General features: G+C 43.3%; 2 protein-coding genes across 3 annotated transcripts in view; one reads left to right on the forward strand and one right to left on the reverse strand.

The window, feature by feature from the left end:
• svbp (small vasohibin binding protein) overlaps positions 1-1,271 on the forward strand; it is a 13,211-nt gene extending 11,940 nt beyond the window's left edge. For both annotated transcript variants that reach the window (XM_060851994.1, XM_060851996.1), the window contains exon 3: positions 1-1,271. This exon is cut by the window's left edge and continues 3,035 nt beyond it. The gene's annotated coding sequence lies outside the window, so the exon portion shown is untranslated.
• A 9,435-nt stretch (positions 1,272-10,706) lies between these two features.
• On the reverse strand, positions 10,707-95,241 carry trim62.1 (tripartite motif containing 62, tandem duplicate 1). Its single transcript, XM_060852063.1, has 5 exons — positions 94,600-95,241; positions 35,703-35,798; positions 27,075-27,331; positions 18,876-18,991; positions 10,707-17,264 (listed from the first exon to the last, which is right to left on the reverse strand). Exons 1-5 carry the CDS (start codon positions 95,134-95,136, stop codon positions 16,714-16,716), a joined length of 1,557 nt encoding a protein of 518 aa, XP_060708046.1. The 5' UTR covers positions 95,137-95,241; the 3' UTR covers positions 10,707-16,713.
• Positions 95,242-124,299: the final 29,058 nt, after the last annotated feature.

Here is a 124,299-nt window from a genome sequence, read left to right on the forward strand (position 1 = left end):
ACTTTATCTCAAAATAAATGGTTCATTTGTTTTTTTTTTGATGTTATTTTTAGAGTTTGTTGGCTACATGGATTTGCTGTTGGAGGTGGGGGGAGGTTTGAACTGAGTTACTCGTGCTGATAGCTGGTACAGACATAATGAGCCAAATGGCCTCTTAATGTGTTCTAGCAGCTCCTGTGTGCAAATTTTAAAATCAGCAAATGCAAGAGGTGACACTGATTAAAGCCGTTTTCTTTTGTGATTAAATAATTTCAAATGTGTTGATCAAGCTACACCAAATTACTACTAAAGAGGTTTTTAAAACATATCTTAAATACTGCCTAATGTCACTAGCCCGAAGCAGATTTTGTTGGGAAAGTGAGTGCAGTTGCGTAGAAAATCAAGAAATAAAACCACCTTTTTCAAAACTTAGGTCACAGTCTGCGCCTGCATCACCAACACATTCAAAGCAGAAACTTTATCCTATCATGTTTAAACCAGTTATGATTTATGCTTAATGGAAACCAGCTGTCATTCCAGAGCCATGTTACTGATGATCATGTGCCTTATGCATCCCACTGTAGCTTCATTTATTTTGATAAGAACAAAGGTCTTCTTCTATTTCCCACCTTGGAAAAAACACTCCAAGGTCTTCTTCTATTTCCCACCTTGGAAAAAACACTCCGTTTGATAGATAATACTTTCACGCCTGCTGCATTTCCTTAGTACTGCCCTAGAGTGGCAGTGTAGATTATGTGCTGAATTCTCTCAAATGAGTCTTGAACCTACCAGTACCTGAGTAGAGGCAAGGAGCATTTTCAGCGTTAAGGCTGATCTGTGCCCAGTCCAGAAAGCATGAAATCGAAAAAGACTCATCTAAGCATGTCTTCCCTTGAAAACGGCAGTCTTTTGATTTGTTGTTTCAGTCAGACTTTTATTTTCCCCTGTTCCTCTCCAATGCTTCTCAAACCCATCTCTGCTCTAGCTCCAGCAACATGCTAAGGTTGCTGCGTCTAGCTGACGTGTTGTGCTGGAATCAGGAGTGTGTACTGCAGCACAACAAAAACAACTTGTCGCGATTGGTTCCTCATTTTTGGTTGAAACTGAACTGGTGCTTGCATTGATGAATTTGTTGAAGAAAGAAGTCAGACGGTTTACGGACGATGCTGAGTATTCAGCTGGAGCCTGCTATCATTCAGTGTGGTTATTTATAGAATCTATTAAGTAGTATCATGTAACATGCTGTAAAATGTATTGTCTCACGTCTTTGTGAGCCTCTGCTTATTAAAGATTGCCTGTGAATGTTGACACAAAGTGTGTAATCATTTCTGCCACTAACATACTGTCACCATTGACTTTGATTCCCCACCACAAGTTCTGTTCCCTAGTTACTGACTCCGTTTGCCCTCCCTACTTACTGTTTGAGACTGAACCAGATGGTTTGCAACCCCATGCTCATATTTGATCCTGAGCGGAGTCCATTTTCATCAACAACTGCCTACTTCCACCTGTCTCAGCTGATCTGCTGCTGAAATTCTCATTCATGGCTTAGTTCCTTCTCGACTGGACAATTCCCATATCTCCAGCTGGCTTGTCACTTGGCGTAAATTCAGCATTCCATAACTTTCACTAAGTCCGACCACCTATCACTCTTCTCCTTAATGGTCTACATTAACTGGTTCATCAACTTCTTTTATTCTAAAATGTTCAGCCATTCACTGACATGCCAAACCAGCACAACTGAAATTCACAGCTTGCTGTAAAATAAATTGGAGACATTAAAATCATCACTTTGTGTTGAGATACATGTCTGAGGACCAGGTTGTCAATTATAGGCCGAAAGTGCTAACTGTCTAAACCTTGGAAGACATTAATTTCACAAACTTGATATTTCATTTGTTTACCTTTTAAAAAAAAGTCTTGTGTGCAGCAAGTATGTGATATCAGGATTGTTGTGAATACATACTTATAGTTGAGGACTATCTGAAATTAACTGCAAGGTGGCCTGCGACCTTTTTTTCTCCTCTGGAACATCGGAGGCTGAGGGGTGCCCTTATAGAGGTTTATAAAATTATGAGGGGCATGTGTAGGGTAAATAGACAAGGTCTTTTCCCCAGGGTAAGGGAGTCCAAAACTAGAGAGCATAGGTTTAAGATGAGAAGGGAAAGATTTAAAAGGGGCCTGAGGGGTAATACTTTCACACAGAGGGTGGTGTGTGATTGGATTAAGCTGCTAGAAGTGGTGGAGGCAGATACAACATTGAAAAGGCATCTGGATGGGTATATGAAAAGAAGAGGGTTTAGAGAGATATGGGCCAAATGCTTGCAAATGAGACTAGGCCAGATTGGAATGTCAGGTTGGCATGGATGAGTTGGACCGAAGGGATTGTTTCTGTGTTCTATTTTCAACTATTAGGATATTGGCTGGAAAACGGATTTTTAAAATTCGCTCTTGGGAGTTAATGGCTGGTCAGCATTAGTTGCCCTTGAGTTAATGGGGGTGGTAGATGCCTTCTTGAACTGCTGCAGTCCATGTGCTGTAGGTTGACCCACAATGCCTTTAGGGAGGGAATTCTCAGATTTTTCACCACGTGATGACTTGGAAATTAAACTAATAATTTAATGTAGGCTGTGGTTAATCATTTTACTAGAAGTCCAGTTACTTTGGAGAAACAGCTAAACAAAGCCTTGAAGGTGGTGAGAAATAGGGCTTATTGTCATAATTACGCATGAGGTCTGGTTTTGAGAGGACTAGTGGCCCCCATACTAATGATTGTCTCCCTGAATGTAAAGTTCTGAGCTATAGTTCTAGCAAGGACATTTCTGCAACAACCAAGTCCCTCTCCTGAAATCCTGTACTCAGTTCCAGTCCCTGGGAACTAGTTTCCAATTACTCAAATTACTGGAATCTGAGCTAGAAATTGGTGTGCAGCTGTCAAAATTCAGATTCGACAGGAAAAGCTGGACATGAGAAGCCTTCATATTTGATCCTTTGTTTCTAGACTTGCAGGGTATTTCACCCACCTCCCACCACATCCCCTACCTTTTTGCTTCTTTATAAAAACATCTCGGCAGAGCCTTGTCTTTTTTGTACTGTGCACTTGATCCCAGGTATGGAGAGATGAGAGGTGAGTCGGTTGGGTCTGTACGCATTAGAGTTTAGAAGAATGAGAGACAATCTTTTTGAAGCATATTTGGGGACTCAACAGATTACAGTCAGTTCTGCTATAATGTGTTTCTTCAATGTGAATTGGCTTCAAGGTGATTAAACAATTTAGACTATTATTTGTAGAACACAAACTTTCCTTCCTTACATTGGCTATAATGCCATTCCAGTCCCATTGGTTGAAATGGCGCTGTTATTATGCAATTTTCTTAAAATGCAGGATCACATGGGAATGGAACGATCACTTTTTATTATCAGAAAAGACTGTATTTCCTCTTGCGGACGAGTCCAAAACCAAAGGACATAATCTCAGAGTGAGAGATTACCCAGTACCTGACAGAGGAACAGTGCTCCGAAAGGTTGTGATTTAAAATCTGTCAAGCCTGATGAAGGGCTTATCCCCGAAACACTGATTCTCTTGCTCCTCAGATGTTGCCTGACCTGCTGTGCTTTTCCAGCACCACACCCTTGACTCTATTCTTGACCAGATGGGCCAATGGGCTGAAAAGTGACAGATGGAGTTTAATTCAGATAAATGCGAGGTGCTGCATTTTGGGAAAGCAAATTTTAGCAGGACTTATACACTTAATGGTAAGGTGCTAGGATGTGTTGCTGAAAAAAGACACCTTGGAGTGCAGGTTCATAGCTCCTTGAAAGTGGAGGGTAATGAGAGGTAGATAGGATAGTGAAGGAGGCATTTGGTATGCTTCCTTTATTGTTGAAAAAGCGCAGCAGGTCAGGCAGCATCCAAGGAGCAGGAGAATTGATGTTTCGGGCATGAGCCCTTCTTCAGGAATGATCAGGCAGAAGGGCTTCCTGAAGAAGGGCTGCTGCCCGAAACATCAATTCTCCTGCTCCTTGGATGCTGCCTGACCTGCTGCGCTTTTCCAGCAACACATTTTTCAGCTCTGATCTCTAGTATCTGCAGTCTTCACTTTCTCCTGCTTTCCTTTATTGGTCAGAGTATTGAGTACAGGAGTTGGGAGGTCATGTTGTGGCTGTACAAGACATTGGTTAGGCCACTGTTGGAATATTGCCTGCAATTCTGGTCTCCTTCCTATTGAAAAGATGTTGTAAAACTTGAAAGGGTTCTTAAAAGATTTACAAGGATGTTGCCAGAGTAGGAGGATTTGAGCTGTAGGGAGAGGCTGAACAGGCTGGGGCTGTTTTCCCTGGAGCGTCAGAGGCTGAGGGATGACCTTATAAAGGTTTACAAAATTATGAGGGGCATGGATAGGCTAAATAGGCAAAGTCTTTTCCCTGGGGTCGGGGAGTCCAGAACAAGAGGGCATAGGTTTAGGGTGAGAGGGGAAATATATAAAAGAGACCTACGGGGCAACTTTTTCACACAGAGGGTGGTACATGTATTGAATGAGCTGCCAGTGGAAGTGGTGGAGGCTGGTACAGTTGCAACATTTAAGAGGCATTTGGATGGGTATATGAATAGAAAGGGTTTGGAGGGATATGGGCCAGGTGCTGGCAAGTGGGACTAGATTAGGTTGGGATATCTGGTTGGCATGGACGGGTTGGACTGAAGGGTCTATTTCTATGCTATACATCTCTATGACTCTATCTGCAGAGCTCACTTTCTCCTATAGAGCAAATCAGGGCAGGGCTTATAGACTTAATGGTAAGGTCCTAGGGAGCATTGCTGAATAAAGAGACCTTGGAGTGCAGATTTATAGTTCTTTGAAAATGGAATTGCAGGTAGATAGGATAGTGAAGAAGGCTTGGTTTGCTTGCCTTTATTGGCCAGTGCATTGAATATAGGAGTTGGGAGGTTGTGTTGTGGCTGTACAGGGCATTGGTTAAGTCACTGTGCTCAGTTCAGGTCTCCATGTTACAAAAAGGATATTGTGAAACTTGAAAGGGTTCAGAAAAGATTTACAAGAATGTTGCCAAGGTTAGAGGATTTGAGTTATAGGGAGAGGCTGAATAGGCTGGGGCTGTTTTCCTTGGAGCGTCAGAGGCTGACAGGTGATCTTATACCGGTTTATAAAATCATGAGGGGCCTGGATAGGAAAGAAAGACAAGGTCTTTTCTCCAGGGTGAGGAGAGTCCAGAACCAGAGTGTGTAAGTTTAAGGTGAGAGGGTAAAGATTTAAAAGAGACCTAAGGGCAATGCAAGGGTGGTGCGTGTATGGATTGAGCTGTCAGAGCAAGTGATGGAGGCTGTTATAATTACAACATTTAAAAGGCATCTATATGAATAGGAAGAGTTGAGAGGGATATGGACCAAATGCTGGCAAATGGGACTGGATTGTTTTAGGATATCTGGTTGACATGGATAAGTTGGACCAAATGGTCTGTTTCCATACTGTACAGCTCTATGACTCTATAACCGGTATTGTGTGACTTCTGACTTTGCCTGGTTAAGACAAAAAATGAGAAGGGATTTCTCATGAGAGGGTAATGAATTCAGGTGTTGTTTTAATTGCAGATGGCTGTAGAGGCTGGTCATAAACTATATACATGGCTCATAGATTTTTAATCAGTTAAGGAACTTGAGTTGTGAGAAAAGGTGGGAAAGTGGCGTTGAGGATTATTTGAGCAAGCATGATCTCATTGAATGATGGAGCAGATTCGGTGGGCAGAGTGGCCTACTTTTGCTGCTACATCTTATGATCCTAAGGAGAAATAGTTTTAATTCAGGGTCATCACTTAGATCTTAAGTAGAGTTTCCCACTTGCTTTAAGAATTTATTTTTCATAATGTACAGATAACTTTGTATTCCTTTAAGAGGGGTGGACGATGTTTCTATTATGGACAGTAATAGCAGTAAAGAAAAGCAATTGGCCTTGTTTGGTAATTGAATCAAGAAATTGGAGACACTGGTGGAATAATGGGCCTTGATTTGCATTCTTCTCTTTGCAATCATAATATTAAAAAATGCATTTATTTCAAATGCTTGGTATCATCAAACACTGTGAGAAATGTTGCAGTGCGGTCCGTAAAAGAGTATTGCAAACTTCAGAAAGCTGTTAGTTTACCATTTCCTACAGCCTGCAGCTTCAATAAGTGACAATCGTAGAATCTCTATAGTATGGAAGCAGGCCATTTGGCTCATCAAGTCCACACCAGCCCTCCAAGGAGTACCCCACCTATATCCGCCACCCCTATCCCTGTAATCCTACATTTCCCATGGCTAATCCACCCAATCTGCAAACCCCTGGACATTACAGGCAATTTAGCATGGCCAATCAACCGAACCTGCACATCTTTGGACTGAGGGAGGACACTGCAATACCCGGAGGAAACCCACGCAGACATGGGGACAACATGTAAACCCCACACTGACAGTCACCCAAGGGTGGAATGAAACCTGTGTACCTGTCACGGTAAGGCAGTGCTAACCACTGAGCCACTGTGCCACCTACTGCCAGTCTAATTTGTCACTGTGGACCCATATCTCACTAACATTTGGGTTGCAACTACTCAAACTAATTTCAACTTTACAACCAAGAGATAGTTGGGTCATCCCATCAAACTGGACTAAATTTAATGCCAGCTTCCTGAAGAGAATGTCAAGTGCCAAGCTGACTATAGTAAATTGACCTCCCCTCACTCTACTAAGATCCATCCCACCCTGGCAATGTTTTTCTACAACCTCTACCATCGGGGAGAAGGTACAGACGCCTGAACACTCGCAGCAGCTGGTTTTGAAACAGTTTTTACCCTATTGTTGCTAAAATACTGAATAGACTTACAAACTCTTAGCATTTGCCTGCACCTGTGGTTTTATTTTTGTTTTTGCCGCTGTTTACCTACTATTTACTTATCTGTGCTATTTAACTCTGTGGTCTACCTGTATTGCTTACAAGACAAAGTTTTTCAGTGTGCCTCAGCACACATGACAATAAATTCAATTCAATAAAGTTTATCCTCTTCCCATCTTCCTTACTTGGAATCATTTATACCCAAGTCATTTCAAGTTCTGCGGTTTTTGAAACATACCGTAATCAAAGTACAAATATTAACATTGAAGTGTTAATTATAAAAGAAAGCTAGTTGAATGGTGACTGTATTACCACTTTTGATTATCCTAAAATCCCATCTGGTTCACTAATGTCCTTTAAGGAAGGAAATCTGCCATCTTTATCTGGTCTGGCCCACAAACCCACAGCAATGAAAGTGACTCTTACGACACCCTAGGCAATTAGGGATGGGTAGTAAATGCTGGTCTAACCAACGACGCCCATACACTATGAATCTTAACTATTGGTGAAGATGTTTGTGGGCACTGATAGTGCAATCCATTCCACATCATTTTGTTTTTCCTTTTGAAAGCAAAAGCCAAGATCTATTATTTTACCCCTGCAATTGTTTTTTTTGACCTTCTGGCCAGAATGTGCTGGACGGAGTCATAGAGCTGCAGCATCCATTCCTGCCCAAGTGGCCCTTTTGTGTGTCTTACCAGTTGCAGTTGTATCATTGCTGAGCTTGATTGTGTTCTCACCAGTTTTTCTCTCTCTCTCTCTCTCTCTCTCACACACACACACACACATTTTCTCCAGTAGAGGTCACTAGATAGTAACCAGAAGCACATTTCATTTCTTTTTAACATCTTCGTAAACACACACATCCACACACTCCAATTCCTAGACCAGAGACACTCTAGTCTCAACTAGCTAACTTGGCACAAATCATTCTTCAGTCATATAAATCTGTCAATGAACCCTTATCTTTTTAATCGAAATCCTTACTTGATTAGATTACTTACAGTGTGGAAACAGGCCCTTCGGCCCAACAAGTCCACACCGACCCGCCGAAGCGACAACCCACCCATACCCTACATATACCCCTTACCTGACACTACGGACAATTTAGCATGGCCAATTCACCTGACCCGCACATCTTTGGACTGTGGGAGGAAACCGAAGCACCCAGAGGAAACCCACGCAGACACGGGGAGAACGTGCAAACTCCACACAGTCAGTCACCTGAGGCGGGAATTGAACCCGGGTCCCTGGCGCTGTGAGGCAGCAGTGCTAACCACTGTGCCACCGTGCCGTGCCACTTGCTCTATCAAATCTCGACAAACGCTCCAGTTATCTAGTTACAAATCACAGAACATCAGGTTATAGTCCAACAGGTTTATTTGGAAGCACGAGCCTTTGGAGCACTGCTCCTTCATCAGGTGGTTGTGGAGAAAAACCACCTGATGAAGGAGCAGTGCCCTGAAAGCTAGTGCTTACAAATAAACCTGTTGGACTCTAACCTGGTGTTCTGTGATTTTTAACTTTGTACATCCCAGTCCAACACTGGTGTCTCTAAATCCCGTTATCTATGCATTCCCAAGTGCCTCAATAATAAGGATTTAGGTTTCTCCAAGTCCTTCAGTTGACCGTTTTTAGTTGCTTCAATCCTGCTCTCTGGAATTCCCACCTTAAAATCTCTCTCCACCTTTACAAACCTTCCTAAGTTCCACTTATTGAACAAAATCCGTGGTCAGCCTTCTCAATCTCTCCCTTCCTGGCTCTCCATCAGTTTTCCTCTGAATTTACTTAGATATTTCATGTTAAAGCTCCATATAAGTAAGAGTGAATTCCACTACGGAACCTAAATGCTATTCCTGAAGATTGCCACACTGTTTCAAATCACTAAGATTAAAATGCTGGTTTCAGCTCACCCTGGGTATTCTGTTATTAATCAATGTCAGTAAAGCAATTCACAGCAAGTAAATGTACAATGGTATTTTTAATTGGTGCAATGTATTTTTAAAAATAAAAAACAAGTGCTGATGGTGAACTCCCACAATTAATTGGAAACATATAGCGAAAAAGAATGAAAGAGGATATATAAGCATTCCTCCCCTCCCCACCCTGAATGCACTAAATTATACTGGGTACAATTTCACAAGTGTCATCAAACTCCTTGGACTGCTACAGAGAGAATAATCTCCGGGCTTTTCAGTATTAGGCCACAAACATCACAGAAAATGGTAGCCATTCCTGTAATGGCCAAATACAAATTTAGAATTCCTAGTGTTGAAGCAGACCATTTGGCCCACACTGACCCTCCAAAAAACATCACACCCAGACCCATCCTATCCATGTATCCCTGCATTACCCATGGCTAATCCATATAGGCTGCACACCACTAGACACTACAGGGCAATTTAGCATGGCCAATCTGCCAAATCTTTTGACTATGGGATGAAACTGGAACACATGAAGGAAGCCCACACAGACACAGGGAGAATGTGCAAACTTCAAACAGATAATCGCCCGAGGCTGGTATCGAACCTGATGCCTGGTGCTGTGAGTCAGCCGTGCTAATGACATTTTCCTAAAAGGCCAAGAAAATTTAGCCTTAATTGGCAAAGATTAGTGCCAATAATGTGGCTGGATTTGCTTATTTTCTTTGGATTCATGGATCTGAGTCTAAGCATAGCACTTTTATACAGTAGATCTCCTGTATTTGCAAAATCACAAATACGCCAATCTGTGCTAAAAGAAATGAACAAAGTTACATCCGGGGCAAAAATCACACATCTGTGACCTTTTTAACAAACTCCACACTCACCAATTTCAACCTTTGCAGGAAATCTCAGGAATTGAACTGTCGCAATTCTGGGGAAATGACTTGGAGATATTTTTAATAAAGCTGTCAGATATGTCTGAGAAAGGCAGGACTTGAACCTAAACCTTCTGACCCAGAGGTAAGAATGTTATCACTGTGCCAAAACAGCCCTATAGAACTGGTGAAGTCTTGATGAGAATTTAGCCACCATCATCTTTCAAATTTCATCGAAGGATAATTTAGAAGCTTGGCTGGTACCAAATGATTTATCTAGATTATCACTGGAAATCAGTGATAGAGTTCTCTTTGAAAGTTTTATTATTTATGAGGCCAGTATTTGCACCAAACATTGAACATATGGGGCCAAAAAAGACAAGGAAGACTTCAGCCCAGACCCCATTTTAAGTGGAGTTTCTCTAACCTGAAATGGGCTGATACAATGGGATTAAGGGCTTATGCCCAAAACGTCGATTCTCCTGCTTCTTAGACGCTGCCTGACCTGCTGGGTTTTCCCAATATCACACTCTCAACTCTGATACAATGGGAGTAACATTTTACCCTTGGCTCCCTTTGAGCTGTTTCTTCACTGCCGTGTGACACTCGCTGGGTGGTGTGTGTCTGCCACATTAGGCAAGGTCAACCGCGATACCTCACATGGTTGGATATACAGGTGACCCTCACTGTTTAAACAGCTTTTCTCTCAGGAGTCAAAAGACGGTTAGCCACCAGAAACAGTACCTTAACAACAAGCAACATGTTTTGGGTGGGGAGGACAGAACATTAAAGAGGACGAGCTGTGAGTTTCATTGTCTTGAAGGTCTTCTGTTTTAAATTGTCCATAGAGTTAGGTGCATTAGTCAGAGGGGATTGGTCTGGGTGGGTTACTCTTCGGAGGGTCGGTGTGGACTAATTGGGTCGAAGGGCCTGTTTCCACACCGTAGGGAATCTAGTCTAATCCTGTGCAGGCATTTTAAACCCAAAGAGCTCAAACAAAACAAATTGGTATTGATGCCTCGCATTAAGAAAAAGTACCACAAATGTAAGCAGCATCCCACAATTTTATTAAAGGTATAATCAAGGAAGAAACAAATTACTTATGTTACATTTTGGAGGTTTGAAACCAACATGGCAGGATTCTTATTAAACATCTCCCAACGCCCAACAATCCCACCAGAACCAACCTGAAAACTTTCAACAGTCCTTGAGGCAGCCTGAATATTTCAAGGACTGAATGATTTTTTTTTAATGCAAAGTTTGAGAAAGAAGCACCTTTGAGAGGGTATCTCTTGGCTAGACTGGTTATATAGGTTGTAATGATGTGGGCTAGCATGGTATCCAACTTCACAATAATGTAAACCATTACACCTTTAGGACACAGTAAAACAATGCTTAGATTGCACGCAGGCTGCAGGAGAGTGGGAACCTCAAATTTTAGAAATTCCTTTGGGTGGAATGGGAACATTTTGAAACATTTCATTTGCTTTCATTCCAGCAGTGAGCTCACATCGTCACAAACATCAAAAAGGTGGTGGAATGCTTCAATCAGCTTATCCCTGGGGTGGGAGCTGCCTGTCCCTAAGTGACTGAGTGGGATCATTGCACCCAATTCTACAAAATTCACTCCTGCAAGCACAGCCTTCATAACCACTCAGGGACTGAAGGACAGAACATACTGAGAAGGCTATACAAATTCTGGAGTAGAATCTCAGCATAGAAGCACTTTCTCAGCCAGTCTTGTCCATGCTGGCTCTCTGAGGGACCAATCTCACCCAGTGCCCCATCTCCCCACCATCCTGCACAGTCTTCCTTCTCTGATAATCAGCCAACCCTCTTCTAAAGGCCACGATGGAACCTGCCTCCACCACACTCGCAGGCTGTGCATGCCAGAAACTGGCCAGTGTGGAAGCACATATCCTCATTATGCCTCCTCATATAGTGAAGTTAATAAAATAATATACCAATATAAGAAATCCTTGCGCTCCAATTAGAAATGTTTTTAAGAGCTGCTTTAACCACCCAAATCGCCCATTTTGTGGTGTTACTTAGGATAATCTCTACTCATGGACATGAATTTTCTGTATTCTGTATTTGCTCTTCAGCAAACCTCAATGAACATAAAATGTTTCTCTTTAATTCGATTGAAGAGTTGTTTGGCTCAGATGGGGTCTAGAACAAGAACTGCCATTGGTCCGTCAAGTAGTGGCATCACCCAGTGGAGGACCAAGCCCAGAGGGACTGAAAGGTGCAGGATTCAATATCTGATTTGTGCTGAGTCCATCAATAGGATACTCAATGCAACATGCTGAGGGAGTAGAGGTTGCAGTGGGTTGAGAGAAATCAGTCACTCAGGATTTTGTTTTTATTTATTCATTAGATGTGGGTGACACTGGCTAGACCAGCATTTACTGACCGTCCCTAATTGCCAAGAGGGCAGTTAAGAATCAACCACGTTGCAATGTGTCTGAAGTCAAATGTACTGCAGACCAGTTAAGGATTTCTTTCCCTAAAGAGCATTAGTGGCCCATTTGGGTTTCTCCCCAACAATTGACAATGGCTATTATTTGACTCTTAATTCTGGACATTCATTAAATTCAGATTCCAGCACCTGGGCTTTGAATCCAGGTCCCTAGAACATTACTTGGGTCTCTGGATTAATACTCTCGTGATAATGCCACTAGGTTATCACCTCCCCATTACTGGTCTGATTAGTGGATGATGCATCCTTTTGGGGGTGGGTGTGTGTGTGTGTGTGTGTGTGTGTGTGTGTGTTGTCCAAGGTTCATTTGCAATGCACCCTACTGTCTAAATAGCCTTCCAGCTTTCATTGTCTGGGTTCACAGAACATTGAGTGAGGTACCCATAGAGAAAAACCATTAGGGGGAATGAGTAAACCAACAAGATACGTATCGACAGGTATTATAAACTGAGCCAAGTTTCAAAATTTGATGAACAGGCAGGAAACTGCAGGAAAAGGGTCAGCATCCAGTATGGGAAGGCTCTCAGATTCTCAGGTTTTAATACCATTTTGCCCTTAGCAGCAGTGAAATGAGCAGTTAAACATGCTTTGCCAGCTCTAAAGTGAGAAGATGTCCGTCAGTAGAAAAATAAAATCCACCTTGCATCAGCGAAACAGCCTGACAAGGAACAAATAAAAGACTCCAGATTAATGAACCCTGAGTTGTCCTTAGAGTGTAACGTTTAAAAGGAGTCGACACATCATTAGCTGCATCTCCAGCTGCTTCTCTTCCATCGAGTAAGGTCCTGCTGTCTTTGTGTGGCACATCTGATTGAAGACACTGTCTCTCTACCGACACACAGAACATGAGGCACACTTTGCACGAAGCAGGGATCTCACATCACCCTGGAATTGCAACGTGCCAGGACTAAGCATTGCGGGATTGAGGATGAGTAATCCCCAGTTACACCAGGACAAATCAGAGTTTTAAAATTAAACATAACTCCAAGAAAAAGTCAATTTAATGTCACATAGCAGCTACCATTTTTAAGTTCCAGCTTCCTTTGAGCCAGCATTGTGGAAGTCAAAGCAATAACATGTATAATTGTACCTTTTAAAAATAAATACTCAAGTGAAAAAGGGAAGAAGGTGAATGATGGGCCTAATAAATCATGGTAACCCCAGGTTACAAGAACAAAGCCGACTGTTAAATTGGATAAAACAAAATTTGACAGCAAGCTTTCCCCAATGGTTCAGTCAGTCAGTTTGTTCATTAGATGACTGAACCAAACCAACCAGCAAGGTCTCAGATCTAATCTCGGTTTGTGCTGAATGTGGAACTTTTATTCTTGACGGGTTTCAGTGAGCCTAGGGGTTAGGGGCAGAAAACCAAAAGAAACCGCTCGTGGTGCCTCTATCATATGACCATCCAAGAACCTCTGCTGCAATTGGGCATAGACGGAAAGTGAAGCCTTCCGCAGTTAAATAACCCAATACCCACAGTTGGAGTTCATGCCAGAGGTGTCACAAGGGAACGGACTGGGTTTAGAATCTGTGCAACTCTCCCCAACTAGGACTCCGCTCCTGGAAAGAATTTTTTTAAAAAAAATCATTCATGGGATGAGGGCATCGCCGGCAAGGCCAGCATTTAAGGCCCATCTCCAATCATCCAAAGATCAGCAAAGAGTCAACAGCATTGCTGTGGGCCTGGAGTCACATATAAGCCAGAACAGGTTAGGAGAGCAGTTTCCTTCCGAAAAAGGGGCAAAGTGAACCAGATGGGTTTTTGTAACAACCAATTCATGATCATCATTGGGCGGCGCGGTGGCACAGCGGTTAGCGCTGCTGCCTCACAAGCGCCAGAGACCCAGGTTCAATTCCCGACTCAGGTGAACGACTGTGTGGAGTTTGCACATTCTCCCTGTGTCTGCGTGGGTTTCCTCCGGGTGCTCCGGTTTCCTCCCACAGTCCAAAGATGTGCAGGTCAGGTGAATTGACCATGCTAAATTACCCATAGTGTTAGGTAAAGGGGTAAATGTAGGGGTATGGGTGGGTTGCGCTTCGGTGGGTCGGTGTGGACTTGTTGGGCCGAAGGGCCCGTTTCCACACTGTAAGTAATCTAATCTAATCATTAGACTCTTCATTCCAGATTTATTTTTAAATTGAATTGCAAATTTCACCATCTGCCATGGCAAGATTCAAACCCAGGTCCCCAGAACAGAACTAGAGTTTCTGGATTAATAATAATACCACTAGACCATTTCCTCCCCTATAGAATTGACTAGAAATGGACTGATTTGGGGGGGGGGGGGGGGGGGGTAGATTGGAAGTGGTTAATCTATTCAAAAGAAGTAATGTTTATGATGGGGACAACTTCTCCCAAAGCATAAAAATGCCCGTTCTTGAGCTTCTACTTTGGAAATTTCCGTGCAGAAATACAACACGGTGAAAGACAAAAAGCAGAACAGGAAAACTGAAAGGAATTGGCTTGTTGCAGCTATTTCACGCAGGGAGCTCAGTGGCGAGTCTCACTCTGCCGTAACCCTGCAAACTCCATTCCACAGTCTCCATAACAACTGCAACACATCGCACCATTTTCTTTCTCTACATGGTGGATGATGTCAGTGCTGAAGGGGAGAGGGGACAAAGCACAGTCTGTCTAACACGACCAAGCCCTCCCCAGGGCAGGAACTGCACGTGCTGAAGACACCTTGGCTCTGTCCCAGCTTTAGAACTGAGACCTTGCTGTGCTGATGCACATTTCCATGCCCCCATTCTTGTCAAAACACTTGGCCCAAATTCACACCATTTCGGGACCATTTTGTAATTGCTCACCATCTCCAACAGAAAAAGTGGACCAAGATCAGTCAAAATCACTCAGAGAGAGAAAAGACCTTCACACCCCCCCCCCCCCCACCCGCAACTTCCAAGGCCCATTTGGATTTGAACCAGTCTCGGGGTGCTGCTGGTTTATGTGTCAACATTCTGACACAGGTCAATGATTATAGACTGAAAATCCAAAGTCAAAGCTCAATCTGTGTCCGAAGCAGTTCCAGCACAAGGTAACTGCTTCACATCAGCATTAAAACCGAGTCTAAAATAATTCCTGGCAGATAAGAAAAGTCCGCATTCACCACCTAATCCCGAGGCAAAATAAAACATTCATAAATAATGTGTTTCATTAAATTCGCACTGAACAGGTATTGAAGCAGTATCCCAAAGCCTATTTACAAATGTCCCTCAGAAGCCACGGCCCCTTGCCTTCACTGCTTCATCCATCAAGCAAGATTCATATTCAAAAACAACAATGCAAAACTAGAGAAACAGAGTCCCAAATCATCCTCTAATGTATGTGCTGAGATGCTGTGGTCATTGTGAAAACCCCTCCCCAGGTTTGTTGGTTCACAAACTTCTATTTCTCAGTTCAGCTGAAATTTCCCAAATCAGTTTGGAGCCCATTTCACCTTCAATTGCTTTCCCATCAATTTGTGTCCATTTTAAACTTTCATTGATGCATCCTGGCACAGACGGCTAACCTGGAAGTAAGTACGAAGGTGCAGGGTGTGCGCACGCACACACACACGTGCAAAACAAAATCTGGGTAAAAGCCATCTGCTGCGCTTTCTACATAAACCTCCACCGTTTAACCTCATGCTGGTGACTGAACTGTTCAGTCAAGATGCAACAAGTTTCAGGCACTGTGCCCAATAGGAATGGGGCAGGATAGAAAAAGACAGAGAGACAGGAAATAGGGAGATAGGAGTAGTGGTGGTGGGGGGTGGGGGGGAGATAAAGAGAAAAAAAGGTAGCGAAGAGGGGAGGGTTGGGGAATGCCAGAGACAAAGTGAGGGAAAAGGAGATGGGAAGAGAGCGAGATAGAGGGAGCAGGATAGAAAGCGAGCAAGAAATACAATGTGAGGGGGAGAGAGAGCGCGAGTGAGGGGGAAAGCGCAGGTGAGGGGGAGAGCACAGGTGAGAGACACAGAGATAGAGAGAGAGAAAGATAGTGAGTCAGATGGGTGAACACTCGTGAGAAATAAGACAAAGACATGGGAGAGAAAGGCAGGAGAGATGCGGGGGAGACAAGAGTGAGAGTGAGAGTGAGAGTGAGAGTGAGAGACACAGACAGACAGACAGACAGACACAGAAAGAAAGAAAATACATAACTATTCAAATATAAAATCAAATGAGGTGGTACAATGCAATGGAAAGAAATGGGCACTTCTGCCCATCCCAATAAGTTTTTGATCACCATCTTGTCATTCTAAGGAAGGAGAGAGAGAGAGAGTAGGGACTCTATTTTTCCCAATAAATTTGGAAGAGGAGGGGTAGGGTAGTTAGAAGGGGAGACTCCACAGGACTATAATGATGTCATCCCCGGAGGACCAATGGGAATGCTGCAGTGATAAACACTGACAGCAGGTGGCACTCCTGTGCCGTCTTGACAGTTTCTGTCATGACCTAAGATGACCAGAGGCTGAGAAGACAAATGGTGGGCTCAGTCATAAACTAAAATCAGGGAAGTGGGTTGGATAAGAGAAAAGAATCAATAAAGGAGCTCTGATTTCTTCCCAGAAGATTTTCTCGTGTGTTTAAATCCGGACGGTGTTGATTCGCAATGGCTGAACATTTTTCCCATTTGCGTGACTTTGCCCTGGGCTGAAATATGGGAAAAACTTGCCAGTGAATTTCTCCCGGAAAGTGTAAAGCCAGGACATGTCATCAGCGTTGTAGAAGGTCAGGAGGCTTTTATCGTAGTCAAAATAGACGCCGACCTTCTCCAACTTGGACTTGACGTTCAGCCGGGTCCAGGGCTCGGTGCAGGCGCTGTACTGGTTCCCATCATGCATCACAATGCAATAGAAGCCTCTCGAAGGCTGGATTTGGATGCTTCCTTTCCGGTTGACGGACTCCAGTGCCACGCCAATCATCCACTGCGTTTTCTCGGACACCATCACCTCCCAGTAGTGGACACCACCGTCGAAGCCGTCTGAACCTAGGACGGACACCTCCACATCGAAGCGCTTGGGCGAGTCTTGCAAAGGCTGCGGGTGGAGATTCCCGTAAGCCACGATGGTGCAGTCATCGGACAGGATGAGGCGCTGGTGAGCTGTTATCGGATCCAGAGTCAGGGCCGCTGGCACTGCAAAAGGAGGAGGAATTATCATCAAATCCTTTCAAAATGCCAGAGCACCGACCACAAAATCACTGGACTCTGTCAAGTAACCCTCATCTCATATCCATTGGGTACGTGCTCATCTCCACTGTGTTCTGCCCTTTCTTCAAAAGGAGCAGAAAGAAGCTTGCATTCGCATAGCACCCTTCACAACACCCCCAAAGTTTCTATTCAATGAATTAAGTTATTTTTGAAGTGTGCTCATTGTTGTGATGTAGGAAGCACACCAGACAATTTGAGTATAGCAAGCTCCCACAAACAGCACAGTGCTGACAAACAGATATCTTAAAAAGGATGCTTGCTGGGGAATAAGGTTTGATCAGGGCAACCGGAACACCTCCCCTCTCCTCTTTGAAGTAAGTGACTTCCGATTCTTTATGTTCACGAGGGCTTCAGTTTAGCATCTCAGCTGAAAGCCAGCCCATCAGTGCTGCACTCCCTCAGTACTACAATACAGATTTAGCTTTGATCATGTGCCCAGCATGGAGACTTTGACATAGTGATTAAAAAGAGAGTCCCACCTCTGAATCATGGCTGACAGTTTGGTATTTTGACAGTATTCAATCCTACAGCTACTTCTGACCACTCTCCACTTGTAAGCATGTAAACTGTTACAAGGATGTGATGATACCATCATCAGATAGTTTATAGTACAGGGCTGAGCTCATCGTCTCTGCGTTAGCTCTTCAAAAGGAACACTGCACCAAGTTCCAATCCCTCACTTTCTCCCTGTGAACCTACACCTTCTTCATTTTCAGATTATGATCCAATTCTCTTTGAATGCCTCTTTTGGCTCTGCCTCCACCACACCCTCAGACCCTATTCACTCAGTATAAAAACTTTTGTCCTCATGTTACTAGTTCCTCTTTTGTCAATTGCCTTAAATCGGTGTCCACTTCTTCCCAAACCTTTCACCAATAGAAACAGCTTTCCCCCTTTCTGGTTCTGCCTGTAGACATCTGTCCTGCTGCCTCTCTTGCGACCGTCAAAAGTCTTCACACGACTATGTTGACCATTCCTCGCCGAGCTCCAAGATTTGGTGGCTAACTGCCTCCAGTTTCCCCCGTAAAACAATGCAGGAGGCCTTGTGGCATTACAAGCACCAGGTAACAGTGCACCGGCTCAGTGGTTGACTAAGGAGTACCATTTAAGGTTGATAGCGGCTACCTTATATGGGAGTTTGTAGCTGTGGGTTTTTGAGTTTGCTTAGCATGGAAGTTTAAAAAAAACTAAATGCATTGTGGAATTTAGCTTGTGCAAACATCCATTAAATAAAACAAAAACTCTCAAAGGCCCAATTGTGAAAAGGCACTACACTATCAGCCAGCAAAGTCTTTGGTTCAATCCCGAGATCTCAACCAGTGGCTGGCTAAAGCATTATTCCTCTCTGTCCTGAGTGAAATAGCCCTGTCACATTCGATATCTTGGCTTAGACTTGCAAAGAGTCACGTGGAACAGGTACTGGACTGTCAGTACCTAATGACCTCCATCCTACCAAGGAGTTTGGCATTTTTCAGGATTGAGCACACAAAGAGATATCACCCAGAGTTGGGCAAACCTCATTTATCAGTAACTCACCGGGCTGAATGTCCTGAAACAAGGATTTCCAAATGGTGTACTGCAGGGGACCCATGTACTTGGAGGTTGGGAAGTCCTCATATGTTAAATTGGTCTCATGGATCTTTCCCTTTAACCTGGAAGAGAAAGGTTTTGTTTTAGCAGACAGTAAATGAATACCTCATGTAAAACTGAACCAAAGCAGACATAACCCAACAGATAGCAAAGAACTGCTTCTCTGTCTTGCATTATTCTATATCCAGAAATGTATGAAGAGGTTTTGTAGGCCATATACTGCACAGACATTAACAATTCCTTTATGTATAACTGGATATGTTCATGCAACTGCAGAATTCATTAAATGCTAACTTTGAGTAAAGCATTGTGAAATGGTTATCATAGCTCCTTTGCTGAGATCTCAACATTTTTGGTCTCTGCACTTAGTAAGTGCACTTGTGTGACCTTGTATGAAATAATCTTTGACGAAGAAGGGAAAGAAAGGAAAACCTGCTCAAATGAACTGAAATAGATGATGCCAAATTAGATCACTTTAGATTTCAGTTCAGATGAATCAGGATAAACTCTGACCTTGTGCCGAACAGATATGGCACGGATAATTGAGGACTATGTGAAAACATGCCCCAACACCATCCAAGCAGCGGTCGCTCAAATTGAACTTTAACTTCAGAACATGCAGTCTAGGGAAGTAATGTATAAAACTGAGGCACCTTTGACTCTGTGGAAAGTCTTGTCAACACTCATTGAGTTAGAGCTCCCTAGTTCTTATAAAGCGAGGTCCTGTTGAGTCAGACCTACAAGTGTACACGCAAAGCAGAAAGTCATGAACCAACCAGGTTTTAAACTTCCCACTGAAAGGAAGTGGAATTCGCAGCAGCACTGATCTCCAACTCTAACCAGACACCAGTGTCTGAAGACAATGATCGTGATAGCACGGAAAATGCTGTGTGCTATAGCCGGGGTCTCGTGTCATAGCCCTCACGCTCCCCCTCCCCACCTCAAATCTCACTGGTTATTGTCTGCTGCTCTTAATCCAGTCAGTTTTAGACACCCATATTTTGTTTAGGCTTCTTGCCTCTATTTCTGATTAAGGGCTTTTGCCCGAAACATTGATTTTCCTGCTCCTCGGATGCTGCCTGACCTGCTGTGCCTTTCCAGCACCACTCTGATCTAAACCCATATTTTGTTTGTTGACTAATAATTTGAATCAAGTGATGTGACGCACACAGCAAAGCGGGACAGGTTTTACTAAATTATTGAATGAAACGACTTTGAACTTCAAGGAGTGGGCAACCCTGAAGGTCACTGAGGGCTGGCAGGTCCCAAGAAGCACTGAATGGGAGCTAGTAGGAATTGGAAGGAGGCCCCAGAGAGTCTTCATCAAATACAGTGGCAAATCTCTGGAGGTGTTCCTAGAGTCCGTACAGTGCTGATAGCAGCCATTTGACCCATCAAGTCCACATCGACACTCCGAAGAGCATCCCACCCTATCCTCGCAGCCCTACCATGGCAAATCCGCTTAACGTGCACATCCCTGGAGCAATTTAGCATGGAAAATCCACCTAATCTGAACTGCAGGAGGAAACCAGAACACCACGGCAGAAACCCACAAGGGCAGTGTGCAAGCTCCACCCACACAGTCACCCAAGGCTGAAATCGAACCCAGGTCCCTAACGCTATGAGGCAGCAGTGCTACCTTCTCCATCACCATGCTACCTCTAAAACATTACACCATTAGACGGTCTCTGAACTGGACTGGTGGGGACAGCAACCTCAGGAAGTGAGGAAACAATCCTTTGAAAATAAACATCCATTTATCACTGAGAATTAATTTGAATTAGATGGGCGTAAATGAAGGAGGATGAACAATGTTTTCAGGGCAAAATTCTACCTTTCCAGGTATTGTTTATTTGGACCTTGAGAAATGTACCACCAATTTTCCAACTGGTACATCTGGATTCCCACCTTCCAACTTTCACGGATTTAGATCATTTTTTTAGATTAGAGTCCCTACAGGCCCTTCAGCCCAAACTATCCACACTGACCCTCCGAAGAGAACCCACCCAGACCCATTTCCCTCTGACTAATGCACCTAACACTATAGGCAATTTAGTATGGTCAATTCACCTGACTTGCACATTTTTGGACTGAGAGAGGAAACCCACGCAGGCACGGGAAGAATGTGCAAACTCCACACAGACAGTAGCCCGAGGTTGGAATTGAACCTGGGATCCTGGTGCTGTGAGGCAGCAGTGCTAACCACTGAGCCACCATTTTCTCTCATCTCAGTTACAGGTGAAGAAATAGTGTGAAAACTGACAGTGTTATTATCATTTCTATACTTCACTGTCAAGTTTTGGGCTTTTTGTAAGCAGCTAGTCAATTTTTGCCTGTTTTCTGAGTTGGCATATGTTTTATGTAAAAGAGTGTCACTTTAGGACTCTTTGGGCTGTGTATACAATGTTAAGACTCTGCCTGACAGTTAGTCTGATGTGGGTGTGCAAACTGCACACATAGAAACAGGTTGGTTTGCTGTCATTGCTGTTTCATGATTTGTAATTTTTTTTATTGTGTTAAACAAACTAATCAACCACAAACAAGCCATTGATTATTCAACCATTAACAGTTACATGAGCAGATGAACAGCCATGGAAAACATTGTGCTGATGAGGCCTTTCATGCTTCAACAGTAAACAAGGAAAGTCAATCAACAAGTGAAACATATGGACAGTATTAAATCATGTTAAAAGAGACAGGTGGCCCTCAATATCTTTATTCATTACATCGTTGGACAGCATTGAAAACACAACTTGTTGTCAAGAGGCCCATTTAATTCACTTGAGAAAGGCAAGTGACCAGAGTGTGACTGGACTAATAACAAATGAGGAAAGGTCAAAGGTAACTTGTCAGAATGTCCACAAAATTCCTTATTTTAAATTGGTCACAGCAGACTTCCTATCAGAATGTAAAGCTTTAAATAGCATTCAGAGCAATTGTTTCTAGAATCAGCCGTGTCCAGTGCAGAAAAGCAAGCCATTCAGATTTGCTTAGTAATTGGGAACTAAGGTCTATACAGGTTTAACATGTCAGGGTTAACAATTGAAGAGCTAAAGGTCCCCAAAAGTTATGGATCGCATTAGAATTCAGAGTCACATTAAACCCTTCTGTACACCGACGATAACTTATGTAGTGTACATAACTTTTATAGACTGCAAAGATGACATTGTAAGCAGGTACGGTGAAGAGGCCACATGATGGGATTTTTCAGATGGGATGCGAGAAAACAATGGTTGAGTTAGTGGCTGCATCCACCCCCTTGCAAGCTTTCCAGAAAGACTCCCTACACAAATAGAAGACTTAGTACAAAGAACTACTGAGGGATTGAAGAAGTAATTACAAAGCGATCCTCGCAGATCAACAAAACTTGAAGTCCCAAGTACAAAGTCAACAATTGACACAATCATTGGAACCGAGAGAGTGTGGTGCTGGAAAAATACAAGAGGTCTGGCAGCATCTGAGGAGCAGGAGAATCGATGTTTCAGGCATAAGCTCTTCTGATCTCCAGCATCTGCAGTCCTCACTTTCTTCTACAATCATTGGAATGCCTAAACATAGCAAAACATGTGGAAGGGGAGGCTTTCTGTATGCCCACCTCTCAATCAATTTTTCAAGGAATGTTGCTGTAAAGGCCATCGGCAGAGGCAGTACTCTATAGAATAAAGAAGGATGCAGCTATCAAGAGGCATGCATTGACCCAAACAGACAATGCACAATGATACCTTTAAACTACGATAAAGGCAATTTGTCATCCTAACAGAGGTTTTTATGAAGTGATTCACAAACCAGAACCTGATGATATATGCTATGATCTAAAGAGTGGTGAATATAACTAACACTGGCAGACTGTTCACAATAAATTCCTGATTCACAATTCCTGATAAAGGGCTTCTGCCCAAAACGTCAATTTTCCTGCTCCTCGGACGCTGCCTACCGGATAGGTTAGGTATAGACAACTGGGATCAAGTGAATCTCTTAAAGAGTATTCAAGGTCGAGGGGCATTTTTAAGGGGGAAATCAAGAGGTAAAAAATAAAGGGATAGAAGATAACCTTGGCAGATAAGGTTAAGGATAATCCAAAGAGATTTTAAAAGTACATTAAGGGCAAAAGAGCAACTAGGGAGAGAAAAGAGCCCCTTAAAGATCAACACGATGGTCTATGTGTGTGGAACCTCAGGAGATGAGAGATACTAAATGAATATTTGTGTAAGTATTCACTGTGGAGAAAGACATGGGGCTAGGGAACTCTGGGAAATAAATCTCTGATGTCTTGAAACAGTCCATGTTACAGCGAGGAGGTGCTGGAGGTCTGAAAAACATAAAGGTGAATTAATCTCTTGAATCAGATTAAGTGTATCCCAGGACACTGTGGAAAGTTAGGGAGGAAATTGGAGGCCCCTAGCAGAGATATTTGTATCATCTACAACCATGGGTGAGGTGCTAGAGGAATGGAGGGTGGCTAATATTGTGCCTTTATTTAAGAAAGGCTGTAAGGAAAAGCCTGGGATCTACAGACTGATGAGTCTGACATCAGTAGGGGGGTAAATTGTTGGAGTAAAACTCAGAGATAGTATTTACGCACATTTGGAACAACAAAGACTGATTAGAGATAGTCAGCATGGCTTTGTGCGTGGGAAATCGTATCTCACAAATTTGATTGAGTTTCTTGAGAACGTAGCTAATAGCATTGATGAGGCAAGGGGTTGGCGTTGTCAACATGGACTTTAGTAAAGCGTTTGTCAAGCTTCCACATGGTAGACTAATTAGTAAAGCTAGATGACATGGGATTCACGGAGAGCTTGGCAATTGGATACAACATTGGGTTGACGGTAGGAGTCAGAGGGTAGTGGTGGAGGGCTGTTTGTCAGACTGGAGGCCTCTGACCAGCAGTGTTCTTTAGGGATCGGTGTTAGGTCTACTCTTGTTTGTCATTTATACAATTTGGTGAGAATTTAAGAGGCACGGTTGGTAAGTTTGCGGATTACGCCAAAGTTGGTTGTATACTCGACAATGGAGAAAGTAATCAAAGATTACCAAGGGGTCTTGATCAATTGGACCAATTAGGCTGAGGAGTGGCAGATGAGTTTAATTGGGATAAACACAAGGTATTGTGTTTTGGTAAAATGGATAAGGGCAGGACTTATACAGTTAATGGTAAGGCCCTGGGTAATGTTTTTTTTAGATTACTTACAGTGTGGAAACAGGCCCTTCGGCCCAACAAGTCCACACTGACCCGCCGAAGCGCAACCCACCCATACCCTTACATATACCCCTTACCTAACACTACGGGCAATTTAGTATGGCCAATTCACCTGACCTGCACATCTTTGGACCGTGGGAGGAAACCGGAGCACCCGGAGGAAACCCACGCAGACACAGGGAGAACATGCAAACTCCACACAGTCAGTCGCCTGAGGCAGGAATTGAACCCAGGTCCCTGGCGCTGTGAGGCAGCAGTGCTAACCACTGTGCCACCGTGCTGCCTATGTTGTCGAACAGAAAGACCAAGAGGTTCCGGTATATAGTTCCTTGAAAGTTCAAAACATCCGAGACATAACTGAAATTGCACCACACTACTTAAGAAACACTTGCAGGTCTAAATATAAAGGAAGAAAACACTCTCTTCTGAATTAGTGGAGATAAAGCCATAGCTCTCTGCTGTGGAGAGAAAAGTGAAATTCAAAAGAGAAAGGCTGAAAAATCAGCTCAAGCCAAATTCAAATTTAAGAACAATCATCGAGTTGAACTCTTTAGTGATAACCTCCATTCAGCTGAAAAAGATAAATTAAAAGCAGCAGGAAAGAACAGATGCAGAAAGAACTTCAGGCTCCGTGCAGTCAATTCAATGAAAAGGTTGCCAGTTTATAGGAAAATATGAAAAAATAAATGCTCAACAGGAGGAACTACAAGCACATCAGCTCGAGTTCACAGCAATGCTAGAGAAAATGACTAGACCTTCAAAACAGATGAAGATGCACAGCACACACACACACACACACACACACGTGCAAATATCTCATGAGACAGACCGCTCAGAAATAAACTCCTGCAATAATGCTTTAGGGAAAGAACTTGAACAGCAGACCAGAGAAAACCAAACAACCACTGAAGCAGAAAGTGGAAAAGATCCACACTTCAAAGAAAATAAAAAGAAACAAATACTGGGGAGACTGGACAGTTATTCGAGCAGATTATGAAGACAGGACGAATAGAAGGCTCAAGTTTTGACTGAATTTAGAAAGATCCATGGAATAAAACCAGAAGATTCAAACTGAGTCACTGTGAACGAAACAGTAAATGCCAGGAAGGTTTGATCTATTTGGAATTAGACCCATTTGTGGCTAACCTGGGAGTAAACATGACTGCAATGCAGCAAGATAAACAAATTCTGGGACAGTAACTGCAGCCTATGAAAGAAAAACTTGACAATGTAAATTGAAATGACAAGCAATATCAATGATGACCAGAAGTCAAAGAGACTGCCAAACAAAGTCACCATTATGAGATCTAGACAGATCAGCAAATTAACAATTTACAGGTTCACTTGTAATTGTAAATATTTAAGTTTTCACTGGGAAAGAAGGGCATTGTGTAAGTGTACCTTGCCTTTAAAAGAATTCACCTTTGAGGTCTCCATGTGCTGTATATTTGCAATGTTGCAACTCTGCCTGGCAGTTAATATTACATAGGCCCAAATCAAGTTGTTTGCTGCTACAAGCTTCATAAACTTGTAATTTTGTTTACATGCTTTACGTAAACTACTGCACAGAGTTAACCGACCTCAATGACTGATGGATTATAAGAGCAATATTATTAACATAATGGTATACAAGATTTTCTCAGTGTCTACAGATAGAGTCATAGAATCCATACAATGTTGAAGCAGGCCATTTGGCCCATTGAATCAACACTGTACTGCTGGCACAGTAATAATATCACTAGACCAGTAATCACAAAGCCCAGGTTAATGCCCTAAAAGCATGCCCTTGTGACAATGCTGTTCCTTTAACAAGGTTTCGTTTCAAATGGGGCTATAAAGGCAGAGGTTCCGATATGTCTGGTTCTGATATATATACGAGAAGGCTTTTAAGCCTTTCTTTTAAAACACTTGTACAATGAAAGAGAGGAGTGACCAGTTCTCCCAGTTCAGGGTTTGGTTTGGTTTTAGTAAGCATTCTGTTTGAAGATTCAGCAGAGGTTTTCTGACTGACTCTTTCTCTGCAATCTCCTACAAGAACCTGTGTTTGGTTTTACCTTTTTTGTTTGCCAAGGGGGTGTTTATGGGGATGTTGCAAGTATTTGAAACAGCTCTTGGTGAAGTCATGTTTTCATGTCGGTTGAGTCTTCAAATAATTATGTTATTTAAATTTGGTTTTCTTTTATCCTTGCGTAAATAAATTCTGTTTTGTTTGAAACCAAGTGGTTTAACCAGCTGCATTGCTGCTGGAATATTCACCTTACATCTGCTTCAAACAACTAGAAAACTTAGGGTCTGGACTATCTTCTTAAAATGTTTTGGAGGGTGGGCGTGGGGGCAGGGTGTCTGGCCTGGTCCATAACTGGGATTAAATCCCAGTTTGGCATTTCAAATCTAAATTCAATTAAATCACCCGTACATATTGCTAGCTAGGCTGGGACTTTCTTCACTGGAGCATAGGAGGTTGAGAGGTGATCTTGTAGAGGTTTTTAAAATAGTGAGGGGTATGGATAAAGGTGAATGGCAGGTGTATTTTCCCTAGAATAGGGGATTTCAAAACTAGGGGGCACACTTTTAAGGCAAGAGGAGAAAGATTTTAAAAAGACATGTTGGGCAACTTTTTTTTGAGAAAACAGTGTGCTTCATGTCTGAACTGAACTTCCAGAGGAAGTGGTGAATGCTGGTACTGTTATAAAATCTAAAAGACGTTTAGGCAAGTACATGAATGAGAAATGTTTGGAGGGATATGGGCCAAGCACAGGCAAGTGGGATGAGTTCAGTTTGGGACAATGGTCAGCATGAACTGGTTGAACTGAAGGGTCTGTTTCCGTGCTGCATGACCTCGACAATGCAATGGGAGTGCAAGAAACAAGCAGGACTTGCAAATTCTTTAGTAAACCAAGTAAACACAAATATGCCACACAATAAATGGTTAGTGTATGCTCTACCTCTCCAAAGTGGTGTTGATTCCTTCCAGGAAAATCAGCTTGTCTGCCTCAACAAGCTTCTCTTGCAGGATCTGCATCCCCTCCTGCACCTCACGCAATTGGTGGCTGTATCTCTGGATCTTCTGCTCGATGTCATTCAGAGTGCGGGCTGTGTCGGTCTCCAACTCTTCCAGCATGGACTTCTGTTTCTCCTTCAAGAAACGGTGCAGGCGGTCAAAGGCTTCTGCAATGGTTGCTCGAAGACTCTTCGCAGAAGACTGAGCAAAATAGGAGCAAACAGAAGAGAAATCTGAAGCAAGGAAACATCAACTCTTCACACTCACAAAACAGAATATAATCGGTTCTCTCATTTTGCTATCATTTGAGTGATTCTTTGCGGAAGTCTAACAATTATTTCTGTTGGCTTTTTAAAAAAGTTAATTCCTAGGATATAGGGTGTCACTGGCTAAGTTGGCATTTTATTCACCAACTGTAATTATCCGAGGGATGTGGGTCTGGAGTCACATGATGACCTGACCAGTAAAAGGTCAACAGATTCACTTCCTTAAAAGGATATTAGGGAACCAGATGGGTTTTTGCAATAATGGTCACATTAGGCCCAGTTTTTAAATCTGGGTCTTTTATTACTGAATTCAAATTCACCTTCTGCCATAGTTGGATTCGAACCCTTGCCCCTAGAAAATATCCTGGGGTTTGGATCATTCGTCCACTGACATTACCACTCCACCTCTTCCCTGATATTTCCTGAAAGTGCCTATCCACAATTTCCTTGTGAAATCCTTTTCATCTTCTCCACTTTGACCACTATTGTAGGCATTGAGCTACTAATCATTTACTGCATTTAAAAAAAAAGTTTTCCCTTTTACATCCTATATATTTGTGTCCCCTAACTCTTGTGCCATCACCTGATAGCAATTTTCCTTTCTTTACCTTACCGAAACCTGATAGAATCTTGTACACTTATCAAATCTCCCCTCAACCTCCTGTGCCCCAAGGAGATACAATACCTGTTACTTATGTCATGACACACCCATGAAAACTGCTCAACTACGGCACAATTGTCAATCTGGTGAGAGACAGGAACAGAGTCAGATTCCTTCTTTTGACAAATGGCAATCTGAACAGTAAGGATCTGCCAAGTAAAACCCATTATCTGTTCCAGTGGGATTGTGAGTGAAAGAAAATAACAGGCCAATTTCCTTTAAACACCGAGCAACCAGTTTCAGGAGACATCTGCAACAGTTTAGTGTCGGTCAAACAAAGAAACCAACTTTCTGGGGATAGCTATGGTGACAATATTACATGCGCGCGCGCACACACACACACACACACACGCCTAAAGGTGTTAAACTGTGTAGGAATCCAACCTGCTATTCCAAGTCTCTGCGACCACTTACAAAGACTTGTCCCAACAAGAGGTAGATAGCAGTGACACAAAGAGACGCAGAGCTCTTACTGGCTCGTCTACAAATCAGACATCCTGGTTCAGTCAACTGCGTGTGAGTCACAGACACCTGGAAATCCCAACTTTAATCCTTGGTTTGTACTGAGTCAGCCGATTTCAGCTGGAGCTGGTGGAACACTACAATTAGCCTCCGTTCACCTACACTAGGAAGTAAAGGGCCAGCAGTGGAAACCCACAGGCTTCTGGTTGCTATGCAGCGATTCTCACTGGACAGTAGGTGTTGCAATCTTTGGTTAAAGATATGAGGATTCATTTGTGATTAGTCTGCTCTATCAACTGGCCATTAGGCAAAGGCAACACGAATTACTCATTCAACTACGTTCAGGAAAGTAATAAGTTGAAAGGCCAGGAAGACAAAAAAAAAAGTAGCTCTAGAATTAAACAAAACCTGTTTCCAGAACTCCATTTCTCTTTCGGTGGAATCTGTACATATTGATCCATACTATCCAAATTGCTTAAAATCCAATTCAACCTCTACTGACTGACATTTTGAATTAAACATATGTTGCACTTGGTTTACTATCACAGACAAACTCTGTACAGTCACCATTTCCTCACTGCTACATTTTCTCTAGTCATTTTCATGACAGCACTGAATCTGAATACAACAGTGGTCCATTGTAGTAAATCATGTCTGATTGTACCTCATCTCCAGTAACCACCCTTTGCTCCATATGACTCATTTAATGAGAATCTATCAACTCTTGTAGCGATCCACAAACACTAATCATCTTGCACGACTGCATTCTTCATGTACAAAAGTTGGTTGGTTATTTTAGACAAGAATTTTTGACAGAACAAGCAGGTTGTCTTATGAGGAAAGATTGGGCAGGCCAAGCTCATATCCACTGGTGGTTTAGATGTGTAAGAGGTGAGATGTGGCCCATTGGTCAAGATTACTGCCTCGCAGCACCACAGACCTAGGTTCGATTCTCCTTGGAGGCAACTGTCTGTGTAAAGTTTTCATGTTTTCCCTCGTGTCTACGCGGGATTCCTCCCACAGCCCAAAGACATGCAGGTTAGGTGAAATGGAGTGGTGTTGGAAAAGCACAGCAGGTCAGGCAGCATCCAAGGAGCAGGAAAATCGACATTGCAGGATGAAGGGCTTTTGCCCGAAACATCGATTTTCCTGCTCCTCGGATGCTGCCTGACCTGCTGTGCTTTTCCAGCACCACTCTAATCGTGACCCTGATCTCCAGCAGCTGCAGTACCCACTTCCGCCAGGTTAGGTGGATTGGCATGGGAAATACAGGAACAGGGAGTCTGGTTGGAATGCTCTTCAGGGGGTTGGTATAAACTTGATGAACTGAATAGCCTGCTGCTGGTGTGTAAGGATTCTATGATTCACTCTATGACATGACTGAAACATATGTGCCCTTGGCGGGGGAGGTAGAGGGGTTCCTCTTGGTGGTGAATCTAAAACTACAAGCCACTTTTAAAATAAGGGATCGTCCCATTCAAGACAGAGATGAGAAGAATCCCTTTCTCTCAGAGGGTCATAAAAGTCTTTCAAATTCACTTCCTAAAAAGACAGTGGAATTTGAACATTTTTAAGAGAAGAGGTGAACACACTATCAACAAGCAGGAGGGTGAAAGCTCATCGGGGTAGGCGGGAACCTGGAATAATTAAACCAGCAGTGATTGAGGGACCCAGTGGCCCACTCCTGCTCCATATGTTCAGATGACTACATGGAGACACAGAATGGTCACAGCACAGAAAGAGGTCATAAAAGGATATTGTCTTTCAGCCATACAGGGCTTTAATGAGACCATTTATTGAATAGAGTGTTCAGTTTACTAAAGGCAGCATATAAATATGTCGGACATGGTTCAGGGGACGTTTATCAGATTGATACCTGGAATGAGTTGGTTTCTTATGGTACAAACTGTGCTTGTTTAGAAGAGTGATGGTTGACTTGGTGGATGTTTGTAGGTTCCTGACGATTTTGATAAAAAAGGATGTGCAAATGATCCTTCCTCTTGCGGGTGAGTCTAGAACCAAGGGCTACTTTATTCAAATTACAGCTCACCCTTTCAGGATAGAGATGAGGAGAATTTTTTTCCTCTCAAAACGGCTGTGCAACTTTCGAACTCTTCACCTCAAAAAGGTGATGGAGCCTGCCACATGGTTAGGACAGGTGAATAGATTCTTGTCAGGTCGGCAAATCAAGGGTTGTCAAGTGTATATAGGAATCAGAAATTCAAAACACATCATCTCACTGAACCCAGAAGGCTTGAGGAAACAAATGGCCTATTTCCATTCCGTATGTTCATTCAGCCCGTCATGATCATACTAGCATCAAGAACAACTCGGCCAGTCCCCTGTAGTCCTGCAATTGTTCTCTCTTCAGATGATTGTCCAGTTTATTTTGAAAGCCACGGCCTAATCTGCATCCACCTCCATCTCAAGCCGAGCCTTCTTGTTCCTAAGCTCTCACTACCCGCTGGTGTGGGGGAAGAGCAGTAATAGAGGAGAAGGGCCCGAGTGGGGAGAAGCAATCTAGGCTGTGATGCTGTCCCATTACATTCAGACACCCGGCAGTGGACCACTGCTCTTTACACCCAGGCCCAGACAAACACTTGGGAGCTACCATTTGGAAACCAGAGTCTTTAGACTGCCACTCGTTGTAGAGTCACCCTCTTCAGAAGAGGAGTAAGATAATTTGCATGAAAGTATTGTGCATACGCCATGTTTTACAGAGAGCACACAGGACAATACTCACCTCAAACACCTACTTGGAGCAGTCTGAATTGTAAATAATGAATAGTGAAGAAACTGACCTGGTCCAAAGTCCTAATGTTGACTATTATTGAAGAGATAAAAATTATTAAAACACTGGCTTAAATAATTACTCTTTCAAAAGAAGAACTTTGTCTCTGAGGAACTTTATTCCCAGAAGATTCTTGCTCTTTTGTGTTTTACGGTTATGAAGATGCTGGGAGTCATCCAAACCTAACATGGCATTCTTCATGTGAGAATTTAATAATGAAAAGGAGTTTTGGCAGGCTACTTGATTACATGAAGAAACTAAATTTTCTCCTCAATCAAAGTCCACACACATGCTCTCTTCAGCAAGGGCCACTCGATCATGATCAAGTGAAGAAATTGGCCAAATTCCTCCTCTCTACTCCAAATTGCTAAGGTTAACTGCAGAATGCCAGGCACCATCCCAGGAGATACAATGATCTGACATGGTCAAAGGATTGAACCCAGGAACCTCTCAATCAACTCCACATTCATCAAATGAGTCTCAGATAAACTGAAATCCTTTGGTAGTTAAATATATCTTATTAATGTCACAATGGCATCAAACTTCTGCAACATCCAGAATCACAATCACATTTCTGCTTCGCTTCAGCTCTGAGGAAGAACGGTAGTGGAGCCAAAACGTTAACTCAGTTTCTCTCTCCACTGAGTTTCTCCAGCCCTCTCTGTCTGTATTTCAGATTTCCAGCATTTGCAGTATTTTGCTTTTATTCCACCTGACCCTTCAAAAGACAAAGTTGGTAAAATATTGCTTGAAAGGCTTGCAACGTGAAAAAGATGGACAGAGTACATGTGAATTGGACAATGATGCAAATCAGGGGAGTTCAAGATTTCCAGGCAAATGATGAACAAATTATATGATATTAGAGGGAAAGAATGCTTTGAAATGGATGAGCACAGGAAAAGCTCCAGGCTCGGATGAAGTAACAACAGAACATCTAAAAGGATCTGGAGGAACAATGTTAGAAGTGTTAATAAAATTTGTGATCAAATGTATACCAAAGGATATATTCCAAGTAATTTGAGACATTTATTGTTTTAGTCCCCAAGAACCCTAAAGCAATGGAATGCAATCATTTTACAACAAAAAGCTTAATGAGTCATCTCAATCAAATGATCTTGAAACTCATAACAGCAAAAAGTAATAACATATTGAAGCAGAAATTAGTGAAGTGCACCCTGGATTTAGCCCTGGTGTAGGGAAAGAGAACAATTTAAATAAACAACAATCTGGGGGGCATGGCAGCTCAGTGGTTAGCACTGCTGCCCAATCGTGCCAGGGACCTGGTTTGACTGACTGTGTGCACATTCTCTCCGTGTCTGCATGGGTTTCCTCTGAGTGCTCCCACAGTCCAAACACATGCAGGTTAGGTGGATTGGCCATAGTATGTTGTTCCATAGTATCCAGAAATGTGCAGATTAGGTGGATTACCCATGGGAAATTCAGGTTACAGGGGTAGGGTGGGAGGGTGATGGAGTCTTGGTGGGATGCTATTCACAGGATTAGTGTGGACACAATGGGCTGGAAGGTCTGCTTCCACATTGTAGGGATTCCAAGAATAAACTTGTAGAAGTAAATTAAAGATCTTTCAGAGCTCCTGAAAATTGGGTTAATTGTTGTGATATTGAAATCTGATGTTAACAGAACCAAATGTGAAACTTATGCTGGACCCAAATATTAAGCTGGAGATTGGCTGTGTACCTTTGCCGAAATTGTTCAACAAATATTCAGAAATTAGATGAATATAGAGGTGAAAATTAGAGACAAGAACATACCCTTAGAGTAAGCTAAAGCCACCGCACTATTCACTGACTCAGAAGAGATTCCATAATATTGATCAGTTAAAATCTAGCATAGGTCGAGTAAGAACACCAAAACACAAAAAAAAAGAGTTGAAAGTAATATACTAGAAGAAACTAGAGTGAAGACAAGTAGATAAGTTTGGCTGTTTGGGACAAATGGTAACAGAAGATGTAATGCAGAAATTAGAGAATAGCTAGCAAGATGGTTTCTGAAGGGCAATATGGAGAACAGCAGAAAAAGGAGTTGGCCTGGATTGAACTTGGTGAAGGATATCACAGTGTGGGTTACAGGTGTGTCCCATTGGGCGTGTGAGGGTAGCTCAAGACAGATGAAATGACATACCGTGAAAGCAGCGAGTCCAGAACTAGAGGGCATAGGTTTAGGGTGACAGGGGAAAGATATAAAAGAAACCTAAGGGGTAACTTTTTCATGCAGAGGGTGGTATGTTTATGGAATGAGGCGCCAGAGGAAGTGGTGGAGGCTGGTACAATTGCAACATTTAAAAAAGGTATCTGGATGGATATAGGAGTAGGAAGGGTTTGGAGGGATATGGGCCGGTTGCTGGTAGGTGGGACTAGATTGGGATATCTAGTCAGCGTGGACGAGTTGAACCAAAGGGTCTGTTTCTGTGTTGTACATCTCAATGACTATCTCTCTGGCAGAAGAAGTTACCTGAAGCAGCAAAAGGACTCTATTTATTACACATCGATACAAGTCCTTGTGCCCATCCCTTATCCCAGGCACCATAATCACTTGTTTGTTACATGGGGTTAAAACTATGGTTTCAAAATTGTCACCCCAGGTGTCCTAGGTTTCATTCTAATGGAGGGTGATGAGATGTCACCTCAAAAAAAGATGTCAAGGTCCAATTAGGTGGGTTAACCAAGGGAAATGTGAGATTACAGGGATTGCAAATCCACTGCAGGCCTACCGGACAGCATGGTGGCTCAGTGGGTAGCATTGAACCCTCACAGAGTCAAGAACCAGGGTTCAATTCCAGCCTCAGGTGCAGTTTTCACATTCTCCCAGTGTCTGTAAGGGTTTCCTCCAGATATTCTGGTTTCCTCCCAAAGTCCGAAGATGTGCAGATTAGGTGAATTGGCCATGTTAAAATGTCCAGGGATGTACAAGCTAGATAGATTAGCAATGCTAAATGGAGGGATAGTTTAGGGGGTTAGGATGCTCTTCACAGGGCTGGTATGGACTTGATGGGTTGAAAGGCCTGTTGCCATGCTGTAAGGATTCTAGGGTACAGTACGTAATCTAGATTGACTCCCCCGTGGATTACCTGAGAGATGATAAACTGTCTTTCAAGTGTGAAGTTAAATATTCCTTTCAAATGGATATTAAAACATCATGAAAATATTCGATTTCTCTCAGTGTCTTGACTAATAGGATCTCTCTAGCCGCAGTACAATAAAACATCTCTTTCATCTCCAACCAACTGGGCTGATCAGCATTTTGTATTTTGCCAAGGCAAAGACAATGATTGGGTCCCACCGTGACCTCAGGGAAAGCAATACTTTTGAGGGGGGTTGAAACCACGTAGCAAAGCCCCACAAATGGCAAAAAGATAATGATCAGATCATCTTTTTCAGGGTAAAATGAGCAAACAATAGCCAAGTAAACCAAGGAGGACTTCAGAGAAGCAGCTTCAGGGATAATTATGGCCATCTGATAGGGCTTCAGGTTAACAGTTCATCTGAAAGACAGCATCTCCAGCAGTGCGATAATCAGCATTACACTCCAGTTTCAGATGAGGTTTTGGGCTCTGGTGTGGGACTGTGACCAACAACCTTCTGATTTGCAGTTAAGTGTAAAACCACAGAGGCAGAAATGACACTTAGTTAAGGATCTCAGTCAAATGACATATGGCAAAGACATAGAATTGGGAGGATGGATCCGCCAATGATCTAAACAAGTGTCTGAACTGACCAGAGGGGCTGAATGGCCTCCACCTGTCTTATTTGAATTGTTATCTGCAAATGTTTGTGACCACAGTTTAGCTGTTGAGATTGCCTGCAAACCAGTAATGACTGCCCATCATAAAGAGTAGTGCATATGGAGCTCAGTGCTTTGCAATGGCTTGTGCATGTAATAAGGTGCTGTACAAATACAAGTGCCCTCTTTACACGAAATGAATTTACGAGACACTTATAGAATCTCTGCAGGTCAGGTACAGGTCATTCAGCCCATCAAGTCTGCACCAAGTCACAGAACAGCATCCCACCCAGATCCAGCACCGCCACACAATCCCTGTAATCTCACATTTCCCATGGCTAACCCACCTAGTCTACACATCCCTGGACACTGGGGAAATTCAGCATGGCCAATCCTCCTAACGTGCACATCTTGAGACTGTGGGAGGAAACCCACACAGACATGGGCAGAATGAGCAAACTCCGGAGGCTGGAATTGAACCCAAGTCCCTGATGCTGTGAGGCAGCAGTGCTAAGCACTGAGCCACTCCATCCAAAAACTCTGCAATATATTGCCTCATGTTTAAGAGGGCAGTTGTGATTACAGAGGTCTGGAATCTCGGGAGATGACAGAAGAAAACTGAAAATGAAAATGTGCTTTTTCCATGTTTACCTTTGTCTCAGAGAGCTGCCGTTTGAGTAGTTGTAAAGCCTTCACATGTCCACGCTCACTGTCCTGCAAAACCTCGTATTGATCCTTCAATTCCCTCTGCAATTAAAAAAAGAATGCAAATATGTTTGATTGGCAGACAGACAATATCATCGGCGCAAGTTAGACTAGGAGTTTCTGATCCTGACATAATGCTGCCAAATTGAGATAAAGGCAACCAAAGTGACCATGTTTCCATCGTCCTGTTGGAAACCCTTAACTGGTCAGCTTAAAGACTGGCTCCTCCTCTCTCTCAGTAATTGACTATCCAAAAGTCTTGGAGAAGAACATTTAAGGTTGAATATTCCAGAATTGGATAACTGTGCTGAAACGTATGTACAACAAATCATTACGTGGAGGTGGCAAAGTCTATAATCCAGACAATCAGCTTTGTAAAAAGGGTGAGAAAAATCATCAAAGCGGACAGGGCAGATGCTAAGCAGAAAGTGCTGAGAGCGGCAGACGGCAGAGCAAGTAATGCCAGGTTTCCTGACCTGGTGCTGGGCTCAGAAGAGATCCCACAGGGAGTGGAGGAGCTGGAGAGCGAGGCTGTTCCAACTGTGGAGAAATGCAGAGATGGGAGGAAGTAGCTGAATGTAACATCCAGCATCCAAAAGGAGCAAGAGGGACATTTAAAACAAAAAAGAATTGTTAACCTTGCATAACTAAACTAGTTGCTTTGTTACAGATCAGTCACCAATCTTTATGCAAATGCTAAAAACCAGTTCTACGCTTTAATGGTTTAAGCATTTAAGGGTGAATGCCATTTTTAAAAAAACTAGGTCACCCAGCTACAGTCCTGCAGTGGCACAGCCAAGTTTGTATATACTTTGACTAACTGCGGACATGCAAATATGCTGACAACTACAATGTGGAGATTAGTACAGCAGCAACTAGGCCTCACACAAGGAATACATAATCTTATATAATTCAGTTTGGAAAAAGTAATGGCTTATTGTTATTCATAATCTTGGGGCAATCCAAACTGCTTTCAATTCATGAGATGCTTTGAAGTAACTGTTACAATACAGGAAACACAGTAACTAATTTGTACATTGCAAGTTCCCCCAAACAGAATAGTGTGTCACTGATCAGATATCCTTTGACCAACAATAAAAGGTTAACTATTATCCAGGATATTAGAGAAAGCTTCTCTGCTCTTTCTTGTCTACCTGGAAGGGCAGATAAGATCCTTGATTTAACATCTCAATCACAAGATGACACCTCTAACAGAGCAGCACTATCTCAGTACTGCACTAAAGTGTCAACCTAGAATTTGTGCTGATGTCTCTGGCATTTTACATCTTGCGGTATATGTACCTGAAATTGCATGGCATTGGCATGGATTCCATATAGTTTCAACCCCATCCTATTCTGCAAGACTGAATACCACCACCAACAGTACTATTACCACCACTGACACTACCACCCTCTCCCAGAAAATATTTGCCAGGATGTGACTGAGACTGTAAGGTTTGAGGGATAAAAATAGTATGCGAGGTGAGGGGTGACCTTACTGAAGTTTGTAAAATCACAAGGGGCATGAATAAGGTGAATGACAAGGGTCTTTTCCCTAGGGTGGGGATTTCAAAACTAAGGGGCATATTTTTAAGGTGAGAGGACAAAGATTTAAAAAGGACATTAAGGACAATGTTTTTTTATACAGAGAGTGGTCCGCATGTGCAATGAAATGCTAGGGAAAGTAGTGATGCAGGTACAGTTACAACTTTTAAAAGATATTTGGGTAAGTACGAGTAGGAAAGGTTTGAAGGGATATTGGCCAAGCGCAGGCAGGTGGAACTAGTTTAGTTCAAGCTCATTATCGACATGGAGTGGTTGAACCGAAGGGTCTGTTTCCATGCTATATAACTCCAAAAAACATTTCTCAATTGCGAGTAACAAACATGAAGGTGGAGGCAGTCCACAGCAATTTAAATTACTAGTTTGTCTTAAAATGTCTTGATGACATTTCAACTTTTCATTTTTAAGAAAATGTTGAGACCTTGAAGTTTACATCCCCAGCAACATAATCTCCAGACAGGTCAAGTTCCACCTAATAGAAACAATTCTGAAAGATGATTTGAAATTCATTGTATGGTCCTTTTTTGGCCTTTTGAAGAATGGAAGGACAGATTGTGACTACAGTGCTGATCCTGAGCAAACCAGAAATCAATACCACTTCCTGTGTGATGATCACACTCTGCATTAAGCATCAGAGGTTAATCACCTAGGTTAACAAGGTCTGGGCTCGTCACGTGGGGAGATTGAACACTGAGGGGACAGTGTAATTCAAGTGAAAATGGACTGGTCTACTGGCTGTTAAGCTAATGAGAGAGCTTCAGTCATCTCCTCTGGAGAAGGCCCACTGTATTAAGTGTCTGTCAGGATCAGGGGCTACAGGAGGTAGAGATCCCAACCTTCTCAGAGCTGTTGGACAATCAGAGGTCAGCAGCACTACAATAGGAATGGTGCTATCAGCCTGTAATGCACCCACCAGAGGCCCAGTATCAGCAAAGGGCCCTGGCGAGAGTTGGTGGGGTGATGTCATGGAAATTTGGACAGGAGGAGGGGGAAATTGTTGGCTGGTGATGGCCAGCAGCAAACCCTTCCTGATGCCAGATTCTTTGATCTGCTCCTGATCCAACAAGTGATTTTTTTTTTAAATCCCTTCATTGTGACGTCGCTAGTTGAATATAAGTGGTGGCAGAATGAGATCCTGGAGTGGGCATTAATGAAGGGCGTCAGTTGGCACAGAACATGGAGGCCAGCCACAAACATTCCCATCCTGAACTTAAGCTGGAAGATATGGGAAAGTAGAAGGGCTACCCCAACCATGCCACCCAATGAAATGGTCCCAAGCTCAAAACATTTCTCAGGAGATCGTTTTTAAGTTCCACTAAAGTGCGTTGTGGAGAATGGGCAAAGAGCAAAATAACGGGGTGATGGTTTGTTCCTGTAAAGGAATAGAGATAGTCACAGTGCTGTAAAGGCATTATGTTTCCTTCTTATTCCTGGATAACTTTGGTCGCTGTTTCCATGAACCAATTCCCTGTTATATTAGCAATCTTCTTCTCCCTCCACCCCCGGTCCACATTGACACTCCTCGGCTCCCTTTTATCATGCAGACATTTCTCCCCTTCCCTACTCCCATGACCTTGTGCTACCGTCCGCTATTTGTGGTTTCCACCTGCGTCTGTTCCTTATGGATAGAACTCTGTTGCGTGTTGTTGAGCTGAAATTCCTTATGCTGCAAAACCATTTGCAAAAATTTCAACCCCCACTGCCAGAGCACTTGCCATTCCATGGAGCAGAAACATTACAGTAGGAGCCAATTTTTATCTGAAAAACACAGAATATGCAAATACTTCAAAATACAGACTATAATATGAATTTGTGAGATTTATCAAGCAAGATACAAATGTGACTTTTAACCACAATGTGTGCACAGGGATAGCTACACATGCCTGTGATATAATCATGACATGACATATGTACAGATGCACAGTCAGCCTGACCTACCAACTCCCACACACAGCTGGATACTGCTGTGTTGTCACATGGGGAAGATAAGGTTGGCATTCCTCAAAAGGGTGAGATTAGAAGGAAACATCCTTTCTGGTTCAGAAAGGAATTTGATTAACTCTGGACAGAATGGAAAAACCTATATAAGATCATATCATGTTTTCTTAAAAAAAAAGAGGAAAACACATTAACAATTAAATTTTCTAACACATTCTTCAACCCTCAAGAATACAGTGGAATGGCGACGGTCAAGATATTTGGCTTCTCAGCCTCCATTCTCTGGAGGTAAACATTGTCCTAAATCTACTAGGAGAAAGTGAGGACTGCCGATGCTGGAGATCAGAGCTGAAAAATGTGTTGCTGAAAAAGCGCAGCAGGTCAGGCAGCATCCTCCTTGGAAGCTGCCTGACCTGCTGCGCTTTTCCAGCAACACATTTTTCAGCACTTTCCTAAATCTCCAATATAACAGGAGGGAAGCAAGTCTTCATGGCATGCCAGAAATACTCAGCCTGTCTTGTTGATAACGGCACAAATATAATCATGTTTACACTGGAACCAGAAAGGGAGAGTGATGGCCTAGTGGAAACAATGCTGGAGCAGAACTTGAAATCCAGAGATCCAGGTACACACTGGGGACACTCTCAAATTTAATTCAATGATACTCTGAGAATTAAAAAGTTGGACAATGATCACGAAACCACCGCTGATTTTCATAAAAACCCAAATGGTTCACTAATGACTTTTAGCAAAACTTGCCCTCCTTCTTTGTGACACAGTAGTGTTATTGTCGCTGCAACAGTGGGCTGTTGTGTTACAGTGGTAGTGGTCCTACCTCTAGGCTGGAAGGTCTGGACTCATTGCTCCAGGGTTATGTCATAACACGTTTGAAAAGTCTGATCAAAAACATTTGCACCGACAACAAGCACAGTGGCTCAGTGGTTAGCATCGCTGCCTCACAGCACCAGGGACCCGGTTCAATTCCATCCTCGAGCGACTGCCTGTGTGGAGATTGCACATTCTCCGTCTCTTTATGGCTTTTCTACAGGTGCTTTGGTTTCCTCCTACAGCCCAAAGATGTGCAGGCTCGGTGAATAAACTGAATAAGCCATGCTAAATTGCCCAAACTGTCCAGGAATGTGCAGACTAGGTGGGTTAACCATTGGGAAATGAGAGGTTACAGGAAAGGCTAAAGAATGTGGGTCTCTCTGCGGAGGGCCAGTATGGACCAAATGGTCTGTTCCTGCACTGTTGGAATTCTACGATTCTCAGCTCAGATTTGGATTTGTTCATGATGTCCCCATTGAATGGATGAATGAACTTATTGCTTGGGTTCTCGCAAAAAAAATACTTCAGGTTATGCTAACTAGAAGCTACCTGCATTCCCTCCTGGGGACTCTTTCTCTACAAACGGAAAGGAACACAGTGAGGTCTTTTGCCTTTTTTGAATTCCCCAGGAGCTTAGGAAGCCTGTAGATTCCCAAAGCTTTCTCCATGGCAACACTCAGCGAATTAAAGTCAACCAATCAGCACTCTTTTCTCCTACAGCATGAACTGTTTTGACTATTTACCATTTAGTTTTTAATTCAACTGCTTTCAGCCTTGGGGTGGTTTGATAAAAGACTGGAGGAGTTCAAGATGGCGGCTCATTAGTGCCTTCTCCAGGGCACTGAGAAATGGGATATAAGCATTGGACAAACCAGCGATACCCAATTGCCATGAATGAATAAATAATTATCTTGCATTTGACCTGCTGAATGCAAGATGAAAAGCCTGGACGATATTCTGGGAATTTAAAGTATGGAATTGGAAGGCAACCAGCATTCACAGACCTAGCTAGAGAGAGCACAAAATATCAAAATCAAAACTACATTGAAAATCAGCATGTTCAAGTAACGTGGAGACCCTTTCCTAGTAGTTTAGTTGGGAACTGTACAATCCAACATGGAATTAATCCACACTGATTACAGTTAAACTAGGTTCAATTTTCACTTTAACCCCATCAAAGACTTGGCAGCACAGTTGTCAAGTCAATGTCTCTCTGCTGCAATTTGTCCAGAATCTTGCAAACAGGAACACGATTGTTTTTGTTACAACATGACAGCAGATTTTAAAAAAATAATGTTGCTGATCAATTCTAGGAATTTGGCAGCACTCTATCCCTGTGCATTATTTTTGTAAAGTGGTCACAGCTGAATGCACACACGGCAACTTGCTTATTTAAACAGTACTTCTCCAAAAGAGCACTTCAATAAAAGAATTATTCTGGTCCCACACCTGCTTCTGGTGTGCACACAGCATTTTAAGAGGAGGGAGTTCAGTTTCTTAGTTGTTTTCTCTGGGTTGGGAGGGAGAGATGACTGGAATTTCTTTCATTTTGTTTTATTTTCGTTGGTTATTTCTCCCCACCCCCAACGTGCTTCCTTCTACTTGGTGTGGTTTTCATTAAGGTTTGGGTACAGTTCTGGAGGGCATGGTCTCCCAAGAGCTTATTCTTCACTCGTGAACCTCAATAAATGCAGGTCAGGAGGCTCTTCAATCATACATTGGCCCAGCTGACCCTCAATTGACCTTTATAAATGAGCACTTTCTGACAAGGGACACAAAATAATAATCAGCAGAAGGGACAATACTGGCTATTTCCTCCACCAGTAAGTGTCAGGCCTACATTTAACAGACCAGCTATTGCTCTGCAAAGGTGTGTATGGCGTCCTTTTCTGATCTGGTTCAATTCCTTTTCTTTCTTCCAAGATCCAAAGGAATCCTATTCATTTTTCTTTCTCTAGGATCTCATCCAAGATTGTTTGGGCCTCGTTCTTCTTCAATATCATCAAGTCATGACATACTTTACCTCCCTGCCTTCCATAATCTTCAGGCTTTTTAATCCATGCACATTGAACATAGAGCAAATGTTGCTTTCATTGGCAATGCAACTAATCTGGGACCTTCTGAAATTGAGCAATTCTCTCCCTTTAAACCACCGACAGTAGGACATGACATTATAGTATAAAAGGGATCTGCCTCACCTTCAGTCACTGTCTCTGTATAAAATAGTAGGTATAGGAGAAAGTGAGGACTGCAGATGATGGAGTATGAGAGTCAGGAGTGCTGGAAAAGCACAGGCAGCATTCAAGGAGTAGGGGAGTCGACGTTTTGGGCATAAGCCCTTCATCAGGCATAGTCAGTATTGACTGTCAGGTGTCTCTGACTGTCTGTATGTGTCATGTATACTGACATAACTATGGGTAGAGCCCAGGCTGTTTGCAAGTCTTTCAAAATCATAGGCTTGTATATTATTAGATTAGATTAGATTAGACTAGATTAGACTTACAGTGTGGAAACAGGCCCTTCGGCCCAACAAGTCCACACCGACCCGCCGAAGCGAAACCCACCCATACCCCTACATTTACCCCTTACCTAACACTACGGGCAATTTAGCATGGCCAATTCACCTGACCCGCACATCTTTGGACTGTGGGAGGAAACCGGAGCACCCGGAGGAAACCCACGCAGACACGGGGAGAACGTGCAAACTCCACACAGTCAGTCACCTGAGTCGGGAATTGAACCCGGGTCTCAGGTGCTGTGAGGCAGCAGTGCTAACCACTGTGCCACCGTGTCATCAACAAAGTTATATAACTCAGCAAGAACCCAACTCTGTGGTATATATTATGCAGTCAAGCCACAAACCACATCAACTATCTTGAGGAATCAATGCAAAAGCTTTAGCACAATTTCTAATCTTTTTTTTAAAAAGTGGCTTCTTCTCTTAATGACTTCCTTTTTGTAGTGTCATGCACAAACACACTTGGCATCTCATCTAAACAGACATAATTCGCTTGTGCAACATAATCGTAATAGCATTGTCTGGACCATAAAGAGGGATAACACAGTCAAATCCCATCCAATATTGTCACAATGTTCACACTGTGAATTCCTCACACTGCAAATGTCAATGTAATCATCAGCGACACTGGAAAGTCTTCCATTTCTCTATCCATCTGGGTAAGGCCATCCAAGGCAGCACACCTGAGGGATCTACGTTATGGTGATTTTATACCAGAGGAAGGGGCAAATTATGCTAAGGAGAAAAGTATCCTTTTGAAAGGCTCCTTGCATTAATCATCACCATGGTCCCCATCTCTCTCATTTACTAAAAAGTTCCACGTCTAGTCCTTTATACTCCAAACACAAATAGGAACAGGGAAAAGGAGTTATATCCAAATGCTTTTATTAATATTGGCAGATCTTTTAATGTGTTACAGCAAATTAACTAGTACAATCTTCTAGTAAAATTATAACGTAACCCAAAATGTATATTTCTGCCACTAAGTGAGAGCTGCATTTTTCTTTGAGACAGCAAAATCAAACTCGTGTTAATAGGGAGGAAATTACCTTAAAAAGGTTAATTGATGCTTAGATGGAGGTTCAGAATGTTGGGTTTGATCAGGGAGCTGGGGAGGCTATGGCATCAGTTCAGAGGCTGTCAATTTTCTGGCACTAGTAGCTTCAATGTTTCTCAACATTCAAAGAGGTTGCTAAGCACTTTACCAAAATTAATCACTATGTGGCTAACCAGTACCATTACCACATGGATGCAGGATGTAATAAACTTGACTCTTACATTTCAGGATGTCCACATTCACGTTTTGTGTATGTCTACACCATTTGATTCTCCCATCCTGGTACATTAATTCAGTGTTAAATTACAGTGCTCAACAATAAATCATACTTAGTAGAAAATAGGAGTGAAAGTGGGTCTTTAGCATCCTTCCTCATTCAGTTAAGAAACGTCAGCCACCAGTGACATATTCCATATCCTCCATGTTGTTTTATTCACTCCTGGGATGTGGGCTTCTCCATCATACATAGCCCATTGCTAATTGCCCAGAGGGCAGTTAAGACTCAACCACATTGCTGTGGGTCTGGAGTCACATGTAGGCCTGACCTGGTAAGGATGGTAAATGAGCCAGATGGAGTTTGTTTCCCAACAATTGACCATGATTCCAAAGTCATCGGTAGACGGATTCTATATTTAATTTAATTCCACCACCTGCCGTGGTAGGATACAAACCTGGATCCTCAGAACATCAGTGGAGTTTCTGGATTAACAGTCTAGTGGTACTACCATAACCTGGAGTGTGAACTCTGTAAAAATATATCATTTCCAAAACTAAACTGTTTCCAAATTGGCCTTCACACAAGAGCCAATTTGACCCATGGCCAGGGTTATGGAGAGACTCCTCAGAAATTCTTACCTTTCCTGTCCTGCAAAGTTTTGAAAGTTCTCTGATGTATAATTGGTAGGTAACAAAGAGCCTTTCTGATTGGCCCCGCCAGTGGTTGACAGCTTGCATACTGATGATGCTCTTCCAGTGACTTACAAATTCACAATGTGGAATTTCACAATGATGGTTACGAGGAGCTGCTGTTTGTTTACTTGGGTTTGTAAACAGTGTCATTCATTTCTAAACTTAAAACATTCCCAGAAACTCCTGCCCATCCCTAAATCTGATCCTTGTTTGTGTTACCTATTATAAATCCTAGAGGAGTCAGAATATGAGTCGGTGTGTGTCACTGAGTCATTGACAGGAGAGAAAGAGCCCGTCAAATCTACACCATATCTCTACTAAGTAATCCAGTAATTTCCTCCCCCTGCTCCTTTCCCATAGTCCTGCAAGTTTATTCCCCTCAAGTGGTTCCCCCCCCCCCCATTCTTCCCCTCCACTATCTTCATAGTTTGAGAGTTCCAGTTTGTTAATATTTACTGTGTAAGAAATTTCTTCCTCACATTCACACGCTTGTCCAAAATCCTGAATCTGTGCTAATAGCTAATAGAAACAGTGTTTTTCCCTTAGCAGCCATACCCAAAAATAAGGCCGGTTCTCGAGTTCTGCATCCTCAGGGTGGAACTTAGTGCAGACTCATCCTTCAATGGTAGGCCTGCATCAGCTCTTTTCAAAATTCTCCAGCATTAGGTGCCAATCATTTACCCCAGGGGAGAAACGTTGCATTACTGCCAGGAAGCGATTGTGAGTAATGTATCTACCCAAGGTCTAGAACTACTAAGTGATGGCAATATGGGGCTTACTGGAGTGGCACAGAGAGAGCATCCTCAGCTAGGGTGGGTGCTGCCTCTCAGTGGGCAGCCCTCCATATTGGCGTCAGGCCACTCAATCAGACATTGGGGTCTTTCAGTGAAGAGACCCTTTTTGCTTCCTGTCCCAGAAACCCACAGACAAACACAGTAGAGTTGGCTTTTTTGGGTTTTCATCACAGCAGTCCCTCACCCTGTCCCTTGGGTGGGCGGGGGAGGGGTTACCAACAGCAGTGGCAATGAGAAGCCCTTAAGCGGGAAATAATTTGAGGACCTCTGTTAGCAGTTGGGGCAAGATGATCATCTTGACACCATGAATCCAGTTGCGGCAGAGGTGGGAAAGTGACAGGCTCTGTACCCACAACCCCTTCCCCCCCCCCCCCCCACCCCAAACACTCCACAAGGGAGGATATTAAATTCCACCCACCATTTCACGTTTTTTTGGGGTCTGCATAACGTCAATTTTCCTGGCATCTCTGTTTGCTAGTGTTACAGTGGGGATCAATTAAACTGTCCGTTCTGTGCTGCACTCGCTGTACACCTGTCGTTTGCATGGTCATTCAGTTGCTTAATTGTTATTTTGGTGATTTGTCTCTGTTTGTCGTTGACCACTTGAGCCTGTTACTTCGGTTTTGTCTAAACGTGGAAAGCAAGAAAACAATATTTCTGCACCACACGCTGAAATTTGCTGCCATTTAAACCCTCTGCATTCTCAGTAACAGGCATAAAGCAAGCAAAGTTAGACAGCAAAAAACCTGCAGCAAGAGTTAGCCTTACCAGTGCATCATCTCATCCCAAATCCAACTTGAAATGAGCTCTTGATCAAAAAAGATATTGAAGTTCTTTGCAGACAAATGCCCTCAAGCACTTGCTGTGCACGAGAACTGTGCGAGTTTTAAATTAATTACAGGCCCTTTGAGCTTTCACCCTCCAAGCTCCCCCTATTTTTCAACTGAAGAGTAGGAGCAGAGTTTAGAAAGCAGCGATCAGTCTCCAACAAGAGGGAAAGAGCAAGGTTAAACAGGCCACATGAGAGAAGTGTACAACAATATGACAAACTTCTCTGACATGTATATGATCATGGGGAGGACAAGCAACATTTCCCCACATCCAGAGGTAGAGCAGGAAGCCAGGAAACAAAAGGAGGATTGCAAAGATGAGAGAAGTGAGGGATTGCAACAAAATGTGACTGGGTTAAATAGTGGCTTTTTTTATCCTGTAGTTAGAGTCACGACTAGAACAGCGTTCTGATCATTCAATGAGTAATTGAACCACGTTGATCTGGGGAAGTTCTCTGGTTCAGTCAGAAGTCTGATGAATGAGTTGGCTCAAGATCATGGCTCTCCCTCCCTCACAGCATTGTGCATGTGGGGGTACTCTGTGGCCTACTGCAGTGTTCAAGAAGGCTGTTCAACACCACCTTCTCAGGGTAATTAGGAATGGGCAATAACTGCTGGTCTAGCCAGCAAAGCAAATCTGATCTTGTCTGGGTTGATAACAGGACTATACAAATCACCTCTTGTGCCCTCAGGAAAAGAAGGAAGCCAAGATTTTATTCCAAGTCACAATTCAACAACCTCCCTCCACAATGTCCAATTGGGAAGTCTGGGGAACATATATAATTAGGTGAAAGCAAGGACTGCAGACGCTGGAGATCAGGGTCAAGATTTCTAATGAAGGGCTCCTGCCCGAAATGTCGAATTTCCTGCTGCTCGGATGCTGCCTGACCTGTTTTGCTTTTCCAGCACCACTCTAATCTGAACATATAATTAGGTTTGGCTATGATTCTGTCCATTTCAGGAATAGTGTTAGAAACTTACCATCCATGGAAAAAATGCTAACAGACCAGCTTTATCTGTGCAACATTACCCTAGCAAGATTCAGTGCCATTGGAAAGTGCAGGAAGAGGACAAACACCAATTTGCCTGTAGTCACTGTAACAAGGACAATCATTGGGTTGGCATTAACAGAGTCCTGAAAGTCACTATATAAATGTATCTCTATCTTTTACATCTGCAATGTCCAGTTGAGGGCCACTGTTCTCTTCATTAGCAGGAGAAGTGACCCTGCACCTGTCTTCGTCAACCACTCGCGCATTCCAGGAGCGAAGGCTGAGTGCGGCAAATGCTGGCTCATTGCTTTTTAATGTCAAACCTCTTTCTTGCCCAAAAGATGCTGTCGACTGCAGAGTTCTGCCCAGGCTGAGACCTGGCTAGGCGTGTATACAGTTCACACACATTACCAACACTAGGGACAGAGTGGTGCACATAATCCACGCCATACAAAGCATGGTCAGTGGATGGGAATGTTATAAAGACATCTATACATTCTGACCAAGTAAAACAGGCCCAGCAGCACAATTTATGTGACCAGCGTCTGAGCAATTTGTCAGTTAGGTGAGGTTATTGATGGTGGCTCATTTCCTTTCAAAAGACATAGAATCAATTGTATTGAATCAGCAATGTTTGGTTTGAGCTGATGATGCTCTCAGATCAATAACAATATAGCCAACAGCAAAATCACATCCAAAACCTGGAGTTTGGATTGAGCAGGGAAGGGAGGAGAGCAGGGTATTTAGTTACTTGGATTTTGTCTTTTAAAAAAGTTTCATAAGTCAATTACTTGCCCCTCATCTTGGCTCCAGTGCGCAGTTATTTCCAGTTTTTGCAGCTGCTTTGTTTGGATTTCAAGCAGAGACTTATGCCCCGTCAATAATTCAAGGCTTGACAGATATTCTATGCTGCAGCAAGTCTCAGAGGCTCTTAGATGATTAACTCGCCCTGGTTTCCAGAACAGAAGGCAATCTGTGTGCAGCTTGATTGCTGCTGATACTTGCCACAGAGAATGCAGATGAGAGGTCAATTCCTTCACAGTAATAACACAGCCGTCCTTTAATATATGCTAGTGCTGCCAATGCTGGACAAGTCCCAGGGATGAGATCTGTTGCAAGCTTTATTCCTCACATCACACATGTACGTATTGTTAAAGGCAGCAGACTGGGGCTGATGGGAAGGCAAAGTGACTTTCTTTCCCCACCAGGAGTCATTGTGTAAAATCAAGTGGCATCAGAGGTGGTCATTCAGCCCATCATGACAGTCACTGTTCTTTGACTGGGGCTTTTCAATTAATCCCATACCCCTGATGTTTCCCCACACTCTGAAATCCTCTTCTTTCTGGCATACAATCCCTGTTCTATACACCTATTAGTGTATTCTTTACCCATTTGTGGAATGTGATTTTATTGCCCATCCCTAGTTGACCTTGAGGTGGTGATGGTGAGCTGCCTTCTTGAACCACTGCAGTCCACCTGCTGTGTGTTGACCCACAATGCCCTCACGGAGGGAATTCCAGGATCTTGACCCAGGAACAGTGAAGGAACTGCAATTTATTTCCAAGGCAGGAAGGTGAGTGGATGGAGGGGAACTTGAAGGTGGTGGTATTCCCATAATTTGCTACCCTTGCCCTTATAGATGGAAGTGACCATGGATTTGGAAGGTGCTAAATGTGGATCTTTGGTGAATTTCTGCAGTGCGTCTTGTAAATAGTATATACTACTGCTACTGAGCAGTAGTGGAGTGAGTGAATGTTTGTGGATGAAGTGCCAATCAAGAGGGCTGCTTTGTCCTGGATGGTGTCAAGCTTCTCAAGTGATGTCATTTTGGGGTGGTGGGGGGTGGGAAATAAAATGGAGGGGTAGCGCACTTTCTCAATGAAACAGAGCAGCAATACACTGCATATAGGAACTAACACTAAAAAAAACGAAATTAACGTGATGCAAAGTGTACAAAGTTAAAAATCACACAATACCCGGTTATAGTCCAACAGGTTTATTTCGAAGCACTAACACTTGGAGCACTGCTCCTTCATCAGGTGGTTGTGGAGACAGATTGCTAACACCTTCATCAGGTTTCCACAACCACCTGATGAAGGAGCAGCGCTCAAAGCGTTAGTGCTTTGAAATAAACCTATCGGACTATAACCAGGTGTTGTGTGATTTTTAACTTTGTACACCCAGCCCAACATTGGCACCTCCAAATCATAAACATGACGCAGTTTTACTTACCAAAAGAGGAATATAAATAACAAAAAGAATGCTTGCAATGAGCTGCATCTCTCTCTCAAGGCTTCATGCTGTGAAAGTCCTGCTGGGTAATCAGGACACCCTGCAGTGCCTGATATAGATTATTCATTATCATACAGCACTTGGCAAAGTGATTGAGAGCATGGCTTCTGTAGGCTGATATTTTACTCCTAAACGCCTGCTACAGTTTAACTAGAATATTCTGGTTAATTATTGTCCTAGATTCTAGGAAAAAGCTTTGTCATTATTTACGTTGACTGAGTATCACTATCAACTCTCAGTTCTCAATGAGCCAAGGATCATGGGCCCTACCTGAATATTGCCCTCGTCCTACTTCAAGTCTGCTAACAGAGCAGAGGGAGCACTTGAAGTCAGGGTATCTATTGATCGGAATTGGTGCTTTGGGACAGCTTTGATCTCTGCTTTTATTGGCTTGGATTGGAGAAGGGGGTCATTTTAAGATCTATCCTCCAGAGAAGGTGGTGGTGGAGCAGCGGGGAGGTTGCAATTGGTTACTGGTCAATGATCCGGGTTGATATTCTTGCTGAACTTACTTAACCCAGTTGGCCTGATGTCAATTAGCCTATCACAATCATAAAATATCATTGTCCTTTTTGACTATTGTGAAGAAAACAATTTAGAAGAATTTTTTTGAACCATTAGCTCCTTGTTGCAAGCACACCTGGTACACAGTTTTCTATAATTCAATCTCTCCTGTCTTCCACCAGAGCAGAGACCTTAATTTTGTCCTTATTCCAACCACCTCTTGTTCAAAGCCTTCAACACTGATTCCATCAAACTCATCTCCAATCTTCGAGACCTAGGACTCTGCTCCACACCCCTGCAACTGGATCAACCAGTTAGAATGAGGGCAACACCTCCTCCACAATAATCCTCAACACTAGTGCCCCGCAAGCCTGTGTATTCAACTCCTTACTATAAGCTTTATACACATATGACTGTGCAGCCAAATTCATCTCTAACTCCATTTACAAATTTGCTGATGATACCACCTGTAGTGGGTTGGACCTTAAACAACAATGAGGAAAGAGATAGCAAGTTTAGTGCCATGGTGTAAAAATCTCTTCCTCAATATCAGTAAAATGAAGAAGTTAGTCATTGCCTTCAGGAAGCAGAGTGGAAGACATGCTCCTGTCTGTATCAATAGTGCTGAGGTGGTGATGGTCAAGGGCTTCGAGCTCCTACGGGTAAATATCACCAAACTGTCCTGGTCCATCCACATCAATGCCTGATGAAGGGCTTATGTCCGAAACGTCGAATTTCCTGCTCCTTGGATGCTGCCTGACCTGCTGCGCTTTTCCAGCAACACATTTTCAGCTCTGATCTCCAGCATCTGCAGACCTCACTTTCTCCTCTCCCATGGTCAAGAAAGCACAACAATGTCTCTACTTCCTCAGAGGCTTAAGGAAATTTGACACATCCACAATGACCCTTACCAACCTTTATCGACACATCATAGAAAACACCTTATCCAGATGCATCACCGCTTGGTATGGCAAATGCTCTACCTCAGACCGCAATAAATTAGAGAGTTGTGAACATAGTCCAATTCATCACAAAACCCAGCCATGAACTCAGTCTACACTTCCTGCTGCCTTGGGAAAGCAGCCAACGTAAATCAAAGATCCCTCCCCCACCCTGGGTATACTCTCTTCCATCGGGCAGGAGAACAAATGTTTGAAAACATGTAACAGATTCAAGAATAGCTTCTTCCCCATGTAATCAGACTTTTGAACAGACTTCTCATGTATTAAGGTTGCGGTTTCCCTGTATTTTCTCTGAAGCTGTAACACTACGTTACCCTGATGTATTATGTAAGGTATGATTTGCCTGGTTAGCACATAAAAACAATACTTTTCACTGTATCCCAAGACATGTGACAATAATAAAATCAAATCACAATTCCAACTTTCCTCATTTCTGATGCAAGGTCATCAACTTCAAACATTAGCTCTGTTTCAGCCTTCACAGAAACCATCTGAATATTTCTGGTACTTTTTACTTTAACAGAGCTTTGTACCCCTTACGTAAACCTGTCAATGGAAGGACTGTAATATAGGCTCATCAGACAGACACCTGGAAGAGCTGTACTCGGTGGAGAGATCAAGTGAATGCAGAAATAATTTGAGAGATGAGGGTAGATGCTGGAAGGACGTTACCCTGTCTCAAAGGCTAGAACTGAGTGTGTACAGGCCAGTCTTTGAATAAATGTGGCAGCCATTTAACACCACAAGAAAGGAAAATTTCTTCACTTAAAGGACCGTTGATGTCAGAAATTCTCCAACAGTGGCTTTTCAAGGTTAAGAGAATTAAGGAATACAGGGATAGAGTGGCAAGGTGGAATTGTGATAGGAAATCAGCAAAGATTGTATTGATGTATCAAGTAGTTTATTCCTACTTCAATTTCTCATTATATTCTTTAGGAGTTATTGAGGGGGAGAGTCTAATGTCTGTTAAAAATGGATAAATATTTCAAAATTATAAAAGCAACATGAGAAAGCAAATCCACACAACAGAAGGTATTAACATTAAGGAAATTGCAGTAGATCAAGATACATCACATCTCTGCTCAGTTTAGACTTCTGACATGGACTTTCATTTTTACGCTGCACCCTAGGGCTCAATGAATAAACTAGGCCAACATTGCAGTTCACTGCTGACAACTCCTGCACAAATTGACATAAAAGAATTAATAAGACAGTTTAAATGGGAGCTTTCTTAGCAACCTGACCAATATCCTCCTTCTCCTCCAAAAAGACCCGAACAAATTTGCTGTCTGCAGACCTTGCTTTGTGCAATTGTTTATCTTTAACAGTAGCTTCTCTTCCAAATGCATTCATTGGCTGTGAAGTGCTTTGGGCATTTCAAATGTGACAGGATGGTATATAAATGCAAATTATTTCTTTGCTAACTAGCACAACTTCCTCTTCTCCTGTTCCAATTTCAATGCACTGTTATCCTTGTTTAGATGAACTAACAGCGCAGCCATCCTGTTTGGAGCATAGCCAATGGCACATGACACCTTTCAATATTCAAATTGTAGCAGGCTGATTAGAATTGATAATCTTTTCTCTTTTGTAATGGAAGTTTTTTTTTCTTCAGAGGTTTGACTGATAAGACAGAAAAAGGTCCTCCTGCTGGTCGACCACAAATTACCTGTTATTAGGGGACAGCAAAATTGCCCCAGGTCGATTCTTCATTTAACAGAGCTGAAATATTCTGTTTGTCAGAGACGCGCACAGTTCCAACACAAACGCCTGACGCAAGCAAGAGAAAGTTAATTAATAGAAGTAATCCTTTATTCATTAATCCAGGGACATTATACATTTTCTTTAAAAGAGGTCATTCCAGTTCAATTATTGTCAATCCGGTCTGCACATGAGCCAAAAAGAAAGCCCCATCCCTGGCTTAGTCTCAGCCTGGGAGTTGTAAGAGAGAACTCCATCTGGCTTCAGCACATTTGAACCAGGGATCATAAAAGTCAAAATTAGCTGGCTTCCCTTTTCCCTCTGATTCCTGCTGGCAAGCCAAAATTGGGCAGTGAGTGAGGGCAGATTGCCCAGCAACTGGAGGGTTTCCTGACTTGAGTTGTATGTCCATGATCCCTGATTAGACATTAATGTGAAGAATACCCGTCCTCATTCAACTGCCTCTTGATGTAAGAGCACATGAGGCCACGATCCCAAACATGGTGTCCAGAGTGAAGCAGTTGGAATAAAAGAGACGGAGGCAAAAGTATTACAAACTCCAGGCTAATTACTCCATTCTCTCTCTTCAAAAGGGTCATAGTTCCTTGAAGGTGAAGTCGCAGGTAGACAGAGTAGAGAAGATGGTGTTGGTACGCTTTCCTTTATTGTTCAGAGTTAAAAATCACAACACCAGGCTATAGTCCAATAGGGTTATTTGGAAGCACGAGCTTTCAGAGCACTGTTCCTCCTAATCATTTATTGGTCAGGCCATTGAGTATAGGAGTTTGGATGTCATGGAATACTGCATCCAGTTCTGGTCTCCTTCCTTTCAGAGAAATGTTGTGAAATTTGCAAGTGTTCAGAAAAGATTTGCAAGAATATTGCCACAGTTGGAGAGTTTGAGCTATAAAGGAGAGGCTGAACAGGCTGGGGCTGTTTTCGCTGGAGCGTCATAGGCTGAGAGCTGACCTTATAGAAGTTTATAAAATTGAGAGGCGTAGATAGGGTGAAATAGCGAAGGTCTTTTTCCCAAACTAGTTGAGCCCAAACCTAGAGGGCATAGGTTTAAGGTGAGAGCAGGAAGATTTAAAAGGGACCCAAGGAATGAATTTTTCATGCACACAGCTCGTGTGTGTATAGAACGAGCTGCCAGAGGAAGTGGTAGAAGCAGATACAACAATATTTAAAAAGGTATTTGACTGGATATACGAATAGGAAGGGTTTAGAAGGATATGGGCCAAATGCTCGCAAATGGGACTAGGTTAATTTAAAATATGAGTTGGACCAAAGGGTCTGTTCCCACGCTGTACAGTTCTATGATTCTAAAACAAATGTTTTTGGCATGTACTAAAAGGTTGTCTTTGATATAAGGCAACTATACTTCAGCAAGCACATAAGACGTAAGAATGTCTTGTATTAGTAGGCCTACTTTGGAGTTGGTCGTAATAAGTCAAATGATACGATATGAATGAGAACATTACACCACTTAATATATACTGTTGTATTCTCCTGTTAAGATGAAAGCATCTCCCCTAAAATCATAAAAGTCGAGCAGTTAATTAAACAGACTGTAAGGTCAATTAGGATGGAATTTTTAAAAATTGGTTCATGTAATCCTTTTGTTTTGTGGTTTTATGTTCACATCCATCACCTCAGATTCAAAGACAAGAGTGGGCCAGGAATAGGCAAGATCATGAATTATTTTTCAGGCTTCAGCTTCTTTACCAGACACATTGAACATAATAAAATATCGCAATACACTGTATTCGGAGATATACCAGGCTCTAATCCAACATGATTGATAAACTGTTACACAATCTCAGCCACCGAGTGCCTGTCAGTCTACTTCACGTGCTTTTCTGTAACCGTTTCTAATATTTACCTTGCTGGACTTCGGGGTTCTGTCCAGCTCTCCATGTGTTTCCCTCTTCGTCTTAGTTCCACCCACACGATGCTATTTATACCCAGGAAGGAGCACTCCGACCCAAGGTAGTTCTAGGGCTTTTACACAACATTAAACATGGTCAGGGCTCAGCAGGTATTCATGCAAAGCTGGAACAACAATCCTAGCCAATTTTGCTCTCCCTATTCCAGGGGAACCAAGGTGTGATGCTTTCCAAACTGAGACCAGCTAATTTAGTACAGACTAGTGGTTAAGCCTAGGGGTTTCCTAGTCTACATGGCCCAGCATTCACCAAACCTGCAGAGCCACCGGATGAGCTTTGATATCAGAACACTTATTATCCAGTCTCTTCTCTTAAATATTTGGGTGTTGTTAGCTCTCCAATGACACTGAGCACAGTTCTACATACAGGAGGGAATCTTTTGCCCTCCCTAAGTGTTGCATTTGGAAGCAGCAAGCATGTTTAGTTGGCAGTAGGTAGTAAATATCCTGTCATTTTCCTGACCCACTATGGGCAAAGTTCAGGGCAGGGAGATTCCTAGCAAACCCTGTCACCAATTGAGGCTTTAAGCAGACAATTAATGATCACTTAAGGACTTAATAGGACAGGGAGTCTGGTCAACATGCAGAGAGCACACATGAACCTCTTCATCCCAACCCAATGGGGATTATGGAGTCACAAGACCATAGAACATAGCATTGAGGATGGTAGTGGGGCAGTTGGCACAGAGAGCAACACCCAAGCACCTGCAGTTGACCCCCTCTGCATCTCCTTGTCCCCTACAAAAACCCCTCCTGCCATATTGGCCAATCCTGAGCCACTACTGGTTACCATTCTGGTGGCACTGCCCCCTGGTGAAATTGTTGGGCTAAAGAACACCTGCTTCCAATTCGTCAGCAGCACTTGGTGGGGGGCACCGCTGTCCTCAGGGTTATGAGAACAGCTGGTATCTTCTAAACTGTCTGAAAGGCTGATGATTGCCTTCTTTTGAGAAATACCCACTCAATCTTGGTCTTTCACTGTCTCTTCAGCTAGAAGGCCACACCCATCACCCTCCACAAGCTTCTCTTGGTACAAAGGTCCACATCCCTGGGCAGAAAGGGAAACGCAGCAGGCAGAATTTCAATCGCACTGTGCCTACCTCCTATGTTTAGTATAACTAGCAACAAAAAAAATGTAAAATGTGTGTTTTCATCAGGAATATTGGCAAAGAAATTAATAGCCTTTCAAATTGGAATGTGCTTATCTGATTTGCAAATAGTTAGAGTTGGAAAGCTGTAACACTGTGGGCAATATCTAGCTCTGTCCCTCAGTTCATCCGCAGTATGTCTGTATTTCAGGTCATCTTAAATGGAGGATACCTAGCCCCCTTATCGCATAGGGCACTCATGAATATGAAAGATACCTCAGCATACCATCTCCAAGCCTCAAGCATAAGAGCGACCTCCTCCTGATCTTCAACCCAACACCACCTCAGGCTCCCCTTTCGATGAGGCAAAGCCACCAAATCATCAAAACATAGGCTTGAAGGGCCAAGTCAAGTCTGCTTCACCATGCAATATGGTCATGGTTGACCATCCAACTTTGTACCCTGTTCCCGCTTTCTCCCGTACCCTCCAATCTCCTTTAGCCCGAAGAACTTACTTCTTCTTAAAAGTATTCAATTTCTTTTATTAGATTCCCCTACACTGTGGAAACAGGCCTTTCAGCCCAAAAAGTCCATGCTGACCCTCCAAAGAGTAACCCATCCAGACTCATTTCCCTCTGACTAATGCACCTAACACTATGGGCAATTTAGCATGGCCAATTCACCTGACCTGCATATCTTTGGACTGGGAGAGGAAACCAGAGCACCCGACGGAATCCCACGCAGACATGGAGAGAATGTGCAAACTCCACATAGACAGTCACCTGAGGCTAGAATTGAACCTGGGTCCCTGGCACGGTGAGGCAGCAGTGCTAACCACTGGGCCACTGTGCCACCCCCTGTTTTGGCCTCAACTACTTCCTGTGGCAGAGAATTCCACAGGCTTACCTCTCTCTGGATGAAGAAATTTCTCCTCATGTCAGTCCTAAATGGCCCTCCCCGTATCTTAGTCTGCAACTCCTGGTTCTATAGTCCCTGTTCATCAGGAACATCTTCCTGCATTTAGCCTGTCTACTCTGGTTAGAATTTAATAAGATTTTATAAGGTGCCTAAATTGACACTGCTCCTGTGGGTCTTGTGGTATTATAATTACAGCTCACTGCGAAAGAGGCAGAGGATTTGTCAGGATTTATCCGGGAGGTCTCATCACTCAATCTTCTGCCTCCAGCCATCATTGGCCACATCTCTTCAAGTACCATAGAATCATACAACCTCCATAGTGTGGAAGCAGGCCATTCGGCCCATCAATTCCACATTGGCCTTCTAAAGAGTATCCCACCTATATCCATCCCCACCTTATCCCTGTAACCTTGCATTCCCCATGGCTAATTCCCCCCAACCTGCACATCTTTGTACTGTGGGAGGAAACCCACGCAGACATAAGAACATGCAAACTTCAGAGACAGAGACAGTCACCAAGGGCGAAATAGAGCTGAAAATGTGTTGCTGGTTAAAGCACAGCAGGTCAGGCAGCATCCAAGGAACAGGAAATTCAACGTTTTGGGCCGGAGCCCTTCATCAGGAATGAGGAGAGGGTGCCAGGCAGGCTAAGATAAAAGGTAGGGAAGAGGGACTTGGGGGAGGGGCGATGGAGATGTTATAGGTGGAAGTAGGTCAAGGTGAGGGTGATAGGCCGGAGTGGGGTGGGGGCGGAGAGGTCAGGAAGAGGATTGCAGGTTAGGAGGGCGGTGCTGAGTTCAAGGGAATCGACTGAGACGAGGTGGAGGGGGGGGGGGGGGAAGGAGAAATAGAGTCCTGTTTCCTGGTGCTGAGGCAGCAGTGCTAACCACTGGGCCACCAATCCAAATCAATTCTAGTTTCCAGACTACACTTGACCATCAAGTCAAGCAACTCAGCTTTCTTCTCTCTGAACTTGAATAAGGTCAACCAACTGTTGTCCCTATACATGGTTCTGATTGGTCAAGTGGATTGATTGAGTGGGACATGGGTGCCAGCCCCAGGCAGAGGGACATGGGTAAAAATTAGACAGACATCTGCCAAGGTTTGTGCAGAAAGAGCAGTTGCCCGAAGTTGACCTGGCACTCAGGGAATGGAGGGGTGGAGGAGCATACATGCGGTGGCATGATGGCAATGGTACTGAAAGTTGATTTGGGATGGGGATGTTATGACGGTTGGAGGAAGAACGCCTCATCTTCCGCCTGGGAACCCTCCAACCACAAGGGATGAACTCGGATTTCTCCAGTTTCCTCATTTCCCCTCCCCCCACCTTGTCTCAGTCGGTTCCCTCAACTCAGCACCGCCCTCCTAACCTGCAATCTTCTTCCTAACCTCTCCGCCCCCACCCCACTCCGGCCTATCACCCTCACCTTGACCTCCTTCCACCTATCACATCTCCACCGCCCCTCCCCCAAGTCCCTCCTCCCTACCTTTTATCTTAACCTGCCTGCCACCCTCTACTCATTCCTGATGAAGGGCTTATGCCCGAAACGTCGAATTTCCTATTCCTTGGATGCTGCCTGACCTGCTGTGCTTTAACCAGCAACGCATTTTCAACTGGAGGATAAAAGATCCCAAGGCACCATTTTGGAAAACAGCAGGGATGGTAGTTACTCCCGAAAACATCATCATGTAACTCCACTTCAAAGTAATTTCGTTAGCTGTAAAGTGCTATGTCATATCTTACAATCTGAGAGGTGCTACATAAATGCAAGTCCTTCTTTTCATTTACTCAGATTTAAGTTAATGGCTTTATGAAGCTTCTTTAAAATGGCACAATTGATTGAAGGAGAAGATGACTATAACTTTTCATATCAAGGGCAGTGGTAATCTGGAATCCTCACCCTTGCCCCACAAAAGGGGGTGAATGTTCTCAAGAAGGGGAAAAACAAAGACACTTTCAAATGGAGAGAGACTCCTTTTAAGATTAGGAATTTGCAAAATTGTGTTAAATGGAGTTGCGATGCAGATCAGCGGTGATCTAATTAACTGTAGAGCAGAGGAAGTGACTAAATTGAATGGTCCTAATGTTAATGCAATTCATTATTGCTGTATGCGTGTGGGGGCGTGTGTGTCTCAAATATATCTGCCCACCAAACACATTAATAAACCATCCCATTCCCCAGTGCTGTTCTTTTGTGGTGTCAGCACCTTATTTCAATTTCCCACACATGCTACATTCACTTCTGCGTCTTCTTTACCCTCTGTGCCTTCAAAATTCTCCCCCTTAACGAGCCTGTTTCTTGTCATCTCCCCTAACCTCTCGCTTACCCTGTGTTCAAGCTTCAAGCTTTTCCTTTTATACCCTAGGACGTTTTATTGGATTCAAAACATGATACAAATAGACCTCAAAATAAAATATTTAGAGTCTCTCTTTGTGAAAATCCCATTAATTGATTTTGTTTCAACTTGTACAAGAGCCAAGCAGCGTTTTTGTTATGATATTTGCATGTGTTACCATTTTAGGATTGTTAGCTCTCTATACTTGTCTATTTTGAAGTAAACCAGGCAGCACGTCTCCTCCTTTTCGCCAAGATTTTTTTCCGCAAATCTGGTATTATGGAATTTTACAATAAAAAAATCAACACCAGTCTAAACTGAGTTGTCCACGTGGCTACAAATACATTAGGGTATCAAAACTATTCGACACCAGCAGAGTGACAAACGACCAGTTAATAGCACTGCCTCGATAGATCTAGGGTGAGCCTTTGGCTTTGAGCTTACATTCCTTTCTCAAAGTCAAAGAGTTCAAATCTCACTCCAGGCTATTCCAGTGAGTGAGGATTAGAAATTCAGTTTCATGTCCTAGTTTGACACGCAGAAGTAGGTGCAGAAGCTTCAACCTTTTCACTCTCTGGGCTGAGAGCCCTCAGGAAACCACCAACCCTATCAGACTGGTACAACTGCAATATTTAAAAGGCATTTGGATGGATATATGAATAGGAAGGGTTTGGAGGAATATGGGCCGGGTGCTGGCAGGTGGGACTAGATTGGGTTGGGATATCTGGTCGGCATGGATAGGTTGGACCGAAGAGTCTGTTTCTACGCTGTACATCTCTATGACTCTAAGACTCTATGTATCAACTCAATCATCCCCTATAAAAACAGCCACTATTCTGAAAGGAGTGTTCACACTGCAGTCTGCAAATCCTTCCACTGCATCCAACTAATCCTCCAAGGACAACTGCAAAAAATGGGGAAAAAAAAGCAGAGCTGGGAAATTGGCACAAAATCCTTCAGCGGCAGACTGAGATAAGATATACATAGCAGATATACAAAGAGGGGTGGAGAGAAGGACACAGGCAAGGTAAAATGAGCAATACACACACACACACACACAGGGGACCCAATAGTAACAGAAATGTAAAAAAAGAGGTAGGTGGTCAAAAGACAGACACAGGCATGCATACAGGGGAAGAGAGATGAATGGAAAGCAGAGTGTGCACTGTGCTTCAGTACCAACTGAAGGTGTCCCTCCAGTCTGCTCTGCCATTGTAAAAGATCATGGCTGATTGGATTGTGGCCTCCATACTCTTTGACCCCTTCATTAGAGATTCAGTCCTTGAACTGATTTTTAAAAGAAAGCTTGGAATAAATGTTTTCTTGAGCTGTGCCCCTGCCCTTCCTTCTGTCAGATTTCATGTTCGGCTGAAGGTGGTGACTTTATGCTACACGTAGTTCCAGTATTTTGTAACAAAAAAGAGAGACTTGGCTGTTGCTTTATTCTGAAATAGTGTTCCTCGAGTAACTGCAAGATGGCAACGATAATACCCACTTCTCAGCCACAGCCAAGGGCAGAGGTGCGGCTGAACAAAAAAAAAATCGCTGGTGTCCAACAATGGTTAATGATGCTGAAGGGACGGAGAAAAAGGCTAGAGTTTAGAATTAGAATTTGATAGCTCAAAAGAAAAGGATGGATTGAAAATGACAGATGTCATCAAACTGAATTACCAGACTGCAACACTTTATAATATTTGCACAGAGCAACAGATTGGTTTGAGGTGGATCAGAGGGGAAAAAAAATTGAGAAACTGGAGCAAGTCAAGGCATGAGAATAAAAAAAAAGGGATTGTTAGAGATGACAAGGAAAGCAATGATCATCAACACTTACATCATAAGATTACAAGATATAAACACTGCACAGAAAAGGTCAATTCACTCGCCTTTGCTCATCTTCTGTTACATAGCATTCCTCATGTGAAAGAAAAGAAGTCACAGAACACAAGGACAGAGGAGAAATGGTGAGAAGGATGATTTTCAGCAGAATTTAGAAGGAGGCATAAATACAAAATTGTTCGAGAAAGTGCTTCAAAGACAGGAGTGTATAATATTCCCTGCTCTATTTATGGTGAAATGATGAGAGTGATCTAAACAAACTGTGCAGCACACCTCAAGAAACTAGTAAAACCTGATAACCCCACTTAGCTTAAAAAAAACACTGACAACCAAACAGACCTGAATGTGATCTTATTGACACACAAAAACAGAATGTTAGTATGCAAATACAGTGGAACACAGGCTGCTATTCCACAGAATCCCCACAGTTTGGAAACAGACCCTTCAGCCCAACAGGTCCACACCGATCCTCCAAAGAGTAACCCACCCAGACCCATTCCCCCTCCCTAATGCACCTAACGTACGCATCCCTGAACACCATGGGCAATTTAGCGTGGCCAATGCACCTAACCTGCACATCTTTGGACTGTAGGAGGACTGGTGGGCGGCACGGTGGCACAGTGGTTAGCACTGCTGCCTCACAGTGCCTGAGACCCGGGTTCAAATCCCGATTCAGGCAACTGACTGTGTGGAGTTTGCAAGTTCTCCCTGTGTCTGCGTGGGTTTCCTCTGGGTGCTCCGGTTTCCTCCCACAGTCCAAAGATGTGCGGGTCAGGTGAATTGGCCATGCTAAATTGCCCGTAGTGTTAGATAAGGGGTAAATGTAGGAGTATAGGTGGGTTGCGCTTCGGCGGGTCGGTGTGGACTTGTTGGGCCGAAGGGCCTGTTTCCACACTGTAAGTAATCTAAGAAAAAAAAACTGCAGCACCTGAAGGAAACCCACACAGGCAGTCACCTGAGTCTGGAATTGAACCTGGGTCCCTGGTGCTGTGAGCCACCATGCCACCCTAAATTAGTAGTGCTGATTTAAGTAGTACTCAATATTCCATTACTTGTTGCGGCTGGTGGTGAGGGGTATGGGGAAGAGAGCATGCAAAGTCATGGCCTAACAGCAGTGGTGTTGTCAAAATAGTATTTTTTCCTTAAAAGGAGTTTTAAATACTTGACATTTTGAACTCTGGGAGCATGCTCTGGTACTCCAAACTATTTGATTCTTTGTCACATTATTTTATACTGTAGGTTATAAAATGCTAGAAAACTTAATTCAATCTTTCCAGTCAAAAACACTTCACCCTGAAATGACGTCTACCAGGTTTGCTATCATATTCCCACCTAACACAGAATTGCATTAAAACTGGCCTCCGGTGATTGGCTGGCACTGCCATCTATGAGGAGGAGTTGGCAGCTCTACAAATGTAGGGAAACAAAAACCAGACTCCAAAGCAGTGACTCTATAAAAATATAAGACCGCCACATTGTGGGAAGTGGTCTAAAGTACCGATCATATACAAAGAAGCATTGGCCCAGTTTGTTTCCCAGCTCAAAAACAGAAGTCAAACTGTGGGACAAAAAGATTGGAAAAACTGCAGATGCTGGAAATCTGAAATAATAAAAAAAAAACAGAAATTGATAGAAAATCTGTATTCCTAATGAAGGGCCTTTGCCCGAAACATCGATTTTACTGCTCCTCGGATGCTGCCTGAACTGCTGTGCTTTTCCAGCACCTCTCTAATCTAGCATCTGTGGAGAGAAGTTAACATTTCGCGTCCAGTGACCCTTCCTCAGACCCTTTTTAGTCTAAAGGAGGAAGGGTAACTGGATCCGAAACGTTAACTTTGATTTCTTTCCACAGATTCTGCAGTCCTGAAGAAGGGTTACATCAGAAATGTCAACTTCTCCACCTCCTGATGCTGCCTGGCTTGCTGTATTCTTCCAGCCTCCTGCTTTGTCTACCTTGGATTCTGGCATCTGCAGTTTTCTTTGTCTGTAGCCAGACCCTGCTAAGTTTCTCCAGCAATTTGTTTTCGATATGTAAGATGGAGGAATTGAATCTGTTTTTCAAATGATAGTGTAAAACAGGTACTAGTGGCTTTGCATTTGCCCCAATTCTTATTTCCATTGGAATCTCATCTGATCCTTTGACATCAATGGGTGATCATCAGTTTTGCACCATTGTTCAGATGAAAGCTTTATCTGTCAGCAAAACAGGGCCAACATTCGTTCGAATGATTACCCTTGGATGTGATGTTTACAGCAAAAGATTACTGACTGACAGCTCTTTGCTTGCAGGAGAAAGTGGAGCTGTTACAAGAATGAGGAGTAGCGGAGATGTTTGCTCCAAATAGAGGTCTCTAAGACTTTGGAGATCCTGGTATCAGAGAGTTACCGGCTGTCAGTGTCTGTGCAGTCTGCATAAGCACAGGCGACTGGGAGACAGACAGCCACGAATTGCAAAGATGTGACTCATGCTGACTCATGGGACAATTGCCGAGGAGTGGAGGAAGGTGTTGCTTTGATAATGAATTCAAGCAGTTCACGTTCAAAAGTCAGCCAGCAAGCCCAGTGCAGGGGGAGGCAGCCTGTAACTCCAGATGATTTACAGTAAAAACCATCTGTTCCTGGATCAGCATTTTACCATTAGTCAACCTGGAATTCTTTAGCTGTTGCGCCATTTCAGATTGTGGCAGGATTGTGATGTGATGTGATGTAACTCTGGTATCCATGTGAAGCTAAAGCTGGCTTTCAATGGGTTAAACACATAGGGTAACAGGGCAGACAAGAGCAGATTGTGTTTCACACAGGGTATTTGAACTCAGCGTGCTGCAGCCACTGAAAGACAGCCTGACCTTCCTGTGATCTTTCACACTCATCATCACTGCAGCATCTCAATTCACTTGAACCCAGCAGGGGTCATTGTCAAGTTATGCCAGCAGCTTCCATTCTGGGAAGGAGGGCAGTAGGTTTCACTAAAAAGAGACAATGCATCTGGCCTTTGTGTGGAAAAAAATGCACACCAAGTGCAATAGGAGACACAGTCAAACAGCAAAGGACTGCTAGAGAGATGCAGCAGGGAGGAACTAAGTTAGAAAGTTAATTCTAGATCCAGTAAAAGGTGACCTACTGTAATGGGATGGTGTGGCATTCACTATTTTTATATTACACAGGCAAATTGCATTGATAGAAGTAAGAATATTCGATTGTGACTACAGCAAATTAAGTAACACCCCGCCTTACCTTCCTCCAACACCTTCAAAAGGGTACGAAGTGTACACATGAAAGACACAAATGGTGGATGAACATCACAGAGAGATGCTATTGTTATATCTATATTGTCAAAGTTGCTAGAACTCAGATTAATTAACCCCCATTACGATGGTCAGACCAGAAACGTCAGTGAAGCTTTCATTTTCCAGCCTCAAATTAACAATGCCAGAAATACAGTGACCAACACTGTGGCCAAATGGGTTGCTCAAAATGATAAGGTTTATGATGGATTTGACGAACAAGGAATGAAGCATGCTGGGAAATGGAAACCTGCCTTGACAAAGTGACTGTGCTAATAAACATGCTGCAGAATCCACAATCTACAGCTACCAATAGATAGTTTGCAACAAACCTGGAAACTGCAGACCCTACAATGGACACTCAAATTTGGGTTTGAATGGAGTGAACAGAATGCCATCCTCAGGGTGATCGGAAACAGACACAGGGAAGCCTCACACCTTTATTTGGAGGAGGCTACATGCACCCAGCACCTACAGGAATGGAGGCCTAAGGATAACTCTGCCATCAACATGCCAACACCTGGTTGGGTCCAATCGATCAAGGTGAACATTGAAGGCCCTCCCAAAAAGGCACAAAGACCAGAGTATAAGGATCGCTGCAACGCCATGCTCAGTGCATTAACTCAAGACCAACCACAGAGAAGAAAGGGCACCCCCGAGATCATCAGGAGAAGATGACCAGACAATATCACTGCGTGGAGCACTGCCAATTTCTAGTGTGGTGGTATTGGATGATCCAGATTGAAGTAAACGCACAAGATAGCGTTTGTCATGTAAATTGTTCATTTATAGTGTATTTTGTTGCGATAGTATTAATTGTGTCAAATAAGTGAACACTATTGTTTAATATTATTTTAAAGAGTCGACTCACAGTTCTTTTGCTAGATATTAAGAAGAGTTAAAGCATTCTGTGGGTGGTTCAACAACATGATCAGAAAAACACTGAAAATTCAATTAATGTTGAGAAAGTTATAACATTCCTGGATTAAAGGTTGTTGCTACTGCATTGCCTTGACTGGAAGTAATCTATTTATCCAAATCTTGACATTTGGAGGAGTTTGGTTCTCTCAAGTGGGTAAAGCTACTGTCTAACACGCTGTGTGTTATTAAACAAGACACTTGTGAGATTGCACCAGGGTTGTGAGTCATGCTAGCTCATATTGTAAGCCCATAACCGCGTGGGGAGTTTACGTACAGCATGAAATGATACACTTCCACGGAAAATATGGTTTCAGCATAATTGCAACTGTCAAAGCATCGACATTACTCTGCAAAACCAACCTGATGTTGACACGTGTCCCGTTCAATGTGGAAATATAGAAATTGCTGTCAGTAATTCTCTGCCAAGGTAACACACCATTCAACCTTTGCAGACAATGTGACCAACCGTCTGGAGTTTCATGCATCGTTTTTGAGATGAGGCCTGATGTTTCGCATATGTCCTCGATTTCCCTCCTCTCAACACTGTCTGATCATGATTAGCGTCTGCAGACACCGACCAAAAAAAAAGAGCAGCCAAAAGCATAGGATTGTGCCAAACACTATCTGCTGGTTTTAATGCCTCAGCTACTGTCTTAATCTTAAAATGTTTTTGTTCTCTGAAATTATTAAAAAGTACTTATTATCCTCCACCTTTTAACTTCGTGGTTTGCGGTCTGTGAAAATACTTAGCTGCGATTGGCTACTTGATGTCAGCCCTAATGTTAGGTGGCACAGATCCCTAATCATCATAGAATCCCTACAGTGTGGAAATAGGCCATTTGGACCAACAGGTCCACACCAATCTTCTGAAGAGTATCCCAACCAGACTCATTCCCCTACTCCTATTACTGAACATTTCCCCAAGCATACCTATCCCTGAACAGTATGGGCAATTAAGCTTGGCCAATTCACCTAACCAGCACATCTTTGGATTGTGGGCACCAAATTGGTATGTCAGAGATCACTATTGTTTCCATGGGTGTTGTTCCTCAAGGCCAGCACCAAAAGCCATCACGTTGCCGTTGACAACACAAAGTCAGGACGATAAAGGACAGCACTGCTCAGAAAGAAGATAGCCTTCGTGAAGAGGTTGAAATTATCATCTGGGAACAGTGTAGGGATTTTTAAAATGGAAATTTGATTCAGAGAAGGAAGAAAGCACAGAATTAATCAGCTGAGGAACAGAAATTTGATTTGCAGCTTGCTGCGTACCACATATGAAATTAAAATAAAACTATTAGGCTTTCAAAAGAATCTAGGGCATAAATCCAACCAGCAGCTTTAAGTAATAAAATTAAATAAATGAAAACTGACATCAGCAGGAGATGTCACAGGCAAAATAAATTAAGCAATGAGATTAAAGAAATCAAATTAGCAATTAAATTATGATCACAGATGGGTTTAAAGGTGGATCAAGTTAACTCTCAAAATAGATAAATAATTGTTGCATAATAAATATAGAATGGATAATTATAGCACCACCTTGGTTGTATTTGGGTTGAGTTCTGAAGGGTCACTAGACCTGAAAATGTTAACTCTGCTTTATCTCCACAGATGCTACTAGACCTGCTGAGTTTCATCTGTAATTCCAGTCATTGTTTCAGATTTCCAGCATCCATAGTTTTTTTTTACATATTTGCGCTGAATCACTTTATATGTTACTTATCTGATTCATCTCAGAACAAAGCAGAGATGCTTCAAATTCTAAATCTAGACAATTTTCAGAACTTTTAACACCTTGAAACTTAATTTTCAATCATGTGTCTTTGAAGGATCCCCAATAAATCTAAACTGGTCCCAATGGCTTAAGTAATCTATTGATATGCAAGAATCAGTGATCAGACTACCATGTAGATTAAAAAAATTATTAAATACTACAATTAGGACTGCAGAAGGTGAGAATGGACAGGAATTGAGATGGTCTCAGGTGATCAAACCTTGATAGAATCATAGAATCCCTACAGCATGAAAGCAGGCCATTCTGTCCATTGAGTCTACACTGATCCACCCAGACCCACCCCACTACTTTATCCCTTTAACCTTGCATTTTCCATGAGTAATCCACCTAACCAACACATCCCTGGACACTATGGGCAATTTAGCATGGCTAGTCCACCGAATCTGCTCATCTTTAGACTGTGGGAGAAAACCGGAGCACATGGAGGAATCCCACGCAGACACGGGGAGAATGTGCCAACTCCAGACAGACAGACAGACAGACAGACAGACAGACAGACAGACATTCTCCAGAGAGTGGAATCAAAGCTAGTTCCGTGGCACTGTGAGGCAGCAGTGCTAACCATTGAGTTACTTTGCACCCCCCCCCCCCAGAATGTCTGTCACATCTAACCCAAAAAGTAGTCAGATTCAAGCATCAGTTAAAAGGCACTGCTACATGTAACAGATAAAGTAGAATATCTGGATGTATTGGCTGCAGAGTACTGTTGTACCACACAGGGACAGGTTCAGTACAGGAACAGCTGTCTGTCAGCAAGTTACAGACAAGCTGGTGGAGATAGGACATATTTTCTACCCAATCCTCACAGGTAAGTAAGTGGGGTGGGCAGGGCTTGAGGATGCGAGGGTCTGTGTGTCAGCAAGGGAATAGCCTGACATTTTAATCAAGATCTGTGGAGCAGAAGGCAGTCCAAGGATGGGAGCAGCACAGAGGAGCCAAACAGAAGGATTTCATAATTAAGAAATAGACGAGAGTTTAGGTTTGATTTATTATTGTTGCATGTACCGAGGTACAGTGAAAAAAAAGTGTTGTTTTGTGTGCTATACAGGCAAATCATACCATGCAAAGTATATCATGGTAACAGAACAGAATGCAGAATACAGTGTTACAGACACAGAGAAGGTGCAGAAAGTTGAGTCAAGTATTGTGTGTCAGGTAATTGTTGCTAATGATATCTCCAATCTACAGGAAGAGGGCAAACAAGTCATCAGAATTACTGCTGGAACTCATCAGCAAAGCAGAATACAGAAGGAAGATTTGTTAAGGGAATAGCAGCAGCAAGGCAGTATATTAGAAAGTAGGACCTTGAGGGTGTTAATCTGTAGAAGGACACAAAGCCACATGCTAATTGGCATAGGGGATAAACAGATTGTGAACGTAATGTGTGTAAGCAAGTACAAAGCAAGGAAAAGAGTATTTATTTCACAGAACAAGGCATCGATGCTGGTGCAGGAAACAGCCATAACATGGGGAGGGACTGCATTTGAACCTATGACTTGGGAGGGCATGGAATGGAAGTGACTATGATCTATAGACAAGAAAAGGCAGGGTAAGAGAGAAGCATAAATTAACAGAAGTGATCGAGACAATGTTAATCCATGGGCTGCATATAAGAGTTATTTTCTTGCTTTCTATAAGTTGAGAACAGTTTAAAATTACTTATATCAGAATACACAAAGTATCAGCAAATGTGAGAACAAAACATAAGAGAAAATCATCAGTCGAAATGGTCAAGGTGGCTACAGTTTGCTAAAGTGCAAGAGTCATAAAGATGTACAGCACAGAAACAGACCCTTCGGTCCAACCCGTCCATGCCAACCAGATATCCCAACCCAATCTAGTCCTACCTGTCAGCACCCGGCCCATATCCCTCCAAACCCTTCCTAGTCATATACCCATCCGGATGTCTTTTAAATGTTGCAATTGTACCAGCTTCAACCACTTCCTCTGGCAGCTCATTCCATACACATACCACTCTCTGCATGAAAAGGTTGCCCCTTAGGTCTCTTTTATATCTTTCCCCTCTCACCCTAAATCTATGTCCTCTAGTTCTAGACTCCCGCACCCCAAGGAAAAGACTTTGTCTATTTATCCTATCCATGCCCCTCATAATTTTGTAAACCTCTATTAAGGCCACCCCTCAGTCTCAGACACTCCAGGGAAAACAGCCCCAGCCTGTTCAGCCTCTCCCTATAGCTCAAATTCTCCAACCCCAGCAGCATCCTTGTAAATCTTTTCTGAACCCTTTCAAGTTTCACAACATCCATCCCATAGGAAGGAGACCAGAGAAAAGCAACTTCAGTTTAAATGAAAATGCAGTACAAGAGGAATACAAGTCAGGCATTATTGCAGGCCTAATACTCCAAGCTATAAGAACTTTGTAACAAGGTGCAGCATGATGGTCAGTGGTTAGCACTGCTGCCTCACAGAACCAGGGACCCGGGTTCTATTCCACCCGTGGGCAACTGTCTGTGTGGAGTTTGCACATTCTCCCAGCGTCTGTGTGGGTTTCCTCTGGGTGCTCCCGTTTCTTCCCACAGCCTAAAGATGTGCAGGTTAAGTAGTTTGGCCATGCTAAATTGCACAGTGTCCAGGGATGAGGATGAGCCATGGGAAATGCAAGGTTACAGGAATGGGATAGGAGTGGAACTGGGTGGGATGGAGGATTGGTGTGGACTCGATGGGCTGAATGGCCTGTTTCCATACTTATGGATTCCATGTAAATATATGGAATGGAGAAATAGCAATATTGATTAAAAGCTGAAATTAGAGACAACCCTGTGACATGGCTTGAAGGGGAGCAGACAGAGTGCAGGATAAAAGAACTGTACTTTGATTGATTGGATTTGTCAAATGGTGTTCCTTAGGGATCTGCAGTGCCTTTTCACCATATACAGCATTTTAATGAAGGGGAGCTATATTTCTAAGTTGTCAGGTGGCAGTATGCTCAGAGGTGCAATATTGCATAGATGAAATGTTAAGATACAAAGCGACATAAAGAAATTGTCTCAGTAAAACTGTAGCATCCTGGAAAAAGAAAATAAAAAATGGGCAAGAGACTAGCATTTGGAGATGAGTAAAGTGATGGAATGTCCGTATGTACCACTTGAGGAAAATTCTAACAGGTTCCTGACCTTTATCAAGATAGTTGTAATACAAAAGAGGAGGAAGCCATGGTTAGTTGTTCGGAGCCTTGGCCACACTGACATGACATACCAAATTCAATTTGCCCCCACATCACAGCATGTATATAATTGGCCTTGTAGAGGAAGTGGATCTGCCAGACTGATATCAGGGTTGAGTGTGTGGTTGATGCTGGAAAAGCACAGCATTCAAGGAGCAGGAAAAATTGACATTTCAAGTGTAACCTCTTTGACATTCCTGATGGCGTATGGCCAAAATGTCAACTTTCCTGCTCCTCTGATGCTGCCTGACCTGCTGTGCTTTTCTAGCACCACCCTCTCAACCCTGATCTCCAGCATCAGCAGTCCTCATTTTCTCCCAATATCAGGGTTGCCAGGGTTATGTCACAAAGCCATATAAGCTTGCTTTGTATCCTCCAGTGCAAAGAAAAGTGACAGGTCATCTTATGGATATAAAGGCTGAGATACAGAGAAATTTATTCCTATGGTGGCAGAATCCAAAACAAGGACAGCTCAGTCTTAATACAAATAAGCCATACAAAAAGAGAAAATAAAAAAGGAAACAATTTGAACCTGACACCACCTTTATACACACATGAACAGTAACAGAAATCTGGAACTGCAAATAGCTATTGGTGCTGAGTCTATTGAAGTTTTAGATTTTTGTAAGATATGGGTATCAAAAGGGAAACAGAAAAAATGGTTTAAAAATCACCATGGGAACATAAAAGGGGCTGAATGGCCTTGCTCCAGGTCTCATACACTGACTTGTGATTATAAAGGCTGCATTGTACATTCCATTTTAACTACGATAACCACCTTATCCCTAAGATAGTTGTAAGAAATGATATCAGTGAGCTGGTAATGAAGGCATGGGAGATGGAAATGGTGGAACAAGAAAAAAAAAATTAGTGATCCCGAGCCTGATCCCACCAGCCCCTCTATCACTTCCCAAACGTATGGCTGGGATTTTGACCCACCACCAGGCCTAGAAATCATCAGGGATTCAGGCCAAGGTTCAATGGTAGTTGGCTGAACCCAATTACATGGCGGAGGAGAAAGTGAGGTCTGCAGATGCTGGAGATCAGAGCTGAAAATGTGTTGCTGAAAAAACGCAGCAGGTCAGGCAGCAACGTTGAATCTCCTGTTCCCTGGATGCTGCCTGACCTGCTGCGCTTTTTCAGCAACACATTTTCAGCCCCAATTACATGGTTGCAAGCTCATGAATGGGGATGCCACCAGATGATGATGTGGCTGGGGAGGGGGCATTTCTGGCTTTAATTCCAAGATGCCCATATGCCATAGACAAGCCACTGGCATCTTCCAAGGGCAGCCAGCACAGAGAGTAGGAAATCATCTTGCAGGCTTTACGAGAAAGTCCTGCAGTTCAAATTTTTAGCATCTGAGTTTCTGTTACATCAGCAACATGTCCAGGGAGAAGATTCCTCTGCCTTTGCACAATGTTATTCAGTGCCCTCGATGGGTTCAATTGAGCCTAGGCTATCACAGTCCAGCTACTGCATCCTCGCCAGGGATGGGCGGACAGGGTGGATGATTCCCCTACTGCTTGTTGTTCTCCCTTTCAGACAGCCTCCAATGTGCCCTCCTCTTTCTCTAATTGATTATAATAAAAGGAGTCTTTTTAAAAAGAATTCCACCCCACATCATAAAAGTGCGTAAAAATATAGAAAGCACTGGGAAAGACTGGTTCAATTTCCACATTTTATTGATGGAATATGGGCATCATTGTCTATGCCAGCATATATTGCCCATCCCTAATTGTCCTGCCTTCTTAAACCGCTGAAGTCCTTGGTGTGCTCATGTTAAGGAGTTCCAAGATTTCAAGCCAGCGACAGTGAAATGGACAGTGAAGGCAGGATGGTGAGTGGTTTGATGGGGAATGGCGGGGGGATGGATTCAGACCTGTGCTGTCCGTGTGTGGGACAGTCCATCTGCACTTCAGCTAGTCGCTGCTCTTTTAAAATGTTTAAAGGGGCGTTTGCAAGTTTCACTAAAATTAACCCCCCCCCCCCCCACCCTATTATTATGTCCAATTGCATTTAAATTATATGCAGGTAGGGTTATTAAGCATATCAACAAGCTGTCTTGTGGTAGTATCTCTACTATAAGCCAGAAGGCCCATCTGCTCCAGAATGTTTACTAACAGCTCTGTAACAGTTGGATTAGGAAAATATCCTAGCAATGAGCTCCCTACCTCTAATCTCCCATGTTGGATATCCTCCCTGTTTCTGGGAATCTGATCCCTTGTAACTTTCTATGCCACTGTCACTACTTAGCCTGCTGGAACAGACTCCTCAAAATCCAATCCTGTGTGTGCATGTGTTGTGATTGCTTGCATAAGGCAGAAATGAGGTGCGACTGATTCCTCGCACCGAGAGATTAGGAAGAAGAATAAAAAAAGGTGACTTTTCAGAAGGAACTCCACCCCAATATTGCAGGCTTCTGTGCCCCAGAATAGAAAGAGCTGGGAAGGACGGTTTTCATTTCCTCATTTGATTCAGTCATGCATTGCATTCCTGCTGTCTATTCTAAAATAATGGTGGTTTATTTATTTACTGACTGTGGCAAACAACTGCCCTTCAGTTCAGGAATGTCAGCAGTACATAAAGTTGCTGCACAAAATACCAACATAGCTGGCATTTTCTCCAAAATAGAGACATATTTTTTGAAACCACAAAGATGACCCACCTGCACAACACACCCTTTAACCGTGCTTTAAAATACAGAGATGACAAATCCTGGATCAGATCCAAATTGAAATAAGATTAATCTAATTTCATTGACATATCGCCAGCATTCTTCATTTTATGCTTTTGAAAGCTGCGCATAAATAATTCTGCTTCGTTTTGGTTTTCCATTTCATTCCGTGGGGTCAGCCAACTAACCAGATATAAGCATTTAGTGAGAATGTTACTTAAACACAGCACGATAGCTCAGTGGTTGGCACTGCTACCTCACAGCATCAGGGACCCAGGTTCTATTCTAGCCTTGGGCAACTGTTTTGTGTAGAGTTTGCATATTGTCCCAGTGTCTGCCTGGGCTTCCTCCAGGTGATCTGATTTCTTCACACAGTCCAAAGCGGTGTGTGTTAGGTGAATTGGCCATTCTAAATTGCCCATAGTGTTCAGCGGTGTAGGTTAGGTGCATTAGTCAGGGGTAAATGCAGAATAATTGGGGACTGGGTCTGGGTGAGATATTCTGAGGGCTGGTGTGGACTTGTTGGGCTGAATGGCCTGTTTCCACACTGTAGCGATTCTATGATTAATCAATTTCTAGATATTTTGTAATCAATAAATTCAGAGATACATATTTTTGGAACGGGTGGGACTTGAACCCAAGTTTTCTGACCCAGAGGTATAGACACTAGTCAATTTCTACCCTTTATCCTAACAGGGTTGTCTCTTGCTTGGTTGTGGCACTAATACAGAATGCAATCCTAGAATATCTCCTTCCCATTATTGATGGGTCAGTGTAAGCAACTGAATTCAATCAGTGGGAGTGGATACCTTCAGGAACCACTCATATCTGTGGCTGATGAGCACAGGAGGTTGAGAACGGGGGCAGGGTGGGGGCAAAATGGAATAAGAAATCTCAAAATTGCAAAATGTCCAGATTACAGAGGAGGAAGTGCTGGATGTCTTGAAATGGTTAAAAGTGGATAAATCCCCAGGACCTGATAGGTGTACCCGAGAACTCTGTGGGAAGCTAGAGAAGTGATTGCTGGGCCTCTTGCTGAGATATTTGTATCATTGATAGTGACAGGTGAGGTGCCGGAAGACTGGAGGTTGGCAAACATGGTGCCACTGTTTAAGAAGGGTTGTAAAGACAAAACAGGGAACTATAGACTGGTGAGCCTGACCTTGGTGTTGGGCAAGTTGTTGGAGGGAATCCTATTTGGAAAGGCAAGGACTGATTTGGGATAGTCAACATGGCTTTGTGCGTGGGAAATCATGTCAAAAAAACTCAATCGAGTTTGTGAGAAGTAACAATGATGATTGAGGAGGGCAGAGCAGTAGATATGGTCTATGTGGGACTTCAGAAAGGCGTTCGGCAAGGTTCCCCATGGGAAACTGATGGAATACAGGGAGAACTAGCCATTTGGATACAGAACTGGTTCAAAAGGTAGAAGACAGAGGGTGGTGATGGAGGATTGTTTTTCAGACTGGAGCCTGTGACCAGTGGAGTGCCACACAAAGACCAGTGCTGGCCCCTCTACTTTTTGTCATTTACATAAACGATTTGGATGGGAGCATAAGGAGGTACAGTTAGTAAGTTTGCAGATGACACCAAAATTAGAGGTGGAGTGGAGAGCGAAGAGGGTTACCTCAGATTACAACAGGATCTGGACCAGATGGGCCAATGGGCTAAGAATTGGCAGATGGAGTTTAATTCAGATAAATATGAGGTGCTGCATTTTGGGAAAGCAAATCTTAGCAGGACTTATACACTTATTGGTAAGGAGTGTTGCTGAACAAAGAGACCTTGGAATGCAGGTTCATAGCTCCTTGAAAGTGGAGTCGCAGGTAGATAGGATAGTGATGAAGGCATTGGTATGCTTTCCTTTATTGGTCAGAGTATTGAGTACAGGAGTTGGGAGGTCATGTTGCGGCTGTACAGGACATTGGTTAGGCCACTGTTGGAATATAGCGTGCAATTCTGGTCTCCTTCCTATCGGAAAAATGTTGTGAAACTTGAAAGGGTTCAGAAAAGACTTCCAAGGATGCTGCCAGGTTGGGAGGATCTGAGCTACAGGGAGAGGCTGAACAGGCAGGGGCTGTTTTCCCTGGAGCATCGGAGACTGAGGGGTGACCTTATAGCGGTTTACAAAATCATGAGGGTAATGGATAGGATAAATAGACAAAGTCTTTTCCCTGGGATCGGGAAGTCCAGAATTAGAGGGCATAGGTTTAGGGTGAGAGGTGAAGGATATAAAAGAAGTCAGAGGCAACATTTTCACACAGAGGGTAGTACGTGTATGAAATGAGCTGCCAGAGGATGTGGTGAGGTTGGCACAATTGCAACATTTAAGAGGCATTTGGACGGGTATATGAATAGGAAGGGTTTGGAGGAATATGGGCCAAGTGCTGACAGGTGGGACTAGATTGGGTTGGGATATTTGGTCGGCATGGATGGGTTGGACCAAAGGGTCTGTGTCCATGCTGTACACAGAATGATTCTATGATTCTATGAATATATTGTAAAAACTGAAACATTGGCAGAATGCAGCCTCGTTGCAGACTTAGCAATTACAGGATTCAGCTGCAGAGACCAGAATGTGAACGCTGGTTGGAATCTAAAACCTTCCCCCTCCCCCCCCCCAAACCCAAAGGCACAATTCATGTTATTGAGCTTGGCCTTGAGACAGAGCTTCATCCATAGAAATGCTCCACAGATGCAAGGACTGCAGCAGTCTTATTTCTCACAAGCTGGAACCTTCGCAGCAATAACGGCTGAAGTTGTTTACTACACCAGACAGTAGTTTGACCGACTGATCACAGCCTATGTGAAACAGAAAACATTCAGACAAAGACCATTTATTTTCCACCTTTCTCCATGACCAAAGGCTCTCAGCTGATACAAAAACATGGCTGTTACGAAAAAAAAAGAGAATGAAGCAGTGTTGCAGTCCAATGTGATTTATAATGTTACACTGTTTATTGGCAAATATTTAAGAAACAAATTTTCATTAAGAAAATAGCCTACTCAAATGGATCAAAGTTGATTATGCTATTGACAAAACACATAATGACTTGAAAGAAAATGAAAATTAAAACGGACAGATCATAAAATCCCTACAGTGTGGAAGCAAGCCATTTGGCCCATCCAGTTCACACCAGCTCTCTGAAGACCATTCCACCTAGAGCCCCCCCCCCCCCCACCCCTACCCTATCCCTGTAACGCCACATTTCTCATGGGTAACCCATCTCACCTATACATCCCTGGACACAATGAGCAATTTAGCATGGTCAATCCACTTATCCTGGACGTGGGAGGAAACCAGAGCACCTGGAGGAAACCCACGCAGATAGCAAAGGCAGAAAGCAATAAGCTATAACGTCTCCGAGTAAAGAATGAGGTCTGCAGATGCTGGAGATCACAGCTGCAAATGTGTTGCTGGTCAAAGCACAGCAGGCCAGGCAGCATCTCAGGAATAGAGAATTCGACGTTTCGAGCATAAGCCCTTCATCAGGAATAACAGAGAGAGAGCCAAGCAGGCTAAGATAAAAGGTAGGGAGGAGGGACTAGGGGGAGGGGCGATGGAGGTGGGATAGGTGGAAGGAGGTCAAGGTGAGGGTGATAGGCCGGAGTGGGGTGGGGGCGGAGAGGTCAGGAAGAGGATTGCAGGTTAGGAGGGCGGTGCTGAGTTGAGGGAACCGACTGAGACAAGGTGGGGGGAGGGGAAAGTGAGGAAACTGGAGAAATCTGAATTCATACCTTGTGGTTGGAGGGTTCCCAGGCGGAAGATGAGGCGCTCCTCCTCCAGCCGTCGTGTAGTTGTGTTCTGCCGGTGGAGGAGTCCAAGGACCTGCATGTCCTCGGTGGAGTGGGAGGGAGAGTTAAAGTGTTGAGCCACGGGGTGATTGGGTTGGTTGGTTCGGGCGGCCCGGAGGTGTTCTCTGAAGCGTTCCGCAAGTAAGCGGCCTGTCTCACCAATATAGAGGAGGCCACATCGGGTGCAGCGGATGCAATAGATAATGTGTGTGGAGGTACAGGTGAACTTGTGGCGGATATGGTAGGATCCCTTGGGGCCTTGGAGGCAAGTGAGTGTGGAGGTGTGGGCGCAAGTTTTACATTTCCTGCGGTTGCAGGGGAAGGTGCCGGGGGTGGAGGTTGGGTTGGTGGGGGGTGTGGATCTGACGAGGGAGTCACGAAGGGAGTGGTCCTTGCGGAACGCTGATAGGGGAGGGGAGGGAAATATATCCTTGGTGGTGGGGTCCGTTTGGAGGTGGCGGAAATGGCGGCGGATGATACGTTGTATGCGGAGGTTGGTGGGGTGGTAGGTGAGAACCAGTGGGGTTCTGTCTTGGTGGCGGTTGGAGGGGCGGGGCTCAAGGGCGGAGGAGCGGGAAGTGGAGGAGATGCGGTGGAGGGCATCGTAGATCACGTCTGGGGGGAATCTGCGGTCCTTGAAGAAGGAGGCCATCTGGGCTGTGCGGTGTTGGAATTGGTCCTCCTGGGAGCAGATGCGGCGGAGACGAAGGAATTGGGAATATGGGATGGCGTTTTTACAGGGGGCAGGGTGGGAGGAGGTGTAGTCCAGGTAGCTGTGGGAGTCAGTCAGTCGGTTTATAATAGATGTCTGTACGTTCGGGACACCACCCACGCCCTCCACCTCCTCCAGGATTTTCGCTTCCCCGGTCCCCAACGCCTTATTTTCACTATGGACATCCAGTCCCTGTACACCTCCATCCCCCATCACGAAGGACTCAAAGCCCTCCGCTTCTTCCTTTCCCGCCACACCAACCAGTACCCTTCCACTGACACCCTCCTTCGACTGACTGAACTGGTCCTCACCCTGAATAACTTCTCTTTTCAATCCTCCCATTTCCTCCAAACTAAAGGAGTTGCTATGGGCACCCGCATGGGCCCCAGCTATGCCTGCCTCTTCGTAGGATATGTGGAACAGTCCATCTTCCGCAACTACACTGGCACCACCCCCCACCTTTTCCACCGCTACATCGATGACTGTATCGGCGCTGCCTCGTGCTCCCACGAGGAGGTTGAACAGTTCATCAACTTTACTAACACCTTCCATCCCGACCTGAAATTCACCTGGACTGTCTCAGACTCCTCCCTCCCCTTCCTAGACCTTTCCATTTCTATCTCGGGCGACCGACTCAACACAGACATCTATTATAAACCGACTGACTCCCACAGCTACCTGGACTACACCTCCTCCCACCCTGCCCCCTGTAAAAACGCCATCCCATATTCCCAATTCCTTCGTCTCCGCCGCATCTGCTCCCAGGAGGACCAATTCCAACACCGCACAGCCCAGATGGCCTCCTTCTTCAAGGACCGCAGATTCCCCCCAGACGTGATCGACGATGCCCTCCACCGCATCTCCTCCACTTCCCGCTCCTCCGCCCTTGAGCCCCGCTCCTCCAACCGCCACCAAGACAGAACCCCACTGGTTCTCACCTACCACCCCACCAACCTCCGCATACAACGTATCATCCGCCGCCATTTCCGCCACCTCCAAACGGACCCCACCACCAAGGATATATTTCCCTCCCCTCCCCTATCAGCGTTCCGCAAGGACCACTCCCTTCGTGACTCTCTCGTCAGATCCACACCTCCCACCAACCCAACCTCCACCCCCGGCACATTCCCCTGCAACCGCAGGAAATGTAAAACTTGCGCCCACACCTCCACACTCACTTCCCTCCAAGGCCCCAAGGGATCCTTCCATATCCGCCACAAGTTCACCTGTACCTCCACACACATCATCTATTGCATCCGCTGCACCCGATGTGGCCTCCTCTATATTGGTGAGACAGGCCGCTTACTTGCGGAACGCTTCAGAGAACACCTCCGGGCCGCCCGAACCAACCAACCCAATCACCCCGTGGCTCAACACTTTAACTCTCCCTCCCACTCCACCGAGGACATGCAGGTCCTTGGACTCCTCCACCGGCAAAACACAACTACACGACGGCTGGAGGAGGAGCGCCTCATCTTCCGCCTGGGAACCCTCCAACCACAAGGTATGAATTCAGATTTCTCCAGTTTCCTCATTTCCCCTCCCCCCACCTTGTCTCAGTCGGTTCCCTCAACTCAGCACCGCCCTCCTAACCTGCAATCCTCTTCCTGACCTCTCCGCCCCCACCCCACTCCGGCCTATCACCCTCACCTTGACCTCCTTCCACCTATCCCACCTCCATCGCCCCTCCCCCTAGTCCCTCCTCCCTACCTTTTATCTTAGCCTGCTTGGCTCTCTCTCTCTTATTCCTGATGAAGGGCTTATGCTCGAAACGTCGAATTCTCTATTCCTGAGGTGCTGCCTGGCCTGCTGTGCTTTGACCAGCAACACATTTGCAGCTATAACATCTCACCTAATACTATAGGTAACCAACACCTATCTCTGATTAAAGATGTTTTTGCCTGTTCTCATATTGCAAAAAATTGCTAATTCAGACAGGGGTATACAGCTCACCAGTAACCAGTCCAACTGACCATGCCACATAAGACTAAATGAATGCCAGAGAGCTATTCAACCGTGGGGAATAACATAGCTCAACCTTAACCTTTTCCTGATTATTATTCCCTGATTCCTTACTGGCATGTAAGTAATCAAGAAGCCTAACAATTTCCCTTATTGCACTCTCTCGTTACTTTTACCCAGAGACAAAACCCTGTGGTAGCAAATCTATTTTTCCCCACAAGCCAAAAGAGCAGGTCACATAGCATGAACTGTGGACTGAAGCTTGAACCTTCGTGCGCAGGAAGGCTCACTATTTGCTTGACAATGCAAACTAAAATACTGTTGATGAGCACAACATCCTTGAACCAAATGATGGTTTTCTGTTGTGATTATAGATGTCACTGGTACACTTGATTTGCTGACAAAGCAATAGTGCTGTATTGCGTTAAATCTTCTTCCCTGTGTCCTTTTCACAGAAGACAATTTAGTGAAGTCATTCGGGTGTGAGACCTTTTACTTGATTAAAGGAAGCACCCTCCCCCCCACTCCAAAACACTGAGCAATAATGTAGAGTGCACTTCACGCCAAACTGGTCAACTTAATGAGGAGGAAAAAAAAGCATTGGGATCTTAGCTAATGCAACCTTAAAACGTCTGCCCTGGTGCACTAAAGGTCACACAGTACAGAGTTTATAGCTGGAGTTGGCATTATTCATGGTGGCCAAGCTATTGATCATGCGAATCCATTAGACTTAGTGAAAACTCGCGGACTTAATTGATTTCTCTAGGGCAAGACCAGGAAGAAAGCATAAAAGACAATTGCACAACAATGATGATTAGAACTAACCCCCTCAAAGCCTAATAAGAAAGTGGAAGCACTTTTAAAAAGGAAAAGCATTGTGCAATATAGTCCTGCTGACCTAAAGGTCTTGCCTTTGATTCCCAGGCTGTACAGTATTATCTGATCCATAGCTGAGAATTATAATTGGTGTCTGCCCTCTGAACTGAAGAGGGAACAAATCAGCCAAGATTTTTATTGCTAGAAAGCTAATGGTTGTGAATAGAACCACAAGAGCATACAAATTAGGACGTGGCGAAGGCCATTTAGCCCCTTGAGCCTGTTCTATCATTTACTATCATAGCTAATCTGATCATGGCCTTACTTCCACATTCAAGCCTAACCCAATAACCTTTGATTCCCTTAGTCACAAATCTACTTTTGACAGAAAAGGTATTCTATAACCTCACTACAGTAGAATTCTCTTCCTCAAAAGAGCAAAGACTCCTGGCACTCAAAAAAAAAATCTCATCTGTATCTTAAATGGGAGAGCCTTTTATTTTTAAAATGGTGAGACCGCTCTTTCTCACAAGGGGAAACATCCACTCAGCATCCTCCCTGTAAAAGTTAATCAGGATGTTATATTTCAGTCAGGTCATCTCTCAATCCGCTAAATTCAATGGATATAGGTCCCTTCGGTACAATCTTTCCTCATAAGATAACCTCTCCATTCCAAGAAGCACTCAAGTGAACCATCTCGAGTTGTTTCTAATACATTTACATCATTTCTTTGAGAAAGACGCCAAAACTATATACCACACTCCAGCTGTAGCTTCACCAATGCTCCATATAACTGCAGTTGAAAATGTGTTGCTGGTTAAAGCACAGCAGGTTAGGCAGCATCCAAGGAATAGGAAATTCGACGTTTCGGGCCAGAGCCCTTCATTCCTGATGAAGGGCTCTGGCCCGAAACGTCGAATTTCCTGTTCCTTGGATGCTGCCTAACCTGCTGTGCTTTAACCAGCAACACATTTTCAACTGTGATCTCCAGCATCTGCAGACCTCACTTTTTACTCCATATAACTGCAGCAAAACATTCCATCCCCGTTGCAGTAAGTGGTAACATTCCATTTGCCTTCTGAATCGCCTGCATATGAATATTTGTTGATTGATGTACCAGGAAAGCTGGATCTTTTTGAACCTCAGGGCTTTACAGTCCCTCGCTATTTAACTAATATGCTGATTTTCTACTCTCCTAGCTAAAGATGACAAACTCAATCTCTATATTATATTGCAATTGCCAAATCTTTGCCCACTCACATAACATATAGAGCACTTTAAAAGATTTCTTATGATGTTTTCACAGTTTACATTCCTACCTATGCTTGCATCAACACCAAATTTAGCAATCATATATTCACTCCTTTCTTCCAAGTCATTGTAAGGATTCTATGTGGAAGCTGGCCATTTGGCCCATCACGTCCACACCAACTGTCCAAAAAGCATCCCACCCAGACCCACCCCACTGACCTTAACCCTGTAATCCTACATTTCCTATGACTAATCCACCCAGCCTGCACACCCCTGGACAATGTGGGGCTATTTAGCATGGCCAAACCACCTGACCTACACATCATTGGCCTGTGGGAGGAAACTGGAGCTCCCATAGGAAACTCACATAGAGAATGTGCAAACGCCACAGAGTCACCCAAGGGTGGAATTGAACCTGGGTCCCTGGTGCTGAGAGGCAGCAGTGCTAACCACTGGTCACATACAGATTTAAATAAATATTGAAGCCCTAGTACTGATCCCATGGCAGATCACAGATTACATTTTACTGATCCAAAAGTGACCAGCTATGTCCTTCAACTGCTTCCTATTAGCTAACTGCTCGGTTATCAGTGACAGTATACTATCCCTCCACCATGAGCAAGAATAGGAGTTAACACTGCTGCAATCCTCAAAATAATAGAAGGCCGTGCTGCTGACTGCTGCCTACAGGCAGATACTTGAAGGAAATGGTAAAGAACCTCATCAATGCCTTGCAACAGACAATGGTAGTCTCTGATAAGACAAAAGCTAATCATCTCCACTTGTTACTCAAAGGGATTACCATCTCCTGCTATTAACATCCTGCTGGTCACCATTAACTGGACCAGCCATATAAATATTGTGGCTACAAAAGCAGGTCAGAGGCTGGGAATTCTTTAGTGGGTTACTCACCTTCTGACTCCACCATCTACAAGTCACATGTCAGGAGTGTGATGTACTAGTTTGGGGAGTTCAGCTCCAACAATCCTCAAGAAGCCCTACACCATCTAGGGACAAAGCAGCCCTCTTGATTGGCACCACATTCAAACATCAGGGGTGGCAACAAGATGCACAGCAGCAATTTGCCAAGTTTCCTTCAATAGCAGCTTAAAATCTACCACCTCTAATGCGCAGAAGGATCCCAGATACATGGGAACACTACCATCTACATGTTCCCCACGAAGCCACACAGCATCCTGACCTATACCCTTATCACAGCTCCTTCACTGTTGCTGTGTCAACGCGACAATACAAATCTAAGTCTAAAATCCACCCCCTAACAACACTTGGATGCACCAATACTATATGGATGGTAGAGACTTGAGAAAGTCGCTCATCACTATCCTTCAAGGGCAATTAGGGATGGGCAACAAATAAAGGTCTTGACAATGCAGCCACATCCCATTAACCAAAAAAGAACCTGTGCCTGAGTAACAACCTGAATTTTCTACTCAAATCTGCCTATTGACCCCAGTTTCTTGATTACTGGTGGCTTGGGCCAACAGAGTTGTGGCTGGTTTCATACATTTACACTGCCTCCAGTACCCCTTGCAAGTGGGCTTTCTCCGTATACAAGCAGAGAATGCATACCAAGCATCCATTCTGGAATTCAGTGGTCTTCCTTATGGGCCCATTTTACATTTGTAGATGGCACTAACCCCCACCAGGGTCACTCTGTCCACAAGACACCAAGCAGAATCCCATTCCTCCTGGGAATAATGTCAGCTGCAACATTCATATGTGGTCAGCATTGAGGGGGATAGGGAAACAATACAAGAGAGAAGGTAAACTGAAATGAGGATAAAATAGGAGTGATGATACCAATAAAGGCTTTAGGGAAAGGGAGGGGAGAAACTGAGCAAGTCACTTTGGATAGGATCAGACGTGGAAGGTGATCAGAGATCGGTTTTATAGGAATGATGTGTGGCTGGGGGGGGGGAAAGACCATGGTAAATTAGGATTGAAGGTTGTGAAGGGTACAATTTGGAGTTGAAGCGCAGAAGAATAGAGCACAGACTGGCAGACTGACACTGTGTCTGTGAGCTGGATTGAAGCCGTCAACATGTCAGAGAAACATTGAGGTAACCTTTAAAGAAATTATACTGTACAGAAAACCCAAATGCATTCGAGATATAAATCTAAGAATAACCAGCACAGAGTATATCTTTCTGAAATTGATCTTAAAAAAATTGATATGAAGCAGAGGGAAAAACTTGCAATTTAAAATAAAACAGACCCCTAGTCCTTAGAGCAATTTTGCACTGAATCTTTGACTAACTTTACTATAGAGCACTATGCTCTTCTTTATGTAGTACATAGACTTCTATGCATTTGTTTAATAACTTAATTGGGTAATGATTGTACTGACCAGGCCGCTTACAATGCTAAGAAAGACGGTTACTGCAGCTTTTTGAGGTTTCCAGCCTTTGCATGGTCACAGTTGCTGGAATCCTCATGCAATGCTGGTAACCTCAATGCTCTCATCATATCATCCAGCTCCACCATTGTGACCTATAATTAATGAAGAATCAAACTCACCACTGGACCAGTTTGTTGTCCAGCTACCAATACACTGCTGGGAACTAAACATCACGCTTCAGCCACTCTTAATACTCTAATCATCAACTCAGGTTAATTCTCACTGTCAGCAGCAGACCTGCAACCGTCAGTACTGCACATCAAAATGAGCTCTCCTAATGCAAATGTGGTTCAATGTGATGCAATTACAATCTGACTGCCATGACTTCTTGGCCACTGTTGCCTTTGCAGCTTTGTCAAATCCTCTTCCTCTGCCATAGCAATTCACAGACTTCTGAACCATTTGTTGTTTTTCTCATTTCGATTATCATTGCTTTCTTTGGTCCTACACTAACATCGCTCATTTAATCATCTCCTGTCCTGCACCTAATCAAAGACTATTTGTCGTTTTTTTAATTCCCTGCTTCTGATCTTCATAAGCTGTTCACTTGCGACATCCTCCTTTCCAGACAAAATATAAAAGTGCCATACTCTCTGCTCGGATCTCCAGCATCTACAGTCCTCACTTTCTCCTGAAAAAAAAATACACTGTCTGAAACATTAAGCTTCTCCTTTCTGATAGCATCTCAGGTAGCATCTGTGCAGAGTGGAAGACTGCAAGGAACAGAGAGTGAGAGAGAGATTGCAAGAGAGAGTGCGAGAGAGTGCAAGAGCAGCACTAATCTAAGTGAATGGTGAAATATGTCCTACACTTGAACCAATGTTTACATGCGACTCTAGCACTGTCTGGAGGTTTCTTTTGTTTGCTGTTTCAAGCATCTGCATTATTTATAAATTGCACAGCTTTCACACTTTATTGAATTCCTTTGCCTATAAGGTCTCACCATATGCTACAGCAAATCTTGGAGAAACGCAGAGTAAAAACACCTCGAGTTTTTGACTTTCGTCCCATCTCTTTCAGCCTTGACATCATTCACACTCAGAGAGGAGACAGACCAGGCCAACTTTTGCACACAGGCAAGTCTTGGTTGAATTACTCTCTGCAGTTCCATTTCTTCAATGAATTACATTAACTTCACGTCAATTACAGTGGAGGTGTAGCCCCCAGTGGAAGAATTAAATTGAATTGAATTAAATTAGCTTCGTTGCCTCATATACTCAAATGGTCACAGTGAAAAGTTTACAAGTTGCTGAGGAGGTGGATTCTCAAACACAAACACCCAGTTAATGATCCAATGGGAAAGGTAGCTGGCCAAATGGTTCCTTCTGATTTACTCTCTTCTGCTAGTGTATAGGCTCCACAGTAAACTCACTAGCTCCTCACATTCATGTCATTCCTCAGCACCAGTCTGGATGTGAATGTACACTCATCCATTCCCCAGGTTATAAAAGGATTCACTTTATAAATCTTGACAAGACAGAATGACAATGGGCAGCACAGTGGCTCAGTGGTTAGCACTGCTGCCTCACAGGGCCAGGGCCTGGGTTTGACTTCAGCCTAGTGTGACAGTGTGGAGTTTGCACATTCTTCCTTTGTCTGCATGGGTTGCTTCCAGGAACTGTGGTTTCCTCTGACAGTTTAAAGATGCTAAATTGCCCTGTAATGTGCAGGCTAGGTGGATTAGCCGTGGGAAAAGTAAGGTTACAGGGATAGGGTAGCAGGGTCAGTCTGAGATGCTCTTCAGAGTGGACTGGATGAACTGAATGGTCTGCTCCCGCAGTATAGGGATTCAATGAATAACTATGTCCCAAAAGTCCTCAATGCCCAATATCTTGCCAGCACTCAACATGCATAAAGCCATGAGGGTGGGATGTCAGAGGACAGGAAACAAAGTCCATACCCTGCCCCTGGACTCCAAATCACAAGTCTGTACACTGCCCTCGAGGAGGAGGCAAAAGCCCAGTAGAATCAAATCCTTCCTTCAGAAAATAGCATTTCAACAGCAATTTGCTTAACCACTCGCCCACACTGGTGAATGCCCCTCATTTAGTAATTTAATACTTGGAGTACTGTATCCAACACTGAACACACACAGGGAATGCCTGCTTGAGTGTGAGAGACAAGGCCCTAATTTAAAATCGCTGGGTTGCAAAAGAAGCCATTATTTCACTCAAGCTGCACAATCATGGTTTATGGATGTCAGCTGGCTCCCTCAGTTTTAATTACTGCTTTTATTCTAAGCCACACTCTTTGCAAAATATGGTAACAGACAGTGGCAGTTGTTCCCTCAGCATTGCAGCTGAGTTTTGCAATTAATTTTTAATTTATCTAACAAGGGCATTGCATTTTGGAGAAAAATAGAAGTCCCTTTCGACAGAAGACACAGGAATTCTCCAGAATAGGAGCGAGACATTCGACCTAAGACATCTGTCTCATTTTCATGAGTCTATTCAGTTATTGGCTGATAATTCAGCGCAATTGTGAGGGAGGATTGTGATGTCAGAGGTCCCATCGTTTCGGTGATGTCTAGTTTACCCAATATTAGGGATACAAAATATGTTTTTGAATGAAAACAGGACATTCTCACAGATTGACATTCAATACTGCAAAAAAAACCCATAAGACCATAAAATATAGAAGCAGAATTAGGCTATTCGGCCCATTGAATCTGCTTCACCACACAGGTCATGCTTCCCTCTCCTGCCCTTTCTGCTACTGCATTTACTTACATATAGAGAATCGTGGAGTTAATTTGACTGGATGGCTAGTGGGTGTTCTGAATAAAGGTAAAGTCACTATAGAACACAGGGTTGCTCTCCCGTGAGAGTGAGAAACAGTGGTAGCTGAGGATCACCATACTTCAGGCAAGGGGAGAGGTTCAGAAGGAGAGTTCCTCATGGTAATCACAGCCAGTACAGGAATCATTCTACACTAGGTCAGCTGTTCAGCTAACCGATGTAAACCAACAGCATGAGGTCAATCTCTGTTCTGGCTGATGGCAGGTTACCTTCTAATTTGCCCAACCCACTGTCTGACAGAGAGATACACAGAGAGAGAGGGTCTCTTATTGATTAGGACTCATTATCCACCTTCCTACTTGGACACAAATAACTCCTAAAAATAGCCTGTCAACTGCATGCTGCAGTATACAACAGGATGCTACTAATGCAAGCTCTATCTTTCAGTGATCACCTTCTCTGCTATCCTTCAGACGCATCAGTTTGTGGTGAAGCTATAGCCACTTTTAACTGGCTACCAGTCAGTTCTCACTGACGGTCCAATTTCCTATCTCCCCTATTGATGCAGTAGGATTGTGCTCTGCCTTACACAGTCAATATCACTGCCATAATTCACCATATGGCCCCTTGGCAGAGGTAATAAAACAACTATGGGTCACTGTGGAAACATTTCCACAAGAAAAATTCAGTGGCATCAGGAGAGAAGCAGAGAAAATTAGAAATAAATAATTAGGAGGTGGAAAAAGAGAGAGAGACTGGGGAATATCCTGTTCTGTCAGCTCTCCCAGACTGGTGCACAAGAACGAACAAGGGTGCATTCCAAAACGCCTGCTGTTTTCATAAGCGACTGTGCAGGATGAAGCACAGCCTTTGCAAATAAAAAAAATTAAACAAACACGATCTTGCTGAGCCAGCCAGTTCTCCCCCTCCTTCCCTCCCACATTTCTTCCAGATCGTGTGGCCTTGCTAGAGCGTTGGCAGAGCAGACTGGCAAAAGCAAGAGGTATTCTGCACCAAATCAACTCCGCTAAAAGTCACCATAAACATCTTCATTTTAAAAAAAAAGTATTTTTATTAATTGTTAAAATAAAGCTCCTGATGTAACCCTGAACCACAGTTTCCAGGATGCTTCCCTCACCAGTACACGGGAAGAGTCCACCAACAGCAACGATTTGTTATTCCATTCTCCATGATGTTGTTCAAGGGATGAATGTGAGACAGGGCATCAGAAATTTCTCCCAGCTCCATAATCAGTACCAGTAGATCCTTAATATTCCCTTTACCTGGCAACCAGAGTCTCTTTTTAGCATTTCCCCTAAAGAACACTTTTTCATCAATGTATCACACCCTCCAAATGACACTGCAATAGGAGCCAGATTACATGCTCAAATCCCAAAAATGAAGCTGTAACCCAAAAACATTGCATTTTGCCTACCTGTAATAGTCAATCATGTTGCAAAATATTTTTAAAGTACGTTGAGGCAGTGGAGCTAGGTTTTAGGAAGAAAATTTCTTTTAAAGTGATTTTAATCTCCAGAGGGAAACAGTTACTTTAGTTACAACGGTCGAGTAATTAAAAAGAACAAATGAGAGAAAAAAAAAGTTTATGGCTTTCTAAAAGAAATTATAGGCTTCACCCTCCATTCCTAATAAATGTAACAAAAGGGGACTGAAACTGTCATGTAGCACTGACAATAAAACACATCAAGACTTTTGTTAATAAATGCACTGTATATCATCAGGATAGCTCAGAAGCACCCTCCAGTAACAGCTAGGATCAATCCACAATCACAGACCAAGTACATCAACATCTCAACACTATTTTGATTTGAAAACACACACCTCTTTGATATGTTCTTCCTGTGGATTATTAATCAAAACCAAATTACAAACAGAGGAAGTGGATGAATTTGTCAGTTCTGGGACAGGTGCACTGAAGTGGCATTTCACAGAGAGGGAGCGGGACTGTCTTGCCCATTATCATCCCTTTTCTTCTCCTCAATATGTTGGGTCTCAGTGGGTTCTGGTTCCAGATGCAAAGTCTTGGTGCAAATGGTACTGTCCATATGATTGCAGTCCTGTAGATCTCAAGAGGACACCACACCAATGTCCTGGTCAAAACATCCATTCAGGCATACCATCCAAAAAGATTACTAGATACAGATTACCAGATAAAGATGCCATTAGAACTTTGATTTAATTCTCATAAGATTTTAGCAAATGTCAAAGAGTCCGGTCTTGGTACAGTATTGCATCCTACGTTTCCCTTGGAACCCAGTCACTCCCAAATACCCTACCAAGTATTTGAGGCAGCTTAACTGTTTACCCACTGTATTTCAATGGGAAGCCTTTCTGCATTTCAGCCCAAGCAACGGAGATGGGCAACAGCCTGATTAGCCTTGACTGAATGCACTTTGTTTGTAGTCATAAGACCAGAGTAAATAAGCATTTGTTTATCATAGAGTTATTTACAGCATGTGCACAGTAGTAATGCTGGAAACGTAGCAGTTAATTTGTACTCCGCTCACTTCCAAAAAATGAAATATTCAAGAGATAATCTGTTTTAGGGTTTTTGATTTCAGCAATAAATATTGACTAGGACATGAAGGATAACTTTCTTGCTTATCTTTATAAGGGCACCATATGATCTTTTCTAACTACCTGACAGCAGATGGTTGCAGCTGAAAACCAACCAAATCCACTCCTGGTGTCCCGTGCTCACAGCCAAGAGAAACTGATTTGATGCAGTATCAGCTGGTCATAAATTAGCAGATTTGAACTTGTCTCCATGGGTGCTGGTACATGCATCCAGCCTTTCTGTAATGAGTAAGCAGACAGACAGTCTCATCATCAGCTAAGTAGAAGAGGACTGAATGATAGACATGGTAATAATGAGAATCTACACTTGGGATTTTCACCATAAGTGGTTAGCCATTTAGGACTCACTGATTGCAATTCTCTCACCTTAAGCCTATGGATGTCCTACCATTATGTATGATCAAGGACAAGATCAATGAGATTTTGGACTTGGGGAAATCGGGTAAGAAAATGAAAGATATTTTTGAATGGTGGAACAAGTTTGCGGGGTTGTCTGTAGTATTGTTCACTGCAAGCTGGGGGGCTTTCTTTTGAAGATATATAACGGCTAGAGAATTATAAATATTAGTTTAATGGCATTTTGCTAAAGTACAGCCACATCCCATTAAAGTCATCAATGTGAATATGAGCCAGATTTCAATCGGAAGCCAGTGATCAGCTTTGCTTTCCCAACTGGCATATTTTACTCAAAGAAGCGACAACAGTTGGGATTTCTGAAAGTCCTGTGTCAAGTGTGGATATCTCGAGTGTAGAAATAGACAGGAGGGGAGTATCCCTTTCTCAGATGGAGGATCTGAGTCATGTTAACTCTTGAAAAAGACTGCAAGCCAAGCTAAAGATCAGCACTCTTTTTTTTAAATTGGCAGATCAAACAGACGATATGGAAGTGGGTGAAAGACACCTGAACTACACAATACATTTGCCCAGCTTGTCTGTGGTTTCTCCTGCTTTACTTTTGTTTCAGGGGAGAGTTGGGGGAAAAGTTACTCTTGACATTAAATCATAAAGACATTTGAGATATATGCCCATTAATCTCATCACTTTTTATCTGGCGTCCCAATCTCTGAAGAAGGGTTCCACCCGAAATGTCGACTTCTCCACCACCTGATGCAGCCTGGCTTGCTGTGATCTTCCAGCCTCCTGCCTGTCTATTTTGGATTCCAGCATCTGCAATTTTTTTTGTCTCACCCAATCTCTCTAACCCTCAGACCTTTGCTATCTGCAAAAACAGAAGCATTCACCTCTCGCTGGTGAAATATTATTGTTGAGGACTCATCAGCAATGATGCATGGCCATTATTTCTGACCACCAGAATTCTGATAGTTGCAGTGCAAGAGGGTGGATCTTCAGAGATATCTGAGCTCTGTAAATGCACGATTTTATTAGAAGCAATTCAGAATGTAGCAAGATTACACAACTGTTGATAAGGTCAATCACTCATTAGTACAGCAGTGCCTCAAATGTATCACAAACACCAGCGTCTTGCTAGTTCTCTTCAACCATTCAGAAAAATCCAGTGAGTAGATGTGGCAGAAGTCTACATTTTGCAATTGTGTCCAGTCATGACTCCTTGAAGTTCCAGCAAACAAGTGAAGGCATTACCTTTGCAGCAAAAGTGCCTTCTCGGTCTAGCAAATAAGCTAGTTCAATTGCCATATCATCCCAAAACAGATTTTTAACATGAGACTCTCCATGGTGAGAACACCTCAGGATTATCAGCATTAAGATGGAACATCTTAATAGACAAACAACACAGCTTGGGTACAAATAGTCTGCTTATAATCAGCACTTCTGTAAAACAGAAGAAGATGGATCAAGGCAGCCAACTGTCAATCCTACTGATATGCTCAAATGGTCAATGGATTTTACCAAACCCATCGCTATCCGTGAAATTGTGAATTTTGGTTAAGACATTGACCATATCAGTAGGGTTGACAGTTGGCCAAGAAGTGAACCACTGAATGGCTGACATCCATTCAAGTTTTGAGGCATGACCCACGAATGTACATGTTCTAGCCATCTGAAAAGAACAGGTCCCCATACATATAATATGTAGCTTTAAGCACACATACCATTATGCAGGCCAAAGTGGCAATTCTAATTTCGTCATCAGGAGAATTCTTTGCATACCTCAGGATTATCCACCAAATATTGTCCAAAAATTGGACATTCCACCTCCTGATCAATAACCACAGCTCCATTTGTTGGAAAGCAAGGAATCAGGCTTGTAATTAAAATGTCCCACTGCCATATGATCTACTAGCACTCATTATTTAGGCTGGCATATGAAAAATGGACTATTGGATATACAGTTCATACTTCTGTAACTGAACAAGTTAGGGCCTCTAAACAATGAAGTTGAAAAACACATATGCTAAGCAATAATAAAGGAACTGTATTTATCTGATGGACAGTACAACAAAAGTTCAGATTTTACATTGCCTACAGAACAAAAGAGATGCTCAGACTGGGGAAGATGGTGTTAAAGCTTGCACTCCACATGGTACAGTAAGCATAGGTGAGCCTGCGGTTCATTTGCTGCTCTAATCAAATGGGCTTTGGTAAACTGGGAGAGATGTATCACAGCTGAAAAATGTGTTGCTGAAAAAGCGCAGGTCAGGCAGCATCCAAAGAGCAGGAGAATCGACATTTCGGGCATAAGGCCTTCTTCAGGGCTTCCTGAAGGGCTTATGCCCAAAACATAGATTCTCCTGCTCCTTAGATGCTGCCTGACCTGCGTTTTTCCAGCAACACATTTTTCAGCTCTGATCTCCAGCATCTGCAGTCCTCACTTTCTCCCAGAGATGTATCACAGTCTAAGCAAGCAACGGCCTGACACACTCACAGCATCATACCCTACACACAATGTCCCATCATCAGAATGGTGAATGGATCAGTTCTCCTATGTTAACCACCTGGAGATAGGCAAAGGCACAGTGTACTCTGACTGTAAGGACAGTGTTCATCAGAGTGGCTCAGCAACACCACTACGGGTGTGGGCTACAGAGCTATTCAGAGGCTAGGAATCCTGTATGAATTTGCTGCCTCTCACCTCCCCAAAGCCTGAAAACCATCCTAAAGGTATAAGTCAGGAGGGTAATGGAGTATAGCCCATTTGCCTGAATAAGTGCGGCTCCAACAATGCTCACGAAGTCTAGGACAAAGCAGCTCACTTGATTGGCACCACATTCACGCAGTGCACCAGTGATACAGTGTCGATTGTGCCACCTACATGCTCTATAGCAGAAATCAGCCAAAAACCAGATACAGAACCTTCCAAACATCTTGAAGAAGGACAGCAGCAGATACATGGGAACATGTAACCTACTGGCATCGAGATTCTAACAACAGGACTGCAGTGGTTCCTGAAGGCAGCTCACTCCCACCTCCTTCTTAAGGACAGCTACGGACAGGCAATAAATGCTGGCCCAGCCAGCATTGCCAACATCACATGATGGACTAATAAGACAAACCAGACTGGAAGAAAAATGTTAAAACTACTTCATGAGTCAGTTACCAGAGTTAAGGTATTTGGCAAAAGAACCCCCAGCCCCATTATCTACAAATGCATCCTGTGGTCTGTCATAGCCGAGTTGATGTCATAGGCTGCACCTGTGTGTAAAGGGCCATTTTGAAGTGATGGATAATCCCTCCATTGGTCCCTTGTTTTAGGAAATATGAAGGGAAAATAAAATCGTACATTAAATATCATTTAGTCTTGCCCTCAGCAGGTACTGACAGGCAATAAATTCCACTTTACAGACAAAATAAAACTTTGATGGAGGCAGAATTATAATTGATAATTTCATCAGCCATGACCCAACCTCAATCCATTAACCACTTACTATTTTTAACCAATAGTGGGAGACAATCAGGAAGTGAGTAGGAAAAGAGACTGTAGAACTGTACCAAGAGGCTCAGAAATTTCCTCAGCTTCATTTCCAGTCTGTGCTGAACTACAATGAAACAGAAAATAAGACCAAGAATACACCAAATAGCCCACTGAACACGTTCTGCCATGCATTACAATTACGGCTTATCCATAACCCAACTCCACTTTCCTGCCTGCTCTCCATATCCCTCGATTCCCTGTGTAACTGAGAATTTGTCCATCCCAATGGACTCCATTATTCAATCATGGAGTATCCACAAGTTAATTTATTAGTTGTAACTTAGTGGCATTGCATTTTGCTTTGGAGATTGGGGATTCATGTTCCATTCTACAGCCTGAAGTACCACATTTGGACTAATACTGATCGAGTCCTGAACAGTCAGAGGGGTCATCTTTTGGAGGAGACTGTAAATTGCACCTCCACAATTCTCTCAGGCACATATTGCCGTAGAGCGCAGTAGAGGCCAGGATGTTAAATATCTTCAAGGCAGAGATTGATATATTCTTGATCTCACAAGGAATTAAGGGCTATGGGGAGAGTGTGATGAAGTGCACTTGAAATGCCCATCAGCCAAGATTAAGTGGTGGAGTGGATTGGATGGGCTGAATGGCCTTTCTTCCACTCCTATGTAAGGCATTTCTTGGCATTCAGTCAAAAAGAAACTAGGGCAGAGCTCCCTGGAGTCCTGGGCAATGTTTAATCCCTTGGCCAGCATCACAATAAAACAATTAGCTGCTCATTACCACAAGGCTGTTTATGTGCACACATTGCCTGCCTCATTTTCTACGTGACAACCAAGACCATACTTCCAAACAGAGATGCCTTATAAAACACTTTAAAACGTCCTGAGGCTGTGAAAGCAATTGAACAAATGCTGACTCGTAGCAATTGGATTCAGCTTGCCTAGACTCAAGGAAAAGACAGAACCTTCAAAGGTCAATGGGCAGTGATCCCTGATGGAGGTACCTGGATATGACCACAAGAACGAGAATGGGCTCCAGCACTTCCATTTTAAAGTCACTTCCTGACACAGTCGGTCAAGACTCAGCCTTGAAGGAAAGAAATAGAACAGCCAGCAAACCAAGGCACCAGGTAAGGATTTCTCCACCTGTGCCTCCCAGCTGCCCAAACCTGCCTCCTTCCTTCCAAAAAGCACCCTAGCAAGTTACCAGCCGAGGAGGATGGAGATTTTATTGTTCAGTTCAGAAATCAAAGCACTTTGTGAAAAATTGTGTCTCAAAGTTGGTGCAGTGTCACTCTATGTCAGCTAATCATCCTGCTCCACATACCTTACCTGGTCTGAAATCAGAAAATCTTCTTCCCACCCACCCCTCCAAGGGAGGGAGGATTTGGCAAAGACTTTTTTTCTCTCTCATTAATACCCTTTCCAAGTGTTGTGAGCTGGATTCTGTAATGTTCAATTAACCCCTGGTTGGAAAACATTTGTCTGGCAGGATATATTTAGGTTATGGTGAAGTAATGTCCTCATCTTCCACCCTCACCACCCCCACCCACAGTTCAGAGCATCAGACTAACTGGACACTCTGTGCATTGACTGCCACATTCATCTGGAAAGACAGTTTTCCAGACTCTCTCTTCAGTTGGCCAGGTTTATTTTTCTTTGTTAAGTAAATATTGCACACACAGCTGGTACAAATGTCATTTACAAACAACACGCCACTTGCATGTGACATACTGGTCTTTCTCCGGATTAAAGTCCCATTTAGATTAGTGCGCTGTCAATTATTTGAGGGAAGATAGCGCGCCAGTCGCAGACAGGTACCTGGATTTCTTCAAAGGATTCCTCGATGTTGGTGACATGGTGCTGTTCGTGCAGAGCAGGCTCGTCGCAAAAGAAGCACACCAGGCATTTGTCGTTCAAGCAAAACAGCTTGACTTTGTCGTGGTCCTTACAAGGGAAGGAGTTCCTCTGGGCTTGCAGGATGGCGTCCAGGGGGAAAGCGCTGTACCTCTCCACGATATTAGACAACTTGAGGCTGGGGGAGAGCAAGGGGTCTCTGAACGTCCTCCTGCACTCGGGGCAGTCCCTGGAGCTGTGGTCCTGTCTGTTCCAATGTTCAGTGATACACTTCCTACAGAAATAATGCTCACAACCAAAGCTCACGGGGTCCTGGTAGATGCTGAGGCAGATAGAGCAGAGCAACTCATCTTTGAGACCGCAAGCCATAAGAGCACAAAGAGTGGCGGGGGTTCGCTCAGATCTGCTTGTAAACGAGGACCTGCCTGCTCTCTCTCTCTCTCTGGCCCGGTCTGATCCCAGTGTCTCTGTGCGATCCTCCTTATTCCTGATCCATTTCATTCCAGGAAGTGTTCCTGCGGCCAGCACCAAACCGCCACCCCAGACAGAGGGGCGGGGGTAAGAGTCCACGGATGTCTCGCGTTTTTGCCCCCTTCAAGACATCCCTTCCCGTCATGTGTGGCTCAGATCGTGAAGGGAGCCCCCCCAGCTCCAATCCCCCCCCAGTGAAATGAGCGAAGAGTTCAGCTGGTGTGGACCTTTAAGGAGCGGGTTCCCCCTCTCTCCGAGGAAGTGGTTGTGCCTCGATTGTGTTATTGTGTTACATTCATGTTGCAATTCGCTACCTCCCCCCCCCCTCAAAAAGAAAGGACAATGCAAATTCTTAATACCTGGTGCAGACTGAGTCTGTGAGGGGTCCTGATGGTTCGCAATGCTAGAGTATTTCCCCCGGGGAAAAGACCCTTTTAACTTCACCGATTTTCTCCTCTCGCCTCAGGAGGTTAATTAAAGAAAAACCTCGAGCCAAGAGTCTGTCCATCCTTCTGCTTCCGAACCCCCAGGGGGAAGTCTTCCTGCTGGTAGGAGATTGTGATGACTAACTTGCACTTCGACTGTGGAGGCATCGCAGTCCAGCGCAATTAGGCAGCAAGTGTCACTCAATCTAGCATGTCACCCTGGGTCTGCATTTTACTGAAAGTATTTAATGCCAACAAAGTAGACTTAAAAGCAAGAAGCTGGCAATAACAAACAAGGGGGTGGGGTAAACCCCTAAAAAGCAATTATCACGTCCAACTTGACGAGGAATTACCTGACGTGGTTCGAAATTTACCTCCTACAAGTTTAAATCTGATTTCTTTTCACTCGGTGTCCACCAACACCCTGGAGTTGCTCAGGGAGAAGTGGGTGCCGCAGGGAGTGGAGTGCATCATGTCCCCCTCCAACTCTATTTTGATTTAGTCCCTGCCCTCCCCATCACTGTTTGATCACACAGCATTGCCCTTTGACGTGAAGGGCACTGCTTGTCACTGGCCACCCGGGTGTTTTCCTATCTTCAGGGTGGTGGAAATTGAATACAGATTCGTGCACTTTGTGTCTCTCGCTGTGTCTCACACACACACACACCATGGGTACAGGGGGAAAATAAGCACCACCGCAGTTAGGCGGTAGTGTGTGGGTTAATTATATATAAAAATATTCAATCTGATTTCTTCATTTGATGATTTAATTTAATAGTCTCAGTTTAATGTTCTCTTAAGCATCTTTCACACCTACCTTGGGAACACCACCCCCTGCAAGTTCTGCTCCCAAGCTACTCACCATCCTGACCTGGAAATATATGGCCGTTCCATCAGTGTCACTGGGTCAAAACCCTGGAATACCTTCCCTAATGGTCAAAGATCACACAACACCAGGTTATAGTCCAGTAGGTTTATTTGAAAACATTAGTTTTTGCAGTGCTGCTCCTTCATCGGGTATAAAAGGCAGCACTCTGAAAGTTAGTGTTTTCAAATAAACCTGTTGGACTATAACCTGGTGTCATGTGATCTTTGAGCTAGTCCAACACCTGCATCTCCACATCATGGCTTCTCTAATGTTATTATGCATCTACCTACAGCACATGGACTGCAGCAGTTCGAGAAGGCAGTTCATTATCACCTTCTCATGGGCAACTAGAGACAGCCCAATAAATATTGGCCCAGCCAACAACACCTACATTTTGGGAATGAATAAATTAAACTCTTCGGTGCTGCCATTCTGGACTGAGTAGTCCAGGTTTAGAATCATGAGATGTACAGCATGGAAACAGACCCTTCGGTCCAACCCGTCCATGCCGACCAGATATCCCTACCCAATCTAGTCCCACCTGCCAGCACCCGGCCCATTTCCCTCCAAACCCTTCCTGATCATATACCCATCCAAATGCCTCTTAAATGTTGCAATTATACCAGCCTCCACCACATCCTCTGGCAGTTCATTCCATACACATACCATCCTCTGCGTGAAAAGTTGCCTCTTAGGTCTCTTTTATATCTTTCCCCTCTCACCCTAAACCTATGCCCTCTAGTTCTGATCTCCCCAACCCCAGGGAAAAGACTTTGTCTATTTATCCTATCCATGCCCCTCATAATTTTGTAAACCTCTATAAGGTCGCCCCTAAGCCTCCAATGCTCCAGGGAAAACAGCCCCAGCCTGTTCAGCCTCTCCCTATAGCTCAAATCCTCCAACCCTGGCAACATCCTTGTAAATCTTTTCTGAACCCTTTCAAGTTTCACAACATCGTTCTGATAGGAAGGAGACCAGAATTGCAGGCAATATTCCAACAGTGGCCTAACCAATGTCCTGTACAGCTGCAACATGACCTCCAAACTCCTGTACTCAATACTCTGACCAATAAAGGAAAGCATACCAAAGGCCTTCTTCACTATCCTATCTACCTGCGACTCCACTTTCTTACTTCTTTCATTGTAACTCAGAATGCAGAGAAAAATCTTAACACACTTAACAGTCTCCCCGGTTCCTTGCTGATCAGAAGTCATCATGCTAGCCAATCCCAAAGTCCAAAGATGTGCAGGTTAGGTGAATTGGCCATGCTAGTGTTCAGGTGTGTGTAGATTAGGTGCATTAGTCAGGGGTACATTTTATTTAGATTGGATTAAATTCCCTACAGTAAGGAAACAGGCCCTTTGGCCCATCAAGTTCACACCGACCCTCTAAAGAGTAACCCACCCAGACCCATTCCCCTCCCCCTCATTTACCCCTGACTAGTCCACCTAACATTTAGCATGGCCAATTCACCTGACCTGCACATCTTAAGACTGTAGGAGGAAACTGGAGCACCCGGAGGAAACCCATGCAGACACAGGGAGAATGTGTAAACTCCACACAGACAGTTGCCCAAGGCAGGAATCGAACCTGGGTCCCCAGCTATGTGAAAGAGCAGTGCTAACCACTGAGCCTAATGTGTGACAATAGAGTAGGTGTATGGGTCTGGGTGGGTTACTCTGCGGAGGGCTGGTATGGACTTATTGGGCCGAAGAGCCTGTTTCCACACTGTAGGGATTCTAAAAAAAAGTATTGTGAGCAGGCACACTGGCTCAGCTGATTAATATTTTATCTCAATATTTTCATGCTCCATTGTTTGGTAGTTGCTGATTGATGTTCAACAAAAAGGAATGAGGGTTGGATAGTGCAATTTTGTTGTGGAACCTCATGACCTTTCTTATCTAGAAGGCACATTTTATAAGCTGTAAACCTTAATTAGTTGGCCCAACAGGATTCCTTGCCATAGAAAGCGATAAATATTTTTCTAGCTTATAGCAGACAATAAACTATGTGAGGGTGTGTTACAGTTTAATCAGGAAGCCTGCGTTGCTTTCGTAACATGCACATTAATGTTGTAGTCCGAAACTATGGATAGGGTAAAGGATTAGATTACTTACAGTGTGGAAACAGGCCCTTCGGCCCAACAAGTCCACACCGACCCGCCGAAGCGCAACCCACCCATACCCCTACATTTACCCCTTACCTAACACTACGGGCAATTTAGCATGGCCAATTCACCTGACCCGCACATCTTTCGCCTGTGGGAGGAAACCGGAGCACCCGAAGGAAACCCACGCAGACACGGGGAGAACGTGCAAACTCCACACAGTCAGTCGCCTGAGTCGGGAATTGAACCCGGGTCTCAGGCGCTGTGAGGCAGCAGTGCTAACCACTGTGCCACCGTGCCACCCAATGACTGGGGAATCCAGAACCAAAGGGTTACAGACCAAAGGTACAGGGTTTGCCATTTAAAACTGGGTTATGGAGAAAGTGTTGACCCTGTGAATTCTCTGTCACAGAAAGTAATTGAGGCCAAACCATTGAATGATTTCAAGAAGGAGTTAATATAGTTCTTAAGGCTGAAGTGATCAATGGGTGTGGGCAGAGAGGGGGAACAGTGTACTGAATTGCATGATCAGCCGAGATCATATTGAATGTGAAGAGACAGTGTTCCCTTTTCTCTTCCTTCATGAAACATTTTCAAGTTGGTCTGGGGTAGAAATAAGTAAATGTTTCCCCACAATATGCATCAAACATAAATTGGTCAACTGTGGGTGTGAAGTATATATATTGTGATGCATAATGCTGTTGGATGGAGCAATTTGTCTTTTCCTGTCCATTACTTTTCATGTGGCCATATGTAATATTTAAGGGTCAGATATTGCATAATCTGAATGCAAAGTGAATTTCCCCAGCTCATCCCAAACAAATCATCTTAAAAAGCCTTAGCTACTGCACAATTTTGCACAATCTTCACTCTTGTAATGTTGCTGAATGGAAACACTAGATTAGGATCAAATTTGTTTTAATCATTCAAGGGATGTATATGTTACTTGCTAGGCCAATACTTATTCTCCATCTCTAATTGTTCTGATGAAGGTGATGGTGAGTTGTCTTCATGAACTGCTGCAGCCATTGACATGTAATGGCAAATTATGGGCATTTTTCATGCTGTAGGTCTGTAGTCATGAGAAACTACACTGTGGGTACAGGACACACACATAAAATGACCTCACCGCCCGTGGCTGAACATTTTAACTCCTCCTCCCTCTTTCCCAAACAAATGCAGATCCTGGGCCTTCTCTATCACCAAACCCTTGCCACCTGATGACTGGAGGAAGAATCCCTCATCTTCCAACTTAGGACACTCCAACCACATGGGATCAATGTGAATTTCACCAGTTTCCTCATTTCCCCTCCACTCACTTTATCCCAGATCAAACCTTCCAACTCAGCACTGCTCTCTTGAACTCTCCTACCTGTCCATCTTCCTTCCCACCTATCTGCTCCACTCTCATCTCTGACCTATCACCTTCACCTCCGCCATCATCTAATTATCACATTCCACCTTCCCCCCATAGTCCAGCCCCCTTCCATTTATTTCTCAGCCCTTAATACTGATGAAGAGCTTATGCTTGAAACGTTGATTCTCCTGCTCCTTGGATGCTGCCTGACTGGCTGTGCTTTTCCAGCGCCACTCTTTTGACCCCGTATAGTTATACCAGTTAGGCTGCATCATTATACATGGCAGCTCACCACCATCTTGTCAAGGCCAATTGGACACAGGAAAAGAATATTTGCCTTACAAGTGATACTCACATCAATTAATGTTTACAAAATGTCCACTTGTAAAAGTCAAATTGGTTTATTTTAGGAAGAATATTGCTTGCTATTCTACGTATCTCTAACTCTTTACATTAATCATCAAAGCTATTACATTTCAGACATAACTCATTGCTGAGTATTAATATTTCATAAATAATCCTAGTCAGTCCACCTCCCCAGACAAGTCAGCAAAGTAGCGTGACTGGGAGATGAAGTTGCCAGAGTGGTCTTTGCTAGATTGTCCTGGGATTCTCAGAAGATTGAGTGAAACTACTTTGTCATGACAGTAGACATTATGACTCAGTGATAAAGTGAGAAAGAACTGGGAATAGCTTTGGACTGGTTTCTGTAAAAACTCCAATTCTGTGAAGTATGAATATAATGTATAAATACATCATTGGCTGTGTTACAAAATAAAGAGCAATGATGGAGGGTTGATTTTGGAAATGAAAGCCTGTGCCACAGGGATCGGTGCTGGTATCCTTGCTGCTTGTTATGTACATTAACTACTCGGATTTTTGTTATGCATATTAATGACTCGGATGTGAATGTAGAAGTTATAATTAATAGGTTTGTGGGGTTGTTGATAGTGAGGAGGATGTTCTCAGACTACGGTCTGATGTTGATCAGCTGGTAAACTGAGCAGAGCAGTGGCAGATAGAATTTAATCCCAATAAGTGTGAAGTGATGAATTTTGGGAGGTCTAGTAAGGAAACAATATACACAATGAATGGTACATCCCTAATGAGTACAGAAGAACAAAGGGACCTTGGTTTATAAGTTAATAGATCTGTGAAGGTGTCAGCACAGGTAGACAGGGTGGTGAAGAAGGTGCATAGGATGTTTGCCATCATTAGCTGGGGTTTAGAATATAGGGGCAAGGACATTTTGTTCCAACTTTATAAAGCATTAGGCCACAGCTGGAATACTGTGTACAATTCTGGTTGCCACACTATTGGAAGGGCATGATTGCACTGCAGAGTGTGCAGAGGAGACTCACCAGGATTTTGCCTGAGATGAAAAGTCTCAGTTATGAGGAGAGACTGGATAGGCTTAGTTTGCTTTCCTTGGAGCAGAGGAGGCTCAGGGAGGTAGACAGAAATATGAGAGGCATAGACAGAGTCAATCGAGAGAATCTCTTCCCCAAAGCAAACGTGTCTAAGACAAGATTGCATAAGTTTAAGGTGAGGTACAAATGCTTTAGAGAAGATCTGAAAACTTTTCTTTCAACCAGAGGATGGTGCGAATGTGCTGCCTGGGAGGATGGTGGAGGCAAGTACTCTCAGAACATTTAAGGAGCATCTGGAGGAGTACTTAAAATGCCAGGGCATATTAGACCATGAACCAAGTGCAGGTAAATGGGCATAGTGTAGTTTGGTACTTATTGTTGGCATAGACACGGAGGGCCTAAGGGGCTGTTTCTGTGCTATATGATTCTATGAGTCTGTTCTGTTATTTAATATAATCATTGCTGACTAAATTATGTTTAGTTGACATGACTTGGAGGAGCCTCTATTGGACTGGGGTGGACAAAGTTAAAAATCACACAATGCCAGGTTATAGTCCGACAGGATTATTTGGAAGCTCTAGCTTTTGGAGCACCACTCCTCCATCAGGTGGTTGTGCAGGTTAAGATCTTTCTCACAGAATCTATAGCCAAAGGAGTCCAGTGTCTTGGAGATGTGATAGAGTAAACAATCTTAGATTAAAACTTTCACCTTTTCTAATGGGATATGCTGGTTTGGTTGAAGTTGAGTTTAGTTTGTTACAGTAAAAATCTTCAAACGTTATCTGTTGTGTGAACAGTCACTAGAAATTCAACTGTCTTTTGAATGTTACTACTGTTGATGAATATTGCACTGGAGCTTATACAAAGAGTTCAGATAAAATTATATGGTTCAAGGTTAACATTAGAACCTAATGAACAGAAGCTAGAGAGGTGCTTTGACCTGTCCAGCCCACTCCCATCTTTTGTACAGTCAAACATTTAACATTAACTGCACTTTCCTGTCTGCTTCCCCCATAAAGGCTTAACTCCCTTGTCAACTGTAGGAAAAATAAAAATGTTTTGAATTAGACTTATTGCAAAATCAGATTCTGTAGAGTACCTGTAAGGATTTAAGCTTCATAAATAAAACACATTTTTGTAAGAAGCTGATGGACAAGGTCTGGCCTTGAGGAGCACAAGATAACATATCTATGCATGTAATGCATAAATAAGAGGACTGCTGGAATAGCCCCAGGGCTTGTGTGATCTACCATTCACTTCGCTGTTAATACTTAGCTCTTTAGGAATATCTTCCATCTCAGCAATCCATTTTCAGTGCCATGGGTAGCTAGAAAATGCCATACAATTAGCTTAGCAGTTTGATTAAACCATTAAACTGGAGACACTTTGATTACTCAGTGAGTAAATGCAGTGCCAAATGTTTGAACTGTTCAGAACCACCTACAACACATCAGCCCACACTCACCACTCTGACTTGGGGGTGGCAACACTTGCACAATATTGTTGGCCTTCGTGTGGCAACATCAGAGTGGGTAAGTGTCTTGATCCTTTTCAGCATCCAGTAACCTCTACTGAATTAGCCCAGCTTGTAGGCAGCAGCAAGGCCAGGTGTGGGTATGACTGCAATGCAGTTCCTCACATTCACAATGTGAACACGCCGCTCACACTCACAAAGACAGGTTGAAACGTAGAGTCAATACTTAGCAGTAAGTACCAATTGGTAGAAGAGGGCTAAAACCCCCAGGTTTAAAGCTACAAATCCAAGTGTCATGGTATACTGTGTCCGACAATTCTGCAAGGTAACATTAGTGCCATTCTATAATATGGCACTGGAAGCTAGATTTCTCTGAGACAAAGAACATCAGGACATTATTTAATGCTTTTGGATGGTTGATGTTGGGGTGACCCAACTATCCTCAGTGAGCCCCCTTCCCACTCCTACCCCACCAACGGGCCTAGTTAAAAGTGAGTTTACTGCTCCCAGTTGAAAGGAAGAGATGTGAGGCGTCACAGTGTAGTGGGCCATGAGTGCAAGTTGGCCATATCATTAAGTTCCAACTTCAGCTGCAGCCACTATCCCAGAAGGAAAATTTGGTATAAATACGATGGCTGTGAACATACTGATGTGCTGTTTTGAAGTATTCAAGGTGAACTAGATCAGAATTCATCATTCACAAGCCTTACTGGTTTTCCCTTCTGCAATGGCCATGCTTGGAGCCTGTCCTGGGTGTGAAAGCAAAACAAGAAAGCCCCTAGGCCACCTTTGCACACCATTGAGCAAACAGCACAGATGCCACTGTCTCACGCCTGGGAGCAAGAAGCATCACTGTCCTCTTAGCTCCATGACTTTCCCCAAGAAGTCAAAGATTCAAACTAAAAGGCTTCTGAATCCAGTCTTCCAGTGTCAATGATACCCTTCCACCACTTGTCTTATCTTAGAAGACTTCTCTACAAAGAATAATACATTTTGGATCATAGACACAAGTTCAGAAGAGGAACTCTGAATAGTGTGGACAAAATTACTTTACACAGAGGTATTGAACATGGAGATTGAGCTCCCTCAAGAACAGTGGAGCTGATCAGAATAGTGAGTGATCTTTTCCAGACATATGCTCTTGATTTTATCTTTTTTAAAAGAAAATTGGCCATGTGGCAGATTCATCACTGGTTTTATAATTCAGAAGTTTAACCAACTAATCTTGTACAGAGAGGCTCCATATAGAAAGTACTAGCTGTAAACCTGAGTGAGTGAAATCTCAATGTATGCAATGTAGTCATCAACATGATTATGCCATAATTTATTCCAGTGCCCCTGTGTGTGTGAGAGAGGAAATCAGCCATTGTTGCTGTTTCTGGTCACACTTCATTCAGTCCTGTGGGGAATTTCCTTCTTTATGGTCATTTAAGCGGGCATTGGATAGGCATTTGGAAGTTATTGGGCTAGTATAGGCTAGGTAGGATTCGGTCGGCGCAACATCGAGGGCCGAAGGGCCTGTACTGCGCTGTATCCTTCTATGTTCTATGTTCTATGTACAAGTGTATGAGAAGCACATTAGATCAGACTCCAGCTTAACTGTGATCTCCCCAGCACTTGAATAAGCTGACAACACTTATTAAACTCACAATGACAAAAGACAACTTGTGGTTGCCACTGACCACAAGACTGTACCTGAGCAAAAAAAAAATTGCCTTCAGAAAAAGCGTGGAAAATCAGAGGAAGAAGGATAGGTACAATAAAATTACTGGCCTAAGAAGGAATTTTGATCATCTCAAAGTCCAAGTGATATGAAAGGAGCAAATGGGTGAGTGATTTAACTGCTTTCACATTTGCACTTGGATTAATGGTCACTCCGTTCTGTCAGGTTTTTGATTACTTCATAAATTTTTGTGGATAGAGCAACAAATCACTTAGCAACCTGCTTCTAAAAATGGACTCTGTTCGTCATCACATTATGAAGGAGAGGTGTTATAAGATCTGAACACAAAGTCAAACCAACAAAAAACTGGATTTGATTTGATTTGATTTGTTTTATTATAGTCACACGGACCTAAGTACAGGTATCCCCTGTTATCCAAAAGTAGAGCGTTCTGATGAAACTTTTCAGAAACCAAAATGGCGTGAAGTGAAGACGCATTAATTTATACTGGAAAAATTTTGCCTTTTCTCATAAAAACGAAAATTCTCTTTGGATTTCTTTCGGTCAGTACAAACAGGTACTAATATAGGTCTTTCATAAAAGTGAAGTGGAGTAAAGCTAATTTTCAAAAAGCAGGGAATACCTGTACAATGAAAAGTTTTGTTTTGCAAACAGCACAGAGAGATCATGACAAACATGGACATGCAGGTCATTGGGTGCTTGGACAGAGCGAAATATACAAAGTTACAGCTGCACAAAGCAAGCAACATTATTTGAAGTCAGAGAGGTTTATTCAGCAGTCTAATAACAGCAAGGAAGAAGCTGTCCTTGAACCAATTGGTGTGTGTGTTCCTGGTAGTGAGTGTCATATCTTCACACTCTTCCCTAGGAAGTGTAAGGATTTGCAGCCTGCTTAGTACAAAACAGACTCTGATGTGAAATTGCTTCACACAGCTATAGCTGTATTTATATCAGCGGATATTGCAGTTTGCACCATACAGTGAGACAGTTTTCTGGGTTCCTCCAAACTGTTCAATGAAGGACAGCCATCCAAATCCTTGAATATTGCACAGAATGTTGAGCTAGAATTTGGAGGTGGAGCTAAAGCTTCTAATTACCAGGAATGCCTGGAGCAGACTTTAGATGTTGCAACTTCTGAGTCTGAAGTAGGAATCCGAACACAGGGTCAAAGACACCATTTATGAAATCTGGGCAAAGCCACAATACTCAGAATGTCACTGTGGTCCATCACCATCTGTGTGCGATGCACAAGCGTTTAGCAACTGCCTGGTGATTTGGAGCTTTAAACTCACATTTACAAAAGCTACTTATATACTTTGGAAAATTGCTCGAGTAGCAATAACAACTGCCTACATTACATTCGGTGGATCAATATATTTTTAATCTAGTGCAGTAAATCTGTCATCATAATCAATGCCTTCAATCATTTTGCTGCATAGAGAATATTTCTTCAGGGGTTATAGAATCTCCTGATCCAAATATCAAAGCTTTCAATTATGAATTTGGGCTTTTTATTCTTTTGGCGTCTGTGTCTCTGACTACTGTTACAAGCGTCTTCTTAATCCTTACATTCAGAAGAGAGTCCACACAAGCTCCAGTATTTAGGTTAATGCGATAATAAATCCAAGAGAATGAACAAAATACTTGCTTCTGGTATTGGTTCTATAGCCTACCTCTGCATAGACCTCCTGATGTTTACAAGAAGTAGCAACACAAAATTCAATAGGAGATTTTGTTATTTAGGCTTGAACATAAGCAAATGAGCAAATGAACAAGAGTAATTATATTCAAAATGGATTTCTGAGCTGACTCAGTGTCAAATAATGAATAGTTCTGTGACTATTCTGAGCTACATTTTACAATATTAGTCTTTACATGATTTAATTTTGTTTTCTGTTCCTAAAAATTATTGAAGTGAATGGTTAGCTAATTAGAGTCATAGAGATGGACAGCACGGAAACAGACGCTTCGGTCCAACTCGTCCATGCTGACCAGATATCCAACCCAATCTAGTTCCACCTGCCAGCACCCGGCCCATATCCCTTCAAACCCTTCCTATTCATATACCCATCCAGACGCCTTATAAATGTAGCAATTATACTAGCCTCCACCACTTCCTCTGGCAACTCATTCCATATACGTACCACCCTCTGCATGAAATAATTGCCCCTTCGGTCTCTTTTATATCTTTCCTCTCTCACCCTAAACCTTTGCCCTCTAGTTCTGGACTCCCCCACACCAGGGAAGAGACTATCCTATCCATGCCCCTCATGATTTTATAAACCCTTATAAGGTCACCCCTCAGCCTCCAATCTCCAGGGAAAACAGCCCCAGCCTATTCAACTTCTCCCTATAGCTCAAATCCTCTAACTCTGGCAACATCCTTGTAAATCTTTTCTGAACTCTTTCAGGTTTCACAACATCTTTTTGATAGGAAGGAGACCAGAATTGCAAGCAATACCCCTAAAGTGGCCTAACCAATGTCCTGTACAGCCTCAACATGATCTCCCAACTCCTGTACTCAATAATCTGACCAATATAGGAAAGCATACCAAACGCCCTCTTCACTATCCCATCTATCTGCGACTCCCTTTTCAAGGAGCTATGAACCTGCACTCCAAAGTCTCTTTGTTCAGCAACATTCCCCAGATCCTTACCATTAGCCGTATAAGTTCTGAAAAGATCTGCTTTCCCAAAATGCAGCACCTCACATTTATCAAAATTAAACTCCATCTGCAACTTCTCAGCCCATTGGCCTATCTGATCAAGATCCCGTTGTAATCTGAGGTAACCCTCTTCGCTGTCCACTACATCTCCAATTGTGATGTCATTTGCAAACTTATTAAGTTTCTCTTATACTCATATCCGAATCATTTATATAAATGACGAAAAGTAGTGGACCCAAACCTCCAGTTTGAAAAACAACCCTCCACCATCATCCTCTGTCTTCTACTTTTGAGCCATTTCTGTATCCAAATGGCTAGTTCTCCTTTTGTTCCATGAGTTCTAACCTTGCTAATCAGTCTCCCATGGGAACCTTGTCAAATGCCTTACTGAAGTCTATATAGATCACATCCACCGCTCTGCCTTTATCAATCCTCAGTATTACTTCTTCAAAAAACTCAATCAAGTTTGTGAAATTTGATTTCCCACGCACAAGGCCATGTTGACTATCCCTAATCAATCCTTGCCTTTCCAAATACATGTACATCCTATCCCTCAGGGTTCCCTCCAACAACTTGCCCACCACCGAGGTCAGGCTCACTGGTCTATATTTCTCTGGCTTGCCCTTACCACCCTTTTCTTGTGACAAATGCCACGGTTACTCTAACTAAAACAAACACAGAGAATACTGGACAAACTGAGTGGTGTGGTGGCTCAGTGGTTAGCGCTTCTGCCTCACAATGCCAGAAATCTAGGTTCAATTAGATGATTGGCTGTGTGAAGTTTGCATATTCTCCTCATGTCTGCATAGGTTTCCTCCCACAGTCTAAAGATGTACAGTTTACTTGGTTTGACCACGCTAAATTGCCCCTTCAGGTCCAGGGATGTGTAGGCTAGGTGGTTCATGGATTGGATATACAGGGTAGAGGGCTAAGGAGGGTGGGTCTGGGTGGGACGCTCTTCCAAGTGTTGAAGTGGACTCTATGTACCAAATGGGAGAAAGTGAGGACTGCAGATGCTGGAGATCAGAGCTGAAAAATGTGTTGCTGGAAAAGCGCAGCAGATCAGGCAGCATCAAAGGAGCAGGAGAATCGACGTTTCAGGCATAAGCCCTTCTTCAGGAATGGTCTACTTCCACATTTAAGAAATCTTTGATACCAGGTATGGCAGCATCTGTGGAAAAAGGAATAGAGTTATGTTTCATGTCCAGAACTCCAGACATTCTCCTGAACTTCAGTTCTGAAGAATAGTCACACTGGATTCAAAATATGAATTCCGCTTTCTCACTATTGTTGCAGTCAGATCTGCTGATTTTCTCCAGATTTCTCTAAATTTGTTTCCAGCAGTATTCATCTTTATTAAACCCTTCAACTAAACTTGTTGAACAGCTCCAGGCTAATAAGTAACTTGAGTTCCCAAACTGCCATTGACGTTTTGTTCAATTTGCATAATACTAACTAAGCTTAATGAAACTACCAAGCAGAACATAATCGTAAATCTTCGTACAATATAGTTTAGCTTGCAGCTTTGTTTCTTTATCAAGCAGTTTCCCTACATGAACAAAATTTTACATTGAATTAAATTGGCATTTCATTTCTAGTGGAGAGTTGGTTTTTACATTTAATGCATCTCACTGAATTGTAGAGACCAATAGTAATTACTCAGGGCAGTGTCCTCCCATTTTTGGACTAATTCCGAAAACGAGTGAGGTGATATGGGAGGAATCCTATTGGGCTCTGAAAGCCAGTGGGAATTTCCAGAATCAGGCACCTAGAGTCGCCAGTGGGGTTTGGACCCTGACCAAAGAAGTCCCAGCCCCTCAAAGCTACAGGCTGATCAGAGGCCATGGCTACTGCTGTTACAACACCATGAGAAGGTCCCAATGTGAAGCAGAAGTGTTGATGGGGAGAGAGGCCTTGAAGGTGGTGGAAAGATCTCAAAAGTGGGGGAGGTGGGGATTCCGAGAAAAGCGGTTGGCTTGAGCAAAGTATGAAGCGGAGGAGCTTCTCAATGGTCACTCTGCACCCTACATTCAGACCACCGAATGTGCATTGCATCAGATTACCTTACATACTGGCTTACCAGAGGTGTGGGCAAACTCCACTTCATCCCACCAGTCAGCTGAAATAATTATATACCCGGCAGGAATTGGCCTTTAACTGACCATTTAATGTCTTCAGTTGGCAGCGAGACAGTAGGGTCGAGTGGGATCTTCCTTTCTGGGGTGTACCCTTGTCCCATATGGTGAAAAGCTATCAGATATATACATTCTCCTAGCTGACATGCAGGGTCAGTGGGCTGATGGTGCATGAGCTGTTGAGTGTTGTAGTTCTTTTCATGTTTTAACTGTGATCCCTGGCAGATATGTGTGTGAGGCAGTGTCTTTGTTGTGCATGTAATCTTATATTGGGCGCTACAATGACATTAATTGCGCACCAGGCACCTGCTAATTTCAGTGTTCAAAAAGCATGTCTCTTTAAGGGTAAACCTGAACAGCTAAACCTAATAAAGAGTCTTTAGACTTTGTACTTAAGAGCATGAATTCTATTTACAGGGAGATGAGCACCATGGGACTGGGATGTAGTATTTCCACGTACAATTCCATTTTGATATACCCCCCTCCCTCTTTCCATTCCCTTCTTTTTTGTTACTGTTGCAATTTATCTGCTTAATTTGCCAGATGGGTGATCTTTGGTGGCTTAATTTAAAAAGGAGCTGAGTTACCCACCCTTCTTTACACTTTCGTAATTGTTGCTCTGCACCTTGTGAGCAGTTCTTGTAGCTTGTTGTTGTTTTAATTGGATGATTTGGCAGAGGGCTTTTTTTTAAGAAAAAGAGTTGAGTTTTTCCCGAGCTGGGTAGTCAGCTTCTGGAACAATCCTGAAGGGAAAGATGGAAAGTGATGTTTATATAAACCTTTGATGTAACTGTAAAGCCCTTGTAAAATGTCTGAAAGTCTGTGAAACATTGAAGAACCCATGTGACAGTCCTCTGTGGTGGCACTCCTGAAGCTTTGAGTAGGTAGTGGTACGTTGTCTGGTGGCATACAAACTTCTTTAGCATTGGAGCCAGTTTCTCTTGAGCTGCCCTCTGGAGCTGACCTCAGTAACCATCCCTGTCCAGGCTGCTTATGTCAGCCTTGACAATATTTTATTGCCGTCCCTTGGCCACAAAACTTCCCTTCTCTCCTGGGACAGAATCTCCTTTAGGATGACAACACTGCAGCAACATGGTGGGTGAGGGGGGATGATGAGCAGAGGTTGGATGATGCTCCTGACTTGCAGCAAGTGAAGTACTGTCTGCTGCCTCTTAGATGTAGTGCCTGATGCTGGAGCCTGGAACATCCCAACAAGAGGTCAGACCTTTTTGCCGGCACCACATAACGTTTGGTATGAGACCTGCACATGATTTGGAATAAGCTAAGAACTTAATCACACAGGAAACAAGCCCGGCTCTGCCGTCTCACAAAGAAATAACCTTTTCCTTTTCAGCCCGACTCTACACTCAGTCTCGAAAAATGAATATTCAACCCATCATCACTGACACCAACTAGAGCGCTTTCTGCAAAAACTGTATAATACATGAAAGTGTAGTGATTGTAACAAGGTCAGCCATGTGGACCCCATAGAATATGAGTTCCCTGATTGGGGCTGTTAACCTGGTCCAATAAGGGAGTCCTAGCTGACAGATATAAACATGAGTGTTGAGGCTTCTGTTTATCTCAGAGCTGGCTCTGAGCTAGCTGGGTCAGTGTCGTTTACTGTGCACATTAAATAAAGGGTGACTTGGTGATGGAATACCCCCAGGAGACATTTCAGAAAGCACACCTCACAATGGACCCCACTGTATACACTGCAACAGTGTGATTTCAACATCATATTTATCGTGACATTTGCAATTGCAATCGAAGTTCTGGTTTGCCAGCTAATCCTCATACATTATCAAGTAAAATACTGTGGACAATAAGATTCTAAAGTGCTTTCTCAAAGCTCCCTCAATGCCTGACACAACCTTCAACTTTCCTTGATCACAAGAGAGGAGTTTACTGAGCTCTCCCAGGTATTTCAAATCACTAAAGGCTTGTATCGCTGAAGGGAAATACGACAAAGCAGAGGATGCTCTTGTACTTGAGGACCTCAGTTCCTATTGTCTTTATTGAAACATGTCCTGAATTTGCTCCTGAAAGTGAACCATCAAAGGGAATCACTTTAAATTTGATCTGTATAGGTGAACGCTCATTGGTCACTGTCAATGTGCCCAAACATGCCAGCACCAATGGGAAATGGCTTTACAAAGTAACATTTAACATTGAAATGCCACTCTACCCTGATTTCAATATACAATGTTTATTAAAAAGAGCTTCCAATGTACAAGTCAATATGTTCATATTTGCCACTGTTAAAAAAACAAGTGATTTTTATATGCCAGCTGTCATATCTTTAAATTTTCCAGGGCACGATTCAACCAATTAAGTACTTTAAAAGTGAGATCACATTGTAATGGAACTAATCATGGCAGTAATTCATTTAAGAGCAAAAAACAATGGGAAAGGTTCCCAGAAAATATGATATATTTTAATGATGTTTGTAGGATAAATGCTGGTAAAGCGTGGGAGCTGACCTCCACTACCATCTCTGCCCAGGTTGCTTTTGCCAGTCTTTATAAACCTTTATTGCCATCTATAAGGCAAAGAAACTCCCTTCTCTCCTGGGACAACTTTCAGGAGTACCTTTCGGGTAGCAACAGAGCAACAACATCTGCAGAGGTGGGGGCAGGGGGTAAGTGATGAGCAGAGGTTGGATGATGCTCCTGGCTTGCAGCAAGTAAAGTGTTGTCCACTGCCTTTCAGATATAGTGTGCGATGCTGGAGCCTGGAATGTCCTGACAAGAGGGCAGACCTTCTTACCTGCACCACATAACATTTGGCCTAACCCTCATCCCAACCCTAACCTCTCAACCTTTTCCTAAGCTGTGCTTCAGACGTTTTCCGTCTGTGTGAGAGGAAAGACAGAACCCCGGTTTTAAGATTACATCCAAAAACCTGTGTCTCCTCCATATTGCACTCATGTTCATTAATACAATACAGTCAGGCCTCTGAAATGGGACTTGACCTTTTGATTTAGAGATGAGAATGTCACACTGAACCAAGGTTGAACTGGTGGGGTCTTACACTTGCATCAGTTACTCTGTTTGTACAAGTGAGGAGATGTCAAGCTGTGCAGTATACGGGAGGCAATGGCTGTTAATCCAGAGATCCAGGGAATGTCTGGGGACCTAGGATGGAATCTCGCCATGGCAGATAGTGCAAGTTGAATTCAATAAAAATCTGGAATTAAGAGTCTGATTATGACCATGAATCCGTTTTCTCTTTTTTGGTTAGGAAAAACCCACCGGGTTCACTAATGCCCTATCGGGAAGGAAACTGCTATCCTTACCTGGTCACTCCAGACCCACAGCAACTTGGTTGACCCTCAGCTGCCCTCTGAGCAATTAGGGACCAGCAATAAATGCTGGCCTAGCCAGGGACGCCCTCACCCCATGAATGAATTAAAAAATATACGTACAGTTTTGGTTACCAAGGGACACAAGACAATATTTACAGCTGGAAAACTATGTTAGGAGAAAGTGTACATGGTGAAGTGCAGCAACTGAGTTCTGTGGAATGCTTTGAACAACTATACTTTGACAGGAGGTGGTTGAGAAGAAACATTGAAAAAGATATGTAAGGTATTAAGCAGCATAAATCAATCTGGGAGTCATACTAGTCAAGGCAAAGAATAATCAAGGTGTCCAGATGGATTGATGCTTGTTGAAAGTTCAGGTTATGATTGGCATCCAAAATAAAATATTCACATAAAAGAGGGATCAACATTGGCAGTACACTTCATAGGTTAAGTGCATAAAGGTTTGGATTTGTTTAAGATTCTTCCAGAGTAGATGGATTATAATGGGCCAAATAGCCTCTGCCATCTGTATATCTTCTGAACTCTGATTTTTCATTTTTATATGCAAAGGTTTTTTTTTAAAAAAAGGCTCCCTATGAATCATAAGTCCACTGACAAGTATTGCATACTGAGCAGTGTATCTATCTATGCAGCTTTCGTGAAATCTGGGAAAGTAGCATGTCTAATATGAAGGGAGAAAAAGAATCATACAGGGAATAAAATACTAGAGTAGTCCCCATTCAACTGAGTTATTATTCTGAACAATATATTATGCAGGATTCGTAGGTTGGCTGGTTTGCAACTAATGGATTGACCTGAAATTGACAAGCATGGTCTTGGTGAAAGGAACAAATGCAGCTTTCAATTAAGCTGTTGTCACCAGGCTCTTAGACACAGATGTTGACATGCCGCAGTGTACTGAGGGGAAAGATGACAAACTCACTCTGCCTTTTAGTACCAAGAGGGCCAGCATCAATGCTTGGATCACTGCATGTTGACTGAACTGTACAGTGGAAAGCTTTGTACATTGCATCTGAAGAAATTCTTTGACAACAGAATCTCATATAAAGCCTTTATAAAGCTGCATTTCAACTGTGAAAAGAACTTTGATGTGGAATAACATTGAAGTAATGCTTACCCTAGGCAGTATTCTCTTTTTTCATATTCTGGCAACCAGAAACATTTTTCTTCTAAATTTACTTTGATCTGCATTTTGGTTTCTTCGTTCATTTGCCCATTATTTTTCATTTATCTCCTAAAAATTTTATCTCTTTGTTGAGAATTGCTCTAATGTTTTCTCTCTATCATTTTGCCTCAGAGTTGCCAACACTGGTTGGACATGAAATCCCTGCAGCATGGAAGCAGGCCATTCAGCCCACATCAACTCTCCAAAGAGCATCCCACCCAGACCCATCGCATTCCTGTAACCCAGTATTTCCCATGGCTAACCCACCTAGCCTGCACACTCGGGGCAAATTAGCAATAGCAATAAACCTAATCTGCATATCTTTGGAATGTGGGAGGAAAGCTGAAAAATGGGTTGCTGGAAAAGCGCAGCAGGTCAGGCAGCATCCAAGGAACAGGAGAATCGACGTTTCGGGCATATGCCCATCTTCAGCATCTGCAGTCCTTACTTTCTCCTCATGTGGGAGGAAACCAGAGCACCCAGACGAAACCCATGCAGGTACAGGAAGAATGTGCAAACTCCATACAGACAGTCACCCAAGGCTAAATTGAACCTGGGACCCTGGCATTGTGACACTGCAGTGCTAACCATTGAACTACCACACCACCTTCCTGAATGTTTCACTTCCTAACATCAACCTTTTCTCTCATTAAAACTACCTTTCTCTGTTCATCCAGAAAATGTTTCTGATGAATGAAACTGTCCAAAGAATTGAAAATGAAATTTCAATTTTTAAATGCACCGATGATTGCTCCCTAAGGTTGATCCTTGGAATGTCTAGGAATCTAATTTCAATTGCTAAAGAAATCTGAGACAATCCTGAAGAATTTGCCACCTTAACTTTTACACTTGTGCCTATTCTTCAGATGTAAGCACTGAATAAATGCGCTGAGCACTGAGTACTCTTGCATGGAAGATATCATATCATTCTCACCTGACCTCCATATTAGGGTTGAAAACTCTGTTCAAATCTATTCCTGGAGGTTCCATCACGTGACTTGCCCCCACATTTCAGCTATTAGTCAGTCAGCACATCCATTCCTGTGATACACTGCCTTTCTGCTACAATAAGAAAGCAAAAAGTCACATTACCAAATGGACATTGCTTGACTGTTAGTCTTTTCTCCCATTTTCAATACTTGTATATTTGGTAAAATGTTCAAAAAATATTATAAAGGGGAAACCCCCTTTTTTTAAAATAATCCTGTGATCTTTCTCTTGCATGCTTACAGCAGTGTTTAGTAGATTAATTTGCGATTCTTGAAGTCTTTAGGTCAATTCTGGGGAGTTGGCAACTCTTATTCCACACAATGCAAAGGCCACTGGTTAGCAATTGGGAGTCGGGATTCCAAGTGTGTCTTTCTCCCTCTGTTCTTGGGAACATTGGATCCAACTATGGTATTTCCACTTGGTGCGCCTTGGAGGCAGGTACCCCAGGCTTTAGTGGATCCGTCAGCATGTTGCCCTGGACCTTGGAATGTGACAGTCTGCAAGACTGGATCAAGGTTGACTCCTTGATCTGGAAGACCAACAAATTTCGGGTAGACCAAAGAGCGACTTTCACCGTGTTGATGGTCCTCCAGGCACAATTGATGCTTGTCTGAGTGCGCATCCCAGGAACAGACCAGGGAGCACAGAGTCCTTTGTGTCACAGAGCTGTTTGACAGAAAACACTATCTTTTTCTCCAGACTTCCTTTGCAAAGGCATATCCCAGGGCTGCTGCCAAAGTGCAGTGGGGTAAAACCATTATCTAAGATCTTTCTACCAAAGTTAAATGGGGGTCTGTTCAGTTATTGGAGAATGCCCCAGTACTTCAAATGTAAGTAAATATAGTCTTGTAAAGTAAGAAATGCCTTTGATTTGTTTGCTCTATAGAGTTAAGCTTCAAATATTTTGTTTGTTTCTTCATATGTTACTGTACAGAATCGAACTGCTTTAGTCAGTATGTATGTAGGGATATTTTATGCATAAAGTATATTGCTGAAATTTTAAAAACTCATTTCTGTGCAACAGGGGTCAGCTAATTCTGTACAAAGGAGAGATCAAACTTTTAACTTGCTGATCTGTAGGATTCAGACGCACCTTTCCTATCCTCATAATTAGATTCATAGAGTTTTTAGAATTTTTAGAATACAATAGAATCCCTACAGTGTGAAGACAGGCCCTTTGGCCCAACAAGTCCACACTGACCCTCCAAACAGTAACCCATCCAGACCCATTCCCCCTACCCTATATTTACCTCTGACTGATACACCTCACCTGCACATCCCTGAACACTGTGGGCAATTTAACATGGCCGATTCACCTAACATGTACAGCATGGAAATAGACCCTTCAGTCCAACTTGTCCATGCCGATCAGATATCCTAAATTAATCTCGTCCCATTTGCCAGCAACTGGCCCATATCCCTCTAAACCCTTTCTTTTCATATACCCAATCAGGTGACGCTTAAATGTTATAATTGTACTAGCTTCCACCACCATCTCTGACAACTCACTCCATATATGTACCACCCTCTGCATGAAAACGTTGCCCCAGAGATTCTTTTTAAATCTTACCCCCTCACCTTAAACCTAAGCCCTCTAGTTTTGGACTCCGCCAACCCAGGAAAAGACCTTATCTATTTACTCTATCTATGCCCCTCACGATTTTATAAACTTCGTAAGGTCACCCCTCAGCCTCCCATGCTCCAGGCAAAACAGTCCCAGCCTATTCCTTGTACTTCAAAACCTCTATCCCTGGGAACATCCCTGTAAATCTTTTCTGAACCCTTTCAACTTTCACAACATCCTTCCTATAGCAGGGAGACCAGAACTGAATGCAGTTTTCCAAAAGTGGCCTAACCAATGTTCTGTACTACCACAACATGACCTCCCAACTCCTATACTCAATGCATTAACCATTAAAGGCAAGCATATCAAATGCCTTCTTCACTATTCTATCTACCTGTGACTCCACTTTCAAGGAACTAAGAACCTGCACACCAAGGTCTCTTCGTTCAGTAACATCTTGCTATTAAGTGCATAAGTCCTGCCTTGATTTGCCTTTCCAAAATACAGCACATCACATTTACCTAAGTTAAATTCCATCTGCCACTCCTCAGCCTATTGGCCCATGTGATCAAGATCCCATTGTACTCTGATGTCACCTTCTTCTTTGTCCATTACACCTCCAGTTTTGGTGTCATCCGCAAACTTACTAACCATGTTCAATTCCAAATCCTTTATATAAATGATGAAAAGCAGTGGACCCAGCACCAATCCTGTGGCACACTGTTGGTCACAGGCCACCAGTCTGAAAAGCAACCTTCCGCCAACTCCCTCTGTCTACTACCTTTAAGCCAGTTCTCTATTCAAATGGCTAGTGATCCCTGCATTCCATGTCATCTAACCTTGTTAACCAATTTACTGTGAGGAACATTGTTGAATGCCTTAATAGGGCCATTTAAAGATATACAAGATTTAACATGAATGACCATAATCAAAGTTTTATATTTTCTTGTTAAATTTATGTGCATAATTATGATCTGTCCTTTGTGAGAATGTAACATGTCTTGTCATGACCTATTTTTGTCATGTTACTGCCTTGGTTGCAGCAGACGCTGGCCTAGCTAGTGATGATCAGATTCTGTGATATAATGAAAAAAGACATGTCTCTGTGATCAGCCAGTTCTAATCAGATTGGAGACTGAATTAAGACAAATAAATGCAGTTGCTGGAAGTCTGAAACAAAAACAGAAATTGCTGGAGAAACTCAATGGGTCAGGCAGCATTTGTAGAGAGAGAGTTAACATTTTGACCCTTCAGAACTGAGAGGCTGAGTTTGCCTCAGCACCATTATACCAGTACATTGCGGTCTATTCCCCTGTCTCCTGTCACCAGCATCAAGACATACTCTTTGCCAGTTCTGTTTTCGTAAGGCCACACAACTAGCTAATGACTTGCTTGAGATGATAACAAATCCTCTTATCATTTTAAAAGCCTTCGTGAAATCTTAGTGAAATATAGCTATACAGAATAGAGAGGAGCCTGTGCAGCAGTGCCAAATGGTTAGTACCCAGCTTTACTTAATGTTTTCAGTAGAGGATAATAAGGGAAATATTAGCAAAATTACTTCAAGGTGTGTTATCTATAATAGAACCAGAGATAGCCATTTCAGATAAAATAAAAATAACTGATCCAACCTATAAAGGATGAAAAACTTATTTCAATGCAAAACATTGAACATGCTAAAAGAACACCATTCATTAAATCTGTCAGAGCTTGCAGATTGATTAAGTTGCTCAGTTGGTATGCACATCACAAATTATGGTGTGGAGCTATATTAAACCATGGAATGGAATGGACACAAAGTCATTGCAGTGGCTTGGACCGATATGCAGAACCGGAGAATTTAACCGTCGTCTTCATTAAAGTCATTCCACTTCTAACTCTGCCAAGCTAGTCATGGCTCCACATAGTTATGGCAATCAAGGGAGACACAATTTTAGAATATCTAATATTGAGGTCTGTCCCACGGCTGATAAATAGGAAGAGGTGGAGGCATGCATTTGCTTTTCTGTCATTTTGCTAAGAGATTAATCAATAGGAATATAGAGCATGATTATCAGGTGGCTCTGGTGGTGCAATGGTAGTATTCCTACCTCTGGGACAGGCTGTTCAGATTCAGGTCACATCTACACCAGATGTATTATAACATCTCTGAATGGATTGATTAGGAAAATGTCTACACTGTGATCATTGTATGTCTAAAGTAAAACAAAATGGGCATTACAGACATTTTTGTGAATGTGTTCTAATCTGCTTTCTGTGCCTGAAGATCTGAAATCGAAATTTTGATCTGATGTAACTTTTTCCATTGCTGTCAGAAGCCTGGAAATCCTGACCCAACAGCACTGTAGGCACATTTTCTCAAGACAGCAGCATTCCTTCTCAAGGACACCTAGGGGTGAGTAATAAATGCAAGATTTATCTGAGACACTCCCTTCCTGTCAATGAATAATAACAAAAAAATGGCATTGCAACCTCATATTGGCATCTTCTCCTGTGTCCCATACCAGGCAGGAGTGATCAGGTTACTACTTCAATGTTTGTGTTTGCTGGTGAAAGTTCATTGAAAACTGTAAATTTTAACATCATAAGACACTAAATTAATAGAAAATGGACTGTTGGACCAGATGTTTTGAGTTTCCACTAACTCAGAGTCAAATAGAAGACAGAAGCTGATACGGGGGGAACAGTTACCTTGACAGGTCTTTAAGATGCCATAATAAAATAGAAGATGCAGAAAACACTCCGTCTCTGTGAAGACAGAATTAAGTCCAGGTCAAGCACTTGGCATGTTGTTCAGCTCTTTGAAACAAAAGTAAACTCACTTTAAATTTCCTTAAATTATTTTAATTGGCTACCTTTTGGGAAAATAGCTGGGGCTAGGAGAAGTCTGACAATCTGATAGTTATTAAAGAATTCCACATTCATCCCCATGCTCATTGCTATGGGGAACCAGTTCCACCACAGAACACACCAAATGGCCTCCTTCTTTAGAGATCGCCATTTCCCTTCTCACGTGGTTGAAGATGCCCTCCAACACAACTTATGCAAATCCTGCACCTCCGTCCTCAAACCCCACCCCTCCAACCATAACAAGGACATAACCCCCCTGGTCCTCACTTTCCACCCTACCAACCTTCGCATTAACTGCATCATCCGCTGACATTTCCGCCACCTCCAAATGGATCCCACCACCAGAGATATATTTCCCTCCCCACCCATTTCTGCTTTCCGTAAAGACTGTTCCCTCTGTGACTGCCTGGTCAGGTCCACGCCCCCCAATAATCCACCCTCCCCTCCTGGCACCCTCCACTGCCACCGCAGGAATTGCAAAACCTGCGCCCACACCTCCTTACTCACCTCCATCCAAGGCCCCAAAGGAGCCTTCCACATCAATCAAAGTTTCACCTGCACATCCACCAATATCATTTATTGTATCCGTTGCTCCCGATGTGATCTCCTCTACATTGGGGAGACTGGACGCCTTCTTGCAGAGCTCTTCAGGGAACATCTCCGGGACACCCGCACCAATCAACCCCACTGCCCTGTGGCCCAATATTTCAACTCCCACTCCCACTCTGCTGAGGACTTGCAAGTCCTGGGCCTCCTCCACCACCGCTCCCTCACCACACAACGCCTTGGAACACGTCAACCCCAGGGCATCAATGTGGATTTCACCAGTTTCCTCATTTCTCCTCCCCCCACCTCACCCCAGTTCCAACCTTCCAGCTCAGCACCGTCCCCATGACCCATTCTACCTGCCAATCTCCCTTCCCACCTATCCACTCCACCCTTCTCTCTGACCTATCACCTCCATCCCCACCCCCATTCCCTATTGTACTCTTGGCTACCTTCTCCCCGCATTCTCCTCCCCCCCCCCCACCCCCCCCCCACCCCCGCACCGCTTCTTGATCAATAGTTGTAATGCCTGATCTAAAACTGGCCAGACAGCAATTGTATTGTTTCCTGTTAAAGATTTTTTGAAATATCTTAAACTCAGTCCCTGATGACGTCCCATGCGACTGAGACCAATTGCTATAATATCCTTCTTTGTTCTTCTATTCACTGTATTTGCAGACTCTGACATAGTTGACCCATAGCCCAATCCTTTTCCATAGTCACAGCCAGAGGATCTCCTGCAATGATTTCTCTTCCCACCAGAAATGATTAGTTCTGCAGTCTTCCTGAGATCTTTCCCCCATTCCCTCTTATTTCTAATTTGCGTGTTACTCTTTTATGTAATCAACTGAGAACACACTAGTATCCATAAGTACATTGTAATATCTAGCTCCATACAAGAACATAAAACCTTAAGCCATACAGAAATAGGCCATTCAGCCCATCAAATCTGCTCTGGCAATCAATGGGATTATGGCTGATTTGATAACCCTCAAATCCACTTTCCTGTCTTTTCTCTGTAACCCTTGATTCTCTAATAGATTAAAGGTGTATCTGTCTCAGTCTTGAACATAAAATTCCAACAGATTTACAATCGTCAGAGAGAAGAAAACCCTTCTCATCTCTGTCTTAAATGTGTGATACCTCATTCTGAGATTATGCCCGATGGTCCTAGACTCTCCCACAAGGGGAAACATCCTTGCCACATCTACCCTGTCCAACCCCCTAAGAATCTTGTATGTTTCAATATAATCATTACTCATTCTTCTAAACTGCAATGAGTACAGGGCAAACCCTACTCAACCTCCTCCATACTGGTGACAGCCCAATGAGGTTCTTTGGACTGCCTCCAATATAGTCTATCTTTCTTCAGGTAAAGGTTCAAAACTCTTCAGAGTAATCCAGCTGTGATCTCATCTGTGCCTTGTGTGGTTTTACTAACTTTTATACTTCATTCTCTTTGAAATAAAGGTCAACATTCCATTTGCCTTCCCTAACACTTTGCTGTACTTGGATGCTAGTTTTTTGTGGTACCTGGATGAAGACTCCGAAATCCCTTTGTTTTGTAGATTTCTGCAAGTCTTCTCCATTTAAATAACACGCAATTCCTTGTTTCTTCCTGCATAAACTTACACTTTCCCATACTATGTTCCATCTGCCAAGTTTTCTTTTACAACATGCTTAATTTGGTTAGGACCTCTTTGTGTCATCCTCACCACTTGCCTTCCCAACTATTTTTGTGTCCTCCACAAACTTAGTTATGGTACATTCGCTTTTCTCATTCAAGGTCATTAGTATATATTGTAAATAACTGCAGTCCCAGCAATGATCCCTGATGCACACCACTCATTACAAGTTGCCAGTTGAAAATGACCCCTTTATCCCAACTCTCTGTCTTCTATTCTTTAGCTAAATCTCTGCTATCCATGCTAATATACCATCTCCAACACCATGGGCACTAAACTAAGTAGCCGAATGTATGGTACATTTTCAAACGCCTTCTGAAAATCAAACTCACTGTTGTATCCTCTAAGTCTCTTCACTGCTTGGATGTTGTCAGGCTCCTCAATTCATAGATGATCCATAATTTCTTCCATTTGGACACTGTCATGATTAAAGTCATTGAGTTGAATCTTTTTTTTGGTTGTGTCAGTGTTGTAGAGTCCCATGGGTGTTTCTTGTCATGATGCCGGCAAATTCTCTCACGTATCTGACCAAACACATTTCATTAACTGCCCGCGCCATCCCTCTGGCACGTCGCCTGCCTAAGGCTTGCCTCATTTTATCATGTGCCATTCCCAGAACAACTCTCCACTCACTGGACATCTGCTGAAAGGCTGGCAACCCTGGGACCTGTGCCCTCTTTAAAAGCCTGCTGTGCACCTGGACAAATGTTAGTGCTCTGCAGGTGCCCCTCACCAGCAGCAACCACAAAACCACCTTGCTCACAGCACATGGTTGGCATTGCTGACTGATCCTCTCACCTGCAATGCCCTTTTCTCAGTCAGGTAATTGATTATACAATTCCCAACAGGCAATTTTATTTAGAACCAGTGAAAGTGAACACCGACAAAATGGGTAGTTCATCCCCACAGTGCAAACCAAATGCCGGCATGATGACCTATCAGGATGTTGCCGGGTATGGAAGGCTTAATATAAAGAAAGGTTGGATAGGCTGGGACTTTTTTCACTGGAGTTTAGAAGGCTGAGTGGCGACCTTATAGAAATTCAGAAAATCATGAGGGGTAAAAATAGACTTAATGGGAGTTGTCTTTTCCCTCAGATGGGGGATTTCAAGACTAGGTGGTATATTTTTAAGGTGAGAGGAGAGAAATTTATAAAAGGTATAAGGAGCAAATTTTTGAGACAGAGCTTGGTTCTTGTGTGGAATGAGATTCTTGGGGAAGTAGTTGATGCAGGTACAATTATAATGTTTAAATAACATTTGGATAAGTACATGAATAGGAAAGAGGGATATGGGCCAGGAGCAAACAGGTTGGACTAGTTTAGTTTAGCTTTATGTTCGATATGGACTGCTTAGACTGAAGGGTCAGTTTCTGTGCTGTATGACTGTGTGATCTGGCCCAATGCAGCCAGCTCCATCAATTGGAACTGGATGTCAGTCAAATATTAGAGTCGAGATGGTGGTGCCGAAAAAGCACCGCAGATCAGGCAGTATCCGAGGAGCAGGAGAATTGACCTTTTGGGCATGTGCTCTTCATCAGGAATGAGGTTGCGCCAGCATCTGTAGTCCTCACTTTCTCCTAGTCAGTCAGATACTATCTGGTTTGTAGCCACCAAAGTAGCTGAGCTGTGTTATCCACAAGAAGAAATTCATTCTCATCAAAGTCCTCATCCTCCTCCTCCTCACAAGGTTGTTCACATTCCCCAAGTTCCTCAGTGTCTATCAGAACACCTTGTTGCTCAGTCCAGTTGAGCAGAGCACAACACACCAGGATGATGAAGTGGCACCAGTCCATCTAGAGTATTCCTCAGATCACTCCAAGCAGTGGAACCACCATCTCCAGCAGCCCTACTATCTGCTCCACCATAGCTCTGGCATAAGGTTGGCAGCAAAGAGTCAGAGTCAGTCAGGGGGGCGTGCACTGGTCCTATGAGCCATGCTGACAGTGGATAGACGTCATCCCCCCAATAACCAGACTTGAAAGTTACCATGTACACGTGAGTGACCCAAGATGGAAGAGTTATGGCAGATGTCACGAGAGCAGACACATTCCCCCAGGGAAATGGTGACGGTGATCACAGATCACCTGGTCATGAATCTAATGGAACCCTTTCCCGTTGATGAATTTCGTCAATGGTATCTCACACGTTGAGAGATACCTGTTACGTTCCCTCATCCCATTGCCTGGGCCATGCCTCATCATCAGGAAGCAAAGTGAAAGGCTGCCATCTTGCACCACTGCCATCAGTAACTATTCTGATACCTTTGTGGGTGCAGAACAGGGAGATTCCACTCAGGTCACCCATCACTCTCCTGGAAGGAGGCAGTCACATTGGGGTTCACAGCAGCAGTCCCCTTGCCAGCCAGTGGAAGAAGGTGGTCTCCCACTCCTGCAGCCCTCAGCTCCTACTGTGGCATCTTACACTGTATCCCGGGACATATGGTGCCTGGGTCATCACTACACCTCGCTCCTCTTCAGGAAATGGAGGCAGGGCTGAAAATCTCTGGTGCTGATGGGCCGAAGGACCTCTTTAGTACTGTCTGAATCAATGATTCCTTCTGCATCCTTACGGGCCGTGTGGCTGTGACCTCTCCATGAGTTAGTGCTCCTCATCCTCTGAAATAGCTCCTGGCCTCGGTGTTGGGCCTGCTCCTCCTGTTCTGCCTTTACCTTCTCAAGAAGTCAGTGACCAACATCCCACCAGTGACTTGGTACAAGGGTCTCGCTGGCACTTTCTTCTTGCTGGTAATGGCCATTGTTGGGAACATAAGGAGGAAAACTGGTCCTCAGCTCTCCATACAGTGCTGATGTGGGCTGCATGCACTCCTCCAAACACTGAAATATGCAGCACCCTGATAATGAAGGGCATGTTTCCACCATTCATTCAGATTGGTGAGTGATGCAATACATTATATCAAAATAAGGTGCCTATCAAAAATAAAAATCATACTGCACTTGACAGGTTAACTCTGTCTTTCT

Source organism: Hemiscyllium ocellatum, chromosome 37 (genome assembly GCF_020745735.1).
Source record: "Hemiscyllium ocellatum isolate sHemOce1 chromosome 37, sHemOce1.pat.X.cur, whole genome shotgun sequence".
NCBI lineage: Eukaryota > Metazoa > Chordata > Chondrichthyes > Orectolobiformes > Hemiscylliidae > Hemiscyllium > Hemiscyllium ocellatum.

Excerpts from the sequence above, each read along its gene's own strand:
- trim62.1 (XM_060852063.1), bottom strand. The coding sequence starts at position 95,136 with ATGAAATGGATCAGGAATAAGGAGGATCGCACAGAGACACTGGGATCA. Across the intron at positions 35,799-94,599 it reads AATCCTTTGAAGAAATCCAG|AGGGAATTGAAGGATCAATA; the intron begins GTACCTGTCTGC and ends TTTTAATTGCAG. Across the intron at positions 17,265-18,875 it reads GTTTCAGGACATTCAGCCCG|TGCCAGCGGCCCTGACTCTG; the intron begins GTGAGTTACTGA and ends CTCCTTTTGCAG.